At 37.0% G+C, this 144,179-nt stretch overlaps 1 protein-coding gene across 3 annotated transcripts; it reads left to right on the top strand.

Moving 5' to 3' along the window:
- The first annotated feature begins 60,970 nt into the window (after positions 1-60,970).
- POT1 (protection of telomeres 1) lies at positions 60,971-130,371 on the top strand. Of its 3 annotated transcripts, XM_054074567.1 has the most exons (21): positions 60,971-61,106; positions 63,146-63,310; positions 67,522-67,655; positions 71,025-71,097; positions 72,564-72,655; positions 78,128-78,238; positions 79,252-79,293; positions 80,494-80,608; positions 91,092-91,222; positions 101,384-101,674; positions 106,361-106,516; positions 111,970-112,130; positions 114,513-114,586; positions 115,697-115,741; positions 116,170-116,326; positions 118,067-118,272; positions 120,926-121,061; positions 123,242-123,336; positions 124,924-125,015; positions 127,413-127,518; positions 128,537-130,371. In XM_054074567.1, the coding sequence occupies exons 3-21, from the start codon at positions 67,533-67,535 to the stop codon at positions 128,647-128,649; spliced, it is 2,319 nt and encodes a 772-aa protein (XP_053930542.1). In that variant the 5' UTR covers positions 60,971-61,106; positions 63,146-63,310; positions 67,522-67,532; the 3' UTR covers positions 128,650-130,371. The 3 variants fall into 3 exon arrangements, with proteins under 3 accessions (XP_053930542.1, XP_053930556.1, XP_053930547.1); XM_054074572.1 differs by lacking the exon at positions 63,146-63,310 and having other exon boundaries at positions 60,990-61,106; XM_054074581.1 differs by lacking the exons at positions 124,924-125,015; positions 127,413-127,518; positions 128,537-130,371 and having other exon boundaries at positions 123,242-123,350.
- The last annotated feature ends 13,808 nt before the right edge of the window (positions 130,372-144,179 follow it).

Here is a 144,179-nt window from a genome sequence, read left to right as displayed (position 1 = left end):
CAGGCTATAAGTTTCTCAAACAAAAGATAGTGCAGTACAAAAGAAGTAAATGAAAAGAGGTCCTGCAAATCAAAGTTGCTGCTCTTCACCTTGTATGTGGGAAGACTGCCAAGAGAATGTGATTCAATAGTCCATTTGCATCCGCGTGGCTTATATATCCGCTGAGGGAGGCAGGAGTTTGGCAAGCTGTGTCATCAGGTTACCTTGCCATTGTGAAAAAGCAAAGCAACAGCATGCTAGGCATAATGAGACAAATGTTGTGCATTCAGTTCTCCAAAGCCTTTTCTTGCTAAACGAAAAGAAAAGAATGGCCTGTATTAACACTCTGGATGTGCTTCTTGTTTACACAGACTCCTCAACTGTGTTCTCCTTATTGAGGTGTTAAAGATGCATTGGCAAACGCATTTAATCTGACCTATAAAACAGACAAAGTCTTCTTTCTTGCATATTTTGTGTCATGGAGAAGAATATGTTAAAAGTACAGCTGAACACTGTCTGTGATTCACACTGTGACTGGAGCAAAAGTGGCTTGGTTTTCTGAACAGAAATCAGCCATACCTTGCTGCTGATTTCACGCTGTAAATACAAAGAGGCCAGAAAACAAAAGTGACGTGAAGGCAGAGGTGAATGACACAGAAACATCTTGATTCTGCAGCTTGAGTTGTTCCGCATCTAAAGGAAACACTGAATTCTACAAACTTACATGAGTTTGTGAGCCATCTCCTGCAAAGTCTGGAGCGTTCTTTAACACGTGCTATAGACAGGAGAGCTAGGGGAAAAGATCATCCTGAAGAGTACCTGATAGAAGAGGGCAAGGGTGTGACACAGGGAGGAGGCATATTCAGTCCCAGCAGACTGCTATTGCTGCTGCCACCACCAAGAGGATTGGCATGGTGCGCAGCACCTGACAAAGCCAAGGAGGAGGAAAAGGAAAGTCAGGGGACAGAGTGGAGACATGATGTGACACTTCAGGTCTGGTTCAATGATACAACCTGACCTCTGCCTTTTCTTACAGATTTCAGGCTCTACCTTTTCACTGGTACACTGACTGTCATCTTTCTGAAGGCAAATGATAGCAATATCAACATTTTATTTATCTGATACGATGGATTTATGCACACATACAGCTATTGTATCATTAGTACTTGTTTCTCCAGCAGCTGCAAATGGTCTTATGTCCTGTCCTCTGCTGGAGCTGATGGAGTAGCCTTAAGGCTGATCTACATTACTACTCTCCAGAGTTGTCATGGCAACAAGGACTGGCTGAGCAACACGGGCATTTTATCTTTTCTTTGAACATATTATGAATGTTGCATTCAGAGTAGTGATTGTAGTCATGCCATCCCCACAGGCTTCTCTTCTCTTGTAGACCATCTTGAGGTGCTCAACTAAACCAGCCTCCTGCCTGCTTTAAAGCATGAGTGGCAAAACTCTGCCAAAATGGTTTCTGGAACCTGCAGCATGATTTTAGTGATGTCAGAAATGTCATTCCACAGTTGGTCTATTAAGGCAAACACTGTATTTCAAAAAGTCCCTTCACTACAATTTGTTAAGCAACTTGTGGAATTTTAAGATACTCCCTCTCCTGAAAATTCAACTCACGTGTTACATGAACATTTTGCGTTTACCTTCCAGAAGTATTCAAATGAATGACTCACTACAAAATTACTTTAAAAGATCAGAAAAAATAAGCAACAGACAGAGGGAGGAAACCTTCTGGCAAGAATGAAAATAGTCTGAATTCAGCAAACCCATTTCTGGAACCTTCTTGTTCCTACCACGGGTGCATTCTGTGCATGACGGTTAATGTTGCTTATTAATGTGCAAGTTGTGTGTTCTTTCATTTGGAATTTGCATGCCCTGAAGGACTTAAGGTACTCAAGGAATAAGGAAAGATGGTCATGGTCACCCTAGATTTTTTAGATTACAAACTGTGATATGGAAATAGTATTGAGTTCGACAAAGGGAGAATGCAGAGCTCTGTTTCTCCAACAGATCCCTCTCAAAGACCAAGGACCCGCTCATGGCTTTGCCTTGGATTCTTCATTCTGAAGGTCAGAACACATGGATGTTTTCCGTAAGAATTACATGGATGAGGTTCTGCTGATTGTAGAAAAACTCTGCTGAGTTAGCCTTTAGAGCCTGAGTGGATCAGTGGAAAATGAGAGTAATTTTGGCCATTTAACAGGATCAATGAGATGGATGGCACAGAGCTGAATGGCACATGACTGTCAGCTAATGGAGTCCTACAGGCACAGCTCTATTCCACAGTCAGAAGAATTGATGATTATGATATTTGCTGCCTGAAGTGGAGGGGAGAAGAGCCACACATGATGTTACCCAAGTTACAATTTTTAAGGTATCCAGGAGCTGGAGCTTGGTATGACAGGCTGCAAAGTTCAGTTTCACACGGAACACGTAGTTCATGGAGAAACAGGTTTGGCAACACTCTTAACACTAGGATTTACTCCTACTATCATATGCAGGGTTTGCAATAGTGATGATTTCTTGACCTTCAGCTAACATATTTCTGCTCCATGGTCAAGGATTTGAGTATGTGAATCCTTGCAAATAAAGAGTAATTGTCTAAGAGAATGACCTAGCAGGTTATTTTTCTCCCTCACACCAGTATAAATATAGCCTTTGGTTACTGTTCCAGCAATAGCTTTGTTTCAGAAGGACTCTCCTGACAATACATGCTCAGCGATCATTGCTGCTGCCAAAACCAATATAGTTATAAAGATTCTCAGGAAAAAAAGAAGGAATATAAACTGTGTTTATATTATTAGAGGCTCATAGTCAGGTATTCACTATACAAAAAATGAATACGGAATACAGAGAAAATACTTGGAATCTAAGCATTGAGCAAATTAATTTAGTTAGGGAGAGCAAAGAGCAAAGATACAATGCAGGTTTATAGTTAGGGATAAAAAAAATGTCATTCTCATTCCTCTCTATTAAATACCTGAAAATACTTTAAAATTGCACATCAAGAACTGTCTGTAGAGAATTATGATGAATATTCTTCAAGGGCAAAACAAAGAATATTTCAAGTTCCCTGAAGAAAACTGTTGAGCCAAAATGCAAGTGAATAATTTTATGCGTACAGCCTTTCCAGAGAAAAGAGGAGGAATCATTAAACATACTTTTCACTAGCTAATCTCATACATGGGATAGCTAGAAGAAGAAATGTCGTTTCTCACACTTACTTTCCTTCAGGAAGCTTGCTTCTATAACGAAGCGCTACAGACCTTTACTTTTGTGCGCATTAGCAAAGGTATTGTCAGACTTCTGCTGTGTAGGAAGTTCTAGCAGTGCAGTCTGCTTTTATTGGTTTGTGGGTTGGGAGGCTAGTCTTATTAGTTGCATAGCGATTTATTAAATGACAAAATCATGTTTTCCAAGGTTTTCCAAGTTGTTTTTTTAAAAAAGAAATACCAAATAATTGTCGCTTAAAGCCAGTTTCCAAGTGTCTTACTTATAGACTGAAATGCAAATTTTAATCTCTACATCCATCTAAAAGCTGTCCAATTTCTCTCTAGCCCTTTAATAAAGAAAATAGCAAGTCATCTATTGATCATCTAATGACTGACATTTCTCTTGGTTTTCCTGTAATTTGAGAGATACAGGCTTTCTAAGGCTTTCTAATATCACAGTCTTCAGTGTAAAAATTCTCCTATAAGTGCCACAGATAATACATTTTTTCATGGTTTCTTCGAACTTACCTTAAGATTTTTTAGAGAAACTAGAAGAATTTCCAAGAGGGTACATGGCAGAAGCAGGATTATTTTGGGTTTTCTGGTCAGGAAAGGATATACACTAGGTATTAATACAGCACGCAACCAATACTCAGAGACATACGTGTATGTATGTGTATATAATATAATTTCCATGTGCATACAAAAATGCTCATGTACTAGGCCTAATTTGTCTTTATCCAAGCTAAATTAAACAGGAGGGAAATTCCTGAGTTCTCCTAAGCCTATTTTATGCATATGCAGTCCTCATTCACCCACTTAGTGAAGTGAAACACCTTGTAATATAGCATCTTGGAAGAGTTTCTGCAGACTGCATTCTTAATCCTTGCAAATTTAAGACAGAAAAGCTTCACTTGCCAGATTCTAACATTAAAGAAATTAAATTATTCTGTGGGTTCTTCCATGTAATCCTACAGTTAATTTTTCTAAGTGTCAGTATTTAGCACATAAAGCTCACCTGATTCCAAATGGTTTTCTAGGGTTATTCAACATCTAGAAAATCTTTATCTCTGCACTCCAGAGTCACAGACACATAGACTGAGGTCTGACACCTCTTCAGGTGAGGTGACAGCTCCCAAAGACATGTACATTTGTCTGGTAGTGCATCAGCTTTTTTTCAAACTAGTTTGTTAAGGTGGTCTGTAATAAATAGAAAGAAGCCGTTGGGATCGCAACCTGTTACCAGAGATTTTCCTACTTGCCTATTTCAGCTGGAGCAGAATCAAAACACAGTATTTGCATTTTATTTAAAATCCTTTTTATTACATGATCTATTTCAGTTTAGGATTTGAATCAACAGTCAACCAAAACTGCAGCTTTTTGTACCTCCTAATCCACAGGAATGCTCAGGTCACAGCAGTCCCTGAAAAAGTTCAGTGCACAAATAGGGACAGAGCTCCTTAACAAGTAATGCCCTTTCCACCAGCTGAGCTGAAAGGACCTATCAGTCACCCAGAAAGCCTGATACAGTTGTTCACCACCCAGGAACATCAAGGGCCAGAAAAGAACATCTTTATGCTGTAGCAGTAGAACAGTTACTTTTATTATAAAAAGTCTTTTATTATATAACAGTCTCCTCTTACCATCCCAAATTTCTGCAACTGTTTGGGCTGGAGTAGCACAGATCCAACAAGTTCGTTGTGAGGCTGGACAGAAGGAGTAGATATAAGACTGTACATGCAATATCAATCAACAAGGGAGAAACAAACACCTCTGGATGAGCTGTTTGGTTGATGTCTTGGGAGCTGGCACAGCAGGGAGATAAATTTTAGAAACTAACAATAGAACGAGATTTCTTGATGAGCCTTCTGGGTTTATTGGCATACAGAATCTAAGTCCGCTGGTTCTTTATGCATCAAAGCTCAAATACTTCTAATGATCAGGAGCCTAAATTAGTTACTTTTATTACCCTGTTATAATTCATAATAATTGTAACACTATTTGCATATAGAATATCAAAAGAAATAGGCCATTGTAAATCCACATGTATACTTTTTAATTAGCAGAATTCTTCTGTACTGTGAGCTTAAAAATGCAACTAGAGCTATTTTTTAGATTATGTGTTTTCTTATTTATTTCTAGAATAGAATGGAAAACCTCTAGGGTCAGTTATTTTAAGCAACAGTTTCTGACAGGTTGTGAATTAACTTGAACTGCAAAGTCACCTTGAAAAGCTCATCTCACAAGTTTTGCACAAAAAAAAAAAAAAAGAAATGAAATATGCTGGAGAAAAAATGATGCTTTCAGTAAATCTTCTTCAATATGACCATTAGAAAGCTCTGGAGTTCTTACATCCTGTTGTGAGGACATATCTTTCCTCTACCCACCCTCTTCAAAGCATTACAGAACAGTATGGATTAACTAGGTAGGATTTTCCTGTCTAAACAACCATGTCTAAAGAATCTACACGGGCTGGCAAATGTAATACAGCTTCTGCAAGATGCACATTCCTCTGATGAGCCATCTGGAATCCAGTCAAGATACTTTGGGCTTTCTAAAATGTAACTAGATGATGTGTTCAGGCATCTGAGTCCTGCCCATTATCATACTAAATAACATTCTGATCCTGCATCTCACTACCATCCAGGCGCAGACTTTGGCAACATTAGCTGTTATGACTGTGATATATAGATGATGATGATAATGATAAAAAGTTCTGCAGCACTTCCCTAGGCAGGTGGGAGAGTGCCTAGATGCAACTTCCCTACATGAAATCTCAGGGAATGAGAGTGGACACAGAGAACAAAAGGTGAGGAAAAGAAAACAGGCATGTGTATGTATGTATGTATACACCTAAATAAATAAAATTTCCAAGTCACTTGCCCTAAGCAGATGAATCCCGTCTTACTTGATATATTCAGAAAACAATTCCAAATAATTATTCATCTGTGTTCAGTATATGGAAATAAATGCAATAGTGAAATAGCTATTTTTCCTAGAATACAATCTAACAGAATGAGTCCAATAAAGCTGTGAAAATTTTAAATTAGCAGAATATTTAGGATAAATAAACGCAAGGATAAATTATATGGTTTCAAAAAAATTCTCACATGTTAAAAATTTCCATCTAAATATAAATAATAAAAGAATTTGTCCATAGTCCTGTATGCATTTAGTGGATATAATGCAAAAATAGATGTTAAGATAATTAAATGTAGAATCTAAATTAACATCTAAAGTCTCCTAAACAACGTCACTCTCTCTGATGTTCTGAGAGGTACTATTACAGTATTCTTATGGTATAACATACCTATATTGACTACTTTATGTATAAATAAATACAGTAAGTCAGCACATACTTCTTGCATTCTGCAAATTCCTGTTAAAAGTTTGCATGCGCTGAATAACTCTTGAAAGAAGTTTATTCAGAGAGCTGGAAGCCAGGATGGAAGGGAGGAGGACAGCAGGCAAAAGAGGAAGAAAGAGCTACTTTCTGTTGGGGGATTTTTGAAAGTGTCCCTTTTTTAATCCACTCTTCTTGAAATTGATGATAAAACGCTTACGGATTTTGGGGACAAAAAGACCAGTTCTCAGACCTTTTGAAATTTTCTTCCTCATCAGTATAAGTCTCTCCCCACTGAAATGTTGCTTCTGTGACTCCATGCTTAACTGAACAAAAGAAAATGCTGCACTTCTGAGACAGTGGTAGAGGAGGCTGAATGAGTGAAAGAATAATAACAGAGCAAGAAATAAAGAGCTAGACTTTCTGTTACTATGCAGCTGAAGCCAATGGAGCAATACACACCACTTACAGGAGAAATCAAGAAAGTTTAATAATGACTTATGGGTTGTGTAATACATATGCTGGAAGCATACACATTGTATTATTTTATAGCAATCACCCTCATTATATCATGAATCCAAAAGTATAATTAAAAAATAAGAAAAAAAATACATGCACAGAGAGGCAGTCACTCGGATCTTCACCTTTTATACCTCATGCGCCAAGAAAAAGTTGATATATTGCTGTAGCTGTTGCTTTTATATAAAAAAGAATGATGCAATTATTGCCTAGGAATTATTCCCTAGGTTTGGCAATACAAAAAGGTATCTTGCCTGGTTTTATCTACTCTGTTATTACTTTCATACTAAAATGAATTTTATCTTGCCATGTTTGAATATGCTGTAGTGAAAATTACAATCTGAAAATAAAGTCTTCTAATCATGTATATAGGATATAATTCTCATCAGTCCTATAGCTTCTGTGAAGGCTTTTAAAGTAAATAAACTGCATGGACATTCTAATTATGACTTAAAAGGAAGTTGCATGAATTCAATAAACTCAATGACTGGAATATCTGAACAGTCATGCATCCCTTTTCTAGAACTGGTTTCTCCCATGAGGACTAAATGTCCCTGGAAGTGCCAGTGATGTTGATGCTTTCTGTCTTTCATGTATGTGCTGAAAGTTTTCCCTTTTCCTGAAATCTTAGCTATGTCAAAACTAAGTTGCATAAAATAGCAACAATTTTGGTAGGGTTTTGTAATCTCATAGTCTTTTGGTGTCAAATGAAGGAGTAATGTCTAAGCACCACAGAAAAAGGAAAAGTGGTCAGCAAATCAGTAGGCAAACACAGATAACCAAACTCAGTTTCAGGGTGATGAAGGTCCCCTGGCCAATTTGCTGCACAATGCAACAGTGCTTTAGAGATGTCTTCATTGGCCAACTACTCCTATTTGACCATGACAAAACATTCAGTGACCTTAAGAACTAAAGATTAAACCAATGAGTAATTTTGAAAGTCCCACTATCAATTTCTAGTAAATTTTGCAGCACTAGCACTGATCAAAACCTGTGGATTTTTATGAGAAAAAATGTGAAATTCAGCCTATTAATGAATTTTTACAATGTCCCTTTAAAAAAAAAAGTCAATCTTACTTTTAGGCTTAATATAGTCTAACAGACAAAAGAAAAAAAATAAAAACAAACAAATCCCCATAACTTATGTTTACTCCATGTTTAAATGTCACAGAAATTTTCTGTTAGAAGTCTGGAAATTTTCTTTCTTCTAAGTTGCACTTTATAAAAGATTATATTTATACTATCACACTCCTTTATAATAAATTAGTACAATAATTTCAAATTTGTACAGAACAACACAAGAAATCTTAAAATTTTACTTTTGTATCTGTCCTTACCATCACCAATATAGGTTTTCTAAGCATATGTGTATATATATATATAACACAGAAATTATATTAATAGACTACTGAGGCATAGCAATAATTCTTAGAAAGTAAAAAATATTAGTCCCTCATACTTCTATAAGTTATAGCCCAGTGCACACTGACTTTTAATAACTGCTACACAATAACTGTATTTTACAATATAAGTACTTACTGCATAATGGTATATATCAACTATGCAGACTGTCAGAAATACGGCTGCATATGGGTTTGGTTTTAACAGAGAATGACAGTGCAAATGTGAATAGACAGCTGTTGAAAACAACAGCCTTCTCAAGACAAAAATTACTTCATTATTACTATGTTCAGTAAGGTCATCAGGGCTCTTTCAATGCAAGTGCTTATATTTAATTAATATCTTGGAGTTTTTGCCTTTTCTGAAATGTTGTCTCCTAGCACCACCTCAACTCATATTGATACCTTTAATAAAAGACCTTATTTTAGCAAGGTAAGGCATCACTGTCCAGATTCTCAATGTCATATAAAAGGATATGCTCAAATGGATGGGAAATTATAGTTGAGGCTAACCTGTTTGTTTGTTTGCTTTATTGTTACCTCACAGGTGAGTTCAAGATGAATATGCAACATGTTTAGGATATCCTACAGTTAATTAAGTGCTTCTGATATTATTATTTCTGTTCCAGCAAGGACAGCATTTCAGTTCTACAAGAGAATAACATGCAGACAACATTTCTTGAAGGTTCCTCCAGCTGATGAAGGACGCCTTAGGACCAGGGCAGTTCTAACCAAACAAGAAAGGATGACTATAGGAGTCCTGGCAGATGCTGTGATTCTCTGGGGCCATAAAGAGTCCATTTTCCTGTGAGAATGACAGAATAGTGATGCTTTCTGTTTTTACTCAATACACAGACTAGTTAATTTGTGACCGATGACTAATCATTTAACCTCTTCCCATCATGGTGATTCTTTGCACTGGAGATCCTTCCGCATTCCCTGAATCACAACTCAAACCAGCTATGGAAACGATAGACATCGTAGAGCACATTCAGACCATCTTATTATTCAAGAGTTTGATGTTTACAGAAAGGCGACTCCTATCTGGATAAAAGGAGGTTCCGGGTAGTTAAATTGACTGTTCTACATCTTTAGAAACAAGAAAAGGCATTAATACATTACATTTTTGTTCTCTGTGTGTTACTTCTTTTTTTTTTCCTTGATAAGCCTCCACTCCTTTAAAGTTAAAGGCAGATCTTAGATTTAAAACGCTAACTTTGACAGCAGGAAAAATACAGATCAGTCAGCAATCAATAGAAGGGTCTGGCGTTCTGCATTCGAATCCTGTAAGGCAACATTGCCACAAACAGCTCCCTGGTTTGTTTTTAAAATACTTCTTCCCTCTGTTCTTTCCTACCTTGCAGTGAATTTCTTTCTCCTGCTATTACTGCCATCACTGCTAAATTAAATATGTTCCCATGTTCTAAAAATTCTATATCAGCCACAGTGTTCAAGCATCACTTTCTTCTGTGTCTTTCAGCTATATGACACTCAGGTTTTCAAAGCAATTCTTCTTCCTTAAATGCCTCACTACCCTTTCTATGTGTACTTCAAAAAGAAGGAATATCTTCCACTCTATGCGGAGGAATAAAGTAGTTTGTTCCAGATCTGCAGTATTAGCCCCTTGCATATCTTCCACAACAGAAAGATTTTCCATAGTCCTAGATCAGATTTAGGACAATCAATACAAATAATCAATACAGAATTACTCTATAAAATCAGGGTTATCGCCTGGCAGCTCAAAGTATCTGATGAGCGGAAGCAGACAAGCGGTGTTGGGAGTGTTCGTTAGAGCTTTGAAGACCTTGGAAGTTGATAACGAAGGAGCCAGCTAGCCGAAGTTTACCGATAAGTTGGCATTGGAATGCAGAAAGCTGGCTGCATTTGGTTCAGGAGTTTGAAAACAGCCAGAGGAGACTGCATCTGCGCAAAGTTCAAAAAGAAAAATATTCATCCCAAGGAAGACTTCCTACTTCATCCCTAAGACCCCAGCCTTTGACCACCAGGAGGCACTAAGCAGGCGCAAGACTGGAGTGAACTTTCCAGAACTAATTATAATATGAAGCGGGGAAAGGGTATGAATAGTAGGCGCTTATACCTATGCATGTCTTTACACTATAAGCAGCTGCTTGTTAAGTTATACAGTGTGCAAGCTAGGAGGAGAACCCCCTTGCACCCCAGCGCTGGAAATAAACATACCTGCTTTATAACTCATTTTGGGTTATAAGGTTTGATTCCACAAAACAGATCTTCACTGGTTAAGATCTCAATGGTCTGAAACATGGAGGGGAAGGAAGGGAGGGAAGCGGGGGAAGTATACTGAAATGAAAAAGAAGAGTCATGTTAGTTGTGGTTAAATATGATCTCAAGGTAACCAGTTAAAGTCCATGGCAGTTGACCAGTGGAGCTGTAACTTAATGAGATTGCAATGAACACACCCACAGCCTCAGAAATAGAAAAGTTTTGAGTTTTGTTGTTTTTTTATTTATAGTAGTTCATGGCCTACTATAACAATAAGATGTGGATAAATACTATTTCTCTTTGTCTATAATCATATAATAAAAGGAGCAAAAACAAGATAAATTAAATACGTTTACCTCTTCGGCAGGAGGATAACAGACTCAGTTCTGTGCTGATATCAACTAGACCATTTTTTAACAATTCTTTCCTATATTGCTACAGTTTTCCATCTAAAAGTTAAGTAACTACATCTAAAGGCACCTCACAATATTAGTGTGAGGTCTGCTGGAGGTGGATTATTGGAAATTGCGCAATTCAAAGAGAAGTTCTTTGAAAAGAGGAGGTTAAATGAGCAGTGTCAATATCCATCTACAGATCTGTTAGAAGGATCCAAAAAGACACTTTGCTGCAAAAACCAAATAATATATCTTTTTACCAGATCCAAATTCCACCAAAGCCAGTAACAGTTTTGGCTTTGCTCTAAATAGGCTCTATATCAGCCCCAAAGTTAGGGAAAAGAATGTACTCAGGACAGCCATGAGTGCAAAATGCTCTCACATTAGAGAAAGTGTTGTTTTGGGGGTATAGACTGTATTAAACCTCATCAATAATGGCAAAATGGACGTCACCTTTTCCAAAATACAGCCCTAGATCAGCTGAATAAAATGCCCTTTTCTCTGTTGACTTCCCAGAGGAAAAGAGAAATATGTCTGTCTTTACTGGCAAACTGTCAGTCATGCTGCAATGAGCACAGACATCATGAGTCACTCTTCTTTGAGCTCTAATCTCTGCTTACAGTGACAAATGAACCTTGAAAATCAATCCAGTTCTGGTTCCTCAAATCTTTTGAGAGTTATTTTTTTATGGAAAAAATAAAATAAGCATATTGTATGCTTAGGATACTAAATTATAGGATGTAAAACTTTGAGTATATTTAAATGAAATATTTGAGTATATTTTAATGAAATGCATTCCTGTCCTGCTCCAGGAATGGTCTTGCTATCTTGCAATGAAAATGTAAGCTAACTCCCAAACATTTTGAGCCTTTTTTAGGTTACCTTTCTAAGTACAAGGCAGCCTAACTCTTGCTTTTTGTAGGATAACGCAAGCTGCAAAGCAACACAGCACATACCTGTCCTATAAGTCAGCAGAAAATGCACAGACTATAAGTGCCCTGAACTGTAGTAAAAGGATTTATAACCAATGACTTGATGTACAACTCCTTTCCCAAATGGGTCCTATCTTCCAATATTAATTCTACAAGATGTGCTAAATAAAAATATTACTTATCTTGTTTATTCTATCGTCTAGATACTTATCTAGCTGGTACTTCTTTTGCCACTACTTTTTGTGGCAATAGCCAGATATTCCACTAGTTTTCTTGGTCTGAAGTCTTACTCCAAAAGAGTAAAAGGATGTCTGCCAAGATAGAACTACCTTTCAGAGTGTCCAGAGGTAAACATTTGAGAGAAAGTAATATTCGAGATTCTAACAGATTTCCTTGCTTTATCTCAGAAGAAATATTTTTTTATAACCACCTCTATCTCGGGATCCACCGTACTTTGCACCAACACTATCCATTTTGGTTTTGCTTATATTTTCAGCAAAGCTTTGAAGATCACCACCAACTTAAATACCCACCTCCTGAAAAAATGTCACTGATAATTTCACAGGTAACACTGGACAATGTTGTAACAGAAAAGTATAAATTAACCTGCAGATTTGCCTCAGTTGTAACTATTTCAGTTGAGGAAAAAACTTTGTTTAAAACCGGAAATAATTACATCACCAAAGTCAGCACAATTCCTGTTTTGTGAGCAGCTACATCCAAAGAAAAGCATTCCTGCAAAAATTCATCCTCCTGCTGCCTTTTACAGTGAGTTCAGTGCATGCCTAGTGGATGGACTACACAAATTTTGCCCCTGTGGTCACAGTTAAACAACAGGTTTAGAAGATGTTAGAAAACCATGCTATTTCTCTATCTTTCTCCTAGCCTTGCCGCTTAAATTTGCTTATTTTCTAGCACGTTGTCTTTATTTGTCTTATATACGGTTGTTCACATAGCCAGTAAAAAGAAAAACTAGTTCCAAAATAAGATTAAATAGATGAAAAAGCATCAATTTCCATCCAAATGTACCACTGACATGTCCAGTACAAAAAGCTGTTTTTAAATTCCCTTGGGATTTGACTAGCCTTCAACTGCATAACACTTCTTCAAATAAGCAAAAGTAATGGACAATAAACCAGTGAAACCTGCAATGACAATGAGTGCAAGGGTGAGTTTTACTTTTATTAGAGTTAATAGCAGCACTCATGAAGTGGGAGAGATGCATAAGAAGAATATTACAAACCTTGTAATTACAAGGCTTAATACAGCAAACTGCCAAAAATCCCTCTGCCTGTCAAACGCCTTGCAAGATGTTTCTAGTTTGGGCAAAGGGAAGAAAGTGAGTAGAGAAAATGGTAAAGTGGTAGACTGTGCTTGCATAGGGCTTGAAAGACATGAAATCATAACTTTAACCTCCTCTGACAAGACTCTTCAGAAAATTACAGGAAAACTTAACTATCCTGCAGAATAAATTATATGGTTGTGTAATTGCAAGGAGATTGATATAATATTGTCTAAGACTGCAAGAGAATGTGTCAGCACAAATATGAAAGCCATAAGTAATAAAAGCCTCAAATAATAATATACGAACTCTCTCTGTCATCATTATGCACCATCATTTATGGATGGACAGCACCTGTATTCCTGCTAAATCCTCTGGCATGTGTCCATTAGGCCCATTTACTGTCAAATAAGTATTCAGCTTTGCAGTAGATGCGATCCTTGCATTGCTACACAGCAAAACCTACAGAAAGATCCAAAACTAACAGAACTTTTTGTAACTGACAGTAAAAATAAACCCTAAAAAAAAGAAAATTAAAATTATGTCTTTTTTAACTTCTTTGTAAATTAATTTCAAATTTTGGAATCCAAGTGCTGATTTCCTTTTCAAGATATCAGAAAACAGTATTAATCAGAACAAAGCAGAAATCCATAATGACAGTACAGTTTTGGGATGTATGATAGAGGATGCACTTGGAAAATGCATAGAATCGTAGAATCATAGAATCACTAGGTTGGAAAAGACCTCTTGGATCATCGAGTCCAACCATTCCTATCAAGCACTAAACCACACCCTTGAGCACCTCATCTACCCATCTTTTAAATATCTCCAGGGATGGTGACTCAACCCCCTCCCTGGGCAGCCTCTGTCAGTGCCCAGTGACCATTTCTGTGAAAATTTTTTTTCTGATGTCCAGTCTAAGCCCCTCCTGGTGCAGCTTGAGTACATTCCCCCTTGTCCTGTCCCCTGTCACTTGGGAGAAGAGGCCAGCTCCCTCCTCTCCATAGCCTCCTTTCAGGTAGTTGTAGAGAGCAATAAGGTCTCCCCTCAGCCTCCTCTTCTCCAGGCTAAACAACCCCAGCTCTCTCAGCTGCTCCTCATAAGTCTTGTTCTCCAGCCCCTTCACCAGCTTTTGTTGCTGTTCTCTGGACACACTTCAGAGCCTCAACATCCTTCTTGTGGTGAGGGGCCCAGAACTGAACACAGTACTCAAGGTGTGGTCTCACCAGTGCCGAGTACAGAGGGAGAATAACCTCCCTGGACCTGCTGGTCACACCGTTTCTGATACAAGCCAAGATGCCATTGGCCTCCTTGGCCACCTGGGCACACTGCTGGCTCATGTTCAGTCAGCTGTCAACCAACACCCCCAGGCCCTTCTCCTCTGTACAGCTTTCTAGCCGCCCTTCTTGCACATGTGGGTGCAAGAGGGTTATCAGAATTTTTTACTGGAATTGAGGTGCATAACCTCCTATAAAATCAATGCAGAGCAAATAGTAGTTAAGCTCTTCACTCGGTGCTCTAACTTTCTCTCTGAACATGCCCAGTGTTTAATGTTAGGAGATACTTCTCTCCATTTAATGACTTGAGAAGCAGCAAAGGTGCCAAAATAGCATATGTGAATGTCCACTGTTTACACCCCAAGATATAGTACAGCTATGAAAACATATTAAGTACATCCACAGAAGCATAATATAAATAGGAGAAGTTGTAGGACAAATCTGCTGTTGTCTACCACTACCAAAGAAAGTCTTTGCAAATCCACAGAGTAGAATCACTGTATGTTGACCAATACCAGGCTAGAATGCAAAAGTATTTATTATTTTATTAATCCCCATTAAAAGTGAACATTTCTCTGCATCAGGAAAAGAGTGGAAAAAAACCCTCACACATGTGCAAGAAAAAACATTCAGTTTTGAGATTCAGGCCTAAAGTGACTTCTAATGCAATCCAGGTTGATTCACAAAGTCAGTGAGAGCTATTGGCAGGCTGCTCACACAAGTCAATTAGTTTCCATATGGATAAAAGAAGTTTTCTTAAAATAGATGTAAAAGACAATCCTGCCACACCAAGCAAGGTCTAAATTTCTTCGAGAACTGCGTCAATGTAAGAATTTTTCAGTGCATTATTCTTTCATTCTCAATAGCACTATGTTGAATTATAAGAAGTAACAATCTGTATTTTTATGATTCCTTCATCTAAGCTTGACACTTACAGAAAAGTTATTTCAATTTTAAGTGTAAACCTAATATATGACACTGGATATAAAATAACAACATTTTCAAGTGCTTTCCAGGCCACATGGCTGTCTCCCTAAGATTTGAACTTCATGCTCATATTCCATTGTGGCCACAGTTTATTCTGAAGAAGTGTGAATCAATGCTGTGCACAGAGATTTCATCTTTTTTTCACAAGCTCTGTTAACAGATTTCTGGATTAATTCTGCCTAACTTTACCTGTATTAAAGTTATATGTCTAGTCTAACCTCTTTATCTCTCTTTCCTCCATGGTCAATATAGCAGGAAAGACAAAGGGATACCATCACAGGTGCATTTATCTCATTTTCCACCGTTGCCTGTCTGAGGTGGCTCATGTCAGGACAAGTGAAGCCCACCTGCTTAGCAGTTGTCAGAGACATCAGTGAGACGCATTCAGTGTGACAGCCATGCAGCTCTGCAGAGTCCAGCTATGTCGCCTTCCACTCCAGCCTTACACAACCAAAACCAGGAGCAGAGAAAAAGGATTTGGAGTCAGTTTTTCACTTAGCACACTCGCAATTCCATATATCCTAACCAAAGGGTGAGTTCTGCCCTATTTAGGAATGTTTGGAAAATTTAGAAGATGGAGGAAGAAGAGAGTTTCAAATATAAATTAAAACTAACAAAATCTGAAAATAGAGTTAATATACTAAGATGGTTTTCAGATTTACAGCTGCAGACTATAATCATCTTTACCTGCTTTAAAATATATTTACTAAGCCTTAATAAAAAAAAAAAAAAGATAGAAATCATTCTTAATGTTTTACTAAGGCTTTTCTATGGCATTTTTCTCTGTATTTTTTCAAATGCCAGCATCATGGTTTATTAAAAGAGCTCCATCTTCTGGCAGCTGATAAAGAACAGATCTTTCATAGATGTAGAAGAAAGGCTTAAAACCATTTGCAGAATTTAATGAAAAATTGATCCTCAGTAACCAATGTCTGCAGCTGCATTCCACAGAGACTGTGTGACATTTTTATTTTAGAGTAATTTGTTACTTGTTAACCTTGATTTCTAACCTTTTGTCAGGAATCTTAGTGGTTATTGAATTAAAATAAAAGGGTGACATATTAGAACAATCCTGCAGAGAGGAAGTAAATGTGCATGCTGACAGCAACATAATCACAGAAAGACAATATGCTTCCTCATCTTACATCAGGTCTGACTTCTCATTGTGCTCTTAAAAAAATAAATAAATAAAAGGTAAAAACAGCACTGAAAATTTAGTTCAACTTTTCAGAAACCGCAGAATAAACATGAGAAATACATTTCTCCACATTTTGTCTGCCTGCTTTCCCAGTAGCTCAATATTTTAAAAAGACAGTCAGTGTCAAAGAAGGAAGACGGCATCCCACACTTTATCATTTTTAGCACTCGTCTCGCCCTTGATATTTTTACTAAGGGGCTTAGCTTCACTTGTTTTGCTTCTTTTTTAAGAGGGGGTGTTGGAGGAAAAGTAAGCTGGATCTCCAGGCTCCTCACCCATACTCTGCTTACAGCGGCACATCTGCTTGTTGTTACAGTACCACAGATCTGAGGAGAAAACAACTTAAGAGGTTCATCATCCCTCTTCAGCATATTTATAAGCAGAACAGTAAGATTCTGTTGCATTTACAGCATGAAGCTTTGCTATACTAAAAGGTCTACAAATAAAGAATAACTGAAATGGTGACTGAAATACCAACTTCCATTTTTTTAAAAACATCAGACTTTTGTGAAAAGAGATCACCTGAAAACTGAGAGATCTGACTGCAGGATCAGTTCTTCAGAAACCTCTGAAGCACTCACCTTGAGTAATGACTTCCAAATGAAAGGTTAAATATCTTAAATATTTAAATATCTTAAATATTCTTTAAATGGAATATCGGGGATAATTCCTTTTGCATGGAAATGCAAAACCAAGTAATGAAATAGGAGTGCCCTTTGTTTTATAGCCATTTCATCATTAGTAATTAATGGCATGTTCTGACAAATAGTACGGAAATTGCGGTTCAGTGAAATAATAATTGAATATTCACCCTGCAATAATATTAGGAAAAAAAGACAGTGAAAAAATGCAATGTATGCAAACCATCAGATTTTCTTGTTAATATTTTTCTTAACTCTATGTTAATTTGTCTCTGCAGCTCTACTTAGTAGTTTTACTCTAAAAGAGCAGCCACTTTCCAATGACACCTCTAAAATATTATTTAGACTCATTACTTTATTGCAGATAAACTGGTCATAAACAAAACTATGTTGGAATTCAGAGGAAGGTTTTTAAAGCTCCAAGCAGTAAAGTCTTCCAATGGATGCTGTGGTTACAGTATCTCACTATTTTTAACTTCTGGATGACTATATTTGTGGACCCACATGTTGGCAATGAAGGTTATTTAAAGTAGTCTTGCCGAAACTGTGTTAGACTTACTAAAAAGTGCATTCATTGTTACTGCTGACAAGTACCTTTCTTTAATGCTGTTTGCAACAAGTCCATCCAAAAAACTGCAATGTCTGAAGACCCCATGCTTTTTCTGCAGAGGTCATCTGCTCCTGACTTGACCGAGAACATGCATGTAAAATATGACATGTTATTACTCAAACCTGAAGGGACCGATAACAGTAGAATGCCTAAAAACATGGACTCTTTCGAATTATCTATAACCACAGTATTATGCACCCTTGTCACTATTATTATCTGTACAGAGCTTTCCTGGCTACATATATAATATTCATGAAAAACTCTCTAAAGACTGAAGGAGTTCTCATCATCTTGGGTTTTACCGAGAATATTGAAGAAATCAGAAGTGATGAAATTTTGACCTCAATTTGGTATGGGATTGCAGCTGCTTTCAGAAGCTTCCTTTTATTCTGATCAGTTATTCTCATCCAGGGCTGGCCTAAGCCCATTTCCAGATACACTGTGCCTACCGTGTAGAAGAAAAAAGCAGCAAACACTATTAAAATTTCAAATTATTCATTGTAGCATTCTTTAGTAGTTCCTTATCTGTTCTCCCAACTCTTCTGACAGAAAATTTTCTTCTCTTTTCATGCACCAGTAAGCTTCATGAAAACAAATCTGAGTAAAAGTGACTTGGTCATTCCTGTGTGCAGCAAAGACAGAGAGAAAAATATACACACTCTTTCATGTATTTAAAGTCTTTCAGGCAAAACAAGTGTGTTTAAAATAAAGGGATATTATGTTATCTCTTTCAAATATTGCCCATGTTCTTTTACCAAAAAAAGAAATGTTTGAGTTTCAGGAGGCTATGAGGGTCTGAAAACTGAATATCAGTGAAGTATGTAATCATCTGGAAAATACTGGTGTAATGAAGAAAAGATATATTGTTCTAATAAAAACTTAGTCCCAGAGTACATACAGCATGTAAGAAAGATCTTGCTCAGGAAAACTAGATTCCAGTCTTGTCTCTGTTGGGTGATCACAGGCATGTATTTGATGATCCCTACTTCAGTTTCTCCCCCTGAAAAATGATGATAACATAACTAAACCCTCTAAAAACAATTCTGCTTAAAAGAAACCAAAATGTAAGAACATATCACTGCTTCAAAGAAAAGTCAAGTCTGCAGAAAAGCATCAGAGAAGTCAGTCTGAGTTGATAACTAGAATATTTGGAAGACCCTCTGAGATTTTGCCTTCATTCCTTACTTGAAGCTCCCGCGATGTAGGGTTTCTATCTGCTGTCCTCCAGTTTGTTTATATTGTCGTGAAAATAGACATTCCCTCTTGCAATATGGCTTGAAGGCTGCCTACAACTGTGGAGCCACTTGGGTCTGGAGGAGGCTGCTTTCTATTAACTGTAATTCAAATATTGGATGACAATAAATAACATACCCTCTTCCCCATGAAATTTCAGTCTAATTGTTGTACGTATAATCAGAAGAGAGGGGAGTTTAGGTATCCAGACAGCTGAAAATCCTCAAAGATGACATCTTATGGCATACCTAAAAAAGTATGCATGAGGAACATAGTTTCAGGGAAAATGATGTTGTTGCGACACAAAGAAGAAAGAGATAAAGATATAAAGATTTTCTAATCATATTTCATTAGATGTTGGTTTACCTATACATAAAAATATTTTCAGAGACAGAGGGACCAGCAAGCTCTTAATCTATTAAGGACATCCATTTTTCATACAAATTATCTCCCCAAAACATTGTGCTGTGTCTTAACACATGATATAGGTTCTAAATCATCTTTGCTTCTAAATTTGAAAATTACTGTGGAAGCATCTGTTCTCCTCATTTTCCCATCACAGAGTTGTTTAATCCATTACTGCTACAGATTCCTCTTTATGGAGCTGTTAAGGTGGCAGGGTAAAGTTGATGCTCTGCCAGGATAGAATAGACCTCTCCCGAGGCAGTCTTGTGAAGGCAAAGCTCTGCTCCAGTGCTGTGCGCCAGCCAGAAGCAGAGAATCATCAGCCCATCATGCATAGGTATTAAGCAACTGGGATTATGTATCTTTTGGATACAAACAAGAAATAATCAATGAAAATAGCACACATGAAATGACACGTATTCCTTCCATGACTCTACATGTACTTTCACAGGCCAATGCAGAGCAAGTTTCTCTATAGAATGGACACACTGAATAAGCAAACAGGATAGTTTTTTTAAAGTTTCACACATAACAAGCTTTCCTAGATTATTCTGTGGCATTCATGTGTAACTGGCTACTTAGAGCCTTAAAAGCAGGTACGTGATTGTTCTCTGCAGGTGGAGAAAAAATTGGCATGAAGGATTAAAAATTGGGAGATTAAGAAACTATCATTCTGAAGAGCTACTGTACTACGGCTTCCTACAGTAACAGAAAGCTTCTGATTTCTGTATTTTTGATTACATCAGTATGAAATCCTGGAGAGTGAGGTGGTTTGGTAGTGTTGTACACTACTCCTTTGAAGTTTTCTGTCACCATGCCCTACCTCCTTTTCTGAGGTGCTGCCAAGAGGATGTTTAGAGCTCTCAACAGTCAGGAGCAAAGCTGGAAGAGGGCAAGAAAATGGTAAAAATAATGGAAAAAATGCAAAGAGAATAATTTTTGCAGTAGATGGAAATCCCTCAGAAAAATCATACTACATATAAAACCTGCTCTGAGAAAATCATTCCAGCCAAAAGATAAATAAATCATTGTCCTGTATAGTCATTAAAGGGCAACACCTCTATGCATGTCTGGAATCCCACATACACTCCTGTACGATTCAGAAACAATATAACAGAGTCATCTACTGAAATTCAGCATCTCTTTCCCATATTGTTTATTTCATTCGTATTACTGAAGCAGCATAATAAGGATAAATTAATCATACAAGCTGCAGGGACTTATTTCACAGAAATTATATATTGAAGGTGATGAAATAGTAGTATCTTTGATTTAACTTCCTGCAAAAAAAAACCTACTAGATTCTAGAAAATAAGAAAGAGGAGAAAATTAAGGGAGAAAAGTAATTATAAAGGAGTAGTCAAAACTACATCACCTTAGTGTTCTTTTCTTTAAATTCTTAGGAGATTCAAATTGCTTGAAAAAAAACTAACAAAAATCAGTCAGAAAGCAGGAATGAGGGGGGAAAGGTTTATCATTTTTATTACACGGGAAATCTTTATTAAGGATTAACCCTATGGTTCATTATGCATATGAAAACACATGTATAATATAATTTAACTAATTTAAGTTTTTGTTCTCTTCTTATCCCTCTGAGAGAGGTTCTATACACTGAAAATAAACTCACTAAAAGCACACAGATGCTGCAAACAAAAATGTTGCATATCTGAACAAAATAAACATAAGGCCGATGCCAAGAGAAAATATTAATTTGCCAGTAAATGTGTAATTGTAACTGGCCACAGATTTGGCAAGGAGACAAATAAAAAAAAATTCACACAGAGGAATTCCATGCCAGGAAATAAAGAAACTAAACTGAAGAAGATAAATTACACCCCATCAACATGCTGGCCAGCTGTAGCATCATCTTGTGCTCTCTGCCTAGAGGGAACTCTGGGCCAGCCCACGGAGTTTTTCTGCTTTTGACATTGGCACACCCTTAAAGAAATCAGAACACTATAAATCAATCAATCAATCAATCAATCAATAAGTTATGCATAAATAACTGGCATTTGTTAAAAATCTTTTTACCCCGGATTTGTAAAATGTGCTTAGCAGAAGACAGACACGCAGCTGTCTTGCAGAGCCTTGACAGATTCTCATAGTGTTTTGAATACCACACAATTTCAAGGAAAAGAGATGTTGCTTATTCAAAATGGCAAAATTGCAGCTACAGTGCTCCCTCCCGATGTCTGTGCACACGGGCACAGGGAGGGCTGGTACTGCTCTCCGCCTACTGGCTTCTCTTCTGGTTTAAGATTTCAAGTCCGTAAAGGACACAAAGAGCTGCTTTCAAAATCTGGACAGCACTCAGTGGGAACATAGTTGTTACTCTCATCTCAAAGATGAGGGATCATGGCCTGAAAGGCAATTACATAATCAGCTCTTGGTTTTGAGACAAGAGTTTTGCAGGAAAAGCAATATATAACTACAGGAATCCCAAGTTTCTCTTAATATGGATGTTTTCCATTTATTCTCCTTCTCTATGCTTACAAGGTTACCCCTGAAACCACACAGGCATTTTCTTCTTTGTTTGTGGTTATATCTAATCAATTTTTACTCATAGATTGCTACTCATTTTTTTCTCTACGGGATTAAGCTGAATTTTGTGCCATGCACATCCCTACTCATCATTCAAAAGTACAGAAGGTTAACAGAATAAAAAAGACAAAAGATCAAAACAGGAGAATAATCACAACCACCCACAGTAAACTGCTGGGCCCTAGCTATATGGAAACATTATGTGAGTTTCTGAGGGAAATAAATGATGTTGTGGAGCCCTGCACTGCCTTCATGTAATATTAGACTCAGGAAAGCAATTAAATGCTTCAACATTCCTTTAAAGATCTTTATTTTCTCTAAGAGTGATCCAGGAAGTTAGCATTGACCTTGCTACCACACATGGTAACAGCTAAAAGGAAGCCTCCTGATTTTTTTAATGGATCAGTCCACTAAAAAAAAAGAAAACAGGAATGAATGTTCTCCTTTTTAGGCGTGATGAGAAATGTACAGTAATAGAATATGAGTTAATATAGATAGAGATGCTGTGTTAACTTTTTCTAGCAAAGCAGAGTTAACTTCTGCTACTATTGCATTAGCAGCAAAGAGCAGAAGAGGATTTACTTCCTCTGCTCGCTCTATCTCCATGCAAAATTTTTCTTTATATTTTAATAAGCAAAAAACTACAATATTTGAGTTAGACAAGGAAACTATCATGCAGCACTGATCTCTATGGTCCTATTTTATGTTATGTAGTGCTGCTATGTTTGCAAAACCTCCGTTTCATTTATAGTTTACACTTGCATGAGAAATATCAATCACAGTGCAGGTCAGGAAAGGTATCGTCACTATCACGGCCACAGCAGAGAAAGCCACTATCAAACACCAAGAGACTACTGGCTCCTACACGTACTTCTGTGCACTGTAATACTTGCTGAGTACACGTGAGTAGGGCTGGAGACCTAGGTACCATGAGGACATATCAGAAGCCAAATTATCTTTACTCTATACAAATACAGAACATCCAGCGGATTTGTCTACAGGTGAAATCAAAATGAACTTCTTAACACATTTTGTAGCTTCCTCAGGCACAAGAAAAAGTAAATTGACAGTAAGTATAACATGCTACATGGCAAATATTTCAGCTAAGCCCGGTTAGTGACTGAATTTGTTGGAAAAAGATTTCATTAAAGAAAACAAATCCATAACTGAAGCCATTAATCCTGCAGTGAAAATATTGCAGCTTGCATGTTTCATTGTAGAACTGAGGCCAAAGTTATACTATACTCTCATGCTGTATTAACTCTAAATTCAGGAAATTGTACAAGATTCAATTTTTTCTCACCATAAAATTTACAGCTGTAATATTCCATTGAACGTAACACAGTCTTCTATAGTGCCTGATAAGGTTGGACTCAATGACCTCAAAGATCTTTTCCAACCAAACAATTCTATGATTCTGTAAGAAAAAAAAAAAAAGCATCTTGATTGTTATTAGTCAAATATCACTATTGTCTTCTGTATGTTAGCCTATGCTAACTTTAAAAAAGTTTTTATTAACCTTGTGTGTTAAGTAGGCTTACATCTGCTGGCTTCATAGTGGTGAACATGGTTCAGTTCTTTCATTTTTTTCTCCTTAGACTACAACTGCACATTTGAAAAGGTTTGTTTACACCAATATCCTCCTGATAAATGAACTCAATACAAGCAACTCAGATAAATCTCTTTCGATATAAGGATGATAAACAAAATGGAGTAAAAGTAGTAAAAAGCACTTTCCATTTACTGAGCTGGAAGTGTCATCTATCAACTTAGGTGACCTCCCCTTCTTTTACGTCCTCTTTACTATTTGTACCAGTGTTTTGGGTTATTTACTTCAAGAAAAGTTATGTTCTTGGAAATAATCATGCAGAATAAGTTTACTCTGAAGTTTGTGCAAGTATTAGTACAATTTTATTAAATCCTTCTAGTATTCCCAGAGCCTTCCCTCCAGAGTCTGCAAGCATCAGGCAGAGCCTGAAGAAAAGTAGGAATAGTTAAAGGAGGGATTCAAACTATTGACTGAAACATGATCTTTTCTATCTATAAAAATAAGATGAAGCAGTTTGCTCCAGTGAAGATATTGGAACAACATACTCAACATACAACCTAGAAATACAGGATTTGCACTTTGGGAGAAGCAAGCTCCAATGCCCTTCTTGCAATTCTTCTGGTCAATTATTAGCTTTTAGTACTGGTCCTGAGAAGCAGAGGCCACTTAAGAGGTGTGTTGAACAAGGGCATATTTGACCCTCTGCTAGATTGCCCTCCCTAGCAATATGAAACATCCTCAGAAGCTCAGGGCAAGTCATTTCCTGGCAGTTCGGGCAGAGGTCTTCTTTGTAGCACGTCCTTCCCTTGTAGGATCCACAGGCTGGTTTCTATTACCACCCACCTGCCAATGTCTGAATCTGGCTCACAATTTTCTATATTTATAATTCATGGAAAAGTAAAAGGACTAAGTCTGGCTCTAATTTTTTTTCTGTAATCAGAATTCTCACCCACCAGTGCACTGATAGATGGCATACAGCCTTCCAAAGTGTCTATGGTGTCCCCCGCCCTTCCCACATGATTCAATATCCCATCCTACTAATTTTTAACATTTTCATCCAGTCATTGCCAAACTTCTGCTCATATAAAATACTTCCAGTCTACATTCATTGGTGCACCAAATCTTGCACTGATCTTCTTTTATTCATTTCAGATTCCTTGGAGGGCACTAACCATGTTTAATGGTCTCAGGAGTAGTTTTCAAGCAGCCTCTTCTTTGAGTTCGTCTGCTAATTTTATTGTTTGATATTGCACGCTTACCAAATTGTATGGTGAGCCTTTAAAATGCCACAAATTAATCAGGGTTAGCATTGAATGACGGAATTCCAGAAAGGCTGAACATTAGAAAAGCACTACTTGTATTCAGTGTACATTATTTATTCTCAAAACTATAAAACAAGTACAGGAGATAAAAAGGGAACTGCTTGAGGAAAGGGTGATGTATTTGAACTGAAATAGGAAAGGGTCTTTTTGCAGTTTGACAGAATCTACTTGTACCTACAGTCTGTCTAAATGTTTCAAACATAGATGACATTATTCATTTCACAGTAGTCCGATTTCAGTTTTCATACTGTCTAGTCCCCCTGGTGACCGCTACTTGATATGAACTCGGAGTAAACTTGCATGTCACTTTACTGTCTGTTCTTAGCTGCTGTATGCCAATCTGAATATGTTTGTATCCCTGTGGTGGGTGAATAAAACCTATTTACCTATATCTCCATGGATTTGTGATACCAAATTACTGCTTGAAAATCTTTCTGAGATCACTAGTTTAATAAGAAGCCCTTCCGCCATCCCCAGAATAATACAGAGCTCCTAATATCTTCAATTTAGAAGTCTTGTACTACATTTTCTCTGAATAGAGCTGCAAAAGAAAAATAAAGAAGCTATCATAATGCCTTGCTGCTTTTTTTTAACATCTAGCTCAGTCAATTCAACTGTCATAGTAAAATATATTAGACTGATGCAAAACACACCTAACGCTTCAGAATCATTATCTTTCACATAGAATATTCAGCCTTCCTTAGAGTACAGGTACAGTTCCACAAAATGCCAGTCTGTTACCAAGATCGAAACAGGTCTTTGACAGAAAACATGTATTCTGTAGGAAATCTACACATAGACTGCAAAACGAAAATCCTAAATTAACTCAAGTGAAGAACGAATCTATCCAGGATTAAGTTTCGGCTCTAAAGCTTTACCAGTAGTCTAATCCTAAACCTCATGGGCCTCATGGGCCACAGAAAGGGTTATAAATGATTTCCAAGAGTTCTACTGGGTTGCTAGGGGAAGAGTGGAAGAAAAAAAATTAAAAAATCATACCCTCCTGGAACTGTCAGAATGAGGTACAAAAGAAAGTTATGCTTATCATCAAAAGAAAGTTATGCTTTGTATCCATGCATGGAAAGAAGCTAAAACATTAAGGTGTAATTCTGGCAATACTGGCGTTGTAATAGCTGCAGACACAACCACATTGTGGGAAACCTGAGCTACCCTATAAAAGATTTTTCCAGTCTTTTTTCTCTAATCCACAAAGTCCTCAGCTGCTTCTTCTGAGAAGCAGGTACAATCTCACTTTATGCCTACCCAGATCCACCAATAGGAGATTTATTTTATGTATCTGCAGGATCATGAATGGTCATCAACTTTTCTTTATTAAAAAATCAGTTTGTTCCCATAAACTTGCAGACCAGTTGTTTACTCCAAATGACTATTTTCTGTATTTTAATATTGCATCTCAGCAGAAACAGAATGCAGGCACATTAGCACATCTGTCATTTTTTTCCTGTTTAATAGCACAGTCCATGTCTTATAAAAGAAATTGACCACTTCTCTCCAAAAAATTAGACCCAGAAATCTTAGTATATAGGTGTTTTCCACTAAAAGTATTTAAAAAAAATAAATGCAGATTCTTTGTCCTAAATGAAAGTTGACTTTAATCAACAGCGACTGAAAAGAAGATATTTCTTTTTCAAAATCAATGCCTGTATCTAGGTCTTCTAAATATACAGAGACATATATATATAAATAAAAATCATAATCTCACAAATTCAGTTAAAAAAAAAGGAATTTGTTTTCTGGTCTGTCACCCCACTTTCTGCAGCATTTCTTTATCAAAGCATTAATCTTTTCTCTCAAATGCACCCTATGGTGTTGGTGACTTGACAGCCACCCCCAATGTTTTCTCACACAGTCCCATTGTTCTAAGTGTTAAAGACTTTTTCTTAACGTCTAACCTATGCTTTTCCTTTCCTTTCTTCGGGCCATCACTTCTTGTCACACCGCCTTCTGAGGCAGTGTAATTCCCTTCATTCTTTTTTATTGTTACCTTGATGGTGTTTATAGACTGTGATCATGTTCCTCTTGAGCATTCTCTTTCCTAGACTATAAAATGTTATTTCCCCTATGCTTATCCTTGGACTGGATTATTCTTGTTGAATCTCATTTTATTTTCTGACTCCCTCTCCGCATCCTCCCACTCTTCACAATCTTCAGAGACGCCTGCAGTTTTTCAAGTGACATGCTCCTTCATGTCATGCTGGTGCATTATAATGATGCATGAGCTTTTAGTTTTGTTAAAAAAAAAGGAAAAAGATCTTCAGGAGTTTATAATGTTTAGTTGTATTGTCACTTCTGTCCCTGGAGACACCACCTTTCCTTATTTTTTCTTTTTGTGTAATTAGGGGGTAACAACTAACACAGAAATCATGTGGATTTCTATAAACAAAATAAAAGATTAAGCTGAACATCTAGTGCTGATTAATATTTTCAGCGACGATCTATATCTATATCTATATCTATATCTATATCTATATCTATATCTATATCAGTGATGATATAGATAGCAAGATCAAATGCGCCCTCAGTAAGTTTGCAGACAACACCAAGCTGTGTCGTGCAGTCGTCACACCAGAAGGATGGGATATCATCCAGTGGGACCTGGACAAGCTGGAGAAGTGGGCCTGTGAGAACTTCATGAGGTTCAACAGGGCCAAGTGCTAGATCCCACACCTGGGTCAGGGCGATCTGCGGTTTCAGTAGAGGATGGGGGATGATGTGATTGAGAGCAGCCCTGCAGAGAAGGACTTGGGGTGCTGGTTGATGAGAAGTTCGACATGAGCCAGCAGTGTGCTCTTGCAGCCCAGAAGGCAAACCGTATTCTGGGCTGCATCAAAGGATGCGTGGCCAGCAGGTTGAGGAAGGTTACTCTCCACATCTATTCTGCTTTCGTGAGAACCCACCTGGAGTACTCTGTCCAGTTCTGGAATCCTCGACATAAGAAAGATATGGAGCTGTTGGAATGGCTCCAGAGGAGAGCTAGAAGATGATCAGAGGAATTGATCACCTCTGCTATGAGGACAGGCTGAGAGAGTTGGGGTAGTTCAGCCTGGAGAAGATAAGGCTCTGGCGAGACCTTAAAGCGACCTTCCAGTACCTGAAAGAGAACTATAAGAAAGCTGCTGAGGAAATTTTTACAAGGGCATGTAGTGATGGGATGAGGGGGAATCGATTTAAATTTGAGAGGGGAAGATTTAGACTAGACATTAGGAAGAAATTCTTCACAAAGAGGGTGGTGAGGCACTCGAACAGGCTGCCCAGGGAAGTTGTGGGTGTCCCATCCCTATAAGTGTTCAAGGCCAAGTTAGATGGGGCTTTGAGAAGCCTGGTCTGGTGGGAGGTGTCCCTGCCCACAGCAGGGGGAATGGAACTAGATGATCTTTAAGGTCCCTTCCAACCCAAACCATTCTATGATTCTACGATTCTATGATCCTTCTGTATATTTGCCTCTGTGTGTTCCCTGTCAAGGGTGGATTTGCCGGGGGAAGGAGAAACATGGAGGTCAGATTGCATGGTGCAAGGTAGCCTAGAAGAGGATGACATTCAGTAGTGTGTATGTATATATTTGTTTACTTCTGCTTTTTTCTTAAATTTGTTGTTGGAATTGAATTATACTGACCTTTCTGTACGTCCTTTCTAACTCTCTCCAGTATGTAATATATGTGTACGTTTATACACACACAGACATATATATATTTCAATTCTAATACCTACAAGGAAAGAACAGAATCATAGGCACATACATAATTCAATTCCATGCCTGTCATTTCAGTAATACAAACAGTACATGGGGTTTTTATTTTTTTTTTCCCACCAGAATATGAAACAAGACAGTGAAAATACATTTCCACGCAGTCATCCACTGATTAAATTGCTAGGACAGTTATTAGCCAGACTCCATTTGCAACCCATGTGGCATGCTGCTGGGAGAGATGACAGCCAGAAGAATGACTGTAAGGGGTCAAATGCTGTGCTGCTACTCAGGAGGAACCCTCAAAATAACTCCACTGACTGAAATCAAAGACTAAATCATTGCCACAAAATCCAACATATAGCAGGATATAATGCAATCATCGAGCAGAGCATCTCTCTTCAGTAGACATATACTTAATGCTTCTCTGAAAATGTCTGAGAAAACATTCTTATCGTGAGTCACATTAGGCCGCCTCCAGTGCCTACTGAAGTTCACGACAAGAGCCTTACGAGAAGACAGCCTGAACTCCCCCTGCTATCTGTTATGTGAGTGTGTTGAAGGCTTTTGAATTTTTCTCTCATTATTTCACTGACTTCAGTCTGGTTTATGTTCCCAGTCTTACTATGGAAGCTGAAGTAGGATAAAAATTATCGTATAGTTGTTGTATAAAAGAAAGTGGGTCAAAAGAAGAAAGCTGCAGGCCAGAGTCTGGATCAGTTCCAGCAACACTGCTTTCAGCTCTGATCTCTCTTGAAGTTTTTTCCTCTGCTCATTCATTTCTGGCATCATTTCAAACATAAAGAAATAAATATGAAAGTTCTCTCTTTAGCAAAAATCTCATTTATAAGGTATCTGTGTATATGCTTGTGTCTCTACAATTCCTCTCCTGTAAATTTTAATTATTCAGCCTAACACTGTGTGTTCAAATACAGTGGTTTCAAACAGCAGCAAAACAAGCCCACTATGTCAACTTGAATTTCTAGCAGAGTTATCTTTTTTATTTATAGCCTGTTTTCTTCCTGTTTCAAGATTTATCTACAGCACTGCTTGCAACTCATTATTATGTGCAAACATCAACACCCCTGTGGGGCACTGTTGTAATGAGGACCAAGAAATTCCACTTAAAAGATCAGGAAAGGGAGGGAAGCAGTGGTATTAGCACCACATTTTACTTTTAAAACTTCACCTCTGCCAGTCACAGGAAATCAACCAATGTTATTTTTTGTTCCAAAGACGTATAAAAAGTAAGTAAATAAAGAAAAATTTTCACAAAGGAATATCCAACAGATTTAATTATAAGGAAAGACTGTGACACCTATGGACACATATGACACTATATTCAATCATTTTATCTATCTTTCATTCACTAGAGTTTGCTGAGCTAACCTCACTGAAGCTGAGGAGCCAGAAATTTGATTTTTAATGTCATAATCACAGCAATTAGTACAGAGTATTTGAATTTTGACACATCAGACAGAGGCAAAAGAGTTCATAAAATATGGTCTACTGAGAAAATAAAAAAAACAAAACCAAAAAAACAGAAACACACAAAAAAAAACAATTAAAAAAAAAACAAAAAACAACCCAGACAGAATCCTGCAGAGCTAATTCTACACATGCACTTCTACACATGCAGATGGAGCAGTGCTCCAAGTGGCTGAACTTCATGACCTGCAGTGCAATCAGCGAACCCTGGGTGCCAAATCTAGATTTAGTATATTTTTAAGAAAAAATTGTCTAAAGCCTGAGTTATTTCATTTTCACCATAGAATAAAAATACATGTAATGGAGGACAACATAAAAATTACTTGAAGCCTTCCTCTGTGGGAGAACAAGAATTAGAGCAAGGCACCAGGGCCCACTGAGCGTTACCACTTATGTTAACAGGGGGTAAATGCCTTGCTGCTTTCTCTTTATTTTTTCCTGTCCTCCATCTGATGAGGTTAATTTATTTTCAGTTAAGGAAAAGGAACGGCATGAATGAGTAAAACATTTGTAATAGGATTAAAAAAATCCTGATCTGAATGAGGTAAAAAAACTAACGAATGTCATGAGCGTGATCAGCCATTCCTACTCCATGTTCTTATTTTGAATAAAAGAACCTGTACAGGAGTAAGTGTGGGTTATAAATGCATTTTAAAGTGGTTTTGTTTAAGGGAAATTGCAATAGATGTGGATATAAAAGCCCATATTCAGTGTTCCATTCCATTTTCTCAGTATCATGAGGATATATGACTATATAGCCACCTCTTACTTAATTTTTCTGCAGAGTACCTGCTTTACATGGAGAAATGTTGGAAGGCTACAATGTTAATGCAATTTCTGACTGGTTAACAAACTCTTAAGACTTACTATCAACAAGCACAGATCATTTCTGGCCCAAGGTTAAACTATGCTAAACAAAGTCTGTTACAGATCAGGCTCAGGAAATAGGAAGAGAAAATGGGATCCCTCAGCCTTCTTTCTTTACCTTCTTCTGGAAACAACAGAGAGAAAGGATCAAGAGACCTCAAACAAATTGTGTGTTATTAGCCAAGATTTCTTCTCTGTTCTCTCCTGTTTCAAAGCATTGTTGCTCTTTCAGCTTCTGCTTCTCACCGGGAAAGACTAAGTATAACTTGATAGCATTTAGGGTGCATTTTCATGGGCTTTTTTCTTCTGTAGTGGAATGTGGAGATAATGGAATGGTTAAAATGGCTCCATGGATAAAATGTTACCTGCTTTGAAGTCAATGGGATGGATTTCATCACCTAACTGTAAGTGGGAACGCGCTGCTCAGCATGTGCTACTGCAGAAATTCGGCATCCCTTCTCCATCATTAAGCAGTTTCAGTTCACAGCAGTTGTGGATCCTACTTCCTGTTTAACAAAGGACAGAATTTAATTTTCAGTGCTCATTGAAAGCATATTCATGAAATAATTTAAATAAGGGGTTGTAGTGAACAAATATCTCAGGATAATATATATCTAAAGCTATTTTGGGAGGACAGTTACCCAAGTTAAAATTTTCCATCCTTTCCTTTAGTTTAACCAAATGTGAGTTTCTTTGATTCATTAGGAGGATTAATTTCACTTAACCATGTGCTTAGTCTGGGCTTGTCATTGTTCTCTAACCTGTGGAGGGAAAGGAGCATATCCACAGAGAAATTAAATCTATTTCTAGCTATAATGATTCACACTCTGGAAACACCTTCACTGACTAAAGAGCTGTCTAGACAACCACCCTAGGCTAAACGTAATTTTCATTTAACTAAAGTTAGGTGAGATATATCCTATTAAAGTGTCAATGAAGTTAGCATCATATCAATTTCCAGGCTAATAGAAAGTAGTTATCCACAAAATTCACATGCACAAATCTGTGTTGTCAACAAATAACAGGTTTTTAATCAATATTTTCACTAGCTGTCAAAGAAATACCAAGCCACTTATTTTCATGTAAGCATCTATTCTGCAAGTGCCCAGTCCTCTATGAACAATAGCCTTTGCTTTGTGGCTGCAGCAAATTTATAAAAAATTACGCTTTGGATTAAAATGTAACCTATGCAATGAGAAATTCTACTGAATAACATCTGAATTCTTGAAAGAGGGCAGGTGACATATTTTTTTGTTAAAAGTGGACATTAATTGCCTTCCTATATCCCCTCATTATGGACAAAGGCTAAAATACTTGCTTTCAGAAATGTTAGCCAGACAAAATTAAACTCCTAATTTTCACTTTAGTATTTGTAGCAGTACAAAGTATAAAACGAATCTATTGACTGCCTATTAAAGAAAATTAATTTATTCTGCCACTAAATCCTTCAAGTAATGTACAGTAATTTCTAGCTGTCAAGAAAATCCACAGATCTCTTTTTCAATTGTCACGTATGTAAGTGGTGTTTAATGGTAGTTTAAGGTACTTTGTTCTTACTGCCAAACACAGAACAAGCATCTTATGTATTCCTTAACCTGGTTTTACATAGAATATCCTCTTAATCGGGAGTTACAGTATCTGAGATATATTTATGTTTATATCAGAAGATTAAAGATGCAATTTGTAAGCCAGAAGATTTTTTGAAATCATCTCTGTGTTTCCCAAAACCATCCAAGAGAGATCATGATGCTATTTTTATGCCAGTCAAATCGTTTGCACTATCACTATGAGATTTGCTGCCAAAATGGAAGGCAGTAGATATAGTACCTTTTTGTACATGACAGCCACATCACAAACCTGCTTCTTAGCTATGAAATGTGAAATGTTTGTCATATTGTTGGCATGAATGCACCAGTCAACGCAGTTCTGCAAAGATGATAAAACATTATGAATAATTTCTTTTCCCGTTATATTTTCCTGTTACTCACTGGGCAATGAACATTAGGTATCACTTTCTGTGCCTGATCTACAGAATATTTAGAGTTGTTACAGCAGATAGTTAAGATCAAGTTGTGTTGATACATGATCACACATCTAGAAATCCTCAGTTTGGTTTTCAGTAAGTCACAGAGTCATGGCTATGGCAATAATGAGGAAGGAATGGACCAAGAATTGAGGCTTTGAAATTCTTGGAAACAGATTTTGCAAAAAGAGGGTGTTCTTTAAAATTTTGAAACTCCAAAACTAGTGATTAGAGCATTATTGTTCTCTTCTGTGCCTACTTGCACACTATGAGTAAATAGCCTACTGCTGTAAGAAACTACACCAGGGACTGAAAACCTTTTCTTACTCTTTTAACCTGATGTACCTACTAAAATACTATGCTAATTGCAGAAGGCTGAAGACTCTTAAAAGAATGTTCATGCATATTTCAAGCCTTGTGCTGTCACGAAGTGCTTTCTACCTTCTGAAATTCTGCCTGGCCTGACCTACAAAAGGGCAATTTCCATTTAGTTTCTTGTCTGAGGTGTGTCAAAGGGGTATAATACTATAAAGTGCAGAATAGACATGAACTGTATTTCATATATTCTTCCCTTTCATAGAAAAATCACACACGGTAAATATTTTACTGTTGACTCAGAACAGTGGGAGCAAACTAGTTGGTACAAGACAGACAACAGCGTGCATGCACAGTGTTGAAGCTGAAAAAGCGTCTTCTATCCGTTTTTCCCTTTTTCTTTTATTTCCTGCTTGTTATGCAAGCAGCAGACACACCACACTGATGAGCACAGTGTGAAACGCTTATATTAATCATTTTTCCTCAAAGTATACTTTCAAAAACATTAATTTGCTCAAATTATGCATGCATAGGGCAAATCACTTTTACAAACTAAAATCCTGCAGAGTTTGACTCAAAATCCTATCACAGGTCGTATTTACAACAGTTTTAAAAGTGATACAACTGACAGGAACAAAGTGATACCAACTTCAGCTTATACCTGCTGAGGAATGAGAGGTCTTCATACAGTTTCAATGGATATGGCATACCTATGTATTAACAAATACGAACAGAAAGACACCCCAGAGGCAGTCCTATACAGTGGTCAGAGGAGGCTGAGCACACTTTGTAAGTCTTTTTCAATGGCTGAAGTGTCCTGCAACTAGAATGTTGCCACCATTTTAAACTTCTTTAGCAGACGAGACTCTGCTTATTATAATGTTACGGCAGTAGTATTTTCTACCAAGTTGAACTGTTTATTTGTACCCATATGATGCAGGCACAAATGAGATTGATATAGATTACACAGTGGGTTTTTTGCATTTTCACTATGTGCCATAGTGTTAATACTGAGAAATGTATTTAAAATAGTTTTTCTATTTGGTTTCAAGAAATTCTTGTAAGATTTAGCTACCTTTCACATATTTTTTATTTAACAAATAACACAGGACTTAGAAGATAAAAACGCAGGTGTGGATGTAAAAATATTATTAATATTTTAAATTATTATTCATATTAATTTGGACATTCCTTAAATATATTAAAGTACTTAAATGAAATGACTGCCAGCAAGAACAAGAACCTGGACTTTGCGGAGCTTGGGGGCTGTGTCTTGAAAGCTGGGAATGTGTATGAAATGTCTTGCATTTCACCACAGCTGATGGTGAGTTTGTCAATCCTAAATGACAGTTATATTTAGCTATGGGAAAGGTTAAAAAAAAATAATCACTCAATAAGGTACAAAACCCAAAAGGATTCAGTGTTGGAGATCTGTAGATGGGAAGAAATCTGGATAGAAGATCAGGTAGAACACTGACACTTGGCAGAAGCATATCTACATGAGTGAAACTTCATATTTAGAAATAATTGATCAGCCTGTCACTGTAATGCTTCTAAAGCTACTTGTTGCTTGCAGTGATCAAGGATATAAGTTGTAGATGAAGGTGCTGAAGAGAAAGGTAACTACAACAGGTGTCCTGACTGTCCTTTACACTGCAGTGAATGACTGCCAGCATCCCACAGGAAGGGTGCATGGAGGATTATACAGATCTGCAGAGGAGACTTAAAAGTGAAGAAGTGCAGGTCAAAGAGGCTTTTTTCCAGAGAAGAAAGGACTGGATAATGCAAATGAAAAGGTGGTTCAATCATGCAAAAAGCGGTGGATGTCTTAGCGCTGGCAGAATTTATTTGAGGATTAGTTCTCCGAACTGATGAAATCCATGTAAGTAGCTGGGAAAATAAATGGATAAGACAAATTTTCAATTGCTAAATTACTGAAGAAAGTTGTAAAAAATCAAGTAGTGCCCATGTCTGATTTCACTACAACAGAAAAGGAAAATCAGGCAATCAAAGACACAGGAAAGAGACAGACTGTAAGAAGAGGGAAGTCATAAGATTTATAGGAAAACGGTGCTAGAAACACAGCCATTGACAGAATGAAACCTAATCTACTTGGAAGGTTTAGCGAGGCCGGTAAAAACCTCCGAAAACTTGTTACAAGGAACAAAAGAAGAATCTGAATTACTGCCATAGGATGTAAAAAACTTATATTTTACAAGCAGCAGACAAGTGAGAATAATAAAACAGTTTCTGAAAGATATCCATTATTAAAGATAGCCAGGAAGAAAGTGCTAAGGAAACACTAAGTAAATAATGTTACAAGGAGAAGTGATAGAGGAGATAGAACTGATTCAAACACTGGAAAAGGGATTTGTTTCCACGTCTAGAATCAACTTTAATTACTGATGCTGTCTCAAATCCTATAAATATTCATTTTCATTATGCAAAACATTGAAATAGCCCTGAGAACTCAGGCTGGAACACAGATCTCTAGCACTCCATTTGAGCATTTATTTCTTTCTCATTCACTTTGTTTGTGCATTTGCTATGCCCTGAGGTTCTCTGACCACTGGTTAGTCCAAGGACTCCGGCCAGGAGCTAGGTGCTGGTTTCCCCAGACTGGACTGCTTCAGTGCATAAGCAGGACTCTGAGTTCACAGCCTGGGAAATAAGCTCTCTTAATAACTGTGGTGCATGTTCCAGCAATATGTTCCCACGCCACCAAAACCCCATCGCAGGTGCCAAATCAAACCCTCTGAAAGTTACCTGGCCTCAGCAAGATTTCAAAAACAGAGTGTGTTGAAACCTTCAGTTTCACATATCTCTTCTGATCACAACAGAGACATTTCTTATGGGTTCAGGTCATCTTCTCTTATGGGTAAGTAAGAAGAAAGCCAGAATTGTTTTTACTTTCATATACTATTCCCTTAAGCCAATCTGCACTGTGTGTGGAAGGAAAGAGTTTGAGGCTGAAGGAAAACAAAACAAGACGAATGAGTAGTAGTACATTTTATTACAAAAGTCAGAGACATATTAAGGAAATGGGTCCTGCTCCTCAAATACCCCACCTTTCTACCCTGGGCCAATTGCTAATGGAAACTCCAATTATTTATTTTTCAAACCATGGATAAGGAAGGTATACATTTATGAATGTGATGCTCCTTTCTAAATTCATTTACAAGTGTGCCATGAATGTGTACATTTACATGTGTGCATGAATTTGCAGATATGGAAACAACTTCATGTTTACCTGAAGTGAAGATAATAGTTGTTTAATGTATTCTAAAGCAAAATAACCTTTTCAAACCACTGCCACAGCTGAATCTAATGCTTGTTGACAGATTCTATTTCGGCAATTATTTTTAAAGGTCTGTTTCCCTTCATTTTATTAGTGCATAATAAAGTCAAGCCCTAAGGCACCCTATTTCTGAGTTAAATGATGAAATACAGTAGTTACTGAAGAGGACTAAATTAAAAACATAGAAATGATATTATATTTGAAAAAAAACTCTAAATGCAGAGTGATTTTTTAGAAACTTGGGCTCTTACAAACTAGTAAGCATAAGGAGACAATATTTCTATGCCTTTCACTTGTACTAGATGGTAAGGTACATGTTGTTACTGAATGTAAGAGAGAACATTAACCCCTCTGACTTTCTGCTGCTTAGAGTCAGTTGGTTAACAGACTTGGTAGGAACAGTATTGACGTAACTACTGAAAAAGGCAGCATGCTGGCAAACCAGCAACAGCTATGCTAAGAGGATGCCAGCTATTGATTAAAAGCCTCTTCATTGTGGAATTGCAATGATAGAAACGTGAACATAAAAACTGTCTCTCATTTCAAAACACACCTTTTTGTCCAATAAAGAAGCATGAAATAACTAACCTAAGTTCAAAGCCATGTTTCACTAATTATCCAGACATTTTTAATACCATTGATGGGATCCTCCTCCATCCGTTCCTGAAGGCTGATCTTACCAGTAAAGACTTAAGCAAAGAAGGTACTGAGTGTCTTGATCTTCTCCGTATCATTTGTCAGCAGTTCCCTTTCCCTATTCAGCACCGGGTAAAGGTTTTCCCTAGTCTTTCTTTTTTTGTTTATGTACTTTATTTTTGTCCTTGTAACCATTGCTGGATTGAATTTCAGGTCATCTTTAGCTTTCTTCAACCCATTCCTGCATGATCAGACAGCAACTCTTGCCAGTGCTGCTCCCTGGCACAGAGCTAACTTCCAAGGCTGGAGCAGATTGCTCAAGGACTTGTCCAGCTGAGATTCTGCAGCCTCTCCGCGCAACTTGTTCCTGTGCTTAACTGCTATCAACTTGAAGATTTTTTTGTGCACCTCCAAGAAGAGCCTAGCTCCACCTTCTCTAACCACTCTCCACAAGGGGAAGACCCTATTAGGCTAATTCAACAACAACAAAATCACTTTTGCATCCCTTCTTCCTATGTTATATGCTCCAGGCCCAAAACCACCTCAACGGCCCTCCATTGCATTTTTTTCCAGATTGTTGATGTTTCTCTTGTACTCAGGTATTCAAACTGGTTAATAACAAAACATTTAAAATAATAGCAACATTACAAACATAACATAATCTTACATTACTAAAGGAGAAACTTTGCTGACATACAACATTAAAAAATTAAACAACCTAATCCTTCTAACCATACTCATCCTCAAAGGGCTGGGATGAGATGAGTTGGGAAGGATATTTAAGGAACAACAGAAATAGGAAACGGAAACTTGTAATGGGATTACAGCAAGGCTGACATATTCTCCATGTTCAATCATCTTTTCTGTCTTGCCAGACTGTGGAATTTTTGTTTATCTAGTTTGTTTATTCTTTCCTTTCCAACAATCAAAGAAGAAAGGAATGGGCTACAGTGATTTGATTTTTGAGATGCTTTCAGTCAATGCCATAAGGTTCAGAGTCAGAGTTTCTATTTTTCTCAACAACAACAACAAAAAAGAACAATACTCTAACACAGTCTCCTTTTAATGTGATCTCTCCGAAAATCTGGACTGAAAATTTTAGGCTGGTTGCTGAAACTCACAGAAGAGATTCAGGAACAAAACAAAGGATAGAAAATATCCCAAATCTATCTCATTTACTCATCTAAAAATGGCTGACAGCATTAGTGTTAATGTTCTAAAGCATAACAATAAAAAACAAATTAAGTCACAAAAATAAATGTTTAAATAACATCTAAAGCTTTATTTAGCCCTCATAAAACAGATGATGAAATATGCTTTTACATATTTTCTCCTGATGCGCTGCTACTCTATTTCCAAACAGGAGCTGCAATATTTTAAAGTGTAATAGGCAAAGACTATAATAAAATTGTTAAAGAATGGAGTTTAAAATGCTGGTTCTGTATTCTCATGCTTTATATGAAGTGGGCTCCTATGTGCAATAGGCTTATGATGAAAAAGCTTCCTGACAACAAGAAAGATTTGCCTATTTTTTCAATGGTAATTAAGATACAAAGCAAGAATTGAACACCATTAGTATCATGCAACATTTCCAACCTCTAGTCTTAGGAGAGCTATTTCTCTCCAAATATAGTAATTAGTTATGATTAATCATTCTCTCATACAGTCTGGCTAGGATCATCGATTCACTTTAGAACTTTCCAGTTTATTGTCTCAAATTAAGGTATTTAAGGTAAGAGCAAATAGGAATGGAAGCGATGTCAAAATATTTAAGGGCTGAAAAAGAATTATAATCAAAGCAAAAGCACAATGTCCAAAATTCATATATTTGTTTCTGCCTTTCAACTAAGAAATGCAATATAACACCCGACTTAAGGTCTGCTTGCTCCTTCCATTACCTTTGCCTGTTTGATTTTATGTTTTAAAAATAGGTCTGTTGAAGAAGGAGTCCATGCTTAGCTTTTATGCTGAGCAATTTTTTTTGTTCATCAAGCTACAGCACATAGACAGTCTGGTTAAGGGACACAAATAAATATTCATTCTTGCACTTATCCCATCCAAATTAAGGTGCTTCTTCAGATCCAGGGCAGATTATTCAGAAAGCTCTGTTTTAGCTCCCTTTGTGCTACCATTACCATCCTGGTTGATCACTTATACTACCAGATTACATGACTGCTAATACAGATCAAGTCTCCAAAAGCACACAAAATTTTAGCTTATGTTCCATTTAAACAACAAGTATTTAAACAACAAGTGTTTAGCACTGATATTTGTGGGTGCTAACCTGACATAGATTACTTTTTTTCAGGCATCTGATGATTAAGATAAATAATGTTTAAATGATAAATCACAGAAGTAATAGGCCATTGGAACATAATTCAGCAGAATTTTCATCTTGAGAAAGTGGGATTTGAGAGGTGTTCCAGTTCAGATCCCTCAGCCCTCATGTCATAGTTGAATAGTGCAATGGCAACACAGCTGCTCGGGGTGTATAAGGAGACCTTCCAGGATGCTGTAGGCCATGCAACCTACAGAATTTAGCTTCACAAGACTGAAATAGTCAAAGAATTGACAAAGGTTCCCAACACTAAGCCCCATTTCCTTGCCAAAACTACTGCTGGGGAGCAGCAAGAGGCAGGCTGCTTCACAGTAAGGGCAAACCACAGATAGGGTTGACCACAGCATCACAGTGTCCTCATCAGTGGGGTGTAGAACCACAGTATCTGAGCAGGGTGAGAAAAACAGGGATGCCAAACACCAGTGGGTGCCACCCACAATCCAATGGACCAGGCAAAGCTGAGGTAACAAGTCATATCTAACGGCAGTCCAGGAAATCTAATCAACAGCTCAGGAACAGCAATGGACACGGCTGGAGAAAGGCAGATAAGACAAAGACTGAGAGCCCAAGCTAGAGGTGAAATGGAGCTCCTGGCCATGGACAAATTCAACAGGTAAGGGTTGCAGGTGAGGCTTGAAGGGCGTGAAGGCTTTTTCACAAAGGATTCAGGAGCCTAAGCAGAAAAGGCTTTCACCGTTAGCAAGAGGAAAACGCTCTTGCCAGGGTCTCTATACGCCTTCCTCCTACTTCTGTAGCAAAACATCCCAGTCTCATTAGAGTTAGAATTACCTTGGGTAACCAACTGTGAAGGAAAAGTAAATGACTGTAAACAGACACATAAAACCAGAGAAATAATTAAATAGATCCTCATGGATAAGTAGCACTCCAGAAAAGAGATCAATGGTTGAGCCTATTTATTATTTGGTAGATGGTGTTCTGACTTTATAGGAAGAATTAAAGCGGCTTATTACTTCTCCCATTTTCAGTATTGATCCTGGTATCATAAAAAATAGTGCTTGGATTATGATGCCAACTGATTCCTTGGGATGCTAGAAAGTACACAAACCATATATTTTACATTTCCTTCCTGATGCAACAGCATTGCTCATCTTGCCTGTTTCACTCATGATTAGTATTAGTTAAATTTAATCAAAACCTAGCAAGGATTAAAAGAGACCTCCTTGCTCTTTGATTCTAGCACCTTGCTTTCTGCTCTGTAATGCAATTCATAAATGACTAAACTTAACATTTGAAGTAATTGGTGGTTCCACCATCATTATTTTTTTTTTCTGAAGGCTACTCCAAGCTATTTCTTTGCATGTGCTGTAGTCAGGATGTGCAATTGTCAGCAGTAGTGGGTCTTACTATTAATAATGTTCCTCATTGATTTTAAAAAGAAAGGGATGATTTCATGACTGAGAGTATCAAGTTATTTGTTTAATCAATAAAAATTGATCAGTTCTTATTCTTCACTGAATCTGTGAATGGAAGAAGAAAGACCATTACAGAACTGATAAATAAACAAGGTGCCATCCTGTGAAGCAGGGATGGATCACTGCAGTTTTCTCAGAAATACCACTGAGCCTCTCTCAAAGCTGTTTATCAAACAAGTTGAATGAATGACCTGACCAGAATTAACAGCTTCACTTGACATCCATATAGCACTGAAGTGCTGCAAATAGCTGTGGTAGAGGGAATCTCCACCTGACAAAAAAATCAAGATAGTTCAAGCTATGCAGTGATTTTTTTGCTTATCAGTTTTGCTTCATTCTCTCTTCCTTTCTCCAACTTTCTTCCAGTCTGTGGCAGAGACATGCTAGTACTTGCTCAATAATGGAAAAAGAATCCTCTTTCCTCCAGCTCTGCCAGTTTTTTCAACTGACTATTGCCACTCTCTATGTGTCTTGTATTTCATTTATCTTTATACTACCACAGCTACAACAGTATTATTGATGGTGAAAAGTGGCCACTAGATCAGTCTTACTATTGGCAAAACAGTTTGAGTAATGGAGTAGTGGATTTGCTGTGTAAATTTGGTTAACCTTAAGCTACTGTTATTCATAAAAAAAAAAAAAAAAAAAAAAGTTAAACTGGCTCCTGGCTCACCAGGACCATAGAAACAGAAATTTGGCTTTAAGGAGAGTTTAGTGCAACACAAGGGAAGCTGTTTGGACTCAAATAGTTACTCATTGGTCTTAGTTTAGTGTCTGAGTATTATTAAATAGCAATGCAGAATTTTTAAGACAGTAAATGTCCCAAGGAGAAAGCATAGGTTCTCCTATATCTACTGCCAGCTTTAACTTTCAATGTTGTGAGCTGGGTCCATATCTCTCTGAACACTTGACAATTATTTTCTGTTAGGAAATCTGGTATAGTAAAAAAACCCCAAAACAGTAGGCCAGCCAGAACAGCTTGTAATAACTTATACCACTGCTCCTTAATAAAATCATGATCTTCCCCTTGAGGGAAATCACAGTTTTACAGCATGAGAATCTGTAAATTACATTTTAAAAACCTGAGGTAAAACTCTGAGGGGATATTTTTTATTTCCTTGTATGAACTTTCACTGGAAGAGAAAAGGCAAACTTGCTACCTCTTTCTAAAAGAGCTGATCCTGACTTTTTATTTTGTGGTCATGAAAAATTCTGAAATTTCTACTAATTCTGCTCCATCTGACTATAGAAAGTTGGGGGTTTTTTTCAAAAAAAAAAAAAAAAAAGTTTATCTTACCTATATGTGATGCTGTTGCAATTACCAATATTTGTCCTTAATATCAGGTTTTGTGAGATGTCCTACTGATTTCACAAGGGCTATTTGCATCAGTAATATTAAATGTATGCAGCAGAAAATAATGAAGTACATGAACTACTGTATCTCTGTAAGGAATTCTACAGTGAATTTTATGTGCTTCTTGCATTTTATGAAGTTTTGTTATATATTGCATTTACAGAAAAGTCTACTGACAATTTTTTTTTCAAAGCTTCAGTGTATGGATTCTGGTGGTTCACGAGAAGCACAAATATTAAATTCCTAGACCGAGGTAGTTGCAGAGAAAATCTGAACCTCTGAGATAAAATACTTACCGTAACTTGAAGCAATAAAAGAAACATTAAACTATTTTCTTTAATTGACCTTTTAGCTAGTTTCCCAAGCATGAAAGACCCAACTTACTTTTCTGAATGCAGCCAAGGTAATTCTAGGTTATAAGAGATCAGTGGGAGTTTTATGGAGATTTAGTAAAAATGAAGGGAAAAGAAAGATGAGACACCTGAGAATTCTGCTAGTAAATTAAATTCACTGAATATGTCTGGTTCTTGAGACCAGCTGGCATAGAAAAATTTGTTTCCATATTAGTCATCATGGTTATTCTGGAAAATCCAGTGTCTGCATGCAATCTATCTACTGGCAGCCCCACTGGAACTTTCCAGCTCCAGAATTATGCCCAGGAATTCTTTGGGTAAGTTACTTGTGGCATATGAAAAAAATCACGCCAAAATCACCAGCTAAAAAGCTAAAAGCTTACTAGTATAGGCAGTTGTGTTCCAGCACCCAAAACCAGCTCTATAAGTTGCATAAAAAGCTAATAGTTTGTATCCAGTATTAAGTTTTGACAAGATATATACAGAAAATACCATAGATATATAAAATAAAAATAGAAAAAATAAGCAACGGTCACATAATGTGGCAACAGCTCCTGTGGCTTCCTATGTAGATTCCAGTCTCAAAACACTCTCTGCTCTCTAGGGAGAGGTTCACACCGATTCAATTTTATATCATCTCCTTACACTGGCTTAATCTAATGCTATGTTTACTTAAATGGTATTGATCTCACACGTTGTTCTTCTGCCCCAAGTAACAGCTAACAGTCCCCTGGCAAGGGAATTGGCTGCACTTTCACGGAAGCAATGCACAGAACACACAATGGAGCTAAAACACAAGGTGCCTGAAGTATACATGCCTCTTTTGTCATGTTTTCTGACATTGTTTATAGCTCTGCTGTTCTTCAAGAAAATCCTCTAACTCACCATGTCATGACAACAGAGCACTCTCAAGCTGGTTCAGCTGACTCTCCCACCATTCAGTAGAGCAGTACCTTATGGACAAGGCTGGAGTACATGGAGCTGATGACCAGTAGCTATTAACAGGCTCCACAATAAGTATATACTACAATAACATATAGCAACTGGGAATTTCTCCTGTGTAGGTAAACTTCCTTTATATAAAGTTAGTAAAAAATATATGCAAGGCGAACAGCTGGAATAGACAAAACAGTTCCCATGCAGTTCCAACTAAACCACGAACTATTTGAACTATGTAGCTGCACTGGCTACTTGTAGATGACCTGTTCTATCATGCTCAACCTCTGGAAGGTATTTTGAGAGCACAGATCATGACTTCAAGCTGGGGAACGTTATTGCAGGAGGCTATCAAACATTCCTTCATGATAACAGAAAACAGAGATGAGAACACTATGGCTCTTTTTGGCTAAAACCAGCCGCAGCTCTTTTCAGATTGTTAACACAGTGAACACTGCCTCAAAGCACAAGGAATTTTTGAAGGCTTTGTGAACTGGAAAGCAACTCTGTGGAGAAGGACCTGGGAGTCTTGGTGGACAACTTAACCACGAGCCAGCAATCGCAAGAAGGCAAATAGCATCCTGGGGTGCATTAAGAAGAGTGTGACCAGCACACGAGGGCAGTTCTCCTTCCTCTCTACTATGCCCTAGTGAGGCCACATCTGGAGTACTGTGTCCAGCTCTGGGCTCCCCAGCTCTAGAAAGACAGGGAACTACTGAAGACAGCTCACTGGAGGGCCATGAAGATGATTAGCAGATTGAAGCATATTTCTTTTAATGAAAGGCTGAGAGACCTGGCTCTGTTTAGCCTGGAGAAGACTGAGAGAGGATCTTACCAATGCTTATTAATACCTAAAAGGTGGGTGTCAAGAGGATGGGGCCAGACTCTTTTCAGGGATGCCCAAGGACAGGACAAGGGACAATGTGCACAAACTAGAACATGGGTAGTTCCACCTAAGCATGAGGAAAAAATTCTTCACCTTGGAGGTGACAGAGCACTGGAACAGGCTGCCCAGAGAGGGGTGGAATCTCTTTCTCTAAAGATATTCAAAACCTATGTGGATGCATTTCTGTGCAACCTGCTGTAGGTGAACCTGCTTTAGCAGGGGGGTTGAAATAGACGATCTTCAGAGGTCCCTTCCAGCCCCTACCATTCTGTGATACAGTGAAGAAATCAGTTCACAAATTGCAGGCTGGAACAAAGTATTGGACTCAAAAGAGGTCAAAAACCATCTTGTGTTTTGAAGCATTTTTAATCTCAAAGAGAGAACATCAGCTTCTGAGAATCTACAAACTTGACAGGTGAAAAAGTTAAATTTCTTTCCAGAAAAGTGTTTTGAGCAAGAATGGTTCAATTTGTCAAATTTGGTAGCTCTCTTTGCTGACAGAGAAAATGTCAGGTGTGGTAGTATGAATCAAAATACCTCAAGTAATGTTTGCATGCATGTAGCAAGAACAAAAATGTTTTGTTATTAGACTGGGCTCTCCGACATATAACTGCCACAGCAAACCAAGCGTGCTGGTTAGTGCTGGGACTGTGAGGCAGAAGCACTAGTATAAAAGAACGAAAGTCACATATCCAGTCCTGTTTGTACCATAAATCCTCCAAGGACTTTTGTAATTTTGTGAATATCAATTACACATCTCTGCCCACGCATTCAAGTAATCTCAAGCTCTTACTTCTGCCAACAATTGAAAGAATCCTACTGCTCTGGCCAGCACTGAAAGACCACTTCGTGCCCTCTGAAGCAATGCCATATATATTGCTCTGCTAAGCAACAAATCTGCTTTGTCTTTGTTCAGAGCCTGCTGTTGTTACTCAGGAAAAGCTAATGCATTTTTCAGAAAGCTGAACTAACCTCTCCACTTCATGCAAGAGATTAAATCAGAACAGAGAACAGTAAAAGAAAAAAATGAATTCCTAAAATTTTCTATATCACATTGTGCAATGCTACTGTGAATAGCCTATATCATTTGAAGAAGTACAACTATCTGAATGAAACTTAATTCCAGCTTAGAAATCTATAGTCAGAATTGTTCTAAAAGTTCGCATTTTTATTTTTCTTCTTCACTATCTTTTTCTCCTAGTAATTTAGATACTTCTGTTTCTTTTAACTTGTCACATGTTAAAATATGTAAAAAATCATTTTCACTAAAATAACACAAATCACATGTGTGAAAAGGAAGTAGAAGAGAGAATTATTAATAACTAGCCTACCTTTTCTTGTTCTACTGCCTTAACAGTAACAGCTTACTACACTGCTCCTCTCTGCAACATGGAATTCAAAATAAAAAAACTATTGTGTGGAAAACTTCTTTGCAAATACAACTTCAAAAGGGTAACATTATTTGAGGCAAACAGGACTCAAGTAGTTTATCCAGCCAAAAAAATAAATCAGTTATTTTGCATGTTCAAGTGCTTACATGTCAGATCCTCATCATAGGTATAATACACATTCTAAGAGCCTACAAATATGGAACAAATACTTCCTTGGGGGAAGAACAAATTCTTCCTAAACCAGTGAGATTTTTCTGAAATAAAACTTCGATGCATGGTAAACTCCCAGATGTTGTTAGAAATTTTTTAATGAAACCCTCCTGCTATCTTCTGAGCTCCTTTCTTTTGTTGAGATTTAAAAATATGGTACAATATTTCTAAATTAGTCACACTTGAAGTGATCACCAGGGGTTTATTTGCAGGTCTCTCAGAATTGGTTGCTTCACAGAAATGTTGACTTTATGAACTGTGAAAAGATTGCAGGAACTGACAAATTTGTCAAGCCTGAAATAGAATATAAAGTTAGCTTGTTTGATGCAGTAAATCAGGTGAAAGCTCTTTCCAAGGAGGCTTCTGACAAGCTGTCAGGACATTGTTTGGACAAGCACTGGGTAGCGCTACTCGGGAGTGAAACAGTGACAATGATGCGGAAATTCACGTGAGTTCAGCTCTGTATTCCTCTCTCTGAGAACCAGTAGTCAGCCATATGGTAGAAAACATCCTTCTTGTCAGATAGTTTTTACGTGCTGGGGCTCTCCAAGCCGGCCGCTTAAAAGGTACACATTCACACAGTGTAACTCCAGGCACCAAGAGCCTAAGCTATACAGGCTCCTCCTCTCTCAGCCAGTCAGTCCTCCAGTCTCAGCCAGACTCCTTCAGAGATCACAGGTGAGGCTCCTTTCGTGAATTCACTCTAAAATGGCTCACTTCTCTAGCCTGAGTGTCTCTGAAGGGAAGGAAGTACAACCATTGGCTGCTCCTCCTAGTTTTTCATCATATTCAAACTCGCTGACATTGTGCTCTGTCCTGCTGTCCCGGCCTTTAACAAAGACATAGACATGTTGGCCTCAGTGTCAGCTCCCCGGGGCATACCACTAGCAACTGTCCTACAGCAGGACTTCGTCCTGAAGACTGCAATCCTTTGAGCACAGCTCTTCAGCCAGTCTTTAGTCTACATCACTATTCACTTATCTAGCCTGTACTTCAGCTTGTCCTCAGAGATAAGATGTTATAAGCAATAAAGGTGATAGTCTTACAAAAGTTGAGATAAACTGCTCCCCCCTCATCCTCCAAGCTAGCCATCTGTCATAACCTCACGGGTTACCCAGTCCATGAGCATGGTAGAGATTGTGACCATGGATTTCTGAGGATTCTGTAATACAAAAGGGCACAGAGGCTTTATTCTCTATTTCATTACAGATTACCGTAAGAACCACAAAAATCAGGATACCTATGATTAATAAAGAAAAAATATATAGATATCAAGCTATTACAAATTCTTATCAGCAATCAGTAATACAGTATCAATCAACAGTATGGCACCAATCAATAGTAAAAATAAACAATAGTAGCAATCAATAGTATGGTAACAATCATACAGCAAAAATCAATAACAGAAACAAACAAGTAGGTATATATTATACTGTTACAAGTTACTAGAAACATCATTACTGAAGCAAACTTGTCAACAATATAACATTCATGTTCATATACTTAGGAAACATTACTCATATGGATACATAACACCTGTATCAAGCAGACTTCAGGAGGCAAACCACCCCAGAGGGGGAGCCAGCCATCCCAGTGGTGGAAGGATAAACCAAACTGATGTGGGGCCAGAGAGGGACCAACAGAATAACAGTCCTCCTGCAACGATGACCCAAATCATGCAGTCCAGAGTCAGACAGGCATCACTGGTAAGAGACCACTATCTTGTAGAAAGTTTGTGTGAAAAAAATTCAGCCTGTTTAGGTAAGGAAAATTATGTGCAGCATGGTATGTTCTCAGAGACAGGCACACATGTTGGGCAAATATTAACTCATTTTTATATCATACGGCCATAGGACACCACCATTTCAAGCAGCCCATAAATGCAGTTAATTTTTATTTTCCACCTTGAATAACCAACAGATGATAGTTTTCTGTCTTCTCAAATCAGTTCTTATTTTTCCAGTCTGTTTTCCTATTTTCAGTGTTAGAACAGATTCTTACTTTCTGAGGATGATTCCCTTTTTGTGGAAAATTGTGAACAATTTTAATCTGTATTCAAAACCAGTATAAATACTACTGCATTGATTTAAAGGAAAAGCATTATGTCAGACTCATAGCTCTGCTTGATGAGCTCTGATGTTTCACAAGACCCATCAGCAGCTGACATCCTTTGGCTTTTATATGAGCCTTACAAAACTTTAAAGTCTAAAGATACTTCTCTTTAGTTATCAATAAAGTTAAGACCTAATCATTAATCTCTCCTTTTTTTGAGTTCTTATTCATCTTGGTTTATACCCTAAAGGAGATAGTATAGTTTTACAGTAAGTTACAAATGCCTGGTTTAGATAGTAAAATGATAAATGTATCTTTTATTGTTTTTACAGCCTTCTGTGTTCTTGTCCTGTTCCTTTTCTATCTTGTTTTCCATTTCATTTCTTCATATCACCTTTCTCTGGTTTTCTATGACAGTTAAATAATGCATATAAGGATTGTTCATGACTTTCCATAAATATCCATTAATTTCTCGAATATCATTCTAGAGAGAGAGTCCACATCAATTCTCAGATGGTTACATGCAACATCTGTTGATATCGGTGAAAACTATGCTCTGCCATACCTTATCAGTTGAGGTGGTACTGAAAAAACTTCCATTTTACCCATAACACCTAATAAACATTTCCAGAATAGTCTGATTCCTGACATTATATAAAAAAGGAAGATTTTTAACATTCTGAACAGTATGTGATACTTTATTTTGCAAGCACATCATGTGAGAATCACTCTATATTTCAGTGATTAAGTTAGAGTGTGATTATAGTAGTAAACAGACTATCAATTAATCAATGTCTTACTATTATCTTGCCTATGAACTTCATGACTGCCATCTCAGCATCTTCCAACTTGTGAGATGTGCCAAACTGCAGTACCACTGTCCTAAGGAAACTCTGTACAAACCCCTCTCCATAGAGGCCAGGGCACTGACCCATATACTACAGAAACCCTCATCGTTTGTTTTCTTCTTCTGATCCCGAGTTTCACAAAACTACTGTGAAGAAGGGTAGGTGAGGAAAAAGGCAGAGTTAATGGGTAGTGATGCCACTTTCAAAATCTAAGACATGAACAAAGTAATTATCTTTAATCACTACTGCAGTCCTTTTTTGCTTTTTTTTTTTTTAATTATCTCTGTTTGTGATTTCTATCATTTAGCCAAATACACTAGCTGCAGGATATTTGAATCTTCTGAAATGGTTATTGGATATTTCTCCAAAGAAGGTAATGACCTACACTGTTCATTATGATTGGTTTGTTGGTTTCTTTTTTAATAATCTTGTCCACCACAGTTCATGCCTTCTGGCTTTTTTTCCCCCCTGACTTTTTCACACATGTGGAGACTGGCTTCTGTCAGACCAACAGAAAAATGGACAGATGACTGACTAAGAAACTGGACTGCTGACCTTGGCAACACTTTACTTGCTGCTGTGTTAAAGCTTCCTCTCCCAGGCTGACCTTATTACCTTGCTGGCCTTCTCTTGTCTTCTGCTGGTTGGAAGCACTTACTATCAATGGCTGTTCTCTTCAGGACAATTTGGTGTTATTTCCTCATAAAGCTCCTACTTGCTACAGTAATAAACCTAATAAATAAGAATGAGAATAAGATTTACTCACTTTGAGAAATGCCAATACATACAAAAATTATTTTTGTCAAAGCATAGCAATGTCTGTTGAGTATCATGTAAGTCTGTAAGGCTAATGTTCACATTTTATACATTATTTATTTAGAACAAAAAAACGTGAGCCAGGCTAAGAAGCTAGGGAAGATGAAAGCTGATTAGAACATGCAGAACTTTAAATTTCTGATGATTCTATTCAGTTCTTAAAAAGTGATGATGGAATATGAATTTTCTGTCTGAAAAAGCAACATGAATAAAAGTTCCTGGGTCAGTGTGGTAAGGTACTGAGGAGTTGTAGAGGTGGACTCCATGGAAGATGGTCATGGACTGTCCTGGGCTGGACACAGTCAGTTTCAGATGGGTTTAGACCCATCAAAGGCCAAAGCTGAGCCCATCAGTGAAGTTGGTATTGCCTCTGTAAAAACGTAATTAAGAAAGAACAGAAAATGCCAGTGAGAGGAGGGAACATGGCAAGAACAAGGGAGCAGAGAGAGGAGGAGGGAATCAGAGGGAAACAACAAGAGTCAGAGGGGCAGGAGGTGCACCACAGCAAAGCAGATAACTGCTGAAGGAACAGAGCCCATGGAAGACTCACATCACAGCAGAAGAAAAGAGGAAAGAAGGAACAACAAACAGAAACCACTAAGTCCTCACTGCAAACACCACGAGGTTGCTGTTCCTTGCCTCCCTGAAGGCACCAAGCATGCCCTGTGGCCATAACAATGGGGGAGGAAAGCTGTCTGATGTAAAGCTGAGAAGGGATATGTTTTCCTAAATGTTTTGATGCTTTTTTCTTGTTTTGTTTCTTTTGCAAAGAGGGAGCAATTAAATATTTAGATTAATTTGCAATACAGTAATTTCCCAAAATCAAGTCTGCTCTTCCTGCCACAGTAATTGGTTAGTGACCTTCTGGTCTTTATCTCAACTAACAAGCTCTTTCACTCCTGTTCTATTTTCTCCTGTCATGCTGAGCGTAGGGACACTGTCTGGGAGAGCGTTTGGCGATCAGCTGGGGACAAACTACCACAGACTTTTTGGTAATTACCTTTTTGGTAATGTTGTTGACCACTTCAGTAGTCCCTACTCTTGAAATTAATCCTGTTTAGAAGAACCTATCTGTCTATGCCACATAGAACCTAAAACTCCTGCAATCCTCATTGCTTTAAGCACTTCTCAGATAGCTTCACATTTGAGAAGACATATTCAGATATGCAGTGTTTGATCAATTGTAATGTTGTCCTGTGAACAAAATCATACAAATGATTCATGTGACATCAACAAATAAATACTCTGTTCACCAAGATTGAGATACACATGATATCACTCTTCTTAATGTGTCTTGAAGAAATGTCCCATTTTCTCAGAAAATACCATCTCTATAGGTATAAATTATATCAACATTAATAAACATATGCAAGTAAAATTACCTTCTCCTCTAAAAAAACCCCAATTTGTACTAGCAAGAGTTGCAAGTCTCATACTCGGTGTGCTTTTATGCTCCTTCATGCTTGACTGCTTTCTTAAATATGCAGAAATCAGTACGAGGAGCCCCTGACCATATTCCGTGCAACTGCAGCATCCAACTGCAATTCTTGAAAACAATTAGATGCTTGGTTGAGCACCTAGTTTTAACCAAATCAGTTGAATGCATGTGTAATTATGATATATCAGAAAACACTGTTTACAAAATTCATTCATTTTTGCTAATAATCAAATTATCAAATAAATTTTAAAATTTGGTTTTGAAACCTTAGCCTTTCTTAGATTTTTACAAGTCATCTAAGAGTTGACAATTAAACTAATAACATTAAAACACACAAAACACAAAATTGAATGACACTGTCAAATACAAAAAAGAGCAAAGAACTAATGTGGCATGAAAATGTAGCAATGAACAACCATGCAATATTACATAAAATAAAACTAAATGACAGGTTTAAGCACATATTAACCACATCCAATCAAATGCAATGAAGACATACCGAGCCACAAAATGCAACAAATTGTAAATATTTGTTTCACAGTCTGCATATGAACAGATTTGCATCTTTGGCTAGTAATTGCTTTGGGTTAGCATAAACAGCTTAGGATAATGCTGTCTAACTGAGAAAAATACAGCTTTAAGAAGTGAATAAATTTAAAGTAAAAGTTTCATAACAGATCTTAGAAAATCATAGAAAAATAGAGTTCAAATGACCTTCAAAAGTTACGTTATTCATCCATCCACTCTCAGACAGATCGTCTAGTTAAACTAAATATTTTATTAACCTGGTCAAAAAAAAAATCCATTCAGTGATGCAGATTTCACAGAAATTATTCTGTGTCCTGACATATTTTTTTTCATCAGAAAGTCTGTCCTACTGTCAAATATGAATAATTCATTTGAGAACTTAAGTTTATTACTTCTACTATGTACCATGGATACACAGAAACAATTATTTCTTCTTTTTTTATTATTTTTTGGTATGCCAAGTGACTCCACATGAGAAAAACATACTCTCGGCTTTAGGCTAAATAACCCCAGGTTTCCACCCATCTTTGGAGGTCACGTTTCCTAAGCCTTTCATCATTCATGCTCTTGTCCTTCAGAACCTCTTCAACTGACCTGCACTTTTTTCCTGCAGGTTTATGACAGAAACTGAACAGATTACTTCAGCTTATCAGAGCTCTTGAACATAAAGGTTATTTTATGTATCTTATGGTTATTTATGCCATTTGTTCTTTTTCAGAACAGAACGACATGGCTGACTCAGTCAGCTTGTGATTAATTCCTTTTTCTCTAAAGAACTGCTGCTTAGCCTTATGTTTACCTGCATGTATTTATGCAGTTGACTATTTTTGCTTAAGTGTAGTATCTTTTGTTTGCCCTTGTTGATGGCAACTTATTTTTCAAAACCATTTTCTTTGATTTCACAAAATGGTTTTGTAGTACAACAAAGAATCAACAACCTCAGTATATGATATGATTTAAGAATCTTTCTTCAGATTACCATGTTCCTCAGGTGTGCTGTATTTTCAAGACCACAGAACAGCTGCATTGGCAAGGTTGTAAGAACATACTAGAATACTATCATAATTCTGGAGGTCCTGAATATCTGTTCTGACACTTTTATGGAAATTGAGCTCATGCAGTACCTCTCAAGAGCTCAGTAATAGGTTAAATAAGGTCTTAACACAGCTGAAGAATCCTTATTTCTGCAAAATTCCATCTGGCTTTAAGTCCCATTGATGTCCACAAGACTGTAAGACACTGAGCACTACAAAGATGCACCCAAAAAATATGGCCAGTAATGGATGAAATCACAAGCACTCTTGACTTAAACAAACTCTAAATGTAAAGATGAGTGCAAAATCATCACTAAACCGTTATAATAGATGCTATCTCAGAGGTCAGAAGTTTCCCCGTGCTTCCCCCTTATTCACTTGCTGAGGAACACTTTTTCATTTCAGTCATAGTCAAAAAACAAATGGCAATTTCTGCCTCAGTTTGAATATTTTGGCTGTTTCCAAATGTAAAACAATGTTTATGTTTATCACGTTTTGGAAAACACTGTTTCTCTTCTTCCATAACACAGAAGCTTCAAAAATAATCACCTAGCCTAAGAAAATAAACAGAGGAAAACATTTGGAAGATTAAAGACAAACATGTTCAAAGTTATAAAAATTTTAAAATACAGTGGTCTGCCATTCACAGTACAACTTCTGTTCAGTTTTTCACAGAACACTGAAGCTAAAGTTGTTAAAAGCATTGGATGCCTAATGCTTTAGCTTCAGGGTACCCAAAACCACTTAAGGCCCTTTGAGTTAAAAGCTGAATTAAGGACCTTTCGAACATATTAAGGGTATCTCAGGATACAAGGTGAACATGACTAGTGATAAAATCATTCTATTTAAGACACAGGTCTTTCTCCTTTATTTACTCAGTTTTGATTTTCGATTAATTTTCCTTTTAGTTTTATGTTACTGAAAGCCAAAAGAACTATATAATTAAAAAAAAAATACAGTGATGCAAAGTCAAAGTGAGAATCAATTCAAAAAAGCAGGAAAAAAAATGAGAGATACACATTTGAATTAATTCCACTACAGTCCATGAAGACAGAATTATCAGAATTGAGTCCTAAGAGCTAAAGATATTTCAAGAAAAAGAACAAATGCTTTTTGTGCTGTTGAGGTACTTGATACATACCAGGAAGTCTAGGTTTTCTTAAATTCTAATTAATTTTACATATCAAAGTTTTCTCTGGGCTGGAAAATGCAATGATTTCAAGAAAACTGGCACCATTATCACACTAGCGAAAGCCAAATAACTTAATAAGAATAGGCTTCACACTAACTCTTCCCAAGTCTCCTCTTGCTTCTTGATGTATTTTTTGGTTTCAAAGTAAGCAACTCACTACATCATAAATTTAGTCCAGTCCTAACTCTCTCAGTGTACCTTGACTGTAAACCTAGCAGGATGGAGACTGGCTTTTTTGTTTGTCACTGCATTGTTAAACTCAAAAGGTTTCCAGTTCATGACAGCATCTATAGATTTCCACACAGAGGACAATGATGCCTCTGATAATAACCATAGTTAGACTTCAATTCCTGAAACTGAAGAACTTGAATTTTCCAAACAAACCACTTCATAAATATTTGTATTTAAAAAATCACAAAAAAAAAATCCTTGCTCTTTAGTATATAACATAGAAAAGCAATTGCTTCAGTTAATGAAAATAACTGAGCAAGAAACTTCACCATTTTACAAGTAATATTTAAACAGCTCTTATAGAAATAGTTCTGTTTCTCTGTGCTCTAACAATTGCACCCTTCAATAACTTCTTTTAATAACTTCCTTGAAAATATATTTCTAGGTTCCTCTCTGCTGTTGGCTGCAAATGAAGCACTTACCAAAATTCACATGCAATGAATGGACATACAAACAAATGTTCCGACATTAAGTACAAACACTTAAAAGATTAAACACCTCAGTGACACCATTTTTTTTTTTAATTACCTTGTACTCATGAATGTTGCACTTTTCTTGCAGAAATATTTTAAGATATTCCTGGTTTAATTGCTGTGTTTACAACAAAAGAAAATATCCAGTGCTTCTGAAGTGTTGGGGTTCCTTTTCATTATCTTACTTTCAGGAAATGTGTCACACTAGCACATCAACTCCATGGGAAATTATATAAATTAGATTTATTTTTGCAGCAGCCTTCTTAGCCAGTATAAGTTTATAAGCATTAGTGAAAGAAACACAAATCTCTATAAATAGTCAGACAGCTGAGGTTTTAGAATAAAGAACAATATTTCAACACTCTTAGAGCTAGGGAGTACTTAATTTAAAACATGAAAAAAAATAAAGAAAGTACTATGCAAAGACATAAAAATTATCTATTATTGTTCATTTCTACAGAAGGCTTTTGGGTAGCTGCCTCATCAGAAAATAAAGCCCTATTACTAAGCAAATTAGATAAAACCACAACCTCAGAGCAAGCATACTTAATGAGTGTATTAACTTTGGAAAAGAAAAATGTCTCATTTTAAACAAAGAAGTAGACTTAATACTGGCAAACAAAAATCTAATCTGCGGTATTTGTGACGATTCAATGAATTGGAAACTCTTGAACCAATGGAAAGACTAACATTAACTTCAAACAGCTTTGGGTCAGGTTCCAAAATCCATACTGACTGCAATAACTCTTTATATTCTATTAACATCAGTCTCATTAATGCTCAAAACCCTTGCAGTTTTGAAGTAGCCAGTAGGCACAAGAATTGTTCCTTCGTGAGAGACCCTGCATATCATATATCACCTTTTTTTACAAGAAAACTTGGAAATTTTCAGACATATTTTAGAATCACTGAATTGCCACAAGCAGAGATGTCTTCAGAATCACAATAGTGGAGACCTTCCCATCCCTGCCTATATTCAGGCTCTTGCTGTTCCCTGGATCCTCTCCAGTTTCTTTTCCTTACTCCATAAACATAGGAGAAAATAGACTCCTGCCCAGCCTTTCTTCACGCACTATTCTATTAGTGCTGGCTGCTTCTGGTCAGGGAGCCAGTCACAGAGCTGCTCTGTGAGCAAGATACTGAAATACCAGCATTAGACTGTGAAAGTGTTCCACTGTTATCATATAACATGTACAATCTATTACCTATACAATTTGGTGTCATAAAAGGTTTATCCTCCTTTGCAAATTCTTGATTCTTAAATTATAAAAATCTACCCATTAAATACCTATTAAATGTGTGTACTATTTATTTTTACATCCACATAAACTATATGCAAGTGAGCTTCCATAACATGTAACACTAATATAATACAAATATTAAAGAATCACTTATTTCAGTACTTCACACATACTCTTTTCAAAAGATTAACTCTGGCATCTGCATTTCAGGTTTGCCAGCAGTGATAACAAATGCTCATGGATCTGACTGTCCTTTACAGAAGGAAAATTATTTAAGCACAAGACCATGTAGTGAGAAGCATGCTATAATCATGTGACTTCTTATCGAGTCATTGCACATAAACTGTTTATAGAGATGCAATTAGTCAAAATGTATTCTAAGAAATCATCTAGAAATCATTAAACATTTATACTGTAATCACATAACTAATTTTAATAAATCTGGATTTTTAACTTCTATTAGACTGTCAGCTCTAACAAGCAACACATTATTTCAAACACACTGCAAGGCATCTCTGGCTCATAACTGACTGAACTTGGGTCTGTATCCATAAAAATCTACTAGAAGTTCAAGTGCTATCATGAAAGTAAAGTTAAAGGAGAAGGAAAGGGCTGCTTTTACCTGTGGAGGTATTTGGAAACAGTTTTACAATAGCTGACAAATGAAAATTGATCCTTTTTCAGAGCTGTATTATTTGGAATCTGAGTATATACTTCACATTTAACATTGTATCAGCAGCCTATAAAATGTTTCATGCTGAACTTAGAAAACATTACAGCAAGACAGCTGCTAATGGAGATAGTCTGTATTCCTACATGACAATTCTCTTGCTATTGTTTACTAAGACACTGGAGGAAAAGAAGGTCGAACAGATAGACTTTTCAATATTGCTTGCAGACATGACTGCTATTGCAACGTGTATTTTTCAAACACATTCAAAAATCTTGCCCACTATTTTCAAATGGCTCCAAAAATTTGAAAAACAACATGAGCCTGAGGCTGATTTCCCTATTTAGTTTCCTGCCTCATTAAAAGAACAGTCTTCAGGAGTTCTTGTTACTAAGTATTGATTTACATGTATAGGGCTACTACTTCTGAAAGCTTTGATTCAACACCTTATGTTACATATATTTTCAATGCACAGGGGCAATTTCTGGTCTTGCTGAAGTAAATAGAAAATTTTCACTATTTTCAGTGGGATCAGAATTCCAGTTGTATTTGGGACTTTCAATAATTCCTAAACTGGCTAAGATAATAGGTATCACTGACCTGTGGACCCTCTTTGCAACACCCCCATTTCAAAAAACAAGTTCAAGAAATAAGGCTACCATGCTGAAATTTATTTATAAACTTCCATTTAGTAACGAAAGCATTCAACATGATTTATTGACAGTCACAGACCACACCAATGTTAGGATCAGAATTCTGGGGGAAGAAGGGTCCTTGTTGAGTTTTCTCCCCTCTGCAAAGATATTCTTTTCTACTATGATACATACAAAATGCAGCACATTCCAAGATTGCAAATAGCATGTGAACATACAGTAAATATTTACTGGAGCATTAAAATCACCTTCTGACATAATGTAAACCCACATATTGTTCATCTAAATTCTCATATTGACTGTAAAATCCTTCTGGCACAAACTGGATTAATTTCTTGAAGAAAAATGAATATCTGAAGAGGAAGATGACTACCATTAAAAAATCCAACAGTATCAGAAGTTGAAGAAAACCAGATTTCAGGGGGAATTTATGACAGACCCAACAACTGTTCTGTCGAAAGATAAAACTGGAATTTATCTTCTTTTACCAAAATTCTACAGCTTCTCCTTCATTCCTCTCTTTTGATTATATACACAACAGCACATACAAAACTCAAATTCTTCTAGGTTCAAGATGATTTTATAGAAGTATTTAGTACCAAATTTAGAAAAGGTATCTGGGAACAGGAGCAGCAAAAGATGAGAGAAGCAAGATGAGAAGAGCAAGTAACCATTTAAATTACTCAGGAGTGCAAATGATTATAATTTAATTCATCTATAATGTATAAGCTTCCCATGATTTCACTTCACCATGATTGTAATTGCTAAATAGATCTTTTACAGATATGAAAAAACAAACAGAAGAGTGAAGCACGTCAGTGTGTTAAGGCAGAATTCCCTCACCTTGCACGCTTTCAAATTTTCTAGGGTTTTTTATCCCAGTGATAAGGGATTATAAAAATGTTTTGCTGGTAAATTTTTTATTGTGATCAAAAGCGTTGCTTTCAAATTGTAGATTTAAGAACAGAGTTCATAAGAGAGGACAGATGACATTCCACCAGAAATGCTCTCATGATGGAACTTAACAGTCTAAAAAAAAGGTTGATTTCTCCAAAGCTTTTGATGCAAAGGAAGTGGGCAAGGTACACCAACCTTCTCATCCTACTTACTCTGTTGTAGTAGGCTCTTCAGATGGCAATATCATCAGTCCTTCAAGTAACCGAGCGTGGCAATTGCCAGCTGCATCTTAGCCTTGACCGTGGGCTGATTTTATCATGCCCATATAACAAGGTCTTAATAATATTTTTGCTTATAACCAAGCATGCTACATTAATACCCAATGGAAGGTATAGGATTAAAATTTATTGAGAACAGTGATGATCAAAGAAAAGAAACCTGTTCCAGAAAAGGTTGCGAATGATGAAAGTAAGTACAAAGCATAAATGTCAGTGAATCCCCTTAAGGCTTCTTAAACACGGATTGATTTACATTCCAATTTTTTACTTGAATTTGAATCCAACATGTAACCAGAACTTAACTAAAACAGTTCCTAAATAGGGAGAGGGTTCTGAAGGAAATCATATAAAGGTAGAAAAAGGAGAGAATTATTTCCAGGTCGACTTTTTTAAAGTCATTAAGCTATAAGAAACAAGAAAAGGAAAGCTGTCCTAGATATTCAGGACTGCCGAGATGAGAAAGGGAAGAGCAAGAGGGCAGGCTGGTAGAAGATGCATCTCTGAGGTACTTGAGAGAGAAAGCTGAAATCCCTAAAGAAAAAAGCCTTGTTGCCACGATGTTTAGCCTTCTATGCTGTAATTTTGAATTGGCAAACAATGCAAATGGGATCTTGGCATGCGTCAACTCGCAGCATCCAAGCATCAGAAAGCCTGAGGGGCCCTGTGTCCCTGACAATGATGAATATTTGTTTTCAAAGTCTGGCTTGATGCCTCCTGCCTTTTAAACACCACGACCACTCATGATCAAGCAGCGTGGTTTCTTCCCTGTATTTTTTAACTCTCTGTAGGTGACAGCTTTTCACCACACCACAATCGGGTCGCGGCACCCACGTTTCACTGGTTACCCAACACTGTCCTGGTATCTGCTGGCACTCCCTTCAATGGTGGAGGTGGGTAAGGCCAAGAGCAGAATCATAAAATCACAAAATGACACAAGTTGGAATGGACCCATAAGGATCATCGAGTTCAACTCCTATCTCTGCATAAGACAACCCCAAAACTTACACCACGTTTCTGAGTGCATTGTCCAAACGCTTCTTGAATATTGCCAGACTTAGTGCCGCGACTACTTCCCTGGGGAGCTGCTCCAGTGCTCCACCACCCTCTGGGTAAAGAACCTTCTCCTAATATCCAACCTAAACCTCCCTTGGCTCATCCTCCTGCCATTCCCTTGGGTCCTATCATTGGCCACCAGAAAGAAGAGATTAGCTTCTCCTCCTCTCCATGTAAGGAAGCAGTAAAGTGCTATGAGGTGCACTCTAAGTGTCCTCTTGTCCAGGCAGAACACACCAAGCAGAATCATAGAATAGTTAAGAGTTGGAAGGGACATTAAAGATCATCTAGTTCCAACTCCCCTAGCATGGGCAGGGACATCCCACTAGATCAGGCCGCCCAAGCCCTCATCCAACCTGGCCTTGAACACCTCCAGGGACGGGGCAGCCACAACTTCCCTGGGCAATCTGTTCCAGTGTCTCACCATTCTTGTGAAGAAATTCTTCCTAATGTCTAGTCTAAATCTGCCTCTCCCTAGTTTATACCTGTTCCCCCTCGCCCTGTCGCCACAAGCCTTTGTGAATAGCCTCTCTCCAGCTTTCCTGTAAGCCCCCTTCAGGTACTGGAAGGTCACTATAAGATCTCCTCTGAGCCTTCTCTTCTCCAGGCTGAACAGGCCCAACTCTCTCAGTCTGTCCTTGTATGGAAGGTGCTCCACCCCTCTGATCGTCTTTGTAGCCCTCCTCTGGACTCTGCAGTTCCAACAGCTCCATATCCTTATGTTAAGGATTCCAGAATTGGACATAGCATTCCAGATGAGGTCAACATGGCCTTGAACACTTAGCCACTCCTTGCTTGACTTCCCTTCTAGACCCTTCTTTGTTGTCCTCCTCGGGACACTCTCCAGTAGCTTGATATCCTTTTAATACTGCAGCACCCCAAACTGCACACAGTACTCGACGTGGAGCTGCACCAGTGCGGAGCAGAGCAGGACAATCACCCCCTTGACTGACTACCAATGCTGTGCTTGATGCACCCCGTGACACAGCTGGCCCTCTTGGCTGCCAGGGCACACTGCTGGCTCATGTTCAACTTTCCATCAACCGGGACTCCCTGACCCCTTTCTGCAGGGCTGCTCTCCAGCCTCTCGCCCCGCAGTCTGTGTGTATACCCACGGTCGCTTTACCGGCTGCAAAACCCGCCCCCCCGCTCCCCGGGAAGAAGCCGCCTCGGGGGCCGCCCCACTCCAGCCAGGAACCTTCCCGCCCCGGCCCACGTGACTTCTCGGCCCCGCCCTCGGTGAGCGCAGCGCGCGCAGCCCCGCAGGGCGCATGCGCGCTCCACTCCCGCAGCGGGGCCAAGCGGCCGCGCGGTGGTGCCGCGGGTGCGCATGCGCGGGGCGGGCGAGCGGAAGCGGGTTCGGCGCCGCCGGCGGGGGCTCCGCGCCCTGACACAGGTACCGGCGGGCCTGGCCCGGCCCGCTTTGCGCCTTCCGCAGAACTGAGAGTTGCGGGAGGACGGACGGGAGCTCGGCTGTGGAAAAGGGGGTTCTTTCGATGTGGCTTCTGGGTCGCCCCGGCGGGGCAGAACCCGTCCCGTTGCCTGGCGCCGCCTTGGCGCTTTGCCAGGCTTTGCTTTCTGCTGTGAGACGTACGGCTACTTTCACGTCCTTCCCTCCCTGAGCCACACTGCACACCGTCCCAGCTGTGGGAGTTGAGTCCCCACTTAGATAAGCGGTGCTTTACGGATTACAAGTCCTGTGCCTTCCCCCTTGCTCTCCCCCTTCCTTCATAGGCACTGAGTATACTGAAAGCAGTTTTCAGTATCAGTGTACCTATGCTAATACATTTAAACTCTTGGTTTTAAAGATCTCAGTTTCTTGCAGTTGCTAGATTGTCTCTCTTGTAGTAATTACATCCTGGAAGGATCTCTTATAGCCTGCCCTCCTGAGGTCTGTTCTGCAGTGGGTGCCTGCTTTCTCAGAAATGCTGTTCAGATGAATGGCAGTTTAAGAATTTATTTTCTGCAGGTAGCATTTGATTGTGTCCTCTTTTGCACAATAGCAAATTAGTAAATTTTAACCCAAAATTAATAAAGGACATTTTGGGTTGGGTTGGATTTTGGAGGGAGGAGTGAAGAACTCCAGTTACATTCTAGTGAGAGCAAGTACTAGCTGTTTACTAAGAGTAAGAATAGTCTGGGACTTACTTTCAGAAGTTAAGTGCCTGAACATCTGCAGCAACAGCAAACTGAAGCCTTGCAGCTCAGGGAATGTTACACTTCTGGCTTGGTTTCTTCTTCTGTTTTAGTTAGCTGACATGGTATTTTCTCCTCCTGAGAATTCTTGAGGGAATCACAAGTTACAAGATTAAACTATTACAAAAATTCTAGACTAGAAACTGTGTTCTTCATGGATGGTCCTCTGATTTCTTGTGACTGCAGGTTGAGTTGATAGTGGGTCTGTACTGCCTACTTTGTTCAGTGGTGTAAAATGATCATTTTTATGAGAAAATCTTGCATAAACTATATAGAGTCTACGGTTGTGTCTACATAATGTGCGCTCATTTAAAGAGAGGTATTACCTGTTTCATAGTTGTTTTAACTTTTTTCACAGTCCAGGTATTGCACTGACTAGTATTTGTGTTTACATGGTCTTTTGCTGTTTTGACTGATCACATAAGATGCTGATGCTCTTGTCTATTCCCTTATTCTTCATGAAACTTTGAGGTTTCCTCCAGAGTTCTATAAAATCATGTGTTTTATTCTCTGATTTGGAGAATGAGTTCACGTGTCTCTGCAAGTAGTATCTGCTTTCATAGATGAGGAATCACCACCTCTGACTGCCACAGCTTCCTTTTCCCAAAATGACATTAATGCCCTTTATGTCAATTTCTAGTATCACTAAAGTATTTATTGGTTACAGAGAAGAGAGTAATCTTTCCAGTTTCCTCTCATTTCTTGTGTTTTCTTTGCTCTTCTGTTCCAAAGCTAGACTTTCATTAGTTCTTGGAGAAGAGAATTAGAGGATGCTATGGAAGAATAGACCATTTCTTGTACTGAGAGCTAGAGTCAAGACACAGCAGTGTGTATATTTGGCTTGAGAAAAAGTCAAATGTTGAGTAGATCTGAGTAATCCAGACAGAGAGGTGTTAAATTCTTGCTGTTCTGTGCACTGGATTGATGTACTATGATGATAAACCATAGCAGAAGAATAGATGCAACTTTGATTTCTTCCTCCATTAAGTTAATTCTAGAATCAAGATGGATAATACTAATATGCTTATTTTTAATATTGTTTTTTTTAAGAGCTGGCCATTTCTACAGTAGAATTCTATTTTCTATATTATTTCATTTATATTTTGAGGTTTTGGCAGTAAAAACTAAAAATGATAAAGCTTGTCTTGCATCTTATTTATAATTTAGGATGCAATTAGGGGCTGAGCTTGATTTTTTATTTTTTTTTGTCTTTAAATATATCTCGATGAATTTTTACAGAAGGAAATAGCAGAATGGTAATATTTTAGAGAACTAGTTGTGGAAGACAAATGTGATGGAGTTGTTCAGCAGCTAAGGACCATGGGGAAAAGTCTCACTTTGTGATCGCTTTGTCCTCTTCTGGAAAATACCTGTTCTTTTTGATCTGGGCGGAAAAAAAGCAAGGTACGAACTTATGACTGTCATTACTGTATTTTCTTTGTAGTATATGTTCCTCATGTGTCCTCAGATATATGAAGCCTATGGAACATCATTCTGTTACTAGGGAAATGATTTTTTTTTTCCAATTATCATCTATGAAAGTTCACTGAATCATTTAGATTCTTCTTTCTCAGTAGAATTCAGCAACTTATATTCTGAGTATGCGTGGAGTGATTCTTGGTTCTGATAGGACATTGACTTGATCTGTCATGTCTAATAAGATGTTTCATACCGCCATAATGTCCCCTGGGATGTAGAGCATTATAAGGCACATTGGTACCTTTAGTTTAACATTGGCAGCGTATGAGAAAGTTTTTCTATACTGAGCTTGCTACCTACTGCTGTTTGTACTGAAGTATTTTTGAAGCCTTGTACTGCTTTACTGTGTTACTTGGCATACAAAATTTGGCTGTTTTATATTGCTTAGAGAAGCATGGAGGAAGGGGAGAAATAGTGATGAATTGTTTTGCTGATAAGTATAATTCTGCCTTTCCTGTGTGGCTTATTTTTCTTTTGTTCCTTTCTGTCAGTCATGTTGTGCTCCTGTTCGTGTTAACAGTTCTGTCTTGGCTTTTTGTCTGTGTCATGTTAACTTCACTTGGCAGCTTGTGGGTTCCTAATGATTTTCAGTGTGCACTGAAGGGTGATAGGACAAATCTGAGAGTTTACTGTGGTGTTTTTCCGAACATAATTTAAGATTTTTTTTTTTTCTAATTATAATGAATTTTTAAAAGCCTAGCGAAAAAAGATATAAGGCTTTCACAAAAAGACTGAAATAGTCGGGTTCTTCCCACTGTCCTATTTTGCACTGCAAAGCTCAAAAGTTAGTCTTTAAACCTTGTAGACCCACTGTCTGGCTCTGTAAGTGGGTAAGCCTTTGGGTGTATAATTTTCTTAAAAATGGAAGTTACCAGGCTCTCAGAGCTCTTATCTGGGGTGTGCTGCACCTAAAAGGAAATGCTAATTATTTTGCTTTCTGTGTGAGCTGATGAAAAGGCTCTGAGCCTGAAAGCTTTTCTTGCTTGTCCTGCGTGCATCCCACATTCATGTAGGTTTGAGAATCCAGTGCTGTGTCGGGGTTCTTTCAAAATTTACTTTTATAGCTCTTAGAGCTGGATGTTTATGTCTTTGCTTATTTTTTTACATTTCAGAGAGCAAGAATTTGGGAACTTCAGAGGTTAGCAGTTAAAATACATTTTATATATAAAGAAGTTAAGATCTGGGATGGGAGAAATCTTATTTTCTATAATACTTGAATGTTATTTACATAACTTTCCTAAATTGTAGGGATATACAGTAAGTAAATAATATGTGCACATCCCAATGTATCAGTTTATACATGGCTCCTTTGTAGAAATTTTCCTTTATAACCTTGAAGGCACATGTGGAATAGTTGTTCCATTGAAATAAACGGCAAATGTTCTTTTTAAATGAAAGGAAGGGGGCTGCAGAGTTAGAGGGTAGCCATCGGAGAGTGATATGAGTTTTTTAAACCCGAATTCCTTTCTTTGATTTGTTTTAGCAATGATGTTTGAATTGTAACAAAACACATCTTGCTGTTGGACATCTTTGTGGGGAAAAAAAGCCAGAAAAGTCTATTTAATTGCTCAAGTACCATAATTGAGAGAAATGTATCTAAAAAAAGAAGTGTTAATCCATTATGTTGTACTCCTCCATAGCTCAATATAGTGTTGCTGGATGAAAATCAATACTGCTGATTAACTTTGAAGTTGACTGTTTCTAGGTGGAATAGATCAGCTTCTCAGCCTATTAGAATATAGTGTCAAGTAGATACTTTGAACTGAAAGACGTCTATCTAGTTGCCCTTTTCCCTAAAGGCTTGAAATTCTGGTAAGCTAAGGATGATGCTGTCCTGGTACATGTTTGAAAACATACAGATAAAGGCATCATTTTTAGCATCAGTTAGTGGTATTTTATAGAAATTCTAGCTCCTAATCCTTTGGTAGATAAAGCAGTCAACAGAGACAGAACAGCATCTGCATCTCTGTACGAGAGTTTTGCTCAAGTAGAAATTGAAACTTCTCGGGTGTGGTACCTCCCATCATTGTGCTTGGTGGATTGATATTGTCTGGCTCTCAAGTGCCTACGAAGCCACATGCTCGCTGCCCCTCCTCAACAGAACAGAGTGATAAAATACAAAGAAAAGCTCATGAGTTGATTTAAGGAGAGGGAGATCACTCCCAGTTACCATCTTTGGCAAGAGAGACTTGAACTTGGGGGAATTAACTTAATTTATTGCTAATCAAATCAAAATAGATTAATGAGAAATAAGGACAAATCTAAAATGACCTTTCCTTCACCCCTGCCATCTTCCTGTGCTTAGCTTTACTGCTGACTTCTCTACCTCATCCTCCTAAGCAGCATGAGGGCATGGAGAAGAGAGGTTGTGGTCAGTTTGTAACCCTTGATCTCTTACTGCTTTTTAGCTCTTAAATATTAAGGAAAAAGCTGATATTGCTAGTGAAAGGTTAACTAGTCTTCTAAGAATTGCAGATGTAAAATTAATGTATGTGATGGCCGACTTTTCCCTTGCTACTAGATAGGAAAATATAAAAGGTGCAGTCTGAGACAAGCAGTGTGAGAGGTAGATTAATTAGAAACCAGGAAGAAACCAAAACCAGTCATCCCATGTGCATATGCCAGTTGTGCTGGTCGACAGATGTTTGAACTGAAGTATTTTATTTTATATAATTCTCATTAGTGAATGTGTTTAGGCAATAAAAACATCGCTAGGGAGTTTACTGGGAAATGAAGAAGAAAGGATGGTCATTCACAGCTAGAAAAACAGTCATGGATAATAAGTAAAGTTATATATGTCTTTGGATGCTGGAATGACAGCAAGGTGGGATTTTGATTTTTCTGAAGAATAAGGTTGTTGGTTTGTTTTAAAAGAATGTCTGTAATATTGCTAAGTGTCTGCACCTGTATGGACTGACTTGTATTTATAACTTGTGGTCCAGTGGTCTTTCCATTTCACAATGGCTTTCTGGTTTCATATAATTGTAAATAAATATTTTGTAAGTATTCAGTCTGCCTAGCACTGAAAAAGCACTACTTAAATGAAATGAAAACATAGTTTGAGGTTTTATTTAGTAGAATACCAAGTACTTAGTCCATCTGAAAGTATAGGAAAAACTGCTTTTCTTGTTCTTCACTGTCATATGAAAATCACTAAAACTGTCTGAAATTAGGACTGTGGCTGCAATACTGCCAGGTGTGTTTTTAGAAAATACAAAGCATTTTTTTTCTTAGTATATTGAAACTTACTGGAAACAAACAATTGATAATGCTGTGACTTTTCTGTAGATACCCACTTTAAATAAAAATTGGACAGCAAGTAACCGAAGATGCCCCAAGAAGAATGATATGACCATGTAATAAGAAAATACGGCAATAAGTGCTTAGTGCTAGATCACTTTCTTCTCATATGTGTAATTTCACTTCGGCAAACTACTCTTCCCTCTTCCCTGTTCTCAGTGTTATAACAGGGATGTCACCAAGAATTTATTTCATTGATTTTTAGCACAGTGAGAACAAACAGCAGAAAACAGCCATACATTTTTCAGCTTTTTTTCCACTGTGTTCGGTGTTTAGCATTTGTAGAATCCCATCTTATTTTCTTTATTTTTTTCTTCATACGCCGATCGAAATTTTTAAGTCTGTTCTGATAGGTTCTTTGTTCATTATAAGTTAAAATGTCAGATGTTTTACTTTGCAGGCAAATTGTTTCATAGGCAAATAGCTGAATAGAGAGACTGTTTATGTATGACCTGTGCTGGGGAAGGAGTCATTCAAACTCTGCTTGGTTTTTAGTGTGCATTTCTGTAGATAAAATATTCACGTTGTTTGCATTACTCTCTGCATTCATATATAAGGTCATATTATGTGGCCATTTGTTGTGTTTCGGAATGTTTGCAAAACAAATTAATTTGGATAGCTGTCTGTTGCCAGGGAGATGTTACTTTCTGTCTTCTTGCTATTCATGGTACTAAGAGATGAGGCCAATCTCTCTGAAGATTTTTATTCTTACATAAATAAACTTTCTTTTTATGAAAGAGATAATTACTACCCTTCTGAGTAAACTGCAGCTTCTAGTAACTCTTAATTTTAAGAAGATGAGCAGCTTCAGGACTCTATATATTATTTTTGTTTAGAGAAGGCAGCAATGCCTGTTCGGTTGCTGAAGACTGTTAGCGGAAAATCTGAGACTCCACTACCAAGCCATTTGCAGAAGGAGGATTTGAAACATCTGCAAGAAGGCTTTGATCATACCAACAAATACTTTAAGGTAACTTACTAACAGAATAATTTTGGCTTACTTTGAAATAGCTCCAGGTATATTTATAAATGACCTCTGTATTCTAGCTCAGTTGGTGACTTGCTGCAGCTGTTTTTCTTTGTGTGCATCTGTTGCATATCTTTAAGCAGTGTGAAATTATGACTGTGTTGAACTTTTATGCATGCTACTGTTGACTTCATTGATTCACAGTTCTACCCGTTAGGTAAAGCAAAGGGGCTGAACTACCCTATTTGTAAGCAGGCAGCAGTAGAGTGTGATAGGAGGTGATTTGATTGAGAATGATCCAGCCTCCCTTAGGTCTTATAAAGGAACAAATGGAAACATCAATAACCAGTGCTGCTAGTAAACGGTTTTTGTTCATCAGGGTGTAGTTTTCTGTCCCCATTCACCTGTGGGACATAAGGGCTTTCCTGCTTTTAAGAGCTGTGTCTGCAAGCACCCCTGACATGGAAGAATGAGAATTCTTTTCCACAAAGGAGAAGTTGCAGCAGACAAAAATGGATTGTAAATTAGAAAATGTTTCTGCCAAAATAAGTGTTTCTGTTAGGAGAGCAGAGCAATTATTACCAGACTACTATGATTTAAAGCATGCATGCAGTGTTATAGCTGACTGCTGAACGAGAAAGTGTATGAAATCTCTTTTTCAGACTTCTGCCTTATGTTAAGAGAACTTCATGCTGCTGATGACATGGATTAGTAGGTGGCTGAAACAGCTTAGTATACAAACAGTGCAACCAGAGAGCTGGTAAAGTTTGCACTAATGCACCATATGTAGGAAAATCCAGTTCTGCAGACTGAGTTTGAAGCGAGCCTTAGAATGCACTGCAGTTAGGTTATCTTGGTGGTGGCACAGTGCACTGTCACTGTAGATCTGCCAAAATAAGGGATCAAGTCCTGCTTTGAGGAGGGAGAAATGGGAGAGGAGAATTTTGTAAGATGTGTTCTGGGAAAAAGCAGCAAAAAACATCCAGGATGCTTCTGTCTGACTTGTGTACCTCCTTCCTTTCATTCTTCTGAAACTTTTTTGTTTTCTGGCACCCCTTTGAACAGTACAAATTTTAATGTAAATTTTGAGGGAAGCAGCACGAGCAATGTCCACGCTTCCTCAGTCTTTATGTATACTAGCTGAACCTGATGCCTTCTCCTGTTAATTCATCGTCTACTGGATTTTTCTGTGGCAAAGCTGAACCAAGGCTGAAAATCGGCTTTTGGACCAGGCTGAGGAATGAGGCTGCTGCAAGGAAGGAGACAGATTTACTGGAGGGGTTAGATGTGGTCAGTTTGAAAGTGAGTTGAGTGGCACATGGAGTGGGAAGGGTTTTGGAAGAAGTTTGTCTCTGCGCTCAGTAAGCAGTGCAGGATTTGTGGAAGAGGGAATTTAAGGAGGTTTTACTAAAATGGATTTGAAGTTTGGAGCCCAAGATCTTTAGACGTGTTGAGAAAGTAGTGGATAGTATTTCTCCTGAGGAACAAAACTAGAGCATAGGTGTTTGGAATACAAAGGAAGGTGTTGGGGCCAGACTATTATATGGTCCCAGAATTTGAAAACTCATTGGAAGATACTGGAATGTAAAAGGAAAACTAAAGAGAAAAACTACTCCGAAAGCAGTCTCTGTCTCATCAATCTATCTGTATGCTTGTGCGGATCGAAATTTCTTAATAAGAAGATATGTATACACGTAAATATAGTGTTCCTGAGATTGCAAAGACTTTACAAGAAAAAAGATCTGTAGTATTATATAATTTATTTATTATATTTACCTGACAATATCAGGTAAATCTCAGCAACAACCATTGTATATAATACTTGAAATTTTAAAGACAATTGTAATTTTGAAAACAGGTGGCAAACCTTTCTCAAAGTATTCGTAGTCAGACCTCAGAGTATTATTTTGCAGATGCTGATTGTGAAGATAAGTATTTGATACTGAAGTCTCTTTACAAAAATCATTAGTCTTCCCTGTGAAAAGTAGGAACTTACCTGTTAAAAATGTGTTCATAGATTGTTTTACCTTTGTTTTGATCTTAAGTGAAGCACTGCTACTGTCTCAAAAGCAATAAAGCGATATGGTACGTGGTAAATCTAATTCAACATGGCTATTTTTTAAAATGTAATAAAATTAAATATACTTTGGGTTGGAAAAGGATGACTTGTGGAGTCTTAATAGTTCTTATAAAATAGTGAAATAAATTGTTGAATTTTGTTCATGTGAAAATGTAGAACTATTTTTACTCTCTAAATCCTCTACAGTAACAATTCACTGTTGTGTATTTTATATTAATTTGGTTTCAGAAGTATTTACTTACATTTAAGTCAATCTTCCTACTGAATATATATGCTGTGAAATCATTATGAATTACCTGATTCTCCTTTTAATATTGCTTTTGTGCATTTGTAGACACATTGCCCCAGCTGTCTCTTTAGAAGAAACCTTTTATTTGTCGTGCTGTTTGTGTAGTTCTCTTAAAAACTTTATAGAGCCTGTTTTAAAATTTTTGTATTTTTCGTTATTGAACCAATTTTGTGGTTTTTTTCTCCTTGAGAAGGATACAGTGCTTTATCTGCCATACTATGGAAGAATACATTAGACTGACGTTTTTGCTACTGTTGGAGTATCTTTTTTAATGAGATAGCATCTTAATAAGCGAACGTGTTTGTTAGAAAGAGATGTTAACATCATGCAGTTGCTGGTGTGTGATTTTTGCTTCATTATAACTTCAACTTCACTGTAAAGAGTATTTTTATGTAGTTAATAGAACCTTTGTATCTTGTAGAGCATTTGTGTTATTGACAAATTAATAGGTTTCAAAATACAGTTTCAAAACTTTATGATACCTTTTTCCCAGCTGTACAGGTTTTGGGGTTTTTTTTTCAGATTATTTATCTTATAGTCATCTTTTATCTCTTGACTATGATTATGTTTTGATATTTGTTTTGTAATCCTTTGCCAATAATTTTGGAGAAATTGCTGTACCTTTTAAGATTTTTATCACCCTACCTTTTTAGTCACTTTTCATGTTTTGTGCTAAAACTGTAGCCATTTTGCTATTATTGTAACTATTAAAAGGTATTTCCATAGCTACTATTACGTTGTTTAATCAAAGCTTATAATCTAGTCAGTAGCATCTGTCGTATTGACGTGATATTTACTTTGTCATATCCGAATAATATTGCTCTTAAAAGATTTCCTTAGCAATTTTTATTAATTTTTTTCTAATAATTCAGATGGTAATTTTTACTTACCTCTTCAATTCTATCTTTTTTTAGCTTACAGATGTTGCAGCTGGTGTAAGTGTTTCAGTAGGTTAGAGGTATATACTCTTACTTCACAGTATTTACTTTTTTTTACTTTTTAGGGAGTAGTTGTTCTTTCCTACCCATTAATGAAACTGGGAGATGGGACAGACTTTTTCAAGGTTGTTCTTCAAGGTACTACATTTAAATGTATATTTCAAATTTACATTGTACTTCTTGACACTTTTTTTGACATCATGCTATTACATCACTAGTGCCTGCTTTTTTAGTGTTCAGTAAAATGTTATGTTAAAAATACTCTCTAGAAGTGTTCATTCTCTACAAAAATAGATTATTTTAGACTTATGCCAAGTAAGTCAATGGCAACAATATGGTCTTTATATTTAGGTAGACTTCTTGAAGAGTATTTTAAAAGTACTGTTCTGGAAATGTGTTAGCTATAGGTACAGCTTTAGTAATGTATTTTAAAAATACATCCTTATCATAAAGGACTACAAAAATTCATGGTTACTATACATATATAATATATATAGTATATTTTTTGTAAGTGCACATTTGATATAGGTCAGTATATCGATCAGCTACAAAATATTTGTATTTCATTCTGGTTTTACCTAACCAGTTAAAAAATGGAAATTAACCTGATGAGCAGGTGTTCGAGTACTGGTAGATACATTAACACATTTACAAATCTTAAGTTGTTAATAATGTAATAAATATTACTAAAAAAAAGTCCCTTTTAAGTCCAAAGGTCATCATCCCCAGCAGCTAGGAAGGAGGAGGATGCCATTAGTCAGGAGTCTATGTGGAGTTCAAGGAACCTTCCGTTTCTTTCCATTTCCTTCTCAGCTCCTTCCTTACACTGGTTGGAGAATCATCACTTGCTCCCTCTGAGCATTTCTGAATCTACAATTTCTGACTGTGACTGAATAGCAGGTTCAGGGGTGGAGGTACTGCCTGGTGATAATGCTGGTGACTAGTGTTAGCAGACATGACTGAAGCTGATGGGACCTGAATCAGTTTCCCTGCTGGCTTCATGGTTCCCAAAGACAGACAAAAACCTTCCTTGAGTCTTTGCTAATTCTGTGTGGCTGTTCCAGGTGGTGGAGAATTTCTGCACATTCTCCACAGCCTCAAAAAACAAGTTTGTGCATGTAAATAATTAGTGTTGTTTCTGAAACAGAAAAAAGTAGAAAATGCTTTTAAAATAATTATGTAATTTCTGCTTCAGTCCTCCTGGAAGGCTATTTACTCATATGTCTATGTCCTGGAATATCTCTAGTTTATATAGTTTTACAATATGATCAGTGTTAATGCAAAAGATCAAATGTGACTGGATAATTTCCTAGCGCTCTAAACTGAATTGTCCATGTGGAAATCTTTGACATTTCTAGTTAATATACATTGATGTATAGCGTGCCCATTTTTGCATTGTCCTCTTATGAAGACTATTCTGCTTATTATACCTGTAGCTAGCACATAAAAGCAGTTGTATAGCTATTTGAAAGGATTTTCTGCTCGTAGATTAATTGGAATGAAAAGTGTTAGACTCTGTAAATTAACATGTTTTGGAAGTCTCTTCCCTTTACTGTTTTGGAGAAGATATGGTGATTGGAATCACTCCTGCTTTTTTTCTCTAGATTTGGATAACTGGATCTCACGGAACAATAGCATCAATATTTTGCTCTATGGAAAAATGGCAGAGGATTGTGCAAAAGTTACACGCCATGGGGTAAAATACATATATATATATATATGTTTCTTGTTTTAGGAATAGTTTTCCACAGATGTATGTTGACTTCTTATCTTGTCTGTCTGTAGCTATCACCAAGAGTAGAAATAATCAATTCGGCCAGTTCAAGTCTATAAATATGAGCTAGAAAAAACACAATAAGTAGTTGCTCAGATAAGTTTTTTCTAACAATAATACTGAAATAAAGCAATTCTTTTTATCTGTGCTGTTTAACTAGCAAGTAAAGGATCATGGATATGGATAATAGAGAAGTCATTCATTTATGTTTGTAATTTGAATTATTGTCATTTGATAAAATAGATTTCTAGAATTAATTTCATATAAAAGACAGAAATAATTCAAAACTATGTACACTGTTTTCTTTATTGGCTGAGTGCTGGTGTCTTGGTTTGATTACCTCCCGGGTAAAGAACATTGGCAGGTCACCTTATGATCTTGTGAGACACAGTGCTGCAATTAAATAAGGAAAACAAGCTGAAAACAATTACCTTAGTAGTTTTTTATTAGATTGCTTTTCACTTTGCTGACATTTTGGTATTAGTCACATATTATTAAAATTAGCATACCATACATTATGGCTCATGTTAGTGATTTTTCATTTACAGTAGAAGTTCACACAAAATCATAGAAAGGTTTTGACTGGAAGAGACCGTTAAAAATTATCTAGTCCAACCTCCTTGCAATCGGCAGGGACATCTTTCACTCCATCAGATTACTCCAAAGCCCCGTCCAACCTGACTTTAAACACTTCCAGAGATGAGGCATTCACAACATCCCTGGGCAACTTGTTCCAGTATCTCTCCACCCTCACCTTGTGTCCAATCTAAAGCTACCTTTTTCAGTTTAAAACTATCACCCGTCTCCTCTTAGTACAGGTGTTAGAAAAAAGTCTTTCTCCACCGTAAAGATGGAAAGGTATCTGGTAAAGAAAATAGGACTATTTTCATGTTCTTAGCAATATTATTTATGCACAGAACTGAAGGGTTTTCTCAAATGTTGAAATATCAATGGCTTCGTTAGAATTCTGTCAGGGTTTTTCAGCTCAAATGGACAAGTACACCTGAATGCTGGTGATCTATATGTTGAAAAAGGATAACAATTGTAACAGAACTTAGGGCACATCAAAATTTCACTTAAAGTCCAAGTTGCTTTGGATTTATTTTAATTTTAGTTCAGAGGCATTTGTATTCTTTTTATGTAAGGTTAAATAATGACTTTTGCTTGCTTCTCAGCTTTTCGTTTTATTTATTTTTAAAGAGGAAAAGATCTATTTATATTCCTTGAGAGTGATTTTGGTGCTTCTGGGTAGTAGTTTATATACCCTTAACAGTATCAAGCTTTAGAGATGCATGCATCAGTTCATGAGATATATGGGACCAGAGATGCTAATTTGAAGAATTACACCTATCATTAGAGCTGAGGTGTTTATATAATGACTAGTGACCTGTATTATAGGGGTTTATATGATTACGTGATTATCAGTATTCAGACACTGAAACCTTTTGAATCTCTACATTTGCATCATTGTTAATGTGACTAAATTAATACAGATTTGATTAATATGTATACGTTAGAAGGAACTGAATGTTTAGTTATTGCTTTTATCATGTACATAATCCTCAAACATCAAGTCACATACGCTGGCTACCTCTGCAAAGGTGTCTTGCCCAAGAAAAAGTTACTATTTCTCTTTTTTCAACAGTAGTGTAAGTGTTTAGAGCTTTTAATCCCTCTTCAAATTTCAATTGAAGTCAGTAAAGAAGTTTGGAGCTTACAGAATACGTAGGACAGACTGACATGACAGTGAAATTTATGTCTGTAAAAGGCAAGGCTAAAAAAACCCTTATTTTTATAAATATTTAGTGAATAGTTGAAGAAATTTATCTGAAGTTATAGTTGTGACTTAGTGCAGCATTTAAAAAAAATGTAGGATCATATATAGTTGAAAACTTCCCATGGAAATGAAAATGCTGGCATATGTCTTTGCAGACACGTCTCTCTTTATGTCACTCTTACCTTGCCTTATTTCCAGTCACATAACTTTTTAAATTACATTTCTAATTAATATTAATAATGATCAATAGTACTATCAATAATAATTCATTTCAAATAAGTATTAGAGATGCTTACTGTGTTTTTAATGAATCTGTAAAATGCTTCAGAAGTCTTGCTTAGCAGTGTGATTCGAGGATTTTTTTCTGATGTCATTTACCATATGGCTTCCATCAGCATATAGTCGAGTTTATGTCATGAACTGAAAGGATTAAAACTTTGTTTTTGAAGAAATCACTGCATCTGAGAAACGTTTTCCAGCAAAAGGTGCTTGTTCCGACAGATAGCATGGTGGTGGGTCTTGGGAAGTATACATTATCTGTAGTGTGTCATCTATTCAATAAGTCTGAGTGAGAAAAATAAAAATTCTGTAGGACATGTTTATCTATTTACATATAATATCTGCTCCAGCCAGCGTGGTTGTCATATGCTAAAGAAAGAGACATGCTTGAAGATCAGTAAAATCAGTTCAGTCTGTTCAGGGAAGAAAAATCTTTTACATCTGTCAGATATGTATAAAATAAGAAGTGACAATCTTTATGCAAATGTCTTGATTCCACAGAATTTTGACAATGACTCTAAGATGGGTAGTTAGTGAATTTACCAAATATGCAACCTATGGATTCATTTTAAATTTAAAGAACAAATCACTTTTATTGTCCTGATAAAAATACAAATCTTAAACAGGGCCCTGAGCAGCAATTAGGAGGCAGAAAGATCAGTACTAAAGAGCTGAGCAGGAAACCGCAACCCACAGGCAATGATCCCTGGAGAGCCACAGTGCACTAAAACCAGTGTTTGGTCCTCCCCAGTGATCTGAACCTTCATGATACTTTCCACATGTCTCAAATGAGATTTTAATTTTGGAAGAATATGAACCTAAGGAAACAGAATGTTTTCTGAAACTAGCAGAGCTGCACTTTTGACAGTTGCGAAATAGATTTAAGTTTTAAAAGCCCAACATTTTAGCCATTAAAGAATTACTGCAATAATGTCTAATACTTTTTATTTGCTGTTTACAGTTTAATACTTCACGGTTTTATAGGTTTCCGTATTGTACTTCCTATATTGTGACAGCTTTAGCTAATTAGCCTGGGGAGATGAGCAGGCTATTCTCAAAAATGTGAATAACTATGTTGTTCTTGTATCCTTAGAACTTTCTGATTCTGTAACAGAATAACCATCAGAGAAAATATTGTCTTTCCTTTATTGTTCACCTCTTTTAAATGACGGGAATAGGATTGCTATTTCCTGTTTAAAAATGGAAGCCAATCTATTTTAAAAACTAATTTACAATGTTACATTTCCAAGCACTATGCAGACCTTATGTAAATTTTTTGCATGTTTAGAAACTGCAAGTCACAACCTGTTAAAGTTGAGTCTAAATTTATAACGAATCTGAGAGTATCCTTGTTTTTCCTACCTGTAAAACTAGATTTTTGAGATTTGCGCTATCTTTTTTTCTCATTGAAATTGCACAGTTGTTTTTCCAGATGTTCTTTGAATATCGTGTTACATGTTGCATAATGCATGAGATTAATCTCCAGTGGTCTAATATTAATCACGTGTGAAGTTTCCCTTTATCAGCCTGTGTAAATGCTTGAGTCTGTGTAATTCTGAAGTTCCCTCTACCACAGGAGAGCAAGTCAAGTCAGCTGTATAGAGCTCCAATCCTGACTCAGCAACCAAGTCCCAGAGTCTTGTGCACCTTGCAATCTAATAAAATGCTGAAATGGGAATAATGTACAGCAGGGTATAGCTTTTTAGCTGAAGGTTGATGCCACTGTTGAAGAAACACCATGAGTAGCATCAGCAACAGTGAAAGGAAAGACACATTCTAACACCTGGTTTCTGCAAAATAGCTGAGTTTCCTAAAGCCCGTGTTTGTGTGTATTTGTATCTGAAAAGAACAGAACAACTTTAATGTTAGCAGGGCGACATGTTCCAGGTGCAAGGAATATTGAGTTCTCTAATTGTTTTGACTCATTTTAACTTTCTTAGCACTGAGTATGACTTGCACTTAGGTGACTTAGATATTATCTTTTAGTCCGAATATACATTGTATTCCCATTTCTGACACTTATCTGAAAGTCACCATGACCTAACTAGTTTTGATGTGTCTTAAATGGTCTGATTAAACTTATATCTTCTGCAGTAATTTACTTCTTTTTGCAAATCCTTTAAAAACTAAATGTATCACTGTCACTTAAATGAGCAGCCTTTCTTGCACAAAATATTAAGGTTTTGGAGCTTAAATCATTTAGAGTAGCATTTTCAGATTGCTGAAATGACAAAAAAAGAGGCATGGTAGTGCGGTATTTGGCTAAAACTGTCAAGTTTAATCAGAGATCTCTTATATATGTTGTAAACAAATAACCACATGAAGAAAAGTCATTCAGTAAAAGCTTATGGTAGTGCTTTTGGTAGGAGATTGAATAGAGATAGGGTACCACATCTAATATGTTTATTGGAATGCATCACCCCGGTACAGCCCTGCTATACAGTTCTAGTACCAAAGGAGATGACTATAAAGGAGCTTTACGTTGTATCAGAGTTCTCGGCTATGTCTTTGTTTGGTCATATACCTTTCTTATCATCTCCATCTCCTAAATACATTTTCTATCTTCTGCCCTTTTTTTTTTTTTTTTTTTTTCTGTAAGATTGCTACTAAAAAGGTGAGTTGCTACAGGCACTTGAATTGCTTACCACTTAAATAAACTTTTTCTTATTCACTTCATGGGATCTGAGGAGCTTTATACCCAAGTGGAAAGTGCAGTTGCAAATACAGTTCCTTCCTGTGCCAAAATCTCAGGAGTGATGCCAGAGAAGTTTGCAAAGTCTCTTTTGCTACCAGAAACTTAACTAGATATCGATTGAGCTATGTATTTTACTCTTAAGGAAGAAATTGGAAGATGTCAAGCCAACCAAAACAGAAAATATTTACAAGGAGAGTCTCTTCAAAGTGCATTTGTAACTCAATAATAAATAAGTTCTGAGAAGAGTGTTTTGTCACTGCTGATCCAATGTGTGATTCCATCTCTAGATTAGTTAAGATTACCCAGAAAGTTCTTCAGTATATTCAATTGGAATGCTTCTTTTGCTTTATTCAGTGTGACTCTTCCCCTCTAGCCCTTGTTAAAATTAGCACTCAGTCACATTAGCATAAACAGTGCAAAAATTTTAGTAGAATTTGATAAAAAAATGTTTGTTGGCATTGGTTGAAAATATGAATTCTGTGGGTAGAACTAAATAGAGAAACTTAAAGCACTTAGAATTTGTTCAGGATTTTTTGTTTCTTTAACGTTTTGAGGCTTTAGTGAAATTTCACATCATATGTTCTTAAAATAGAATATATGATTCAGTCTATGTAATCATCTGCTTATCACCCTATCCCCATAGGATACCTTTGCAGTTGCAGGATTTAAGGTGGCAAAATCACCTACAGCGAGAGAGGATGGTAGACATGGTTGCCACCTGGAGGTGTCTGAAGAAGCTGGATCCACCATCTATGTACGTGGGTACCCAATTTTTTTTTCTTTTTTACCTTTTTTCCCAAATAACATTAACATTTTGCTTTACAGTAGGAAAAAATCAATAAAATCTATTAGAATCTGAAGTACTACAGATTATTTTAGTGTGTTCATCATAAGACAGAACAGATTTTTGTGTCTGTGTGCACATGCATGCTATTTTATAATACCTCTGTGCATGCAAGACCCAAATCATCTCAGGCCTCCTAGGTAAATTTCTGCTTGTTCAATGCAGAAATTTGACCTTAGTTGGTCTGAGATAGATCCCTAGCGCTATATAAGCCATTCTTGCGCATAACACAATTCAGTAATACAGAGAAGATAGAGGGTGTAAGGCTGATCTTAGGTCAATAGTTTTTACTTTCCTCTGGACTATGAGTTTATACTGCTTTAACTCATATCATTATACCTTGCATTTGAAATACATGGATTCTACATTTTTAATTTTTAAAAGATAATTACACCCCTTTTTTTCCTGTGGAAATTCATTCTTTTGTACTGTTCTCACATAGATACTGAAACTAAGGTTTTAAAAACTTAGTTGGAATCTTCAGTGGGATATTTCTAATACTTATCCCAACCGTTATAGGCTCTTGTGAGAAAGCATTGCACATTTTTGATCACTGTAATTGTCTACTGCTGTTAAAAAGAATGATGGCATTGTACTAACCTCTATTAAGCAAGTCACTATTAGTAGTTTAAATTTGTGGCCTCCAACTTTCAAATACTGACTCTCCTAATGCGACCTCATATATTCAACCAAGTGTGTTTCTACTTTAGAAAGTATGTGTTTTTGAAGTAGCTTTTATCTGAGTGTAATTGGAGCAAATGTGTTGTTTTTTCTGTAGGATAAAATTTTACTAGTTTCAAAGGTGATTCGCATATCAAGAGTCTTACGTTTATAGTGTATATATTTGCTTTAATATTATCGAATCTTGTTATATTTGCAATGCCTTCAATTTTGTAATCAGTGTGCTATTTTTTTTTCCTCAGATTTATACAGTATCAAGTACTGTTTCAGAAACTGCATCTGTGGTAAGTTTATATTCGGGATGTTTTTGAACCATGTAAAATTACTACATGTAAATAAGAATGTACAGAATTCTTTCTCTTTCCTGTTTATTTTAATTCCTTACTCTCATCTTAGCAGTCAATTTGTTTAGCTTTTGATTTTGCCACTAATATGCCTGGAAAACAGAATAAAATATGAAAAAGTAGTACTTTTCCTATACTTGCAGTATAGTTCCCATTTCGATCTCAGAGTAGTCTGTATGTTGTTTTAGAAAATAAAAACTAGAAAGGTAACTTCCGTTCTAAATGAGAGTGTATGCTTATGCTTTAAAACACATGGAAATCTGAATCTACCTTTCATTTCAATTCAGACGTCATGGACTGGTTTTAACATTTCTTTTGACTACTGTTTGGAACAAGCCTTCGTGTCTGAATTAAAATTCTACTGGAAGTAGTATATTTAAGGCATAGAAATTAATGCATGAAATTTTATTGTTCTTTATCATAAGGTAAAGACTTAGTACCAAAATTATACAGCTTTACTTCATGTTGATGTTATGAAGTTTCATTTTTTTTTTCCCCCCAATAAAGTAATCGAAAACCAGTTTTCGGGCAGTTTGGCAGAACATATATTCTTTAGAAGAGACTAATCAGTGTATAATATAACCTTGAGATGGTAAGAGGGTAGTTCTTAAATCGTAGAAGGTAGTCCTTAATGTCATTAATCCCCCAAAAAGTGTGCTGTTTTAATAGTAAGACTTACACAGTGGCTGAGAGAGGTAAACCAGCCCCCCAAAACAGTGATTCTGTGCAGTGATGCTGCCAGTAAGAATTACAAAATCATTTATGTATGTGCTTTAAAAAGCTGTTTGGATGGACATTTTAAAATAAATGAGTAAAAAATTACTTTGTATCATTCTTTATTCGAATTACTTTCGTTCGCCTATTTCATGTATTGAAACTTACTTGAACTGACTGGTTGGTTTAATTGTAAGGAAGATGCACTCACAAAAAGAAATGGAAATAAGTGTTTTGTTCTTTATTATCTGTGAAAAAATTTATATATTCTTAGAGATAGTAAAGTGAGAAAGATGGAAAGAAATAGCCTTTTTTTTAAGGTTAAATAAAGCATATGTGAGGGTGAATGGTGTTAAAAGACAAAATTCTGGGTGAATGTTTGGATAATTTTTTCTTCTGTTCCCTAATTTTGTCATGCCTTTCCAGTCTGTTGCACCAAAATATGTGTATACTCCTCTGAATCGTCTTAAAGATGGAACTGTAGTGAATTTATATGGTGTTGTGAAGTTCTTCAAGCCTCCATATGTAAGCAAAGGAACTGGTATGTACTATATTAAAGAAATATAAAATCTTGGCCTTTGAACAGAACTGTTCCTACTATATTCTTACTAAAACAAAAAATTCAGATCATGCTTTGACCATCATTCCCAGCTAACATCAAGAAAACGGAACAACAGTTGGGTAAGGGATACCAGAGTCTGTTTAGGTAGACTGGTGTACAAAAGCCCTGTACCTACCCTTGCGAGAAAGGATTGTTGTGTATCTATGTGCATTTCTTTCTTGAGATTTTGACAATCAGTGTTATGATACACTATAAATGCAGTGCCAGCAAATTTGTTACTTGTAGAAGCAGTGCAACAACTGAATTAATTTTTCTGTGAGGTGAACACTTAACTGATTATGCTAGTTTTGCCAGAAGATTGCACTAGTTCACTAGGTGCTCACTAAATACTCGTCTAGGTGAATTCCTCCTGAATTCGATTAAGCAGTAGAACTTTATTTTTTATTCAGAATTAATCAAAGTATTTTCTGCTTATTATGAATTTACTGTGCATTTTAAAGTTGTGGGGGCTTTCTAAATGTATATCTAATCAAACAAAAATGAGTAGATTGTGATGTTGACTGTTGATTTTTTGTGGTCTTAATTATGCATGCAAGTTTCTTGAATAATGTCAGTAGCTATAAGTTTTCTTCTAAATACAGAAATTGAAGAAGTGAGCATTAAATCAGAACCAAGAGTTAGTGGCATGTCTGCAAAACCTTTTGCAAACAGATCTGTGTGATCTTACTTGCTCAAAAACTGCCAGCAGCAGTCTGAAGGTGATGCACTCAAGATAAGGCAGTAAATGCCTCTGTGAAAGCACAGAGCTGTACCTGCAGTTCCAGGGCTTCCAGAGTGAGATTTGCCTGCAGTTAGGTAGCTTGAAACATAAGCGAATAGCTGAAAGCTGTGCAGACGTGATGGCACACATGCAAAAAGTTCCAACTCCAACTAAGGTTCAACTAATGGCTTCACTTTTGAAGCAGTCTTCAGCCTTTTTTTGAATCAGCTTAGAGTGTATGAGTGGGAGGAGTGTCTGGGAAATCTGTGGAAATGTGTGTATGTTCGTTTCAGTGTGTTCAACTGAACTATAATAATGTAATCTGTGTTGTGAGCATACTTAATTATTTCATTAAGTGCATGTAGTATTCTTCTCCCTGACAAACACAAATAGTGGTATGACAGACCCTCTTGCCAGTAAGTTTTTGCTCTCACTTGTAACTGAAGTGTGGTCTGATGCTGGCCCACAGAAAAGACTGGATGCGGGCATGCTGCTCTCTAGGCTGTTGTACACTAAGTGTCAGCTGTACTAAAGGCAGCCACCGGCCCAGTCAGTGGTCATAGTTATACAGAGTTATACAAGTTAAGTTATACAGAGCAGCATAGGATTTTTCAAGAATATATTAGATTAACTGGATCTACAAGCTAATGAATAGCTTTTGGGAATTCAACAGCATTTTCACATACTCTTGAACATGTTTTTTCTGCAGCACTAGGGCTCAGTGCTCTGTGTCTGCAGGGGAGCAGCTCTGTGCTTCCCGTAGAGTTACTTGTCAAAATATGTTCTCATTGGTGTTTATTGTGAGATGGTGACAAGCTTGCTCCTAGAAAACCTTTGCACTCTACTTGAGAAGGCAGTAGTGTTGCCCAAAATAGCTCTGCAACATGAAAAACAAGTCTGAAGAATTTAGGATAATCTAATGTAAACATTAACATAAAAAATTAGATGTAGTTATTATGTTGGGAACTGATCCAGTAACAGTCTGTCTTTTTTCATAGCAAATATGCTGCATGTTTAGTTTTTTTTCCTCTTGAGGCTAAATTAAAAAGAATATTATCATATTCTGCATAGTCATTGGTACACTAAAGTTATTTTGCTAAACAATAAATTTCAAATCTTAACAAATACTGATTTGGTTGCTTTATAAGAGGAAAAAAGCAAGTGGTAGTTGTTAGAGAAAACTGTGGAAGAGGTGTCACTTGTTTTTTCAGAAGATAATTGTTTTTTGGTCATGCTATGGCCCAGTAAAAGCAGAGAAGTACAAATTCCAGTTGGTTTACTTTATGAATGTTACAGCGCAACAGATGTTCTTAGATGTAAATGAGGAATAATGGTAAGTAAAAGTATCGGCAGGAATTCAGTGTACTTAGACTAGAAATAGAAAAGTGTTCTAGCATCTAATTAGAAATGCAAACATTCGTAAAATACGGAATTAAGTGTGTGCTTGTTTGCTTGTGTGTGTACAGATCACAAATTCTGCTAGATTAGAAGTAATAGTAATACAAATTATTCTGTCCTTAGAGCTGAATACTTATACAACTGTTGTGTGATTTACCTACTAGTAATACTTAAATAATACTTAATAGACTAAAAAGTATTAATTCAAAGAGAGACTCCAGAAGGATCTCTTCAAAGGTGAGAAGTAGGTTCCCAGACAATAGTGAATGGGTTGTGTTATGTTTTTGGGGCCTTAAGGAGAAGGATTTGGGGCTGCCAGGATTGAAAAAGGATTGAAAATGGGAAAGCAAGCTGTGCTGCGTGCAGGTGCTCAGGCACCGATAGCTCAGGGCTGCAGGGTAGACTCTGTGAGGAGAGGTCGGGGCTGCCCTCTGCCAAACACAGACAGTTCCGGTTCACTCCAGCTGGTCCACCGCAGTGCACGTCTGAGCCCAATGGCCAAGCTGGCGGTCCCTCTGGTAAAACGTAGTTTAAAAAGGGCGAAATGCTACACAGCAGTGAGAAGCGAAGAAAAAAGTGTGAGAAACAGCCCTGTGTCCCCAAAGTCAGAGGAGCTGGAGGGAAGGAGTTGCTCTAGGTACTGGAGCAGAGATTCCCCTGCAGCTGGGGGAGGGACCTTGAATAAGCAGAGTTATCTACACTGCAGCCTGTGAGAAACTCACACTTGAGCAGGCTTTATCCCAAAGGATGGCAGCCCATGGAAGGACCTACACTGGAGCAGACAAAAAAATGTGAGAAAGATGGAGCAGTGAGAAGAGCTGTTACAGACTGACCACAACTCCCCTGTTCCCCATCCCACTGCACTGCTTGAGGGAAGAACAGCCCAGGTGGAGATATTGGGAAAGAAGTGAAGTTGAGCGGGGGAAAAAGGAGGCTTCTGGGGAAAGGTGTTGTAGTCTTATTTCTCATCATCTTGCCCTATTTTTATTGACCTAAAATTATATTAATCCTTCCCAAGTCAATTCTGTTTTCACCATTGATGGTAACTGGCAAGCGGTCTCCCTGTCTTAAGCTCAACCTGCAAGCTTTTCCTCTCTATTTTCTCCCCTGTCCTGTTGAGGACGGGAAGTGAGACATGGCCTACGTGAACGCATGGCAGCCATCTGATTCACTTGCTACTTTATCATGAAAATCTCTAGAACAGTTTTAATTTGTTTGAGTTTTAGTGTAAAAATATTCACAACTGGGTTAAATATTTCAGTGTTGATTTGGGGTTTTTTTTGCACAATCCAGAGTTCTGAGAAGGTGCAAAATGCTCAATGATTGCTCTGAGCTGTCAGGGCATGAAAAGGTCTTTGTCAGAAGATTCTGTAGTCACATTAGATCTGGCACAATCCTGCACTAATACATTCTCCTTCTGACATGGTGTTAATAGAATCATATAGCTTTAAGCTGGTACCTGCTGGAAGAATAGGCAGTGGAGCCATTGTACTTAATCCATATGGGTCTTTATTCACTGTGTAGATATACCCCTAGATATGAGATATTCCTCCTTCTAAAATATATTAAAGGTTAGGGCTGAAGCTTTGCAGTGTGTTCTCACTGAAAGCAAGTGATGCTTAATTTAGCCTTGTCAGCTTATATAATCTATAATTAAAGGTTCATCATTTCAGTTACCATTATCACATTAGATGAATGTTAGAACACTGATGAGTGAAATGAGTTTTCTTTATGATCATGAATTTTTATTTATCACAGAGAAAGTTGTTTTAACTGAGCATGCTTCACTTCAGGGCATGTAGTTTTGGTATGTCTGTACGTGAGAAATTTGTGTGTGCCGAAAACTGTCCAAATAAATACTTCAGGTCTTGCTTGGTACAACAGAGAGACAGGCTTCTGTCTGCTAGGTCTGCTGGAAGTAATCAAAATTATATTCTAGCTTTCGTTCATGAATAGTTTAAGAGTCTGAGATATTTTAAATTTAAAAGTGATTCTCATCTCTCTTCCTCTCCCTTAAGCCCAAGGACATTTCAAGTCTTAGCCTGAGTAAAAACAGTAAATATAGAAGAAAAAGAGGCTCTGTCTTTGTAGTGTCCAATTACAGAGACTATGTGCTTGATGACCATGAAACTTTTGGGATATTACAATATGACGCTACTGCTTTCCCAACCCTTTCTTTTTTTTCCTGCAGATATTAGTCAGTGTTTTCTGTAATGCAGGTAAGAATTAGGTCAAGAAGAGTCCTCATTACTGGTTAAAAATAAGTCGTAAGAGTAATGTCCTGTTTTCCTGGGGAAACCTCCAAATAGCCTGTTCTCCTAGATATATGCACTGTATTCATATGTTACGTGACTAATTAAAATATCGTTTTAGCCTGCCTAGACATGCACGTGGGCAGTAACTTTTATTTTTATGAAATAGTTCTTAGAAGCAAAGTGAATATAGGATAGCATTTCCAGAAAGTACACATCTGAAAACCTTGAACAGTTCCACGTCAGTTGTTCTACATGCCCAAAACGCAGCCTGAGAGCCATAAGTCAGGTTTTTAAAAATATTTTGAAACCTAAATTTTATTTTCACTTTTTGCTTGATCTCAAGCCAGGTTCATCAGCATTATTAGACCAGAAATTTTTTTTAACTATGTAGGTGGACAAACATAAAACTACAGCATATGAGCAACTTTAATTAAAATAGTCAAGTTTTACTAAGTAGTACTGTAAGAGTACAAAGTGAACAATTACCAACTGTTGTGGTATCTGATGATGTATTTGTGAGAAGTCAGGCTGAGATTTATGGCTGCAGCAGTTTAAAGTACTGTGTTCCTTTTTTTTTTTTTCCCCAAAATTGTAATATTGAAGATAAATTTGGCAGAACAGAATATAAACTGTTGCAGAGGTAAAGAGAGTGATTTTATTTCTGAAACCTGAAATCTGAAGGTGAGCATAATGCTCGTTTTTAATCATAGTGGTTTCTGTGTTTCTTTTTTAAATAATCAGTTTCCTGTCATCTAATATTGAAGATAAATAAAAGTTTAAAAAAATCTAAAAGGTAAGTGAAAAATTCAACAGTTGAATAAATAGTTAATTGAAGGAAATCTCAAGACAATTACTTATATCTACAATTTGCAAGTGATGACATTAAAGCATCTGTTTAGCCAGATGCTTCTGGTAGTTGCTGAATTGTTTGCATCTCTTAAGTGTATCACCATGTTAGAAATAACAAGCTGTACTAAAACATCTTCAGTTAGTTTCTATAGAGGTTTTGTTTTCAGCTTCTGCAATATCTGTGTTTGTACATACAGATACAAACAGATACAGATATCTGTGTGTGTACTTTTGTATTTTTTTTCCTGTGTTATAGTGAACATATTTGGCAAGTTAGCTGTTTCAACTGCTTGTTTTTAGTACGAAGACACTTGTGTATTTAGTGGCCTCAGTAATTCCTGAAAACAGTATGTTTGGTTTAGTTTTGAAGAGAGAATAATTTGCTACAATAATCTCTCTTTTTTCTCTGTGTGTTGAAATATAAGAAACAGAAGGCACTCTCTAGTTAAAGTCCCTTGTTGCCAACAACGTTGCCAAAAACATTTTTATCCCTTTGCAGTGGGAGGTTATTGATTTGGGATAGTGAGTTTCCAATTAAATGTTAATCAGGAATACATATGTGATTGCCTGAAAGGGGATTTGTAATTAGATGGATGCTTTCTGCCTTAAAAATGTATACAGGCGTATTTGTTAGGAACTGCTGTAGTCCTCAGTAAAACTAAAGTGAATGTTTAATCAGTAAGTTATAAATGTCTTTGTACAACTTCAGTAGCTACTAATCTGGAAAGCTTTTGTAGCAATTTTGGTTTTCTTATGATGACCGAAAAAACAAGTAGTAAGTGAAGATGTGGGGGTTAGTTTTTTTGTTTGTTTTATGTATCTACACACTGTGGAGAGATGCTGACTTTCTGAGCATGCTGTTGAATGATGTAACAGTCCATAAAAGAACGGAAATACTATGTCAATTATAAAAAGCTGTAATCTGAAGAATAAATATAAACTGTCATCACAGTGGAGGAAATTGCAATGACCATTACAAGTCTAGAAAATATTCACATTTCAAACTGTTGAAAGTCAGGACCTAGAAGCTTGGAGATCAGCATTCTCTATGTAGTTAATGTAACATACTAATCTTGACTTGGAATTTTATTGATTTTTAAGCTAGTCTTTGCAGTAATAATTAAATCCTTTTGTTGCATACATTTATTTTCTTAAAAAGCTGCTTTACCGATCAGTTGGGGTTTTTTTCATGAGCTGAAATAAAAGACTTAAGTAGCAAGCTAAAGTAATCATATTTTGAAAGAACGCTAAAGACTGGTCTGAAATTGTGTATGAAGCATATTAAACAGATGTATCACTCTCTACTTCCATTTAAATCAAACATCCCTTCTGCCTCCTTGTTGTTTTCATGAACATCAATTCTGAGGTGTTGAAAGCATCCTTAAAGATGCTTGGACCCTCGCATGATGCTAACCCTGTGTGGGAATAGTTCTTCATAATAAATAAATGTATTTAAAAAACATATGTGCAGTTTGGAGTTCTGTGTAGTATCAGCCTAAATACAGTGGTTTTACTGAGTCAGTCTGGTATGGAAGTAAAACTTTTCTTTTTTAGTATAAAAATTTTCTGAACTATCCATGCATTGTATCCTCCTGTTAAGACAGATTATTACATGCAAAAATTACTTGTGGTCAAATTTCTCTTCTTTAAGAAAAGTTTGTCAGTGGATTAAATGTATGTAGTAAAGGAAAATACACTTCAGTATGCATACTTTCATTACATTTTTGTTATTATTTTTAGCTTTGTAACTGAGAGATTTATCCTTATTGGAAAGTATATTTCAAAAACTCAAATTTTAGAGTAACGACATCTATTAGGTCATTTCCTGTATCACTGGGACTACTTAAATTCAGCAGTTCGGTTTAGAATTTTACTCTTACCATTTGTGCAGACAACTGAATTCAATCACTGAACTATAATGCTGCTATGGAAAGCAAAAAGTAATTTTCACATTCCAACCGGAGAGGGAAAGACAAGCGGCTTTTTGGTTTTAACCTTCAAAGGGGCTTTCTAGATGAGGATTTATTAAAAAGAAAATCAGTCTTTAGGCTTTGTTCTTAAAGAGCTCTATTTTAATTAGATTTATTGTAGAAGTGATGTTTTGAGGTAATAGTTGAGAATGTAAGTCCAAAATCAGAGAAAGAGAACATATATGAAGTCGAAAGTGTACCCTGATAATGCAAGTATAATATTTTATACTACTTTGAATAGAATGATTATTAGTCTTTTGAGTATGCTAATGGCACAGGAAATGGAGGAAGTGTTTTAACCTTTTCCTGCTCAAATAGGCAGCTGCACATGCATGAAGCTGACTAGGCTGTATAATCACAGCATCAAAAAGTAACCACAATTTTTATGCGGAAAGTTTTTTCACCCTTGATTCCTATGTTGGATTATATCAATGCACTCTAATGTTATATCCTTAAACTATTTTAAATCTATGTAACATGTGGGTTTTTTTCTTCTTAATTGTTCATATTGCTTACATCGCTTTGCAGCTGATCTGTTAAGTTAACCACTAGAATTCATACCCAAATAAATACAACAATCCACCTTTGGATTACAGTAGTGAATACCTGCAGTTTTGTCAGCCACTGACTAGACTTTATTCATGTCTACTTATGCCAGTGTAAAGTGTCAGAATAAGCGTTATGTAACACTTGACCTTATGCCTTTGGTGAGAATGTGAAAAAGAACTGTGCTTAGCAACTTCTGAGTGCCATAGATGAGAATTTGTCATTATTGAATCTGTGTGAAAATCTTGGGGAGGAAGAACAGTACTGTTTTCATAGAAATGCTATAGCTTTTTATGTCTGTAGGAAATAATGTTATTTTTCTTGGGAAACCTTCACCGGATTTCCTCTTCCAACACTTCACTCACCACCTTCCTTCTTAGTGGTGCCGTCTGCTCTGATGCAGGTTGTTCAATGGGCCTCAGTCCTTTTGTGGATGTATATGCTGTGGTGTGGGCTTACAAGTCACACTTGCTTTGACCTTGAACTTCATGAACTTCATTGAGTCACCTTCCCTGGAGGTGTTTAAGGGACGGGTGGATGAGATGCTAAGGGGCATGGTTTAGGGATTGTTAGGAATGGTTGGACTATGACCCAGTGGGTCCTTTCCAACCTGGTGATTCTATGATTCTATGTATATTCTTCCAGTGTTTAATCTCTCCCTTACAGAAGTTGAAAAAACTCAAATTGTCAAACGAGAAGCTTCTGGCCATTTTTTTCAAATTTCTGTTATAAATACAGAATTCTGTTTCTATACTTTATTGGTATATGGGCAATAGAATTCATATACAGGTTTATTCATTGTTAGTTAATTTTACTTCCTTTACTGTTTACTCGATGCCCAGTGAATTAAGATTGTGTCTTTTTGTGTTACTTTATTTAGAGAGTTTTATATCTTGAACAGTGTTCCCATTCTTGGCACCTTAAGAGAATGGATGCAAGTCTTCATGCATGAAGTCTGTTTCTAAGACTTATGACTCATTTTTTTACAGTGTTGAGATTCTGTTCTTGGCAGTTACCCAAATGTGACATAAAAATGAATAACAAACTTTTAGTTTAAATGGGGGTCTGCAATAGTAAGACTATAGCAGGATTATAGGGTTTCTGTACAATGAGAAACTGTTCCTGCTTCTAGGTGATATGTCTGCATTTTGTGCAGGTCTGTAGTGTGGATAACTTTTACAATGAAAACTTGCATTCTTAAAATAGGATTGTGAAAGCAAAAATGTGTGTTAAAGTAGATAGTCTTAGAATATTGGAGAGTTGCCCAAGCACTTAGAGTAATTCACGTGTAGTGATTTATAAATTTTTAATCAGAATGAGTAATAGCAGAATCTTTTCATTCTTGGTTCCGGTCTGAAAGCACTGTGTGCACTGCAGTTTAGATATTGCCATTCTTTTCAGACTATAGAAAAATGCTAAGAGAAACGTTCATGTTATACCAGTGTGGATCAGTACAAAATGACTTGATTTATTTTTTTTTGCCATTCTTACTAATAGTGGTTTTGTGCTTTCGCATTCTGACATTTAAGAGTGGCGTGCTTGAGTGGAAAACCATTGCAAGAGTTTAAACTTTAGAAATTTTAAATTGTATATCATTGAGAAATTTTAAATTGTGTATCATTGAATATCTAAAATTTGTGCTTTTTGCTTGAGGACTTTGCTTACTTTTTATAAAAGCCAAATTTTTGTTTATGAAAATGTATCGAGGTAAAAATAATATGATGTTATTTCTCTACTGATCTGCTGAGAAAGTTGTAATTCAACTGCAAACTGTGTTTCACTAAGTGCTACGGGCTAAGTATCCAAACCAAAAAGCACTCTGTCTTCTTGCTTAAAAGCAACTAGGACAAGATATGCGGATGTTTGAGGATCTAAACGTACAGCCAACTTTATTTGGTATTTGAAAAGTTCCCATGTGGGTTAACCAGCTACCATACTGTGAAAGAACAAATATACTCTCACTGCATTTTACATTTGAAAGGTATCTGAGTACGCATGCTTCTGTAAGCTGAAACAGAAAATACAGGTTCCATTTATGTCATCAGCAAATACTGCTCTATTCTGGGCCATTTTGCTGTGTCATATGTGTGTCTTGTTTTGAGTTTACTTTTTAGCTCATTAATAGAAGTGAAATTATTTTAATGAAATTTAACTTCCAGAGGGCACATTTCAGGTTCTTACTGTGCTCTCTAAGTACCGCTGTGTGACTGTATCCTTGCAGTACATATCTTGCATGTTTTGTAGAAGTGGAAGATAAGTAATTTATGCTTTAATTTCCTTTTACAACTTGTAGAACTCATTACCTCTTCAGAAGACAGTGCAGAAATAAATCGTAGAAAATGGTTATACAAGATGGTACATATGTTCCCCATTTTGTAGAGGAAGTAATTGAAACCTGAAAAATTAGCATGCTTGTTGCAGACAGAAGAAAACATTTTGTGTGTTCTGGGCTCACAGACCTGTGCTTAATCACCCATTTCATTTTCAGTTATTTGGATTAATTATAGGCAAGATGGGCCACACTTCAGTTGTTATGCTACTGTAACTAAATTGAGTTTGGAAGACTTACACAGATCATAGCAGAGAAAAAATTAGCCATATGGTTGTTCATCCCAAGTTTAATATCTGTGTATTAATAAATCCATAATGCCTGTTATTCATTTAAATGCTTTTATATTTTACAGATTATTGCTCCGTTGTAACACTTGTGGATCCATCAAATGTGAAGTTAACATGCACTCTTTTTAATGGAAATCTAGATTTCCTACCAAAAATTTACAAAGTTGGAGATATTGTTCGATTTCATAGGATAAAGGTATGTAGTAGGATGGGGGAGCGGGGGAGGAGGAGGAGGTGTATATTCTTACTTTTCTTTCAGTGACAGAATTGACAATTTAATTCTTCGTGTACTGAAAGTAATACATGAAGGCATTGGATAATGCAGTTGATAAAACAGTTATGGTTATGGTATAGTCCAAAACTGGAAATAAACTATCAGGTTTTTTAAACAACAGAGCAGTAAGCTGATATCTCTCTTTTAAAGTGTTAAATGTGTTTATGACAGCTCTAGAACAGCATTATTTTTTTTTTTTTAATATTTCTTAACTGATGGACAAAAATCACATGGTAGTAATTCTAGGCAAACAGAATTTAACTGACATAAGTGTACACAATTTATTCCTCTTCAAACTAATTGAATTGAGGGATTACTTCAGAGCTTCTCTTGTGGGGCAGTTCAGATCAGCCAGAGTTATTCAAGTGAAATCTTGGGTTGTTAGTGTGCGGTATGCTGTAGCTGCTGCTTTGATTTTTTCCTGCCTTACCCCATATTTATCTATATCAAAGGCCATGAAGAAAACAGTGTTTATAGCTTTGGTACTGCTGCTGTGTTGGATGTTTTTCTTTTACCTGCTGTAGCTCTATAGGGAAAAGGATCCACACTACACAGAGTCAGTCAAAGTCTTGTAATGCTAGACCATACTCAAAGAGGTGCAGGATAGTACTAAAAACATCATTTTACCAAGTTACATATTGATTTCCAAGATAACCATACGAAATAATATATTTTATTTTTGCTTAAAATAATCATAGCAGAAATGAGTAAAAGTCCTGAAAGAGGCCAGTTAAAAAAAAACAATTTGCATATTTGAACACTCGAGAGATCTAGGAAATTTATGATTGCACAAAAGGATGATAAAAGTACTACTGATCTTTAGCCCTAAGCATGTACATTTTGATAAGCTGAGCAGGAGAACAAAGAAAAATACCCATGACAATAAATACAAAAAGCGGTGAGATTTATCCAGTAATTGAGATTTCTTCCACTGAGATTATTACGAAAGAAGTTAAGATTCAGAAACAATCGTCAGTTATTCATGTATATTATAAATATTTACCATTGAGAGAAAAAATAGCTAACCTACTCTGGGTTAGTATAAAGCCTCCTTAAGATGATTTTTATGTATAATTAGAGTGGAATGAACTATATTTAGTTTTCAAGCTTGTGTAGCTAATCAGTACCCAAGATGTGTTATTAGTCTTGAAAGTTCATTGATTTGACTTCAGATACTAAATTTTAAATTCTCTCTGAATCCAGCAGGGTGAGTGTTTGAAAGAAATACTCATTTCTGAAATTCAGTGGTAGAAATATGTTTATTGCTTCTGAAATCAAAGTACATTTTTTATAAAATTTGTGTGAAAAAGGAGAAAATAGAAAGGAGCCTGATTGAAAAGTTGCATGTCTGTGGTAGGTAAATATGGGGATTTTTGAGATGTGGGAAGTAAGGTTAAAAAAACAACTTTTGTACAATAGTCTTATGTATGCACCCTCATTTATGCAAGCATAATAGTGTCTCAGCTCCACTATTTATCTATAGTATAAAGTTATTAAGGAAACCTGTTGATACAACACATGTAAGGAACCTCACCATTCTCCTGATTTGACATCAAACTTTTAAGGAGATCATTCTGAAATCCTTATCAGTTGGTCCTCCATCATTTCCAAGATCATGTTTCAGTGTTAAAAGATAAGGTCTGTTAATCCCATGCCCACATAGACTTTGGTTTTATTTTTTCCCCATCACAGCTCAGCTGCCTTAAATGGTTTCTAGCCCTCGCTGACTTCTAGCTGCTCACAATCCCTGTCTCCTCAGATGCTTAAGCTGGCAGCTTGTTTAAGTACTTTCTCAGATAGAATGACCTAGAGTCACTAAGTTGTCTTTTTCTGGATGGAAATGTTTTGATGATGCGAGGCTAACAAAATAGTTACTTTGGAAGTTTTCACATCTGATCTGAGCAGGTAAAAATCTGACATAGAAGCCTGATGCCAGCTGCTGGGAGTGAACTGCAAGGGGGTTGACCTCTTCCTCTTTTTCACCTACAGCTAGCAGAGTGTGTGTGATTACTTGAAAACACAGTTTTCAATTGAAAAAGAGAAATCAACGCTCATTAGAGTTCTAAGTACACTGTCTGCAGGTCATCTTTCACACTCTTCTCCTTTTGTCTTCGGGCCGTATCACCTTCTGGCTTGCTGAACAGAAAGCAGTCATGAGTAGCAAAGGCCGTAGTCTGTCAGAGCTGTGCTTACTGATAAGTACAGATAAACACAGTCCTTAGAGCATGTATACACATTTCCCTGTCTCAGATACACTTTTGATAGACTTCCAAGAAGTTGACATTGATAGCATGCACTGCTCCCCGCTACACTTTTAGATGCTAATAACTAACTTCTCTTCATGGTAACACAGGTGTTGGCTAGGTCCAATGGTAATAAGAATTTAATGGAGAGGATTCTGTTGTGATTACTCTGGGTAGAGAATAATTTTATCTACTTGGTATTTGTTGTAGAGAATGAAGATTTCAAGTGTCTTAGTAACAGACCTGAAAGTTTATCCAGTTCTAATTACATTTCTGTTAATATTTCTTGAAGTGAATTTTTATGACTTCTTATGCTGATTTTTCATGAATTATAGTATTTAGTGATTTGCAGTACTGTATTTGGGCCTTCAGCCAGTCAACTGTGCCCTACAGAGATGACAGTGGGGGTGGATACCCCCACCCCCCATTATAAAAGCTAGGCCTGTGATCTAATTGTTTAGCCTCTTTCTATCTTCATGGCAAAGAAAGAGTTATCTCAAGTAGAGTTTTCTTGGAACTCTTTTTTTATGTCTCACTGTGGTTGTTTTTGATAAGTTAGACTTAATACCTAATGTTTAAGCTGATAAAGACAGGGAAGAGGCAACCTGCTAGCACTGATGAAATCTGCAGTATTTTGTCCTCATTTGACTTGGGAGTTTTGATATGTATTCTGCCTTTCTTGTGTTATTCATACCCTGCCATAGATGATGGAATTGTTAATTTCCTCATCTTTTCTCTGGAATTCTTTATTACTGCTGAGTGATTCAAAACCAAGAATTTATTTCCTCCCTCGCAGTGAAGTGAATTGGTATTTGATTTCCATTTTAATATTTGAGAACTGGAGAAAAGTGAAGCATGTTCTTACCTAGGTGTTAATTTTGTTCAGTGTACTCTAGTTGTCTGATACAGTTGTTATCTAGGATATATTTTGGTGGATTTTTTTCCAGAATGCACAGCATTATAGAGCTGTGTGACTCAAGTGGAACACTTGGAGAATGAAGACCAAAGGAGTGACTTCTCATTATAAACCTTACTTATAGGGCTTCCTCAGCATAATGCAATCTCTGTAGCAATTGCAAAGGCTTAATTCTCTAGTTTTTTTTCGGAGTAATCTTGATACTGTTCTCCTTGTTTACTTTCTTTCCTTAACTTCTTCCATACTTAGGCTCCAGGTACTGTAACATATGAAGTAGCCATCTTAAAAGTGACGGCTTTGTTACATAACACTAACTAATCACCACCTCACTTCTCAAGTCATGCACCGCATAGTAAAATGTCATGTAGAAAAGCTGGGTGATGGAATGGGGTATCATAATATAAGTGTACCATTAGCTGAACTGTGTTTACACAGACAACAGTAGTTATGTCATCTACTGACTTTGGAATAATTATGTTTTCTAGTTCTAGTGTTTTAGCTTTGTGGTTAGATGTGGCATTTTAGATCTTTAGAATAAGAAGATGGAGGAAAACAGCATGAAAAAATAAATTTTCTTGCATGGTAGCAATTGCATATTCATGTAGCTCAAACTCTTTAGATTTATTACATAACTGCATTGCTTCTTTGAACAAAAGTACTTTCTAGCCATGATATAGATGGCTATTCCCTCTATAGGTCAGTCAGTCAACAAGTTTGATGTATGTTTTGCTAGTGAGTTTCTAAGCTATTTGCCTGTCCACAGAGAAGTGGGACTATCAAGCCTGTGGAGCGTGGCTTCGTGAAAACATAAAAGGAACAGTCGCGCTCCTTTTTCTGTTGTTCTTACTAGTTTTGTCTCGTCTCTCTTCTTGTACATCACTCTCCTTAACCTGTTAATACTTAAGATAGTATTTGTTCCACTTGGTTACCTTCTCTTAATGCTATTATTTCTAGAAACAATCTTACTTGGGCACTTCGCTAGCAGTTTTCTTGTCTCTGTGTATTCCTTCCTTTAGTTTAATCCAGTTTTTCCTGTGAAGTTGATCCCTTTGCATTCTTCCACTTGATGCAATATGGAAGGCACTGAGAGAGAGATGGAGGAGAAGTATATGCTCACTACTTACTCCTAGGCAGCTCTGACCATAGCTGTCAGGTTAATAAGGATGAGAGGGGAAGGTAGACATACTGAGTAAGCATTATCTTTAGCAGAATTTGATTGCCAGGCTCGAAGTGCCTTTCTCAGAATTTTTCTCAGAAATACAAGTATTACTATTGCTTTTGGCTTCCCTTCAAAAATTATGTACAGCATGCATCTCACTTTGAAGTTTTGATGGAATTTCAGTTAAAAACAAGTATTTGTTGTATAGTAAATAATGTCAGCAAATATTGACTGTAGGCAATGATAGAGTTTCTCTATAATTCAAAGTCTTAGAATTTTCCATATGTGTTTTCTGAAATTTTAATCTGAATACTTTTCGTAAAATTACCTGATCATGTCTTAAATATGTAGGAAACATTCCAAAGTAGTAGGTTTTTTTTACGTGACTAGAATTTTTCTCAAATATACTAAGCCACTTTCTCTGAGGATATATATTACAAACATTTTTTATTCCCCACAAAATATAATATGTTCAGGCAAACTGGTAAATGAAATGTACAATGTATTGTTCATTTTCTTCTTTAATTTGTATTTCCATTGCTGCAGACATTTCTGATAATCTTATTTTGCAGACAGCAATTCTCATGAATGGTGGAGGATAAGGTATAATTTATGGTCCTGTTATCTAGGTATATTTTTCATGTCTTCATAAAAACTCATTTTACTTCCATAATACTAGCCTTATTAACTTTCTTTTAGAAGATGCCTGCATGTAGTTTTTGTAGTTCAGTTTCCTTGTTGTTATATTAAAACACATTCAGAATGGTTTCATTTACATAAGGATAGAGATTATTTACTAAGTAAGTGCAAATTGCTTCTCTGTTTCATTATTACCTCTCTGTTTATTCAACTGGAGGCACACGTACACCAGGATTACGTTATTAAAATACAAGAAAATTTAATTAGCATATCATATTATCCGAACTTTTTTAGACTGTGCTTTACCCTACTTAATGTGAGGAAACCTTTAAAAAATGTTTGACAGGGGACTTTTTGTCATGTAAGCAACATTAGTAATAACAATCAAACTTTTACAAGGAAATTAATCTCTGGATCTGATATGCCGTTAAAGCTCAAGTTCAGTTTTCTTGAATATTTTTAAGCAAACATTAGTAAATTGGTAACAATTTTAATGAATCATAGTAATTTTTTTATATATTGAAGCATTTCTCTGTTTGCATGTTCTGTTGTAGGATGCATATATCATTTGAATGTTGGATCTGCAATTTAGTTTTACCTTAGAAGTACGTCTTGAGTGTTCATGACGAGTTTTTTTAACTTTCCATCCCATTTTACCCTCGAGCACTGCATGAGACTCAGAATGGAAAGCAAGTATTTACTGTTTCCAGGTTAGATTTAAAAATGTGGGTTTCCAGATTGTAGGACTGAAGTTCTGAGTTTGGAAAGTCTGGAGAGGGCTAGTGAGGAACATCTCCAAACGTCTTTCTCCAACTTTTACCTTCCTCTTAGCCCCGTGCAATTCCTAGTAAAGCTGAAGAGTTTCAGCAGTGGTGGAACAGACACAAATTTGGGGGGGGGGGGGGGGGGGTGTCTTGTTAACCTTTCAATAGAATCAAAATGCTTAGTAGTAAGTGCTGGGGATGTAGAGATGATAAAACTTAGTATGGCAAAGGGTTGTTTATGAGAATGGTTGTGGAATAAGAGTAGTGTGTTATGGAAAGGGCTTTCCTGGGTGTCAGGCTGGCATTTACATGCTTGGAATTTTTCAGTGCTCATCTAGCCAAAAGCTTTCCAGTACAGCTATTTATAACCCTGTCTATACGTTCATGAAGTTTTTTGCTCTTGGAAGGCTGTGATCAGATTTTGTGTTTCAGAAGGAGAAGTTGTTTTGTTGCTGCTTGTTTGCATAAGATACCTTCATTCAGTGTCACCTGAATCCTGTTTGTGACACACAGTGTGACTTGTGCTTATATACATGTATTTAACTGAGGACAATAGTACTGCTTACCACAGAAACTAATTCTTCCAGATACGTTGCCTGTAGACAATTTTGCAGTCTTTCTTTCCTTTTCAGTAGTATTTCACATATACTACATATCTGCAATTAAGGGAAGACTGGGTAGTAGCATGTGAAGATCAGTCTTCTAATATTTTGTTGTCAGCCATGAATCATAAGTTTTTGACTTTGCTTAGGTAAAGGATAATTTACAATGAGGTTTTCAGCTGAATGTATATTCAAATTGAAATAAAAGTTTGGGCAGTGCATTTCAGGTGATGCAATAATTCAGATGGGAAAAAAAAACCCACAGCACAGCTTTATGTCTTGAAGTAATTTTATATGTATAAATAATCATCAAGTCTTAAGCTTAATGTACTCATGTTTAAAATATTATCTTGAATCCTAATTGTTCCACAAATCAATAGTTAAATTTATTTTCGGAAATGTTCTTTCTTAGTATAGGAATGTGTACATTAGTTTAGTATATGTTGTTTTACAAGGCATTTTTTTTATTATTGTAAGATGATCTGTGACTGCGGTGGTTTCATAAGTTCTTTGTTTTTGCAATTCAACAATCAGTTTTGATGGAAAACTACCTTGGAGATGCTATTATTCCGGCTTTATACACTATTTGCTATCACACTTTTTTCTTCCATTGAGTGTGGTGAATAATACCAACTTCAGTTTAAAAAAAATACTTAATTCAGGTGGTTTATGTTGCTGTAAATCTATTTATAAATATTTCAAGATTAGCTTCTTTGCAATAAGCATATTCAGGATACACTTGTACCTCACAGAAATGACTGGAGTTTATATTCCACAGAGTTTGTTGAGATGACATTTCACCTTTTGTTCCTTAGTTTTTAAAATCTATGCCAAAGACACCTGCAAAATGTATTGGAATTTATTTGACTGCTTAGAACAAGCCAAACACATTTTATCTGCTCTGGTTTTGTCCCAGAAAATACTTCTGTTTAGCAGCCATTATTGAAATTATTTAAACTCCTCAGAGCATTTTTAAAGTGACAGCCATCTGCCCCACCTCCCTGTTCCCCACGCCCCTGGTCATTTTTTAAAAAATCCCCAAGGCCCTTATAAATGACACAAAATCTGCTGAGGGGGAATTGTCATCATGTACAATGAGACATATACATTGCCTCAGATTATCTCTTTTCTCTAAGTTTAATTTAATTTCAGAATCATTTGTGTGTGGAAAATATAACTAGTTTACACTATCACTACTTAACTTGATCTGAGATCTACTTAAAGTACCATAATGAAACACCATTTGCCCGTGGATTTTGTTCATCTTGCACTCCAGTGATTCCTCATCACTTTAGCAATGATTTGTTTTTAAATTACAAGCCTGGAGAATTTCTGTTGACTGTCACCTGTTCTGTGAGTTAAACATAAGTAATTTTCCAGCTGTAAAATATTTCTGTAATCCGTCTACATTTACTTTTGCTATTTGTTCTGTTGTTCACTAAATAACATTGACTGCTGTTTACCTTTGAGACCACTCAGTGGCTTCACCACATACCTATGCCTAAGGACATTTAGTTTTGCTTCAAGATGATTTGTAATTTTCTCATCATGACAATTTAGGTTTACCTTCTTACATGTTTTATTTCTTTTGTTTTTTTATAACTGCCTTTCCCTACATTAAGGCTGATTTCAAATCCACTAAATATACTAGGAGATGTTAGAAGTATCTGTATACTTGAGCCTCATGAATGCTCAAAACATGATATAAAGGTTTTGGGAAATGATAAATGGTCTGTGGTGGAATCCCAGGGTGACAAAGTAATTTATTGAATTGGTTTCCTGGAAGTTGCAGAGCCTTTATAAATTGGCTAGAGGTCTGGGACAGAATTTTTAGTACGAAAGGAGTCAAGACATTTTGATGATAATTTACATGAATTAATGAAGAAATAAAGTTCATAAACTGGAAATTAAAACACTCTCAAACATTTTACATGTCAGGAGATATTTAAAAATATGCATGAAGTTTCTTTTGATAGTGGATGAATGAGTAAAGTGATCAAAGAGAGTTTTCTCCCCTCTGGATGTTACCTGTTTTGAGAAGCTATGGAATATAATGCCAGTGGCAGCAACTAAATCAAATCTGTATATTTCTATTAGATAACATCTTAGTGTTACAGTGGAATATTTTTTCCCAGGTCGTGGATAATGGGCACAAATTGGTTATGAAACTATGTATTTTCCTGATTCAACCATTAGCTTTTCCTGTATTTTCAGTATTTAAATCTAAAATTTAAAAGACTAAAGCTTTTCAGTGTTAAAATGAATAAAAACTGCATCGTGAATTGATGTGCTACATTGGTCAGGTCTGGAGATGCTTAAGTAAATTAAAGTTTATCCTAGAAATGATCATTAATGTACTTATGCGTTATGTCAAAGTAGCAGGGATTAAAGCGGTTCCTGTCACCAAGACTAAACTGCTTTCTTTCTGAATTTCCAAGGCATACTTTATTTTTGTGCTATTTAAATTTTAGTGATTTTATGAAATACAGGCGTAAATTGTTGGCAGTGTTTTGGTAAAATATTATACTGTCACGTCTTTCATATTCTGCACTTTTGAAATAGTAGGACTTGTAAGCACTGGGAATCCTAGATTAGATTGTCTCTCAAATGCTGTATTCAGAAGTCTTGTTGCTTTTTTTGGTAAGCAAATTTTTATTAAAAACAGATAGATCAAAACAGCCAATTTGAGATTTCTGGATAATGAGTCATAGAATCATTGGGTTGGAAAAGACCTTGGAGATCATCAACTCCAACTATACCTGTCTACTACTAAATCATGTCCCCGAGCACCTCATCTACCCACTTTTTAAACACCTCCAGGGGTGATGATTCAACCACCTCCCTGGGCAGCCCGTTCCAGTGCTTGATAACCTCCTTTCTGTGAAGAAATTTTTCCTCATGTCCATTGTAAATTTCCCTGACGCAGCTTAAGGCCTATTCCCTCTTGTCCTATCACTTGGGAGAAGAGACCATGCAGTGCTTTTGAGATATATGTACACACACAGAGACGTGTATATATGTATGTGTGTGTATGTATATACGTATATATAAAAAGTGCCAAGAATAATAAGACTAGCCTAGAAGTATTCCTTGAAGGAGTTCTTCAGGCTTGGAACACTGTTTTATACGGTACACAGCTAAATCAGCAGGATACAGGGGACATGCTACATGCAAAGCAGTCAACATATGAGTAATTGTGAAAGCTATGTTCATAATTCAAGGGTTGCAAGCTGGTCACTGCGTTGTTGAAAAATTGGATTGCTTTATAGAAAAAAATAGCTCTAAGAACCAGTATTTTCTTTTTCAGTTCCATAATATCAGGAAGCAGGGCTATTGTGAGATTCAGAAAACATGATTCCATAATAACTTTGCTCTACCATCATTCTTTTGTTTGACCACTAAAAATTAATTTCTCTCATGCCTTAGTTTCCCTATCTGTAAAAACAATCCTGATGTGTTCCCTATGCAAACATTTTGAAATTTCTGAATAAAATACTCTGCATTGATGCTGTGTGTTTACAGGTAGGTGTTGGTCTGTCTCTCTGTAGATTATATTTTCTGCTTATTCACTTTTTCTTGTTAAAGATACTTGGGTTTTTTTGTTTTGTTTTTTTTTTTTATTTTGACTTCATTCACCTAATAGCACCTAATAGGGAACAAAAATGATCAATGATCCATTCTTCATGCGCATATTAAAACAGAAATATATGTATGTTTCGATGCAGTGCAACCATTTTTTTTCCTTCATGTTTTGTTACAGATCAGGGAATACAATGGACAGATGCAGGGAATAACCAGTGCAGGATTTGCATCTTTGACATTTGACGGAACTGTAGGAGCACCAGTAGTTCCTCGAACCTCTAGCAAAGTCTACACTTTCATGGATGAAGAACAGAAAATTATAGAGGAATTACGAGTTTGGGCAGATAGTAATCTTTGCATCTTTGGGCCAGCAGCAAAATTGGCTGGTGTTCAGCCAATGATATTCTTTGATCTCACTTGCCAGCTGGTAGGAAAAGCAAAAGTGGATGGATCTTCATTTCTTCTAAAGGTAGATTTATTTTTTAAATAATTTGTTAGATTTATTTATTAACACGTTGTGATTCAGTTTTCAATAAAACAAACTTAATTGATTTAAATAATGTTGTGCAGATATGTATTTCCAGCTTAAGTAAATTTACGATCCTTGACAGGTTTGGTTCTCTGAAAACAAAACAGAAATCCCAATTCTCTTTAAAGTTGTTTCTGATTTCTTTCTTTAAAGAGATTTTGTAAGATGACATTAGTATTGATCATCGTTTAAACAACCATTTGTAGATAAATACTGCAAGGTTTTTAAGGATGAAAAAAATTGTTAGTTTTAAATTTTAATCTTATTTTTTAGTATAGCAGCAATTATTGCTTATTTTTCTAGACATGCTGGATATAGTTAATGCTGTGAGTAGCACAATCTAGAAGACAACTGAATGGATTATGCAATCTATCATGATGGATTTTTGGTAGCTTCTTTTAGTTAAACGAGCACTTTAGGGATCAGTGCTCACTAAAAGTACAAAATTTGAAGTGTCACACAACAGGAGAGTGCTTTCATACTTTCAAAGGGTGTTCCTTAACATCAGCTAAATAAAAAAAAAAGAGAGATCTGCATAGTTTTCCTGGTTCTAACTCCAGATATGTCAGTCTGGTGTTATTCTGAAACTCCTCTGATTTTTTTTTTTCCTCTTTTATAAGTTAATTGTTAAAATGTGAATGATACACAATTTTCTATTTTATGATCTCATAGTATTATTGTTCTACTGTATTAAGTTAGAACTTAATACGGTAGATTTTTAGATTTTTAGAAGCAGCACATTGCATTCATTAAACCTGCAAAGACTTTTCTTGTACAGAACAATGTATGCACTACATAGAAATAAACCTGAAGTGCCATCCTATAATATGCTTTGCAGCTGTTACAAATATTTCCATTTAATTATCTCTTGTGAAGTAGTTGTCAAATGAGACCCAGTAAAATTTCAGGACTGTTATTAAGTTGTTCATTAATAAGTATATGTTCAGTATTGAAGGACCATTTGCAAGGACAGAGACAAGTGCTTTCTTAAATTATTTCCTTACACTGTTTTATTTATTGGAAGATCTGAAGTGGATTTTGTCAGTTTTGTATAGTAAAGATAATGACTAGGGGGGAGGCAGGGGTAGGACTAAGAGTAGGTTTAAAAAGGTGAAAGTTTGAAATCAAGTAATGGTAGATAAATTTCTTTTGCTATTAGTTCTTTTTATGGTATTTTTAGTAGTATAAAATATTAAATACTTAAATCCATATTAAAATCCATTTGACAAGCTTAAGAATGGTATGTTAACATTGGTATGCTGTTGCTGATTTCCTCCATTTTTCAAGCAGTACAAAGTTCCTTTCTCATATCAAATCTTGGTCACGAAAGAAGAGAAGCCTTTTTAAAACATTGTAAACAGATCTCTTATTATTTTGTTGCAAGAAAAGAAGGCTAAATTCAATACCAGGTCAAATAGTCATCACTAAATATTATATTATTTTGGTTGTACGTTTTATAGTAACGATTTAAATTTATCATGTAATTCTGAGTATATCAGTTATATTAATGGTTGATTCTAATATAAAATATAATGATTATTTTAAGCATTGAGTTCATGTAACTAGTGGGGATTACTTCAAAGACAGCTAAAATGAATTTCAGTGATTTTGTCCATCACCCATAGCGTAACTTTTAGTATTACACTTCTTAAATTAATTGGGATATGCACAGCACCTGAGGCTGACATGACATAAAGAAGGTACTGTGAACTTGGTAGTGCTTACCTTTTTTCTGAGAATTTTATTGTACAAGCTGATGGAGATTTAAAAAACCCACACTAGAAATTATTCTTTGATTTATGCATTTCATGAGAGTTTTACTGTTATTCTTTTCTTTCTTCTGTCCATTAGTTAAATTGTCTACCTTAAGCTGTGTCATACAATTAGCATGCTTTGCTGGAGATAAAGGTTTCATGATGTCTCTCCTTTTCCAGTGTTTTGCTGACAATGGCGATCAAAGATTGTCACTGACGATTTCTTAGCTCCAGTCTATTCATGACTAGTAATGGAACCATTTGCTTTTCCTTACTCAAAAATAGTTTAATCAGTGACGATTTTTAGACCAGTGTTGGTTTTGAAACCATGGCTTCTCTGTTTTGATCCATAATTTGAGTAAAGTGAAACTGGTAAGCTACTGAGGTAGAGAGCTTGATCAGTTTTCATGTTTGTGCAAGTTAAAACCAAAACCAGCTACTTTTCCAAAGTGGTGGGTTTTGCTGTTTGTTTTTTTTTTCTTGTAAAGAAAGCTTCACTGACTTAAAACTCCTCCAAAGGTGCCATGACACTGGCCTCATTAGTTCCTCTAGTGAAGGACATTTTAAAGCTGAGTAGTCATACTCATTTCTGACAGGGAGCATTCAGGTTGTTTGAATCCGTTTGTCAGATCCATCTCACGTGTAGAATTACCACAGCGTCGAATTACCAAAGTGTCCTGAATAAAGCCAGTTGAAAAATAACAGGAAAACTTAGGGTTCATTATTTTGTCGAAGTGACTGTATTAATAATATATATGCACTAAATTTATGTTTCTCAAGCTTCATTCTGGAAAAGCTTTGATAATTCAAGCAATGGGCAACCTCTTTTTCAAAGGTGGTTTTAAGTATTTTGGTGTACAGGATCAGAAGGCAATAGGCTTTTTTTTTTTTTACTCAGTGGCAGCATGTGCCACCTCATTATCTGGGTCCTTCAGAATACACTCTTATTTGGTAACATTAATATGATGTTATGGGTCATTTTCACTGTGAACAGTGTTCCCTTTTATCTATTGATTCAGGATGAGTATTTCAACCATGAGTTATTCTCAGTGTACTTACACAGGTCTTTGCTGATTAATAGAAATTTTCCTGTGTGTCCTCTGATCCACAGCAGTTAAGCATAAGGGGTAGAATTCCTTTACAAATTAAGCTTTGGTGCCTTTTTTTCTCCCTCTCTGCAGTGCCTACCTCATAAGACAAAATGCCTTAGTATCATAAACTGTCTGAAAAGTAGCTTCTGTTGAGCTTCTATGCATGAAATCCTATGAAGTGCAGCATTTCAGTCTTACAGTCCAAATGCCTCTAGATTTTTCCTTTTTTATGTGAGTATTTCAGCGGATTATTTTTCTTGTCTTCGAGAACAGTCTATCTTCAGGAACTCAGAAAACTACAGTTTACAGAATACATTATAAGCAGCTATCACTGAAATTTTAATGTTTGATTTACGTAGTAAGATCTTAGTTCTACACTACTAAGTCTCCTGGTAATCTTACCTTTTAACAATAGCTTTGATAGCTCAAAATAACTCTATTGATATTTCAGTAATTCAGTGTATCAAGAACTTGGCTTTCTAGAATCATAAAATGATTTGGGTTGGAAGGGACCTTAAAGATCATCTAGTTCCATTACCCCTGCCGTGGGCAGGGGCAAGTTCTGCTGGAACTTTTTCAGCCTGGCTTTGAACACTTCCAGGATTGGGGCATCCACAACTTCCCTGGGTAATCTGTTCTGATGCCTCACTACCCCCACTGTGTATAATTTCTTCCTTATACCTAATCTAAATCTAGCCTTTTTCAGTTTAAAGCTGTTACCCATTGTCTTATCCCTACATGCCCTTGTATGAAGTCTCTCCAGCTTTCTTTTAGCCCCCTTTAGATATACTGGAAGGCTGCTGTAAGGTTGCCTTGGAGCCACCTTTTCTGCAGGCTGAACAACCCCAACTCTCTCAGCTTATCTTCATAGTACAAGTGTTCCAGCCCTCTGATCATCATTGTGGCCCTCCTTTGGACTCGCTCCAACAGGTCCATGTTCTTCTTATGGTGGAGGCGCCAGAGCTGGACACAGTCCAGGTGGGGTCTCATGAGAGTGGAGCAGAGAGGGGGGCATTGTCACTTCTATCAGCCTGCTGGTAATTCTTCTTTTCATGCAGCCCAGGATACATCTAGCTTTCAGGGCTGCAAGCACGTGGCTCATGCCCAGCTTTTCACTCACCAACACCTCCAAGTCCCTCTTAGGGCTCTGCTCTAATCTTTCTCCACCTAGCCTGTATTTGCTCTTGGGATTGCACCAACCCATATGCAGGGCCTTACACTCGGCCTTGTTGAACTTCATGAGGTTCATGCAGGCCACCCCATTAGATATACAATTTTTAGATTCCTTGTTGTTAAGTATGTGTCACATACTGATATTTTTGTAATAGGTTCTGGGTAAGTAATAGTCTGTAAGAAATCGGTAATTAAGGGAGTATGCACTGTGTACTCAGGCTTTATATATTGTAGCAGGAGTGGTTAAAAAACCCTGTAGCAGGACTGAAATATTAAATACACACAGTTTTGTCTATGGTGAATTTTAATAGTTTTAACTGCTGGATAAACAGTTGACATTTTGCTAGTGCTGATTTTCTTAAATAAGAAATCTCAGGTCTTAACACTTGATCATATTTTCTGTAGAGGTTATTTTATACTCAATAAGTAATAATAATAGTAATAAAATCCCATAAATTCTAATTTAAGTAATTCAAGGACTTTAAGACCGAGACTCCAATTACGATTTCTTATAAACAGTTTTTAATCAATAAATATGTTAAAAAATATATTTGAAATATCAATCTAAAGTATTCTGAGCATATTGGAATAGTTTATTTGCATTGCAGGTGTGGGATGGCACAAAATGTCCCTACCCAACATGGAAGGTTCCTGTGGAAGCAAGAGACCTGGAAGGAGAAAAAACTCTTCTTCATCAGCTGCGAAATCTAACAGTGGACATTCTAGTCTATGATAACCATGTACAGCTGGCAAAATCACTTAAGGTAGTGGACAGCTTGATATTTCTAACTCTTGTTTTGTGGCCTGTATTCTGCTTAGAACTCACTCTGGAGAATGTATCAATTCAGTTCTGCTGTTAATTAGTTTCAAATGTTCCTCTTTATCTTTCACTGTATTTCCAATATGTTTTATTTGAATGCAAAACTCCTTTGATATGTGTAAAACAGCCTCATTACCTTAAAATTGCTATGAAAAAAAACCCTTCCTATTAAGCAGTTCTTTCCAGACACTGTAATTTTATATATAATCCTGTGAAAATAATGCACTCAGAAAATGCAATCTGTGCTTTAGAATTATTCTTTAAATGATATAAAGCGGGGTTAAATTTGTGGTCACATTAAAGGCCTGTAATTCTGAAGTTAGTAAAAGATATTCTCTTCTATAAACTTCTGCAATTTGCAGTGCAATCTTCATTTAGTAGGCCAGTAATGTTGATTATGCTTAGATACGGAAAACAACAACATAATTAAACATTTGATCTTCAGCAATACTGCCATCTTGCTTCTGAATACAGTAAATTAACGAAGAATACATCTTTCATTTTATGCCTTGACCATTATAACCAAAAATCATTTTTAAGTTCATAAGCAAATGACAGATAGCAAATAATGCACTTTATGTAAGAACTCTTAACAAAATTTGCTCACAGAAATACTTCATTATTCGTAGGTTCTCTCACAGAATTTTTCTTCTTCTAAATGGTATAACCTATTGATTAGAGTAACTACTGATGTCTATTGGAGCTATAGGTTTTGAAAATTAAGGGGAAAATATTTTATTATTAATAAAACATATTTTTTTGAGTAGCTGATGATGAGTTGCTCTCTCCTATTTATATTCAGGAATTCCTACTGAATATGTGGTACATGGGATGTCTTCATCTGTGCTGACAATTTTTTTTCTTCCCCGAAGCACTTTCTTTCTTATGTCTGAAGTACCAGTGCCTTTGCTGGATGCTGCACTGTGTAGCAAAAGCTGTAATGTCAAAGTAAACTATTAAGAAACCTGCTTTGACCTACTGAGCAACACAGGCCATTTTTACCCTCTGGCTGTGTCCAAAGCTGTAATACTTTCACTCATGCAACTGTAAAAGTTTTAAGTTAGATAAATTTTTAACACAGCTTTTTAGTGGATTGTCTTAATGGAGTTATTGAGAAAAAGTGCTGATATCCTAACAATTAAACTTCAGGAAGACTTATTAGTTCAGATTGCAATAGATGCAGTTAATTGTATTTCATAGAATAATCTCAATATAATAAAATTTGGGGAGACCTTCTAAGATGGAAAAAGTTTTGGTTTTAAATAGTAGTGGAAATTGTCCTATTGTAAGAAAATATAACTGAAATACTCTATTAATCTGTATAATATTTTATTTAGTTCAGGGTCTTGTTATGCCAAAAATTTTTTAAAAATCATTTCTGTCGACATATAAAGCTGCAGAGCATTTAGTATGAGCATATGGACCTTCCTGAGTGCAAGCGCAAGAACACTGTGGACAGAAAACTATACTAGGTGTTTTGCCAGTTTATGGTTTCAGAAACAATAAATCACACTTACATTTTAGCCATCTCTCTGTATTTGACAATAGCTTAAGTTGCCTTTTTGAATGTAAATTGTTACAGGAATTTTAGGTCACACTTTCCCATGTTGTCATTTACCATTTGCAGTGACAGTTGCAGATCTGAAATGATGTTTTATGTGGGAACAGTCTCTTCTATGCAGCCTTGCTACCAAGAAGGGCAGATTGAAATTAAAGCTTTAAATATTTGTTCTTATTTTAAAATTGTTTCTCTAGGCACATATTCAGACAAGGAAGCTCTGAGTAAGCACTACAGTTTAGAGAAAGTGAGTAATGTATTATAGTTAATTTTTAGTAAATCCTGGAGTGTCAGAGATATTCCTGCAAGAGTTTGTTACAAGTTCCTTGTTTGGATTGTCTGTCCAGAGAACACTCAAGATATGAACTTTTTATCCCATTTTTCAAGATAATCAAATAATATTTACAATGTTCAATGGAGAGAACTTTAGTAATGTTGAAGATAAACTGTGGTTGATAACGTAAGTAGGCTTTTTGTCCCCTATACTTACTGACTTGCCTTTCCTGCTGAGTAAGATTATGTCTTTTCAGCATTTGCTGCCTTAGCAGAACACAAGCAGAATTTTCAGAATTCTCATTTCTGAAGTAGATTATTTCTTGAAGCATAAAGATATGAGCAAGAGCTACAACTAAGCAAAGACAATGGTTTTCACTGCTTTTTCCCAAATTTCTCCTCTTCCCCTGGCTACCTGGGGTGCATGAGGCTGTCTCTTTACTCTGGGAACCCCAGCCTGCAACTAACTTTGCAGAGTACGGTTAATCCCTGTAGGTTGTCATTCGTTATTCTTCAGCCTTTTATTACTCTATATTTTCCAGAAGTTCTCAGTATTCTCTGAGACTTTGCCATACTAATCAGGAATAGGTCTGTGACCTGGGTTTCTCTTATCTGCATCATTTTACTAGATGATAAGCATTATGGCAAGCAAGCATCAGGGGTCAGTCAGTGCACAGCAGGGGTCCAGCTGTCCGCATCTGGCTGGAGGCTTCCTTATGTGTTGTCATTCATTGACCATGTGGTACTGTATGTTACCTTCATGGCCTGTTAAAATAATTTTGTGTTGCCATACATTTTCTAGATAGTACGATTAAAATAATTAACCTTGGGCATGTATACAAGTTCTAGTCTGTAGTTTCACAATATTTCCTTCATGCTGTGTATCTTCAGATGCAGAATTTTGACATATTCAGGTTCACCCAACCCTATATAGTATCACATCTTTTTGATAGCAGTGTAGACTAAGAAGCCTTGCAAGCTTTTCTTGTGTCTGATTCACATCTCCAACCTGCAGCTTAAATAAATTGCATAGCTGTAATACCTAGCCTCTTATTTTTCAGGCCCGAGTAGCGTTCCTGTGACCTATCAGTAGTATTTTACCTACTTCTGGTTTTGTACTCTTCCAAAGGGGGGAAAAAAAAACCCAACCACAACACCCCCCCCCACCCCTACATCCTCCAAACCCTTATATGGATTCAAGTTGGTATTTTATTGCGAAGAACAAGACCAAAATTCTGTGCATATGCTTCCTTCGTGTTCGCAAAATGTTGGGAACAATTTACTCAGACTGTTGATAAAATTATGTATGATAAAATTATGACAAATACCATTTAATATCATCAGCCATAAAATAGGTATAAAAATTAGTACACTTTAAGTGATTCCTGTAGGTAAAGACAGCCTCTTTCCAGGAGTGTCTTTCTGGCCAAACATGAACATTTAAATGCCATGGGAAAAGACCATTCCAAATTCTTCAGTGTCTGAAGTGTGAAAACAACGGTGTAGCAAAAGTTCTGAAAATGGTTGGACCTGATGATCCTGGAGGTCTTTTCCAACCTAGTGATTCTGTGAAAAAAGTTATTTTGCCTGACTAGTTACAGGGAACTGCATATGTGGCTTCTTTTTAATTCTTTTTAACTTTAATATGTATTTTTAAAATGGTCATATTTTAATTAGACTGCAAATAGGTTATTAGTAGATTTTATATTACTGCAAGAAATGTATTCTTACTGCTTTAACTGCATTTCAAACAAACTTGTTCTAAACGAGGTAGGTAGTTTGTAAATAGAACTGCGAAGTCAAATAAGGAGTTGGGTTTGTATTAGATTTTAGTGATGGCTCTGTAAATCATGGTGTTTGCTTTAACGTAGATTGTAATTTCTTCTCAGTAAAGTATATAAAATGTGCTCGGTCTGCGGCATTCTGTAAACAACAGAAATACAGTTAACATTTTTCTCCCTAACCACCCAGTGGTTTGCTCGCCGCAGTTAAGTGAGCGATGCTGCCTCCCAGTGGTATTCGCTGAGGTTGCATCCTCTCCTCCGTCGGGTTTGATGGTCTGTGTTCACATCCCTGACCTTCCGGACTTTTTCGGTATTTGGCAATGCTGATTGTAATACATTTCCTTAATACGGTTCTTAGGGATGTTAAAATATACGAAATAATAACATTTTTAGAAAAGGTATCTAGTGTAATGCATATATAGGAAGATATATTTTTATAGTGATCATAAGTCTTGGGAAGTTGTGCTGCACTAAAATGTAATTAGGTTGACTCTTGCATGAATTTCAACACATACCTTTAAAAGGCAAAACCAGCATTTTGTATTCTTGGCTTCTGGGTTCTTCTGTCCCATGTTTAATGTTTTATGTTTATGCATATAGTAACTAATTATTTTTTTCATACATCATTTTTGAAAGAAAAAAGTTCTTCAATTATAGTAGTCTTTTTCCTTACTCTTGGGGACTTGTTGCTGTAATATTAACTGAAGTAAGTTTAAAATATTGGTCATTTATATGGGACTGTTTAAAAGATACTTAGGGTGGTCATAAATCCACGTTACTGAATGTGTGTAGCTTGCCAGCTATCTGCTGTATCATATTTTATACTCTAAAAAATATTTGCATGCTAGTTAATTTGATTCAAAGGTGGTTCCCTCGGTGAAGGGAAATTTACTATATAATTCAGTCAGACTATGGAGCTTTAGAACCTTTGTTTTGGTTTGGGATTTTTGGATTGGGACAATGAGAGTGAAATAAAAGCAAAATTATAAAAATATGCTGGAAGTTCGGTACGCCATAATTTCTTCCTTAATAGGTACTTGTATAAGTTAGCCTAAGTGTCTTTGTGTAATTTGACAAAACTGTTTCACAGAACACATAGTAATTCTAAGTGAAACAAGAAGCGTATTCCCCATACCTGAGGAGAAGATCTAAAAGAGTTGGGAACGGTGTCAAAATCTTTAAATTTCTAACATATTGCCTTTTGTCCTGCTCTGAAAAATGTTGTTCGTAATGTATGAGTAAGGTATGATAAAGTCTGGGTAAGCAGATGGGTTTGCATGTATGCATAAACAGATAATATGCCATGCGTGATGATGGACATGAGGTCAATTCCTGAGCACGATCAGACATGGACAAATCACAGCATGTCAGTCTCTGTAGAGCTGTGTTGTGTATATAGAAGACAAATTATGCTCTCAGACAAGGAATATATTGACTCATTCGATCTGTCTTCTGATGACTGCTTGAAAGTAGAATTTCATAAGAAGGCTTATGCTGGTTCTGAGTCAGCCTTTGCTGCCAGTAATGTTGTCAATAAAGCAAAACAAACAGAGAGGTTTTGGAGTCTCCATCCTTGAAAATATCGAAAACACAACTGGAGACAGCCCTAACAAGCCTGCTGTAGTTGACTGTGCTTTGCATATCGGGGTTGGACTACGCAATCTTCAGAGATCCTTGACAACTTCATCTAGTCTGTGACTCAGTGAGAACTTTCAGCGAAGCTTTTTCAAGAATTTTCCAAGAAACTAACTTTGTATTATCATTTTTTTTTTCCCCTTCAAGATTGGAAGTTTTCTGAGGATTTACAGTATTCATACAAAACAAGCAAGTTCTGACAAGGATGATGTCTCATGTATAGAATTTCATCTTCATGGTGGCACCTGTTATGGTCGAGGAATAGGAGTCTTACCAGAAACTAACCCAGATGTTAAGGAACTGAAAGTGTAAGTTCTATATGTAGGTTTTTTCTCTAGATGATTCTGGGAAACTCCAGGCTAATGTAGCAACTGTACAGATTAGAATTGTAGGTATGTGTAAGAACTAGAAACTCTGGAACAGACTGTCTTTAGCACCACTGAGTTGAAGAGTGAGTGTTTTGGGGAGTAGGTAAATAAAGGCTAATTTTTCAAATGTAAAATACGGTAGATTTTTAAGGTTTCTAATTTATAATGCTGTAATAATAAGTCCTGACCATATTAACATAGTCATTCTATTTGATAGTTGCATATAATATTCTTTTAAAGATAAAAGCTATGATTAAGCAAAAAAATTAACTGAGCACGTTTTAAGCATGTGCATACATGTGTTACTTGGAAATGGTGAGACTTAAAGGTGTTCAGAATCAAGCATAAAATATAAATGCTTTACTAAACTGCATTATATATATGAGGAACCATAGGATCATAGAATAATTTAGGTTGGAAAAGACCTTTAAGATCATCAAGTTCGACTATTAACCTAACACTGCCAAGTCTGCTCCTAAACTGTGTCTCTAAGTGCCATATCTGCGAATCTTTTAAAAGTCTTCAGGGATGGTGATCCAGGCTCAGGGAAGAAGTGAGTAGTGAGAAGCCCAAAACTGAACACGGTATTTGAGGTCCAGAGTCACCAGTGCCAGGTGTAGGATGGCAATCACTTCTCTAGCTGGCCACACTGTTTCTTATACAAGCCAGAATGCTATTGGCCACCTGAGCATGCTGCTGGCTCATGTTCAGCCAGCTGTGGACCAATATCCTCAGGTCCTTTTCCTCCAGGCAGCTTTCCAGCCACTCTTCCCCAAGTCTGTAGCATTGGATGGGGATGTTGTGGCCCAAGTGCAGACCTTGCTCTTCACCTTGTTAAACCTCATACAGCTGGCCTCAGCCCATCAATCCAGCCTGTTCACATTCCTCTGTAGAGCCTTCCTCCCTGCAAGTAAATCAGCACTCTCTCATAACTTGATGTCACCTCCAAACTTACTAAGGGTGCATTTGATCCCCTTGCCCAAATAATTGATAAAGATATTAAGCAGAGCTGGCCCTAATACTGAGCCCTGGGGAACACCACTTGTGACTGGCTGTCAACTGGATTCAGCTCCATTCACCACCACTCTTTGGCCCCAGCCATCCAGCCATTTTTTTTACCCAGTAAAGAGTGTGCCCACTCAAGCCATGAGCAGCCAGTTTCTCCAGGAGAGTGCTGTGGGAAAAGGTGTCAAAGGCTTTACTAAATTTTATGTAGACAACATCCACAGGTAAGCCCTTCACTCATCCACTAAGCAGATCACCTTTTCATAGGAGGAGAACAGGTTAATCAAGGAGGACTTGCCTTTTGTAAACCCATGCCGATGAGGCCTGATCACCTGGTTGTGCTATACATGCCTTGTGATGGAACTCAGGATGATCTGCTCCATAACTTCCCCCAGCACCAGAGTCAGATTGACAGACCTATAGTTTGTCCGATCCTCCTGCCAGCCCTTTTATGGATGGATGTGACACTTGCTAACCCCCAGTCAACTAGGACCTTCCTGGTTAGCCGTGTCTATTGACAGGTGATTGAAAATCACTTTGTGAGGTCTTCCGCCGGTTCCCTCAGTACACTTTGGGAGGATCCCGTGTGCGTGTCTATGTGGTGTTGCCGGGATTATGGGGGCTTCATTCTACTCCCTGTCCCTGTCTGCCATCTCAGGGGGGCGAGTACCCAGGGAACAACTAGTCTTACACTTGAAGACTTGAGACAATGAAGTCATTAAGTACCTCATCCTTTTCCTCATTCTCTGTGACTGTGTTTTTACCCAAATCTCATAAAGAATGGAGGTGGTCCTTAGCCTTCCTTTTGTTGTTAATTTATTTATAGAAACTTTTTTTATTGTCTTTTACAGCAGTAGCCAGATTAAGTTCTGTTTGGGCTTTGGCTTATCTAATTTTCTCCCTGCAGAACCTTATGACATCTTTGTATTCCTTTTTGCTCCTTCTTCCAAAGGTCATGAACTCTTTTTTTTTTTTCCTTAGAAAAGTCAAAGTAGACAAAATCCACATTCATTTTTTGGGAATTCTTTTTCCAGTAGTATGGATTTCTTTTGTCACTATATTATAAAAGTTCAAGAAGTGATTTGGAAAGGAGTCTCATCAGCATCATTAATATACACTCCTGCAGCTTCTGGCTTAATTGAGTTTTATGTCTCTGCTGGAAAATTTGTCTAAACATCATACCTGTGTATTGATATACAGTAGGTTTCATATAAGTGTATCTGTACTCCCATATGTATGTGTGTGTAAATGCATATATATATATATATATATAAAAAGACTTCTCTAAGTTGTAAAATATTAGTCATTCATTTTTAGATTCTTAGGATCTGTGGATCTGGCAGACAGTCAGAATATGGAAAGCATGTCTTCACTGGAATTAGACAGCACAGGTAAGAGCAATTGAAACCTGATTTGTTCTTTTTTCTAACATATACAGTCGATATAAGGTCACAGTTACTGCATCTACGAGTGTCTAATGTTATCACATACCAAGCCTTAGAGAATTCTTTCAGATTATTAGACTGGAAACTGGCATTACCTTGTCCTTCTGTCTTGCAGCAGAAGCCTTCCATATACATGGAAAAATACTTTCACACAGGGGAGTGAATAAATTATTAAACACAGATGGTGTTCTTAATCATATTATATTAGATCATAAAGCAGAGCGATGTAACTCCCTCTATCTAAAGGGGGATTCCTCAGAGACAGACACTGAAAACACTACTAAACTGCTGCTTGCTGAGGAGCGATTCTGAAGCCTTTGGATGGAAAGTTGTGTCGGTGGCCCAGTTGCAAGGTGCAGTGCCAAGGAGAAGCAGTAACTTAAGAGACAGTTCTACAGATCCTATATTATTCTTTGAATGGTATTTTTAGCCCAGAACAACTAAAAGTGAGTTGAACTAAAGCTGGTTGGAAATACTTGTCTTCTTTGCTCCTCGCTTTTAAAATACTATGTTACTTAGCAATTATTAGCCTACTATCGTAGGATATTTCTAAAAGGGTACAAATTTAAGAACGAATAAACATCTCATGTCTAGACTATAACAGTGCAAATTTAGAAAGAATATTGCATGTATTTACTGCACAGTGTATGTGTAGTACAGATTGTTCAGAGCAGTGAGCAGGCAATCCAAAATGGTTTTAGAATAATGAATTTGTGCTCTTGACAAGAAAGATTGCGGGAGGATGAATACAGTTTGTCAACAGCAGCATTCATAGTATACATTTGAAAAGTGCTCATTTAGATGAGCTTATATACAGTGGTTTCTCCTCAGATATATTAACTCGTGATATCTAGTGTTTGTCTCCTGCTTTCTTTGCTTTTTCATTTTGCTATATTGTTTTCATACATTATTAGGATTTCCATTTTCATTTGTTCAGATTTTTGGTTTGTGTACGTATCTATCTGCCTGTCTATCGTTCTATTGTTTTTTCTGTGTCCACATGATAAAGAAGAAAAGAAGGAATGAAAATAATTAGGAAATTCTTCTTGATTTCAGATCTTGAATCACACTTACAGAGATGTCAGGAGTTATCTGTTACAGGTAGGAAACATTTTGACCTCAAGGTGACTTTTATTTTTACTAAAGAATAAAAATATTTTTGAGAAATAAGTTCAAAGGCTGAAATAATGTCTTTTACTTACTGTAGGAAGAACTCTTCTAAGAATATAAGTTTATGAATGCTATTTTGGGTTTATTCCATTTTTAAACAAATAAAGCATATTTATATATTCTCCTTTCATTTGTTTTTTTCTCCATGTTGAATTTCTGTACCCTGAATTACACCATGCTTCCACAGCTTGTTGTGGTTTCTCTTAAATACCGTAGTAAAGTGTTGTATTGGTAAAACTGAGGCTGCAGCTAGTAATAGAAGAAAAGGTGGGAATGAAGAGTAAATGCATACCTGTGATATTCCAAATATTATGGTGTTTAATACGTATACATGGCATTTTTTTTCTGTTATTTTGCAGTATTAACAGATCATCAGGATTTGAAAGACACAGAACTTAAAACCATTCTGAACAGCAGGGCTCCTCAACAGTATCGCATTAGAGCAAAACTGAGAACCTATGAACCCCAGAAGCTCTATCAGTGTATTAAACTTCATTGTTCTAAATGCAACTCTTTGTAAGTATTTCACAATAAAAGCAGTTAGGAATTGTGCTATGTGTTTTGGAATGCCTAGATTTTCAATGTATTTTCATCCTCATTTTGTGTAGAATAGGCTGAATCTAAATATGTTTCATTTTGAGCAAAGATTTGAAACTGTGGGTAGGAAAACTTGAAATCATCAGATGAGTTCCATTTACAGAATCCTTTGAGTGCTTTCAGAACAATATTTTTATTATTATTTTCAAATTTAACGGTGCAGTTTTTCACATACCGAAATTGTATTTAAGTATCTGTTTCTGCTTTGCAGTTTTAAAATAAGATATGCAAACAGGTGTGATCGTCTCCAAGTGAATGAGTGAAATACTTTTGACACAGAAGTGTATCTGCCAGAGAAAGCGTCTTTTCTGGATCCAAAAATATCAGGCAAACACCATTCACCTTGGTATTTTTGTCTTTTTCCTGACCCAAGTCAGTTCACCGATAGTTTTATCATGGCACTAAAAGGGAAATAACAGTTTCTTATTGTGTCAAATAATGCTCAGTGAAATAATTGTACACCATTTCCGATGTATATTCATCTACAAATGAAAGAGGTTTGTTTAAAATGGCCTCTGCAGGAAATCTGCAGGCAGGCTGTAGAGGCTGGAAGAGTGTAATGGGTTTAATCTGGAGAGATGACCTGTTATGTTAGGTCCGTTGTGTTTGCATTTAAAATAGCAATCCAGGAGCAGAGGTGGGAAGAGTTCTTGTGAAGAGCACTGTATTCATGAAATGAAAATTTCAGGTTCAGGAAGACCTCTTGTGTTTACAGTTCTACAGTCATAGTAGAAGAATATCAAACTTTGGTTTCATAGGCAGGAGTTGTTCTGTTCACTGGTAGAAGCAGCTGCTCTTGCGTTTGAAAGTGAAATCATCAGAATGATCTGCAGGAGTTGGTGGTATTTTTTAATTTAACTTGTCTGGAGATTGGTACATACCCTCTTTCGGTGTTTTATGAATTAGCTGAAGCTTTTGCTGTTTTTTCGTTGTCCTATTTGTTATAGTTCATATTGTCCATGAAGCCAGTAGGTCTGCCTTGCTTAGGAGAAAACATTCTAATGGATTTTTCATTTGTGTGCCAGCCACTGGCTTTTTGCCTGCTGTGTGTAATATTAGTGACATTTGCATGGCCTGCATTACTACTCTGTGGTGGCAACTGGAAATCCATGAGTGGTGCACTCTAGCAGGACAGGAAAGAAAATATGTGGTGCAGAGTTGCAGATTTTCCCTTTACAGTACGTGTGAACTTACTCTCCTCTGGCCATTTTTTCTTTGACCCCCCACTGCAAAATATGCAAAGTAAAATAGTCTCGTACATAAAACGTGAAATTATATGAGCGTACATGGTCTTTTCACTGTACTTCAGTGCTATGCAGTTGTGGGGCCTTTTTAAGGCCAAACTGAAATCATATAAAGCTGTTATATTTGTTTTTCCATGGATTTGCCTATGTGTAGGTGAAGCCACTAGGCTGCATCTGCTTCTAGGTAAGATTAGATTATTTAATGTATTTATTGCCATGGAAATTAATTATCTTGTCATAATTTGCTATAGGACTCTAAATGTTTAAATTGATGTGACAAAGTTCTTTTTCTTGTACGTACTTCAACTCTCATGGCTATATTTTAATATTTATTTGGAGTGCTGCTTTCCTTGTTGCTAGAATGCTTAGGGAGAAGCTGTTGAAATCTACTCACTCATTTTGGGAATGGTTTTAGGTGGGAAGTTCCAGGAGGAGATGACTTTGACTTAATTTTACAAGGCTCTGCAGTTACTGCCCCAAACCTGGAATTACACAATACATCCTGGTATGATTCTGTAATGTGGACTACAGAGGACCAGAAACAAAGGAAAATAACTATCCATTTTGTAAAGCATGATGAAATGGTTCAACAGCCTGAAGATACTTTGATTATGATAGAAGGTAAGGTAAACTGCAAGTATGAACCTTTTATGCACAGTGTCCACTCTCAGAATCTACAAAGTTAAGATACATTGAAATTGTATTCAGTGTAAGTAGTGATGATCATAAGTGAATCTTCAAAGAAAAGAAAAACTCAGCTAGAACTTTTGAGTTACTGATGTGTAAACAGGAAAAAGTAATCTGTGAAGGTCTTGTAAGGTGCTTTTGTCTATTTTAAGACTATACTAGTGAGTTTATTGTTGATGCTGCTAAAATTAACATCTGAACAGGTGGGATTTTTTCTAGCTATGTTTACTGATTTTTCAGTTCTGATTTGAAAACCTGCCAAGTCTGCTAAAAAACCCTATTTTTAGTCTTGATGTGGAAAAGCCTACAATTAACTTTGTCTGCCTCTGGATGTCAGTGTTGTTTCAGATTAGTAAAGCTTTTCTCACTGTGAGAGTTTTTGTTTGGGTTTCATCAGATTTTCTCAGGGAAGAGAAGTAGCCGCTGAACTTTAAACAAAGCAGTTCAGCAAGAACACTAATGAGGAATGCTGCAAGGAGGATAAGAGTAGTAAATAATTGCATATGGTATCATTCTGAGTTCAAACAAAGTCTTCAGTTGTGCTCAAGTAGTGGTATGAATAAACAAATATAAGTCAGGTGGTCCTTTGTGTAGGGCAATGACGAAATCCCCTCTGTTTTCTGCTTTGTTTTATATTCAGCTGGTTCTGATAGCTGCTTTGTTTCTGACATATTCCAAACTGATTTTTTTTTCAATTTAACCTTATCTTTGTAAAAACAAAAGAAAAAATAATCTGTTTCTACTTTATTTTTCTAAAATAACTTAACGATATAAATTGGTAAACCTTTTTCAGCTGTTAAAATTCCAGCAGCCAAGTATGTGCATATAGAGATGTGCTTCATGTTAGAGTGAAAGGAAAAGGTATAATCAGTGTTTTAGCACTTTTTTTCCCAAAACATTGATCGTGAACCTTGCCAAATCTACATTTGCTGTCTTTAAGTTTTTGGAGATGGAGATCTTGACGTATGCATAGGAATTTTCCCAGCACTTCTGCAGATACAGACGAGTCTCAAAGGCCAAGCACATTATGATGTTCATTAGAAAGAGGTGGTCTAGATTCTACTCATTTGTTAAACACAAGCAATTTGCTCTTCTGCAATATGGTATTCTTCCCCATAATCGTTATGCTGAAGTGAGGACATCTTTTTGAGTGCTTGGCAGCTATTGGGATGGAATTGAGGGAGTAGTTGGATAATGGAGAGAATTTTATGTGGCACCGGATTGAGGGAAGTCCATAACTATGGACTACAGATTAGCTGAACGGAAGAGTGAAATGTTATGGTTCACAAGTAGATTAATGCTCTTCTGTTATTCTCATTTGTACATGAAATGGCTGTGATTCATACAGTTGTCAACTGCTGCTATTTCTCTGTGGTTTATACCAGTCTCTTAGAAGATTACATTTGCTTGATGTAATTTAGTATTACAGTGAAATTGAAATTCTGGAGACCTTTTGGCAATGCCAAATAAAATTACCCTGAATTTTGTACGTTCATTCCTTGAATGAGAGTTCAAAAGTACACAAGAGGCTTTATGTGCATCACTGTATTTGGAGGACTTCTGTTTTCTGACCTTTTGGGATTCATTTCAACTATCTGTTCGTCTGTTTTCTTTAATTATTTTTTTCCTATAAGTTGATTGAGGAGGTTTCATGGTGTACAATTTTACGTCACCAGTAATAATGCAATTTTATTGATTTTATTTTCTTTAGTTACATCTGCAATACAACTAACAAATATTTGCAAATATTACTTGTTACAAAGTTTTTGAAATATCTTACTTAGTGTGCACAATGGAGTTGTAAAATAATTTTCTCACTTTTTTATTGTTGTTCAAGAGCTGATTAAATCATACGTATTTGTTGAAATATTTCCAAAGAGCTGTTCTCTGTGTGTTACATGAATAAATTTACCACATACCCACTGAATTTGTGAAATGTCAGAAAGAGTCGGTAATCAGTTCTGCACGAAACAAAGACAGCTTAACTCATGATTTGTAATAAATTTTAAAGAACTTTTTCCTGTCATTGGAATTGGTATGTCTCAGGGTTTCAACTGTAATATCTTAAATTTCTGTGTTCCTCTTATGGCCTCAATTATAATAGTGCTCAAATTCTCATCAAGTTTTGTCATTCCTCATTTCCCACCTCATGTCAATTACTACGTGGTTAAATAGCTACTTTTTCGTAAACTCCTAATTAGAAATTAACTTATTTTTGCACTTAAAAGCTAAAAAAAGTTACTTAGCAATTGCAAAAAGTCAGCTTATCTTTTTTTCAAGAAAATTGTTATTAAAATCATAGTAGAAATTAAAGTGATGCTAACTAAATACAACATCATGGTTACAGTGATAACTGCGAGGAAGATACTAAGGCATCTGCTCTGATAAATGTCCATCTTTGATTCTTTATTGAGTCTGTTGTTGATTAAGAATAGAAGGTTATCAACCATCTCTTCCTTTTTCCATAGCGAGTCTTTATTTTCATTGAAGGTCCTGAACCTAACATCTGATCAGCCAAGAAATGAAAGTTATTCAATTTATTCTTGATTACAGTTTAAAATACATACTTTTCTTTTTTTTTTAATAGGTGGAACACTAAAGGAAATCTGGAAGCTTACGAAAAGATTTAAATGTGTTATTCCCGTAAGATCCACAGAAGATGATCTTGAATTATTAGATCTTTCAGCTCCTTTTCTTTTACAAGGGAACATAAAATACTACGGGTCGGTTAAAAGTATTTGTTGACATTTTAGGAATTGCAGTGAGACTTAGAGATCATTAGTAATTCAAACCACAGTGCTCAAGGGATAACTTACCCAAAGATCCTTTTGATTCAAAATGCAGTTCCAAGATCTGGGATGAAGTATCATACTGTTACCTTATATGAAAGGACTCAGCAGGAGCTGGGCATTGAGTTGCTCTATAAATCTAATACCATTAATTAGACAGCACCCAGGGTTCAGTCTTGCCTATGGTGTATGGTTAAGGCAGTATCCTACAGAGTACACTACTACCTCAGTCCTGTAGGCAGCAGGAAAATTTCTATGCAGAAATATTGTGTGTTTCACGTAAACCTTAAAGCTTCCTTTAAGGCCTGATAAAATGAGTACACATAGTTATTTCTCCTTGTCATATATTGTTTTGGCTTTTCCAGATATGGCTGTCCACAGCTTTTTTAAATAAATTCAATATATGAGTATTGCTACTGGGAGTGGATCTTCACCAGAACAAAGTATTTCCCCTTGCACTTTCATAACCAATATATTTCCCCAGCTACACACAACTCTCCTTCAGACATAGTTGTATGTTTAAATGGCTGTATTTTGTAAGCCAACGCTTTATAAGATATTCCATGATTGTTTGTAGGATATTTAGGAAGGAACCTCACAAGGATATTGACATTTCAGATTATTTCAGACTTTGTTCCATGTGCTTTTTGTATCGGTAGCATAAGGTCTAAAGGCGATTCAATATAGCAAACTGAAAACCAAAATTATTTTTGGTGTAGGAATGAGCTTGAATATCTGTATAAATATCTGTATGCGTGTGCATGTGCATGTATATTCATATATATATATAAAAACCACACACATTTGCATATAAAAAACAAAATTCACAGTTAAGTTGCTTTGCTGGAATTTGGGTGGGTTTTTTAAGGAAAAAAATAACTGCACTAAGTTTGTTCTTTTATCACTTAAGCAGAACTAGTGCTATTGATTTCTATGACATGTTTTGCATGTAATTCTAGAAGATAATAAATGTCTATTAAGTTGTAACTGTAATATACTAGCACAGAGGCAGAATCTGGAAAAAACAGATGTTCTATAATTTTGTTTCTTGAGGCAAAAGGAAACAACTTTGAAAACAGTTCTTCGGTAGTTTTGTCCACTTGCAGCATCTGCTTAGTATTTAGTGGCAGATAGGAATGGTTGGACTCAATGATCCAAGAGGTCTTTTCCATCCTGATGATTCTGTGATTCTGTGTTGTGTATAAAATTTATTATTACTGGTGTAAATACACCACTAATAAAATAAATCATTTTAATAACTCATAGTTTGTTTTTTTTTTAAATTAGCAAAGCAAAACTTCTCCTTTACCCCTGTAGTGTTTTTAGAGCATGCAAGAAGTTCAGATTCATTCCTGCTTTTACAAAATGAGATGTTACTTGTGTTGTTAAACAACAAAGTAGTGATGCATGAATATACATTTAGTAACATCATCATCTTAGAATCATGGAATGGTTTGGGCTGAAAGGGACCTCTAAAGATCATCTAGTCCAACGACCTGCCATGGGCAGGGTCATATTTCACTAGATTGGGTTGCTCAAAGCCCCATCCAACCTGACCTTGAACAATTCCATTGATGGGGCGTCCATACCTTCCCTGGGCAACCTGTTCCAGTGTCTCGCCACACTTATTGCAAAGAATTTCTTCCTCCTGTACAATCTGGACTTACCCTCTTTCAATTTAAAACTATTGCCTCTTGTTTTGTCAATATAGGCTTTATTAAAAAATCTCCCGTAGTCTTTCCGATAAGCCCTCTTTTGTATATTGAAAGGTCACAATAAGGTCTCCCCAGAGCCTTCTGTCCTCTAGGCTGAACAGCTCCAACTCTCTCAGCCTTGATGTACAGTTTTTCTCCTTTCTATTCACTGAGATGGTCTTTTCCAGACTAAAATGATTTTTTTCTTCTCAGGGATAATCAAAAGCATCATTAAGGGGTTTGATGTGGTTTAAAGCTTGTGTGTCTGGTAAAACAGTTATTTTAAACAGCAACAGAAGTAGTTTTGCACTCCAACTGATTAAGGGAACCAGATTTTTTTTTTTGTTCTTCTTTGCAGAAAACTTCTAGTGTAAATAAACCACTGTTTGGTTAGTCTCAGTATCTTGTTTTAAATGCTAGGTGCATGCGGTGTTCAACTCCAAAGCCTATTGAGTGTCTCAGTTCCATTGCAGCAGAACAACAACCATCATGGGAACCAACTGAAATAGCAAGAGGTCAGTTAACATGATGTTGCCCTGAAATAATTTTGTGCCTTGATTCTCAAGTGTGTATATGAAATATTTTGGTTTCTGGTTGCATTTTTTTACAGGGAGCCTGTAATTTGTTGTTATGCATATGAGTATAAAGCTGTAAAATCCATTCACCTCCTTCCAGCTGAAATAACTTATGTACTTTTGAAATCATTTCAATATGAATTAAAGGATTTTATATGCTGAATAGTTTCTTTTACCTTAGGTGTTGATAGTTGCACCTGTTATAGTACAGATATGAAGAAATTTTGGTTCCAAATGTCATTTATTAAACTGTATACATGCTTGCAGTCCTAGAAGTGAGTCTTGCTTTTCCATTTGAAGACACAGTTTTTCTGACCTGAACTATATGGAGTCTTATTTAATGACTAGTACCAATTAGATTTTTATTTTCTATAGGCTTTATCAATGCTAAGCATATTTTATAGAGTCTGCAAGAAATAATATTAAAATGAAAGGAACTTTAACATGCATGCACATTCCATGCTTTGTGTGTTCCTTGTTGGCATGTAGTCAACATGTCCAAATAATAGAGGTAAAATCAAGCTTAAAATTTCACAACATATTAGGGAAATGGAATATTTTCATGTTTGCCAGTTTGCATTCCGAGACATGAAGTTGGAATATCTAGCAGTGCTGAAGCTCGGTAAAGACTTTATAAAGGAAAAAAAAATATTTGAACAATATAGTGGTTCTCTTAAATAAGTTGTTGTAATTGAGTTCTAGTAAATAAATGAGAAGTAATATATAACTGACAGTGTTACAGCACCTGCAGTTGGCATTTAATCCTCAAACTGATTACAATATTCCTTAAATCCTTTCTGAAATTTCAAGTGTTTTATGTATATTATCCTTGTATCGTCTGTATTTTCAGACTAAATGATAACCTGCAAGTATATTGGATCAGTTGAACATAAAATGACTAGACAATCTAAGTAAATGTACCCACAAAAGTCTGATGCAGAGTTGCAGTAACTTTGTATGTTTAAGATATTTTATGTTTGCAAATAACAGTTACTGCTGCCAGCTTGAGAATGGCTACGGGCATTTACTTTGCTGGAATATGTTCAGAACGGCCAGCGAAGTTTTTCTTAATAAGACTTTGCCTCGTAGCTTTTACTACATCATATGAAATAAATTGTTTTCCTCAGAAGATATATTTTCAGGTGAAATGCTCTCTTATTCTCACTGAATTAAATGCAAGTCTCCCTTAATCTTTCATGGATAAAAGAACATGGGTAGGAGATCTCACCAAGGTAGGATCTAAGATCTAAGCAAATATTAGCATTTCTTTTACTGGGATGAGAATAAGTACTTAAAAATCTTTTTGCATTTGTATTTACTCATCTGTTAAAGTGTTTCTAGACAAAATGCAAAGCACTTCTGAAATATGAACTATTCTGAAATATGAACTATTTGGCCTGCCAGTTTATACTTTTAATGACAGTATTCGAAATAAGTTACTGTTGAAGGAGGGATATTGTCAGTTTGAGTTCATACAGTTTCTCTTCCGTGTTCACTCTAAAAAAACTTTTTTTTTCCCCCCTTCAGTTTTAGGTATTGAGCCACTCCAGTATGTTTTCGTTATGAAATTTACACTGGTTGATGGAACAGGAACACTAAATGCATACCTTTTTGATTATGTAAGTAAGTCTAAATAAAGGTATACTCTACAGATTATTTATTTGCTTTTAATATTGCGTATGTATGTACATAAGGATTCATTTTGTGTTACCTGCAGTATATTGCTGGGACAGTTACATGTACTGTAACAGTATTAATACTGTCCATCAGTGGATATGCACAGAATGTCATTTTTAGTAGTTTCAGTAATATCACAGTATAAAATATCAAAGCATGAAGACAAAACTGAATCTTGTAGATACATTATTTGGAATTTCCATGGCTGAATTTCTCTTTTATTTGCAATGTTGCATTATACAACCTGAATGCTGGATGAATGATGGGAGTGTTTTAGGATTTATGCAGGTAACTTCTGGATTAGTCCAAAATCTCATTACCTCGTTTTTTTAACATTCAGTAGAATCTATCCATTCAGTAATTCTTTATATTTTTTTCATGTGACCATGAGGTAGAAGAGGCCTTCCATTTTTTAAAATGTATTTTTGTTTGCAGTTGAAATATCTGTTGCCATATACTTTGTGGGTTTTTTTTCCTTTTGTGGGTTTTTTCCTTTTATTTTACCTTTTGGGTTTGTTTGTTAGTTTGTTGTTTACACACACATGCATACACCTGTTTTAATTACTACCCTAGACTTTGAGATAGTGTGTCAATCATTTTGAAATGGGAAAATAATAAAAAAGTGAGAACATGGTAAAGAAGAGAATTGTAATTTAAAATAGATTAGTATTGTATTGTACCTTTTCTCCTTCTGTAAATGCATTTGTGTATTTTCTTATTCCAACAATTCATAGCTGGGAATATCATGATCTCAGAATACACATTTGGAGTAATCTATCTACCCAAATGGAAAATAGTCAGTGTAGTGGCACTTCAGAGTTATAACTTTGTCCAAAAATGAGACAGAAAATTCAGTGGGATTTTTTTCCCCACAGCAGTGCTATTTAATATGTATGTATCTGCATATTTTCCATCATTATACTAAATGACTTTGAATTGGATATTGAAGGGAAAAGTCTTCCTTGTTGCATTTTAAGACTCTAAGTAAAAAATAATATTGGAAAAAAATACAAATCTGTTTTCTTAAAATACAGTGTACTAGCAACAAATGAACTCAAAGACTGCAATCCCCATTTCAGCTAGTCATCTTTTCCTTTTACTGTCCTTTTTCCATCACATGTCAAGAAACTAAACTGCAAAAGAAAGGAGGGGAAGGATTTTAAACCATCTCTTGATACACAATTCCAAAACTCTCTATACTTCAAGATACCTCAGATTCTTACCAGATACTGCTCAGTACTACAGCTTAGCTGCAGGAAACACAATTTCTTTTGAAGTGCCAGCTGCAAGCATTCCTGCTGATGGCACTTCAAAGACAAGCCATTACCTTCCAGGCCTAAACTCCGTGTCCTTCAGCAGCACCACCTGAGAAGGAGCTACGCTTCATTCAAGTGTGGCTTTACACTAGCTTCCAGTCCCATTTCTGTAGGAACACTCTCAGTTCTTTTCTTTCCTCTCCTCTCCTCTTTATAGGAAAAGTCATTGAAGGAAAGAATGGAAAAGTTTTACAGTCAAAGAAGAATTGGAAAAGTGAGAGGAAAAAGTAGTTTGTGTCAATTTTGCTGCTGGATTATGTGCTAATCACTTCCACTAAATGTTTCATAAAAAATTACAAAGGCAGATTGTTCTGTATTTGTGTCTTTTAACAAAAAGGAGAAATTGCCATCAAAATCCATAGCTTCTAAGGCATAAGATGATGACCCTTTAGAGATACGAAAAATCAGGTAACAAACTTGGAAAGAACAAAATGGAGTTTTGTCAGTCATGCTTACTGTATATGGTTTAAAAATACACAGAAAAGGTTTATTTAACATTTTCATAATCTTTCTGTTCTTTATTTTACTCCTTCATTCAGAAATGTACCCCACAGTAAAAGCCTTTCTCCATAGTTTCTAAAACTCAAAAATTGAACTCAGCTAAAGCCAGGTTGCAGTATCCCCTTGTTTTCAAGTGACTTAGTTCCTCTCAGAGTGGTCTGCTCACTGCAGTGAGGGACTGTTGAAGAGAACTGACCATCCTTTCCAGCCATAACATTGTCTGGTTATGGAGGTTTATGAGGAACACGTGCCATTTATCTATACAGACCTATATGTGTGCTTTCTGGATGGCTGTAGTCCCTGAAATACTCAGGTGTACTGAAATTCAGACTATGAATTTTTTCAGACAGTTTGGATTTTTTCTGTGTCTGAACAGTTGTAGAAATAATACAGTTCCTCTGTTGTGTTACCTATCTGGATAATTTTAAGTTTCTTAGATGATAAAAGACTATGCAGTCAGTGGTTTGGCTAATGATTTCTTACCCCTCTTCAAACACCTCATACTTTTCTGTTCTTTTCCAGGAAAAGTTTTTCCAAATTCCAGCCTCTGAAATCTTAACTAATAATTTTCTTCAGCAAAAGATGCAGATGACCATGAACACGCTCTGTCCTCCGGGGAGAAAATTAGGTCAGCTTACCATTATTTTAAAGGGGGGATGGGAAGGGAAAGCGTCTTTCAGTGTGCTATTGCAAATGCAAAGTCTTAGAATTCAACTTGTGCATGGACAAAACAGAACAGAGAAATCCAAGAGTCTGTAAGGAGAGTTCCAATTAATTTGGTTTGATACGTTTCTTTAATAGTAGAATTCCCCTTTGAGAAAGAAGGCTAATTGTTTGGTAAATACTCATATAGAATGCGGTGGTGTTTGATACAGTCACGTGTATGCAGGCACTAACGTGTCATTTGTATTCATATGGAAGTTAAACAGAACACCCTTACACTGAATGTCGTAGCACGTTAGGGAAAACTGAACAGGGATTCAACATATGGCACATGCTTTGGATGACATTCTGCTTTTGATTGTATGTGCTGATTTAGGGCACCCTTTGCTACCGGAAATATCCATGGAAATTGAGCAAAAATTTAATCCAAATCCAGTCACAGAAATTTTTGTGCAATATTTCTGTTGTGGCAGAAGTTAGCTCTGCTTAAACCACACATATCCAAGGTAGCTGTATGTCTCTGCAGCAGCTCCAACCTCCAGAGCATACTCCCTTGAAGTACATGGCTGTCAGTGACCATGACAACCACCCTGGAATCTTCATGCTTATAAAATATATTCCACCTGGAATCTTCACCATGCTTATAAAAAATGGCCCTATTCTAAAGGGTGTAAAGGATGTTCTTTCTGTGAGAAAGGAAATTGTCTTATTGAGACACATGGGGATGAGTTTTTCTTGTTGGAAGGTCTTTATAAGTACTATACTGTGGTACAACTTTTCATACAAAGTGGGTGGCGGGGAGGCTTGGAATATTGTCACTGAACACCATTTCATATGGTGTTGGAAGTTTCAAGATACATATTGGAATTTCAAAAATAGTAATTCTTTTTTTTCCTATTAACTGTTTTTTACATTTAGATATTCTACCATTCTTGTAGAAGTTAAAAATGAGTATTAAATAGTAATTTGATTTTTGTTTGTAGATGACTTGCCATGGCTGGAATGCTTCATCAAGTCCTATAATGTCAGAGATGTGATGAAACAGCAAGTTTATTACCAAATTTTTGACACTACAGTTGCTGAAGATGTTGTATAGTGGTGTGTTGCTAATAGGAAGTAATCCAGTAAGAATATAGTATTAAGGGGCTATGGGATCAGAGTCTGTATGAAAAAAAATCTTTGTTCCTTTCTTAGGAATTCAGCCCATATGTGTGAAGTTTTATTTTATATACTAATATGAAAGAGAATTATGCTTTGATGCACGTACTACTTTCCTGGCATACGGCATCGTGATCTGAGTGCAAGTGGAGGTTTTCACTGAATGCTACTTGGCTCAGATTGGTGGAAGCAATCTAGTGTCTATCTGTCCCTCAAAAAGACAGTGATGAGGTTACTCTGAACTGATGAGTTTTACTTAGACATACAGTCAGAATGATGCTTTGCTCATTTCTGTATTAAGTAAACTGTCAGCAACGAATGAGGAAAGGAGCTCTTCAGTAAACTTTCTCTCAGACTTCTTTGTGCAAGCATACGTTGCTGTTCTCAGTAAGCAATTTTGGCAGAGAGGTGGTCCATTTTTAAAAATTTCTTTCATTTTGCACTGAATGTACACGTAGACAGAACTCTTCCTGTTAATCATGCTGAGGGAACTGCTGTGTATACCAGTTCCTGTAGATTTGATGGGCTTATGAATGTGAATATGTAATATCATTAAAATTAAAGTCAAGGCATGAAAGTATGGTAGTGTAAAATTGTGAAATGAATATTGACATTTGCTAGATTGCAGTGAATTTAAGGTGGCTCTATAGGATATCAAAGTTGTTAGCATGCTTATTAGCTGGGTCTTTGTTTCCAAAGGCTAAATTTACTGTCAGATTACACTGCCCAGATCTGTCTTTTCTATCTTACATAATCCGCTTGTATGACTAAATTCAGAGATAAAGAACTGATCTAGTGTTATCATGGCTTGAAAATACTTGTGGACTAGAAAAAATACTTTGTGGTTTTACTTGACATTCAGAAGTCTATAGGACAAATTCAGGACATGTTTCTCCGATGATTGTTAATGTAGAAATTCCTGTTAAATCAAATGCTTTCCATCAGACAAAAATTACTTGGTATTTACAACAGCTATTTTTTAAGGGAGTTCAGAAGCAAGATGAAACAATTGCAAATAGATTACTGTCTTTATAGTACATGACTTTTTTTTGTTTACTTTTTCAGGGCTGTTTAGTAGTTTATGCAATTTGTCATTTAAAATTTCATCTAAATATCTTCTGATAATTTTTTTGGCGTTCTAAAAAATTATACTGAATTTGTGTCATAAACCAGGAAATCATGTTCCTTATTGATTGGGGTGTAAGGAGAACCAATCTTAAAATGGTTTGTTGATATTTCCAGTAAAAGGTATAAAAAAAAATAAACCATCTTTGGAACTGAGCAAACGGTTTACCAAAGACCAATACTGGCTTTATGAAAACTTGCCTGAATCTGTGACTAGATGCATTGAGGGAGAAACAATTATAACAAGTTATGAGATATGGGCCACATCCAAACTATTTCAGAAGTTAGGGATGAAGTTGAAGGCAATCTTTTTTACTTTTCTTGTACTGAGTGTATGAAAACATGGATTTTATTTTTAAATTTTTGTTACCAACACTGTACATTTTTTCTAAATAAGTCTTTTCTAAATAAGTCTTTGTGAAGAATATGTTTCAAACTTCAGTGTAAACTCACTCAATTTCACCACATCCCTTGTCTGAGGATCCCTGCCTGAAAACTCTGCATATAAATCACTTGTATTTTTTTTTCCCTGTTGAAGATTGTATTAAATAATAAAGATTTTTTTACAAATATTGAGGTGTACTTGACTTTTTAGTTTCTTGTTCATAAGAATATGGAAACTGTCATCAGTAGACTTCATCTGAGAAAATGCTCCAAATGAATGTTTGTATAGTTTGTTAGATTGAAATATACATGTTTAATTTTCTTTCTACATATAATTTATAGAAATAATGTTAATTAGTAATTAAAAATTCTGTATTTGACAGTACTAAAGATCACTGTATAGAAATACTGCATAGATAGCTGAAAATGTGTGTCATTGGTAGCCTTTATATGGAGCAATGGAAGTCACTGAGATGGGACTTGGACCTTTAGTTACTTATCCTGGTAAATGCTGAGGCCTGTGGAGAGCTGACTCCTGGATGGAAATGCTGAGATTGCTTTGTCCTGAACTTAACTAGCAACCTCCTTAATAGAAAAAAAAAGTCACTTTTCTTCAATTGGGCAGTTTCTTAACCAGATATGTGATTTAAGTTTCTAAAACATTAATAAAAGGTCAAATATTTATTGTAATGGTTGTAAAAAAATCACTGAAATAGTTGATGATATATTTTAAAACACTCAAAAATTGAAACTGTAGTAGATGAGGTTAACATTGGTACACTTGGAGCCACTGAAAACCTTCCTGGTGTCTCATCTTCCTCTGTCCACATGAATCCCAGCATAGAGGGTAACGGCTTCAGAACACCAGCTTTTTACTAGCAAATACATGTGGAATGTGAAGTGTATAGCACAGAGCAACAACACCACAGGCAAAGAATATCTCATTGTAAAGGGGGAGCTATGAAGGAAAATTCTTTTAAAAAACTATAAAAGAACAATAGGGAAATGAGCCCATCCTCCCTCCAGTTACACAGATGATTGCATAGAAATGGTAAAATTGTCATTAAAAAACCAAGTTTTCAGAAAGAAAAATGAGCAACAGAAAACAGTAAATGTGGAAAAGTATTTTCAGGAATGCCTGATTGATTGGCTCCTTGAAGCCTGTGTTTCAGCAGATTTTCAACATAATTGTCAGTCTCTATAAAATCAATTGAATGTAAGCTCTTGGATGCCTCACGCTCTTTTTGAACTCCAGGTGGAAAGACAGAATGAAAATAAACAACATATATTGTAGAAACAAGAAGGCGTTCCTGCTAGATAACTTTCTGTTCACTGGTGATTGAACTTTCTCATCAGCTTTGTTGTTATGGGATCCAGAGATTTACAGACTTTGAAATGCTTTCCGTAATACTAAATCCTTTGGCTACAGAGCAGCAGGAAGTCAGATTGCAAAAAGAGAGAGTAAAGCCCACAGGCCAACAAGCTGAGGTTTGCAACTGAAGGACGAGAGTTTATTGTGTTAACAGGGATGAGTGCTTAGCTCTGCAATACCCCAGTGGTTTACATGACAAGAATTTATTCACGTTAGGTCACATTTTGGCCAAAGCCATTGCATTAATATGTGAAACTGCCAGAAACTGGGGCACTGCAATAAGGGCCAAGGACAAATATTGAAATGGAGTTATGTAAAACTTAAACAAATATATATGTTCCAAGTTCTTCAGATGGAATGGGAGCAATGTGGAAATTCTTTCAGTGGAGGAGAAAAAAATTTCAAATAAGAATTTACTTCAAATAAGCATTATTCCAAGTGTACTGAACAGTGAATATGAGGAGCTGGAAACAAGGGAAGTAGTATTAGAAGATGGAGAGAAAAAGGAAGAAGTTTCAGAGGACAGTAGTAAAGGCAAGAAGTAGTAGAAAAGAGTCTTTATGAGACTGCTTGTTGCAGCTCCCGTTCACAGCATTACCTTTATGTTAGATTCCCAGTAAGAACTATAATGTGTGGAAGCATGCATCTGATGAAGGAATACCAGATCTGAAGTCTTGACAGACGTATAGCACAATTACAATTAATGACCTCGTATTTGAGCTAAAGCTATGGATGGACTTCATCCCAGAACAGTGCTACGATGTCTTTGTCCTTGTTCTCTTCTACAACTCCAGTGCATGCATAGGGTACCTCCATGAAACTGCTGCAACATTATCCTTTGTCTGCGTAACCCTAGCTAATTGAAAGCATAGGAATAAATCTACATTTAGTAGTAGTAGTAGTTTTAATTTCAGTTTTTTCAAGTAAACTGGGAGGAAATATGTTTAATATGGAAATAAGTGCCAGAGAGGATTTTTTTTATTTTTTTTTTTCTCATAATTGTTCTATTACACACAAAGCTTTGATTATAACTTTTTCTGTGCCTTCTGCATGTGTACAGCTTGTGGACTACCACTGTTAAAAAAAATAGAGTTGTGAAGTGCAAGCTACATCTTTATAACACAAGTCCATACTTAACTGTAATTTCGAAGACTGGCTTTTGGGTAGTTTTGTATTGTGGAGGTGTTACTTTGCCAGAAGGAAATCTCTAAATGATCACAGTTTAGAAATGCCACTTGAATTTCATGACTGAAAGAGCTGCAAACTGAACATTGAAATCTACTCATTGGTCAGATTTAAGTACAGACTTTCATTCTTCTTCTGTCTACAAATGACCCCTCAAGCAACTCAAAGCCTCACTGGAACAATGATTCAAGTGACAAATATGATCCGTCATAGGCAGGATGTATATTACCAGAGGGGCTTTATTGTTTTTCACAGTGGGGTGGGTAAGGGGCTTGCGCCAGACAGCAGTGTTTAATGCTGTTGTTCTGGCATACATTTGTATAATTCTCCATCTTGATGGATACTCCCTTCCTATCACTTTGCTATGCTAAAAATGAGAAATCCCATTAAAAAAAAAAATGAAGTTGTTACAGTGATTTTGACATAAACCCACAGTATAAAGAGAAGTCAGAGGTCACCTTGATATGCAACCCTTCGGTTCCTCATCATGCATAGGTACCCTGGCAGATATAGTGATGTGTATAAGGTCTCACAGCTCATAAAGCTGCAGTTGTTGTAAAGGAAGAAGAGTACTTTACGCTTCCACTATTTGCTCTGTTTTGCTGAGGGTAAATCAACTAATGTTAAAAGTAAGAAGAAACTTGAAGAATTGCTTTTCCCCTATAGGTCAGTCAATGCGTTTGTTCGCAGTGTGCTGCTGCTTGCAGGAAAAAGCAACAAAACAAAAAAAACTTCATTTGGAAAGACTGGGAAGGTCAGAAGTTAAAAGGGAATGGACAGTTAGGAATGAGGAGTGCTCCTCAAATATCTAACACTATTTCTAAAAATCAGGTACTGTAGCCTGAACATCTTAATGTGAATCTGTTGACTGCCATGACCTATATGATTTGTTAATGAATAACCCTTTGACTATTATTGCAATCTATATAGAAGTGATTGTCTAAACTGCCGTGTTTAAACAATTATGTTTCTAAACAAGTTTAATTCCTCTGGATCCAGTTACTGGAAGTTGTTCCAGAAATCTGGTCCGAGAGAGGTGAGTTTGATTTTACTTTAAAAACTGAACATGTGAAAAATCTTGGCAAAATTGCAATGTTCATCATTAGGTAGGCACTTTCTTGCACTCTATCAAGTGCTGGGCCCTGCTCACATCAGTTCATCTGTTCTGGCAAGGGCTGTATTACACAACGCTACCTTGTAAGTGTTCCTTTTCACCACAAGCTTGCCAAGGCATTGCAGAAATAACAATAATTTTCAAAGCTCTGTTAGCTCTTCTGTAAGGCCTGGAAAAATGTGAATGACTTTGGCCTACTTTTCTGTCTGTGTAAATAGGTGGCTGATCTGATGTGACAGGGTGGGGAATTCTTAAATCATTTCTTAGCAGCTATGGCAAAGGTACGCAAGCCTTGTTTTGAATATTGAGGTCATTGGTTAATATGTGTCAGGAAAGCATAGAGCTGTACCAAATACTCCTGTCAAGAGCATGTGCAGCAAAGCAAATCAAAATTGGAAATCAATTCCAATTGAAACTGACACAAGGAAAAACGCAACTGTGATATATTCTGCTTTTGGTAATTTGACTTTGATAAAGAATTCTGTTGTGAAATTTAAATTAAATAGTAAACAAAAACTTAACCTGATGAAAAGTGTAATGAGGCTACTTGCTCAAATGAAGCAGAGACCTCAGAAGAGGCATTGTATTGAGAAGCGCTTTTTTTTCTTATTGAAGATCAACTTATCTTTGAGTGTTTCAGGCATTTCTCCTCATAGTCTGTACACTTCAGTTCCAAATCCAGTCCAAGCAACCCTTGGATTTTCCAGCTTATTGTACTGGAACTGAAATCTAACCATCTTTGTCAGCATAGGAACAACATTTCTTGGAGACTGTCGCTGCTTTGGGATTTAGGAGTTTATCCTGAACATATCTGGTGACAAGAAATGCCAGTAATATTCATTACCAACTCCTCTATGCAGTCTTTCCTATCTGTAGTGAAGCGGCTGGAAGACTGTTGTACAAGGAATTGGGGATCTGTGTGCTTGCTGCCTGATAATGTACACAGGTGCACCCTGAGTAACCCATGAGTGCTTATCAATGGAGTAATCCATATTACTGACATGTATGCCACTATACCATCGATACCGTGTGACTACTTTATATAATAGCATCATTAATCAAGGTATACAAAATCACACAGAATCACAAGGTTGGAAAGGACCCATTGGATCATCGAGTCCAACCATTCCTAACACTCCCTAAACCATGTCCCTAAGCACTTCATCAACCCGTTCCTTAAACACTTCCAGGGAAGGCGACTCGACCACCTCCCTGGGCAGCCTGTTCCAGTACCCAATGACTCTTACTGTGAAGAATTTTTTTCTGATATCCAACCTGAACCTCCCCTGACGGAGCTTCAGGCCATTCCCTCTTGTCCTGTCCCCTGTCACTTGGGAGAAGAGGCCAGCTCCCTCCTCTCCACAACCTCCTTTCAGGTAGTTGTAGAGAGTAATAAGGTCTCCCCTCAGCCTCCTCTTCTCAAGGCTAAACAACCCCAGCTCTCTCAGCCGCTCCTCGTAAGACTTGTTCTCCAGCCCCCTCACCAGCTTCGTTGCTCTTCTCTGGACACGCTCCAGAGCCTCAACATCCTTCTTGTGGTGAGGGGTCCAGAACTGAACACAGTATTCAAGGTGCGGTCTCACCAGTGCTGAGTACAGAGGGAGAATAACCTCCCTGGACCTGCTGGTGACCCCATTTCTGATACAAGCCAAGATGCCGTTGGCCTTCTTGGCCACCTGGGCACACTGCTGGCTCATGTTCAGTTGGCTGTCAACCGGCACCCCCAGGTCCCTCTCTTCCGTGCAGCTCTCCAGCCATTCCTCCTCCAGTCTGTAGCGCTGCATAGGGTTGTTGTGCCTCAAGTGCAGGACCATGCATTTGGCCTTGTTAAACCTCATCCCATTGGTCTCGGCCCAGCGGTCCAGCCTGTTCAGATCCCTTTGCAGAGCCTCCCTACCCTCCAGCAGATCGACACTTCCTCCCAGCTTAGTGTCATCTGCAAACTTGCTGAGGGTGCACTCAATGCCTTCATCCAGGTCATTGATAAAGACATTGAACAGAGCTGGACCCAGTACTGAGCCCTGAGGAACTCCACTTGTGACTGGCCTCCAGCTGGAGTTAACTCCGTTTCCCACCACTCTCTGGGCCCGGCCATCCATCCAGTTTTCAACCCAGGAGAGTGTGCACCTGTCCAGGCCAGAGGCTGACAGTTTCTGAAGCAGAATGCTGTGAGAAACTGTGTCAAAGGCTTTACTGAAGTCCAAGAAGACTACATCCACAGCCTTTCCCCCATCCAGTAGTCGAGTGATTTTGTCATAGAAGGTGATCAGGTTAGTTTGGCAAGATCTGCCTTTTGTAAACCCATGTTGACTGGGCCTGAGAACCCGGTTCTCTTGCATGTGCTTCATGATAGCACTCAAGATTACCTGTTCCATGACTTTCCATGGCACTGAGGTGAGACTGACAGGCCTGTAGTTCCCCGGATCCTCTCTGCAACCCTTCTTATATATGGGCACAACATCAGCCAGCCTCCAGTCTAGTGGAACTTCCCCAGTCAGCCAGGACCTCTGGAAGACGATGGATAGGGGTTTGGAAAGGACATCCGCCAGCTCCTTCAATACTCTTGGGTGGATCCCATCCAGCCCCATAGACTTGTGGGCGTCTAGCTGGGCAAGCAAGTCTCTAACCGCCTCCTCTTGGATCACGGGAGCCTCAAACTGCCCCTCTAACTCTTGGATTTGTAAACAGAAGGAACAACTTTCTTTGCTATTAAAGACTGAGGCGAAGAAGGCATTAAGTACCTCAGCCTTGTCCTTATCCCCTGTCACTGTTATTCCTTCTGCATCCACTAGAGACTGGATATTCTCCCTCGTCCTCCTTTTCCTGTTAATGTACTTGTAGAAAGACTTTTTGTTATCTTTCACAGACTTAGTGAGTTTTATTTCTAGTTGGGCCTTGGCCCTCCTGATTTTTTCCCTGCACGATCTCACTTCGTCCCTGTAGTCCACCCAAGATGCCTGTCCTTTCCTCCAAAGCACATAGAGCTTCTTCTTATTATTGACGCATCTTGAGATCTCCCTGCTCCACCAAGCTGGCTTTCCCCCCCGCAGGCTCCTTTTCCGGAACACAGGGATGGCCTGCTCTTGAGCTGCTAGGATTTCATTTTTCAAGAGCGCCCAACCCTCGTGGGCATATGCATATGTAACCAATTTGCATGTGCTCAATATGTATTCAATTGTAATTATATGTATAGTGCCTTATCTTGTGCACTTCAAATACCTGCACCTCTTTGGGAACCATGCCTTTATTGAGACAAGAGGACTGATGCGCACTGTCCAAGGGACTCATCAAAGCTGAGTCCAAGTTCCAAACTTGACAACTGTCAGTGACGAGTGAGTCTATACCAAGAGTGTCAGCGAACACAAAACTGGCAAACCCCATGGGATGCCATGCACCATGCTATGACCCACAAGGAGAGCCTCATCTGGTTACACTAAGCTGGGTGGAAGTGTGGATCTGCTGGAGGGTAGGGAAGCTCTGCAAAGGGATCTTAACAGGCTGAACCGCTGGGCTGAGACCAATGGCATGAGGTTCAACAAGGCCAAATGCCGGGTCCTGCACCCTGTGCAGTGCTACAGAGTGGGGGAAGAGTGGCTGGAGAGCTGCACGGAGGAGAGGGACCTGGGGGTAATGGTTGACAGCCAACTGAACATGAGCCAGCAGTGTGCCCAGGTGGCCAAGAAGGCCAATGGCATCTTGGCTTGGATCAGAAACAGCGTGACCAGCAGGTCCAGGGAGGTTATTCTCCCTCTGTACTCAGCAGTGGTGAGACTGCACCTTGAATACTGTGTTCAGTTCTGGGCCCCTCACCACAAGACGGATGTTGAGGCTCTGGAGTGTGTCCAGGGAAGAGCAACGAAGCTGGTGAGGGGGCTGGAGAACAAGTCTTATGAGGAGTGGCTGAGAGAGCTGGGGTTGTTTAGCCTGGAGAAGAGGAGGCTGAGGGGAGACCTTATTGCTCTCTACAACTACCTGAAAGGAGGTTGTGGAGAGGAGGGAGCTGGCCTCTTCTCCCAAGTGACAGGGGACAGGACAAGGGGGAATGGCCTGAAGCTCCGCCAGGGGAGGTTCAGGCTGGATATCAGAAAAAAATTCTTCACAGAAAGAGTCATTGGGCACTGGCAGAGGCTGCCCAGGGAGGTGGTCGAGTCACCTTCCCTGGAGGTGTTCAAGGAACGGGTGGATGAAGTGCTTAGGGACATGGTTTAAGGGAGTGTTAGGAACGGTTGGACTCGATGATCCAGTGGGTCCTTTCCAACCTGGTGATTCTATGATTCTATGAACACTTGTACTTCCCCGTTTCAAGAGGGACATAAGATCACTGTCACCTTTTCTGTAATTTCCATTCTTAATAAATCACCTCACCTGTTTTGAGTGCCGGTGCCTTTCTTACTGAAATATCAAAAGAACTTGCACCTTCTCAGTGCAAAACACCATCACTTTTCATAGAACATGCCAGTACTCCCCTGTATTTCCTCAAATTCATTCTCGAAGGTTGAATGTTAAAAAATGCAACAGTCAGTCTTGATCAAAAGGAGAACACTAGCAAGTTCAAAATAGCAACAGCAGATTAAATTGCAGTTTACAGTAACCATGTCTGCACAACTGCAAAATGTGTAAGGATGATCATGCATAATGCCAGGTGGTACTGTGGTAATACGGCCCCTTAATTCCTCCTTTTCAGTTTGTGCTGACTTCCAGGGTTTATTTTGCCATAGAAGAAATTTTTTCTTTGTTAAATAATTACTTTTAACAAATTTCCTTGGTTAAAAAAATAGCATTTCTGATTTTTGCTTAGGGAGTGGAGGAAAACAATTGCCCATTGGCACTGCTCGAATCTTAATAAGCTTATTTTTTCAGAAGACTACAGAGAACTAGGTGACATAACAGATGGGATCAGTGGTAATAGATATATTTTCAATATCCTACCCAGTATCCCACCATTTTTTATTGCACACTGGAGTGGGGTGATGGGCTACATAATGTTATATATTATATATATGTTACAATAATATTTTCTTAACAAATCTATTTCAAGACAGGAATGGACCAGTGCTTCCTGCCTCCTACAGTATGTCCTGATTGAAACAACAAATGCTTCCCCTCTGTCTCACTCTATGCTGTAGTTTCCCTTCTTAGTTAAAGTGTTTTAAAAAATACTTCAAAAAATACTTTAAAAAACCCAAACAAAAAACAAGCAAAAAACCCAACTGAACAAAAAAAACCAAAACCACTGCCAAAGGTTCTCAAGCTACTTGTAGTTAGAGTGGTGGATGTGGATGTGCATGAGGCATAATACAGTAAATGCAAAGGCACCTAAAAACCATACAGCAGTCTGACAGGTACTATTGCTCAATGGAGACTGGAGAGACTGGTGAAAATGAGAGATTATTTGATTTAGAAAGTGAGGTTTTGTCAGAGTGAATTTCTTGATGGCCCAGCCTCCCCAGTTTGAAGAGATGAGGCTTTTCTTAAACCAAATGAGGAAGAGAGGTTTATTCATCTTTGCATACAGAGTACCTAAATCTGCATCTGTATGCATTTCCACAACTTTATACCTGTGCTGATGTCAGGAGTGGAGATCCTATTTCCCTGCCTGGCTTTGATGGGTTGACTTTGACTGCAAGAGGCCACCCAGCTGCCCTGTCCCTCCCCCTCCTCAGCAGGACAGGGAAAAAAAAAAGATGAAAAAGCTTATGGGTCAAGGCAAAAATAAGGAGATCACTTATCACGGGCAAAACAGACTTGATCTGGGGAAAATTAATTTACTGCATTGCCAATTTAAAACAGAGATGGATGGTGAGAGAAAAATATTAAAACAACTTCACCCAACTCTCTTCTTCCCAAGCTCAACTTCCCTCCTCCATCGCTGCTCCTCAAACTCCTCCCCGCCTGAGCAGCACAGCTGGCACAGGGAATGGAAGTCGTGGTCAGTCCATTCACTACAGCTCCTCTGCCATTTCTTCCTGCTTACACTTCCTTCCTGCTCCAGCGTGGCCGCAGTACTTTGGGATAAACCCGCTCAAGTGTAGGTCTTTCCTGTGGGCTGCAGTTACTGCCAAGAGCCTACTCCAGTGTGGGCTGTCCATGGAGCACAGTTCCTTCAGGGAATACCCACCTGCTGTAGCATGGTGTCCACCACAAGCTACAACGCAGACATCTGCTCCTCCATGGGCTGCAGGGGAATCTGCTCCAGCACCTGGTGCACCTTCCTCCTCTCCTTCTCTGACATTTGTGTCACAGGGCTGTTTCTCACTGTTTTTCCTCACTCCTCACTGCCGTGCAGCATTTTGCCCTTTCTTAAACACATTTTCACCGCCATCCTGGCTGCTGAGCTCAGCTGTGCCCTGTGGTGGGTCAGATGGAGCAGACTGGAATGGCCCATGTCTGTCACGAGGCAGCCTCAGCTCTCCTGACAGAGGCCACCTCGTGCCCCCACTGCCAGGACCTTGGCACGTATGCCCAGCACTGTGTCTGAGGTTTCATGAGCAGAAGCAGGCTCCCACGCGCACACACCCCGATGTCTTGCCATTGGTGGCTGAGATGTCCTGATTTTAGTTAAAGACAACAGCATGAAAATTGACGGCAGATTAAATAACGTGGAAAGCTGTTAATCCAAACACTCTAGCCTGTTCGCTGATGGAGCAGAGCCAGGCTCTTGCTGAAATGTGAGGGTTTGGTAAAGGCAAATATGTTTGGTTGTGATCCATAAATTGTTCAATTTCCCAAATTAAAAGCAGAAATAATGTGGGACAAAAATACGCACTGTTTTACCCTTCTTTCCTCGGCTATGGGAAAAACACATTATTAAACACATAAGGGTATATTCTTCCCTGTACTAGATGCAGACAACTTAAATGGTAGTTGGCAATAGAGAACTTGGGCACTTTAATCAAGAGAAGAACTCAACACTTAAGGACTAATTGTACAAATAACCCATCTGTCTGGTCTAGTAGGAAGCGGAGCGATATTTTTAAGGCTAAATAAACCCCTTAGAAATTAGAAAATCTGTTGGCACTTCTGCCCAGCTGTACTTCAGGCGGTGGCACTGTTAACTCCCTAGCACTAAGCGACACGCAAGTGGAAGGAAAGGGCCTCAAATAATTGCACAAATTATTAAGACATCTCTTCTTTTACAGCTACTGGAACAACTGCAGCCCCAAAGACACGTGTACTGACTGAAAGGAAGTGTTGTTCCATTTGCAAATACGTAAAAGAAGGAATTGGCAAACTCTCCACAGATTTCTTTCAATCTAGATTTCATATTTATTTGAAGATATTATATAAGTGCTTTTCATGTAAATAAGATCTTCATTTCCAACCCTCTAGCGAGGCTCTTACTCTTCATTTTAGTCTGTAGTAGGAATCTCTTTGGCATATATCTAGAGGATGTTTAAGCTTTTCTTGTTTACCCTTATTTTTCTGGTTGCATCAAGATGCTTTCAAAGGAAAGCTCCTTTAAAGATAAACAAATTAAAGCTGATGATGGAAAGTTGGCACTAGAGAAGAGACAAGCATGGATGTAATTCCAGTAAGCCTTTTGTGAGCCCTTCTGCAGCACTGTCCAACAAGATGATATTTTTTTGTTTGTTTTGCCATAGTCTCATTCATTTTGCTAGCCAGGTGCCCACTTAAGCAAAATCCAAAGTCAAAATCCATGTAGTATTTCTTGAGGCAGTGCCTATAACCTGGGCAGTCCGGTCCATTTATTCAGATGATCTTTTGCAGCCACTTCATGTACAAAGAGCACTGTGAAACTGAAGAAGCTTCAAGGTATATCAGTAAATTCAGATACTCATTCAAGACAGATAGATGAAACAAGAAGTCAGGTGAAACTGTTCCTCAGTATCTGAAAAAAAAATTGCCAATGTCTGAAGAAAGCAATAACAGCTCTGAATGAAAAATGTTAGCTATAGTATTATTTGAGAAGTAGGATTTTCACTTGCTTTTTTTTTCTTTTTTTTTTTTTTTTTTTTTTACCAGCATCAATGTAGTGATAGAGGTGCATTTCAATTCACTGTGGTCATACTTCAAACTTAGCTGAGACCATCCAGTGAGATTCAAACACAAAATAGGTAAATCTGATACAGCAAGCCGAAAGGAACAAGGTTTAGTCAGAAAAAAATGCCCTTAGACAATGACAACAGCAAACATATTTCATCTTAATTTACTTAAAAGAGTAAGACCTCAACCTGAGCAATCATGTTATCTTGTTAGAAGTGCATCCAAAGTATTTGGTGTCTTATCTATATGGACAGACATCATCTGACTAATGCACATTATTTCTAAGCGAGTCAAGCCAGGGACCACAGCCAGAGTTGGGATTCCTGTGTGTTAAGGACAGGCAAGCATATGGAAACAGACCTTATTGTAAATTGTACCTGTTTATGATCAGATATAACACAGAAATGAAACAGATGAGTGAAGAGGGATACAAAAGAAAGATGTCAAGATAACAGTGTAATTAACAAACTTGCACAGTAGCTAGCAGCCAGCTCATCATGCCCATTTATTCCATTTTAAGTCCACTGAGTATAAAAGATTTAGATTTAGTTTCCTTTCTTAGCTTTCCTACAGGTCAAAGTTGCAAGTATTGTTCATCTGCTACCTAAGAAAACAAGTTTTCAAAAGCACTTTTTTTTTAGAGCTGTTCAGCTTGTCTTTTGAAAAACTAGCAAGGGTTTTGCCTAATGACTTTATTAAAAGTTTTCATTCAGAGCTCTGAAACACTACTGAATTATTTCTTTTCCTAAGGGAAGAGACTCAAAGCAACGGGGCATCATGCAAAAACTATGAAGTAGACCTACTCTGTGTTAAAACTATAGCAGAAAAACTAATCAAACTTCGTTTTAGCCATGTACAATAAAGTACATCACTTAATACCTCTAAAAGAAACAGAAAAAAGTCCTGACTTCTGGGATTATACCGCATATGGATACAGTGCATAATGCTATGTGAATGAGAAAAGCAGTTAAGAACCAGACCTTTGCAACATCATGACCACTTTTTTGTGCACATCCAAGTGAGGCAGGAATCATTTTTTTGGAAGTTTGCCTAATGTATCCAGTGCTGGTTTTCATTTTCCAGCAAGTTAAACACCTTTTTTATGCCAGCAGTTTTAGTATTTGAGTCAAGATTGACACAGCCCTTTTTGAATGCTGATGAGTGATCACTACCTTTAACATTTCATCTTTGGAAAGATGGAAGTGAGTGCTCTTGTTGCTTCCTTTAACTCAATGAGCCTTATTGATCCCTTGTGTATCACAATTTCAAAGCAGTTTGGACCACTCATGTGAATCAGATTTCCCAATGTATGGGTCTTTCTAGATAAAGGAATGAAAACCTAAAAATATACCACTGTATAGCAAAGATTTATTGTTGGCTTCAGACTTCTCCAGCTGGTTGCTAATTAGACTTTTGGCCTTAAAACCAAAACTTTATGTGAATACACAGAAAAGCTTTCATGATTGTGATTGTTAATCTTGTATAGTGGCACAGTTTACCAAAATCATCATGGGAAAGAAAGTATAGTTATCATACCAGTACAAGCAAAAGAACTTCAAAACTTAGTTCATTGGCATAAGGCTAGAACTCAGTTTTCTCCAATATAGAAAGCAATTATTGTATCTCAAACTCTAATTTATTATGTGTTTGTTTGGTACACAGAAAATAATTCTTCTAACAGATTTATCCCTTTACTAGGCGAGCTATCCCTTGCATTCTAACTTTTAAAAGAAATAGGAGCTTGTGTGTATATATCTAATAGGTTTAGTTCTCTTGCAGAACTGTATTTAAAACTGCTTCATCTGTAACAAAGAACATAGATGGAATTGGTGCACCTGAATGCAAGAGGAGCTGACAGCCCTGGAATGATACCAAGCTTTGTGGAGCTGCCTCTGTGTCTGGTTTATCTAACTGCATTCTGAAATCCTGCCTTATTCTAAGAACTAATTTTGTGGAAATGGGTTCAAGGATCCCACACTGCCCATGCTTAGTTGATACTTAATGTTAGATGATACATCCTCTGAGTTTCATCTCGGTTCTCTGAATCCAGCATGCTGCTTTGCTCTCAGGCACCATAACTGATGTCCTGAGATACCACCACTGGATCCTGAAAACAAATGCTGCCTTCTCTAACATATTCTTGTATGTCAGCAGGCTTTGCATAGATAGAGTTCTTTCTGAAGATGCAACTTCATAAATCACTTAAATCCCAAGCAATCCTGCCACCAAAAAGGTGAGTCCCCCTTTTCTCTCTGGTCTTAAGTTCCCAAGCCCTCCTATGTGC

The sequence above is a fragment of the Cuculus canorus genome, chromosome 1, assembly GCF_017976375.1.
Source record: "Cuculus canorus isolate bCucCan1 chromosome 1, bCucCan1.pri, whole genome shotgun sequence".
In the NCBI taxonomy this organism is placed as follows: domain Eukaryota; kingdom Metazoa; phylum Chordata; class Aves; order Cuculiformes; family Cuculidae; genus Cuculus; species Cuculus canorus.
This window is presented reverse-complemented; position numbering and strand designations above follow the sequence as displayed.

Bases quoted from the DNA above. Each gene is read 5' to 3' on its own strand.
- POT1 (XM_054074567.1), top strand. From the start codon at position 67,533: ATGCCTGTTCGGTTGCTGAAGACTGTTAGCGGAAAATCTGAGACTCCA. The intron at 125,016-127,412 runs GTAAGTAAGTCT...GTTCTTTTCCAG, and splicing joins ATGCATACCTTTTTGATTAT to GAAAAGTTTTTCCAAATTCC. The intron at 127,519-128,536 runs GTCAGCTTACCA...TTTTGTTTGTAG, and splicing joins TCCTCCGGGGAGAAAATTAG to ATGACTTGCCATGGCTGGAA.